General features: G+C 49.2%; 1 protein-coding gene and 1 long non-coding RNA gene across 4 annotated transcripts; both read right to left on the bottom strand.

Moving 5' to 3' along the window:
• Positions 1–14,151: 14,151 nt before the first annotated feature.
• Positions 14,152–95,433, bottom strand: KIAA0232 (KIAA0232 ortholog). Of its 3 annotated transcripts, none has more exons than XM_044267831.1 (9): positions 95,366–95,433; positions 64,207–64,705; positions 48,307–48,444; positions 35,403–35,469; positions 34,232–34,313; positions 28,839–32,121; positions 22,601–22,709; positions 18,064–18,161; positions 14,152–15,951 (listed from the first exon to the last, which is right to left on the bottom strand). In XM_044267831.1, exons 2-9 carry the CDS (start codon positions 64,435–64,437, stop codon positions 15,772–15,774), a joined length of 4,188 nt encoding a protein of 1,395 aa, XP_044123766.1. In that variant the 5' UTR covers positions 64,438–64,705; positions 95,366–95,433; the 3' UTR covers positions 14,152–15,771. The 3 variants fall into 3 exon arrangements, with proteins under 3 accessions (XP_044123766.1, XP_044123767.1, XP_044123768.1); XM_044267832.1 differs by lacking the exon at positions 95,366–95,433 and adding an exon at positions 68,984–69,078; XM_044267833.1 differs by lacking the exons at positions 18,064–18,161; positions 95,366–95,433 and adding an exon at positions 68,984–69,074 and having other exon boundaries at positions 15,844–15,951.
• A 12,766-nt stretch (positions 95,434–108,199) lies between these two features.
• Positions 108,200–111,697, bottom strand: LOC122889993. The gene is made up of 3 exons (XR_006381007.1): positions 111,620–111,697; positions 109,767–109,824; positions 108,200–108,961 (listed from the first exon to the last, which is right to left on the bottom strand). It is a non-coding gene; the product is annotated as an uncharacterized LOC122889993 (long non-coding RNA).
• Between the last annotated feature and the right edge of the window lie 23,972 nt (positions 111,698–135,669).

The raw sequence follows: 135,669 nt of genomic DNA, 5'->3' as shown, positions 1-135,669 counted from the left end.
TTCGGACGCTCGTGCCGTGCCCCAGCCCTGTTAAATCACAGCCTCCGCAGGGGGATACAGTCTGGGCCGGGTCTGCGGTAAAAGCCGCCCTGCGGAGTGAGCAATGAGGTCGCTGGCCGGGATCCCAGGACCAGCCGGAACAGAGACGGGTCCGAAGCCAGGTGCCCCGCGGGGAGCCGCCTTCCGAGACTAGGCGAAGCCTCCTTGGGGGATATCTTGTGTGCTGCCGTGTCTGTTCCCTGGTCCTGGCAGGGAGTCGGCACTTAAGTAGTCGCTGAACTGTTCTATTCTGGAGACATCAGGACAGAGGAAAGAGTTCAGTGGCTGGGACCCCGGAGGCCTGGGGTCCACACAAGGCTTGGAGCGCTTGGGGCTGTCCCTGGCCAGAATGACCAGAGAGGAGACGTCAGAGAGTCCACTGCGAATTGGTAGAGCAGTGAGGGAAGGGGAATGTCTCCTTCACAGAGTATCTGGAAACCTGCCGCGGAAGATGAACTTGTCCGAGCCATGGTCGTTAGTGTTGGGCCAAGGAACCCCTGGCTTGTTTCTACTGCCTCTGCGTCCTAGGTCTAAAAATTCCCATGGGCTGCCTGGGTAGCTCCCTGCTTCTCCTTCTCCCTCTTCCCCTACTTGTGCTCTCTCTGTGTCAAATAAAATCTAAAAAAGAAAAAAAAAAGTTTAAAAAAAAAACCCCAACTCTTAACACCTATTCGTTAAGATGACAGGAGGGGTGAGAAGTTTTTAAAAAGCAGTCTCTTAAGAGAATAGAATATATTAACACCCCTTACAGTGCTTGGTGCATAATAGAAGTTTACAAATGCTTACACTTCTGGGTGGTTTTAAGGAAAAATGCTGACCCTCCTTCAAACCCCAGCAAGCCTTCCCCCTGCTTTTTTTTTTTTTTTCTTTTTAAGATTTTATTTATTTATTTGACAGAGATCACAAGTAGGCAGAGAGGCAGGCAGAGAGAGAGGGAGGAGGAAGCAGGCTGAGCAGAGAGCCTGCGGGGCTTGATCCTGGGACCCTGAGACCATGACCTGAGCTGAAGGCAGAGGCTTTAACCCACTGAGCCACCCACGTGCCCCTCCCCCTGCTTATTTTAAGAAAATACTAACAGGAAAATACAGACTTGCTTCAGGGCTTACTTAGTCAACAATGTAATAAATAGGATTAATAAGTCCACCTTCCCAGTGCTCCTGGCCACTCCCCCAAATCCCCTCCCACCCTCATTCTGAGTCTTAGGGTTTTAAAACCCCATAATGACTAGGAACCATTGTTCTGAATCCAGAACCAAAAAAGAAAAAAAGAAAAAGAAAATTTTTGGCCCTCAGATTTACATATGGCGCCCTCTATCTGCCTTTTCCTCACCCTCTCCCGCATCCTGCCACCCACCCCCTGCTCCCTGCCCCAGCCAAGAGCCCTTCCTCTCGGGGCCCATCAGTCACTTAACAGCCTCAGTGAGCCTAACAATTAAAAATAAGAAGAGTGAGATAAGCTATGTGGGCATTTGCACTCCCATCACCTGTTTGAGAACCTTGGCGCCTCCCAGCACCCCTCTGTAATAGGGAGACAACTCTGTAAGGGGGGCCCGTGCTAATGCCAGTGAGCTCTGCCGCTCACTGCTGACGGCCTTGGCAAAAATCCAGCCTCCCCCACTCAGACTGAACCCCGAGACCCTCAGAATGATTCTCACCCCAGTTGTTCCTTTGAGGGCTGGCTGCAAAGCTGTTGCTAGAGGAAGGCAGTTACGGGCTGTCAGCTCCCACGGCTCAGTTCCGGGCTCAGGACTGAGTGACCCATCCTAGACTGTGTCCAGAAGGCTTTCCCTGTCTACCAGACTCCTCTAACACCTCCACCTCCCAAGTTGTGCAAAGGTTAGAGACCAAGTAAGTGGCCGAGAGGTTAAATGTAAAAAACTGTCTGGCTTTGTCATTTTCGGGCCTGTTTGGGAAGCTCTTGCCCCCGCCCTCAAGTAATACAGCATAGAAAAAGTGTGTTGGTCAGCCCACTGAGGGGAGGGGGGATGTGGGCCTCCTCAGAGAGCCCACAGAGGGACCTCAGGCCTGACCTCTGAGCCTCCCTGGGCTTACAAACAGGAGCAGGCGCCTGGTACCCATGGAACCACTCTTGTGCCAGCCCCATGCTGGGCCCTGGCCACACCAGAGGGACTGACAGCCCACAGTTCCTGCTCTCGCAGATCCCCAGTCTTGAGAGACAGGTGGACATTCACCAATTCAGCCCCATCTCCTTGCAAGGAAAATGGTTCACTGACCAGAGGCAGACGTCAGGAGGGTCATAAGCACAGCATCAGGGTCCTCCAGCTCATCCCTCAGAGGGGAAACAGGCCCAAAGAGTAGGGGGTATAGGCGGTGGGCACAGAATGAGGCCAGAGGCCTCTTGCCCTGCAAAATCCCTTTGCATCTCTTCTCAGGAGATACGGGGATCTAGTCTCCCAAACACCCATTTTGCCCCAACCCTCCCCCACCCAGCCCCTAATGGGAGCTCCATAAATTTCTGTTGAATGGATGAATAAATTCTGCTCACAGCTGCATCTGTCCCCATAACCTGTCAAGCTCGCACAGTGACCGCACAGTGACTTGAATTTTGCAGGTAAGGAGACAGGCGCTGGGCAGTGAGGCTCCCCGGTCCAGGGCTCACAGCATGCTTTCCACGGTCTGGAAGCCCTCGCCCATTTGCCATCCTCCCTCTCATCCTCCTTGTTCCCAGCCTCCATTCGAGCCCCCAGGGCCAGACCATCCCCATGGGGCAGAGGCAGATTGCACAGCCCTCACTGATCTCAAAAGAGCTTCCTCAGCCCAAGCATTTTCCAGAATCCACCAGAAAACTCATCCTTTCTGCCTTGAGTCCCGGGAGGGTTACCTTCTTCCCCGCGGACATGGGAGTGCTTACTTTTTGGAAACAATGCCTGGAATTTGAGGTTCTCTTGCTGCTCCTGGAAATTGAGCAATATCATAAAAGTAACAAATAAAAAAATAAAAACAGGGAGAGCTGCATGCAGGTCAGGTTTCCCACAACCTCAGCCCAAAGAAGACAGCCAGAGACATAGAGATGGAAGAGTGTCAGAACCAGCAGAGAAGACAGCACAGCCTCTGCACTTGGCTGCAAGAAGCGGCCCTCAGACCCTCATACCAGAGCCGTCAACTGGCATTTTCCTCCCAGTTTTAGCAGGTGCACTTACTGGTTTCCTACCTGCACTAGGTTAAACTGGATGAATGCAGGGAGGCAGATGTCCTAGTAGCAAGACTTTCATCAATGAGAGAAGGCATGGCTCCAACAAAGAAGGAAGGGAATAACACACAGGATCTCTCCAGTCTGTGCCTATGCTTGAAAGGAGCTATCCTGGGGCGCCTGGGTGGCTCAGTGGGTTAAAGCCTCTGCCTTCGGCTCGGGTCATGATCCCAGGGTCCTGGGATCGAGCCCTACATCGGGCTCTCTGCTCGGCGGGGAGCCTGCTTCCCACTCTTTCTGTCTCTGCCTGCCTCTCTGCCTACTTGTGATCTCTGTCTGTCAAATAAATAAATAAAAATCTTTAAAAAAAATAAAAAATAAATTAAAAAAAAAAAGAAAGGAGCTATCCTTAGACAGTTACCCCCAAATTCAGGCAAAGACTAGTGTAAAAATATGTTCACCGGTGTTACTTGCAATAGTGAAACGGACATGATGTAGATGTCTGATCACAGGGGAGATTAAATGGAGAGACTCGTATGCAGCTGTTAAAAAAAGTTTATAAGACAGAAGACATCCTTAAGTCATAAGAGTAATACTGAATTTTAAATAAAGTATAAGCAAAGAACACGGAATATGCATCATTCACAGGCATGAACAGGCAGAAACACTGAAATGAGTCACAGAACACATTTGATGGTCTTCTGTCCCTATGTTTTGAAACTCAGAATTCCCCACGAAAAGTATATGCTGTTTTTAAAGATGAGCAAGGATACTTGCTGATGGGTGACCAGCAGACTTCGAGAAGCATGGTAAACAGTCCTGTGAGGGCTCCGTGTCCAGAGCGCTCCTTATCAAGAACTTTAAGCAAAGCAAGCCCCATTATGTGCTCGCGCCCCAAGAGCTTAGGGATCCGTGCACAGCCAGGCAGCATAACAGAGCTCCGAGACTGGTCTGTGTGGCCCACCCTCTGTCACAGTGTCTCTAGCCGCCCTAGTGACCCTGTGATGCCCTACCATTGCCCCTTTTCGCGGGAACACTTGAACCCAGCTGGCTGTGGCCCAGAATCAAAGCTCATCCTTTCCCAGAGCATCCCAAGTAATTGCCTGGAAAAAAAAAATGAGTTATAATGAAACCAACAGACCCTCCGAATTAGGGAATGCATGGCCTTGCTGGGGGAGTGGGGGAGACCCAGGGGGACCCCCTGTGGCCTCGGCTTCCTGAATATTCAGAGGAGCAAGAGGCCTGGAAGGCTCTAGGTATGAGGGAAGCAGAGTGCCTGGGGGCGGGGCTCCCATTTCCTGAACACCCCAGTGGAATTTTCCAAATAGCCTCGTTTCTTAAAGGCATCATTCTGTTGCCTGCTGCTGTCATCCTCAGAAAGCAAGGCCTGGTTCAGAAGCTGTGGGGTCAGGTCCCACATGGGAGCTGCATGAGGAGGGTGCAGAGGGCAGAAGGGGGCAGGGGGGCAGCTCCTTCCCACATGCAACGATCCTCTGCGGAGCACCCTTCCTGGCCACCCGTGAGGCTCTGTCACTGGGCCTGAGGTCTCTCCAAGTTCACAGAACTACCAGGGTTATCTTCACAAATCAGCCTTGGTTCCTGCCCTGCCCTCTACCCAGAACTCCCAAACTCCCTTCTTGCTAGAATTCCTGGTCCCTCCCAGTGCCTCCCAACATTGCCTCAGCGGCTACCAGACCCACACCAGCCTCACCCCATTCATGCTCCCTGTTATGATCTCTGGGCCATCCTCCCAGGTAACCTTTTGCCTTGTAGGGTCTCTGCACAGTCCTCAGATCCCTAGCAGACAGCCTGGGGCCCACACTGAGGAGTGCACCATGGATGTGTCCATGCTAGCACCTGCCCATGTCGCCATGAGGAAACTGAGACTCAGGCAGAGGGACCTTCCAGCCAAGTACACAGGCAGGATTTGAACCCAGGCCCTCCCTCTCCAGAGGCCTGTTCTGGGCTGCTGTACTGTTTGGTGGATTCACCTCCTGTGCCTTATGGTGGTAAGGGGTGGGGGATTAGAGGGAGGAGGGCCCACCCACAGGACTCACCCCCCACCCCCCCAGAGCCTTAGTTTGTTCATCTGTAAAATGGAGATGCCCATGGATCGCTTGCCGTGTCCTTGGGCTCTTGGGAGGACTTGGGAGATGCGGCCCCTGGAGAGAGGGGGTGCTATAGTGGGATCCGGGAGGAACGGGTGGGAGTGTAGGTGTAGAAGGGGGCTCCTGCAGCATCACTCCAAGGGCGCATAGACTCAGGTCCATATTCTGGGGGACGCAGAGGCCCCCCAGCTTGCTCATCTCCCTGTCAGGGCTCCAAGTGGATGTCTGAGCTGGAAATAGTCAGGTGAGGGAAGAGATTCAGGACACTGAATGACGATGGGGGCGGTGCGCTGAACACACCGGTGGGAGGCCCGGATCTGAGGGGTAGAAAGGTCCCCCATCTCCCCTGCATCCACCTGGCCCCAGGGAGTGAAGCTCAGCAAGGCCTGGAACCCTAGCCCTAACCCGGGGTGGAGGGGGCATGGGAGCCTTGCTCTCTGGGGTCTGCTGTGTCCAGAAGAGAGCCTGCTCCTGGCAGAGGGCAAGGGCCCAGGCTGTGCCGCCTCCATCCCTTCTTGACCCCAGTAAGGCCCTGCAGAATGAGGCCCCACTGTGGGATGAACACCTGGCTTTCATCTTTCAAACAGTTTTAATGATGGAAAATGTCAAATGTGTACAAAGCAGAGTGCTGGGGGTAGGCATGGTTGGTGTCCTGCCGCTCCCCACTCCCTCCACTGGGTCAGGTGCGCTCCCATCCAGCTTGTCCAGTGCCCGTCTCCAGCACTGTTCTCCCCATCATCCCTCTGTTTGAATTTCTGTGTAGCCGATGGTGGAGGCCGGTGCAGGGACAGGGAAACCCAGCATGGTCCCCATTTGTGTCACCCTGCTGACAGGGCCTGCGTGGCCAGAGATGGCCCAGTCGGTCCTTTCTGAAGCTAAAGTACCATAATGGGTGTAGACTGGACACAATGAACAAGAATTCCTCGGTATCCCCAATTATTTCTTTGTTAAGATTTTATTTATTTATTTGACAGAGAGACACAGCGAGAGAGGGAACACAAGCAGGGGGAGTGGGAGAGGGAGAAGCAGGCTTCCCACCAAGTGGGGAGCCCGATGCGGGGCTCAATCCCAGGACCCTGGGATCATGACCTGAGCTGAAGGCAGAGTCCTAATGACTGAGCCACCCAGGCGCCCCCCACCATTATCTTTAAAAATGTCTTTCTGGGGTGCCTGGGTGGCTCAGTCAGGGAAGTGTCTGCCTTCGGCTCAGGTCATGATCTCAGGTCCTGGGATGGAGCTCCATGTCGGGTGCCCTGCTCTGTGGGAAGCCTGCTTCTCCCCAACCTCTCTCCCTCCACCCCTCACCACTGCTTGTTCTCTCTCTAATAAAAAAAAAAATCTTTAAAAAAATAAAAATTTATTGGGGCACCTGGGTGGCTCAGTGGGTTAAAGCCTCTGTCTTTGGCTCAGATCATGATCTTAGGGTCCTGGGATCGAGCCCCACATCGGGCTCTCTGCTCAGCGGGGAGCCTGCTTCCCCCTCTCTCTCTCTCTGCCTGCCTCTCTGCCTACTTGTGATCTCTCTGTCAAATAAATAAATAAAATCTTTAAAAAAATAAATAAAAATTTCTTTTTATCATACAGTTTATCATTCAGTTTATCTTACCAAACTGCACTTGGTAGACAGATCTCTTATACCTCTTCTTTTTTTTGTTTTTTTTTAAAGGAGCCTGTATTTTTTTTTAAAAGATTTTATTTATTTACTTGACAGACAGAGATCACAAGTAGGCAGAGAGGCAGGCAGAGAGAGGAGGAAGCAGGCTCCCTGCTGAGCAGAGAACCTGATGTGGGGCTTGATCCCAGGACCCTGAGATCATGACCTGAGTCAAAGGCAGAGGATTTAACCCACTGAGCCACCCAGGCGCCCCTCTTATACCTCTTCTAATTGAAATAGTTCCCCCTTTGTTTTTCCTGTGCTGTATACTTGTGGGCTACCCAGAATTGCTTATCTTGTAGAACTTTTCCACATCGTGGATTTGGCTGGCTGTAGCCTGGCGGTGGTGTTAAACCAGCTCTCCCCCACCCCCTATTTCCTATAAACTCAAGCAGTGGTTCTCAGCCAAGGACAACTTTGCCTCCAGGTAACATGTGGCCAAGTCCTCTGAACTGAATCCTTAGGAAGCTCTGAGTGGGGGATGGAGGGAGGAGCCCATCTCCGGGTCATTCCCAGAGTCCAAATGTTTACTTCCTCCAGGTTCCTCCAGGAGGGGTGGCTCGTCTTACCTTGAACGAGGTCACCTTGCTGGCTTATGTCATCACTAGGGCCGCAGAATGGTAAGATCCACTATTTTCAGCATAACACAGTTATGACCTTAATGCTTCATCACACACCGTTTACAAAGGGCTTTTCTATCCAGGATGGACTACCCAAACTCACCGCTGTGCTGGAGGCAGGCTGGGCAATCTCGGAATGATTTTCCGCAGACAAGGAGATGTGTCAGAGCGGGGAAGTGGCCTGCATAAGACCCTGAGGTCAGCAACGGCAGCTGGCTAAGCCCAGGCACTGTCACCTGCCCAGAGCCCTGTTCACAGGAGTATACGGAGCTCACCCAGGGGTAGGGAAGGGAGGATATGCCACGGTGAGCCTCTCTGAAAAGCTATAGAAGTTCTAGAAGAGTACTGTGCACCAGCTGATTCTGAAATCCCTACCCAGCCTTGGAGACCACTGTTGTACGACACAAACCTTGCCCCGTTCACACCCCTCGACAGTCCCTGCTACCTCCAGGACCAACCTTTCCCAAGAGACACTCAGGGTCCCTCACAGACTGACCCCTCTCACCTCCCTACTTCCGTCTTTTCCCGAAGGAACATGTCCACCCCAGCCACACCCACCCGGACTCTGGCAGACTAACTCTGTCAGACTAGACTCTCTGACAGACTAACCAGAGATTCTGGGATGGTCTGACCGGTGGCTTGGGCGGCCACTGCAGAGGGAATCAGCTCCTATCCCTCACCCCATTCATGCAGGCACATTCTTCCTGCTCAGCCTGGCAGTTGGCCTTGCTTTGCCAGTTGTACAGGGGAGGAAACTGAGGCTCGAGAGGGTGAATGGCTTGTGGAAGGCCACATGGCAGAAGCCATGACTACTGAAGAGCCAGTCTGGTCCTCGTCCCTCGTCCTGGGACCCCCCAGCTGCCCACGCAGCCTCACTGCACAGGCCTAGGAGGTGGAGGCTCCCCACAGCATACTCCATCTGGCTTTCCAGGCCCCAGGAGGCCATGCCCGGGCAGTGGCTTGCCCCAGCTTCCTGGGGTCTATAGCCAGGCCGGAAAGCCAGAGCCTGCCCTGGAGGAAACCACACTGTTGCCCATGGCCCATCTGTGGTGATGGGTGGAGACAGAGGCTCAGAGTTCTCTCCGGGATAAATGCGTTAACTGTTCTGCAGAAAGGGCCACGACCCCTGACTGTGCGCCTCCCTCCTCCCTGTGTCCCGCCCTGAGATGCCCATGACCTTCGCAAGGCCACCAGCTGGTCAGGGTAGCAAGGGGCCTCATCCACTTCACTTTGCCCCTCTGCCCAGCCTGCGGTCTTCCCGTGGCTCCCCAAGTTGGGTGGGGCTGAGGGCCCGCGAGGCAGGGAAATCGGAGAGGTGAGATGAGGAAGAGTATCTGCACGCCTTCCTTCCAAGCCCCGGAGAATGGTTATGGCTCAGGCAGGCTGGAGAGATGGAAGAGGACCTTGAGAGAGGTTTCTGACCAGAACCAGGGCTGCGGGAGTTTTACTGATAAAGATTAACCTTATGACCAACATCAGGGTTCAGGCCTAGCACATACTAGGGTCTGGATACTGTCTGTTGAATGAACGAATGTTTCCAAGCCCTACTTATGACCAAGGCCCAGAGACCTCTTTTATTCCTAATTGTCAGCTTCGTGCCAACACAAAGACACCCCAACCCCCAAAGACCTTAACGTGCAGCCGCCATTTCTACAGTGAGAACTCAGTCAAGTTGAGGCATAATAGATCGGTAGGTAATGAGGTCCCGCAGCTCGCCGCCTCATCCAGACAACAGTGTCACACATGGTGGCAGTAAGCCTGCGGGAAGCAGGTGCGAGTGGGGAAAGTAACCTAGAGGCCAGGGTCTCTCACTTCCTCCCCCACTCAGGAAGGGGAAGCACCGGTGGGGTTGGGGGGGAGAGGTGAGGCGGGAGGAGCCCAGGACCACCGGACTAAGCGGGAAGAGGCTCACCCTGCATCCTGGCTGGGGCCCTGTGTGGTGGGGGAGCTGCCAGGCAAAGGCAGGTTCCCATGGGTGGGGCACTGAGCCAGGTGCAGGTGTTGGGGAGGGACCGGCAGCAGGAGCCAAGGGCCAGGTCTGCCCCTGCCAAGCTGTCAGCTGAGGTCCCTGATGTCTCTGAGCAGTTCCCAAGTCTGTGATCGCTGGGCGGGAGTGGGGCCTGAGAGCTTTGGCATGACCTGTGGCCCTGCAGGGGAGCCACCCGCTGGGCTGTCCGTTATCGCGGCTTGCAGCTTGCAGTCTGTGGGAGGATGCTGGGGGCATGCTTGACATTTGTGACCAGCAGGAACTGGGGCCCCAGGCCTGGGAGGAGAGCTAGAGTCAAGCCCAGAGGGGGCCAGGACTTGCTCAAGGCCCTCAGGAACCCTGGGGTCGCTTGAGCCTGGGGTTTAGGGCACTCGGGATGAGAATCCTTTCAGGCTGGGTCCCCTCAGCAAGGGGAGAAGGCACCACGAAGCCACCCCAGTGCTGGGCTAACGGCCTCTCCCAGCAGGCCAGGCCCACAGTGGGCCAGAGTTACCGTGGGGGCTCCTCCCTCTGCCCAGGAGTCCTGAGCGAGGGAGAAGCCACAGTGGTGGGAAGGTGGGCCCCAGACTCAGCCTGGGATCTGAGGCCAGACAGCCAGAGGACCCGGAGAAGGTGGGCTCGAGGCAGATGTGCTCTGGCTCAAACAGCAGCAGGGGGAGAGCAGGCTGACTGCCATCATATGTGATGCGCAGCCGCATGGCCTCTGCAGGGCCGGCCTCCAAGGCAAGGGCCTTGTAGAGGCTCTGCTACCCACCGCTCACCAGTCTCCTGTGGGCCGGGGGGAGAAGAGGGAAGGAAGGGGCGGCCTGAGGATGTGATTTCCTTGAGAGTTACCAGACCGGGGTGCAGCTGCTTCTTCTATGCGCTCCTGGCTTCTTTCCTGGCCGCACCCCCAGGACGGGACAGCATCCCCCCGACTCTGCCTTCTGGCTGCCCCACTGTGTTGTTTTATCCTTACAAACTACCCATGGGGAGGCACCGCTAAGATCTCTGCCTAGCAGACTTTGGATCCTGGCTGCACCATGCGGCAGGAGAGGCCTCACTCTCCTCACCTGTCAAATGGGGCAAAGGCACCTACGTCACAGTATTGTTGGTTAACACGACTAATGCCTGGAAGGATGCCCGCTGTTCCTGTTACTAGCAGACACGTGGACCCCATCCAAGGGCTCGGTGGGGAGGTCACTGCCAGTCCTTGTTAGTTCGGTCAAGTGACACAACTGTCCCTGGCGAATCTCCTTCCCCACACCAGTGACGCAAGGCCAGTGGTGGGCTCTCAAGTGGGAGCGCATTTCCTGGCCTCTGTGCCCATGACAGTGCCCTGCCTGGGATGCCATCCAGCCACTGCCTGCTCTCAAGAGAAACCTGGGGCTGGGCCCTCCTTTCTGTTCCTGGACAGCCAAATAGACACAGGCCCCTCCGGTATGCACAGCCACAAGGTCAGTGGCTGAAGATGTAAGACATTTCATGTGGAGAGGTCTGCATGGGGCCTGGGTGGCTCAGTGGGCTGAGTGACCATCCAGCTCCTGATTTCAGTTCGGGTCACGATCTCAGGGTGTGACATGGAGCCCCATGCTGGGCTCTGTGCTCAGAGGGGAGACTGCTGGAGACTCTGTGCCTCTGCCCCTCTCCAAAATAAAGGCTTTAAAAAAAAATTAAAGGGCTTTATACCCCTTTGGTTGAGAAGCACTTAGCCGAGATGTCCCAATTCCTGGGGACAGCACCCCATCTTCAGGTGAACATGAGCACAGAGCAGTGGTCTAGCCCTGTCCCCGCACCCTGGTCTTGCAGGTGTGGGCCCCAGTGAAACAGGCTGAAGACAGTCCAAGGCGGCCACAGGGCACACCTCCCACGGACAACCTCCCGCAGGGGAACAGATGACCGCCACCTCGCCCCACAAACACCCTCCAGCCCAGCCTCTGGTACTTCTGGGAGGGGAGTGCAACAGGGCACTGCCGCCATTCCTGGGGAGACTCGGGCCACACCAGGTGATGGTAACAAACGGAGTTGCAGTAATTGGCCAACAAGCCAGAAAAAAAAAGGAGACTGAATCCGTAAGCCTCACTCCTTGTATGTAATTTACATGCTTCCAAGACTGCCTGTCTGGCTCAGTCGGAAGCGCAGGTGATTCTTGATCTCCCGGCCATGAATTCAAGCCCCACACTGGGTGTACAGCTCACTTTAAAAAAAAAAAAAAAAAGAAAACCACAAAAAACTCTACATAAGGTATATGGGTTCTAGAAAAACCACAGAAGTGTATCTTTATACTCTTTTAAGGTGAAGAAAGCATTTAAAAACATGCCCACAGGGGCGCCTGGGTGGCTCAGTGGTTTAGGCCTCTGCCTTCGGCTCAGGTCATGATCTCAGGGTTGGTCCTGGGATCGAGCCCCACGTTGGGCTCTCTGCTCAGCGGGGAGCCTGCTTCCCCCTCTCTCTCTGCCTGCCTCTCCGCCTACTTGTGATTTCTATCAAATAAATAAATTGAAAAAAAAATGCCCACATATCCCAGAAACCATTAGAAATAAATCTTTTTAAAAAAAGGATAAAACAACACTGAAATGCTTCTGTATGGAATCCACTTGCCCTCTGCCCCAGATGAAAGACAAATGCTAGCCAGAGAAAGTACTTGCCTCAAATCACCCAAGCTGATCCTCAGCTTTCAGATGGTGAGAGAAAGGCTGTCCAACTTCCAGCAGAGGCCAGAAGGACGTCCTGTCCCACGTGCTGCTAGACCACCATGGGGACAGCAAGCACTTCACAGGCCGGACTCTCCTCTCAGGAGCGACTGTACAAGGACACCCACGTTTACAGGCATCTACAGAAGTGCTATCCAGAATACGGAGCACTCTATATGATGGGACGTTCTATATATGATCAGTGAGAGACCTATTAAATCTCTAGAACAAAATAACACAGCTATAAAAACTTATGTACAGGTACGCCTGGGTGGCTCAGTTGGTTAAGCCGCTGCCTTCGGCTCAGGTCATGATCCCAGCATCCTGGGATCGAGTCCCACATCAGGCTCCTCGCTCGGCAGGAAGCCTGCTTCTCCCTCTGCCTCTGCCTGGCATTCCGTCTGCCTGTGCTCGCTCGCTCTCTCTCTGACAAATAAATAAAATCTTAAAAAAAAAAAAAAACAAAACCAAAACCAAACCTCTCACATACACCTACAGTCACAGCCCCAAGTTGACGTCAGAAGTGAAAACCCACTTCTGAAGTCTGAAGAAGGGCGCCTGGGTGGCTCAGTGGGTAAAAGCCTCTGCCTTAGGCTCGGGTCATAATCCCAGGGTCCTGGGATCAAGCCCTGCATCGGGCTCTCTGCTCAGCGGGGAGCCTGCTTCCTCCTCTCTGCCTACTTGTGATTTCTGTCAAATAAATGAATAAAAAATGAAGTCCGCAGAAGCAGGGACAGCACCGCCCCGTCACATCACACGTTCTCTGCAGACCTGTAGGTGCTCAGCTGTCTGGTGAGGCTTTGGGCACAAATTGGAGCAGCTTCCAGCACCCAGTGTGGAAGTGCAGAGGAGTTTCCTTTATACTTTAAAAATCCACTGATTTCTTTTCCTACAATGAACGTTGATCGTGTTAAGTTTTTTTTCCCCGTAACAAAGAAGATGGAACTTTTGTCTATACCTCTGGACAAAAATCACATTTCTTGCAGGATTCAGATAGGAGATGGGGTTGGGGGGGGGCGTGCGACTTGTTTACCAGCAGGCACCCCCCCTCCCTTTTCCAGCAAAGCAGTGCACCAGCATTCCGAGCAAATGCCCGTAAGAGCTGCATGCCCTTCATCTGGAACGATCTGACCTGGATGCTTTCTATTTTCTCCTGACGCAGGTCACTAAGGCTGTAAGATCTCTACAAAAGATCCTCTGCTATGATAAACAAAGACAACCAACTGTTTTTCGAAATTTTTATTTGGTGTTAACTCCACAAGAAAACAAAAAAATCAGTTACTCTGGTGTACGTGAAATCAGAACAATACAACCACGGGGAAAAAAATCTCAGCCCAGGAATGGAACACGGGTACTTCAGTGCTATGAATATGCAAATGCGCGTCATACCACAGTGCGTCTCAGCGTTTTGCCAACTTTTTAAAAAATGCTTTTTCTTTGTGATCATCCATTCACAAAACTAAAAACCACACTTTCAACTCTGTTGCTGAAAGCCTCTGGACTTCAGCCATTTAGCTATGAAAACAAATAAATACATAATCTGTTAATTCCCTTGCCCATTTTATAATCCATCCCCGTTCCCCGTGGAAGGTGCACTGTCTTCCCGCCAGTGCATGAGGAAGTCGGCACCTCGGCCACCTGGAGCCCTGTCTTGATAAAAAGCAGCTGTCCAAAATCAACTGAGCTAAAGGTTGTATCTGAAATATATTTATTTGGTCTCTGCTACATAAGCAACGATTTCTAGAATGATCGTCACTGTAGTGATTTTAGGAATTTACAACTTCCAATTCTTTTTTGTCTTTGCTGTTAAATTATATTTCAGTGCAGATGCTAATCACTTTTTAGGAAGCTCTGGAAGAAAGAAAAATACATAAAACCTTATAAAGTCTGTAAATAAATAACAGCAACATAAACCTTACATGCACACACACACACCCCTGCACACGTACACACACACACGCGCACGCGCACACACACACACACACACACACACTTTAAAGTGTCATAAGATGTGCCGAGTATGAACAAGCCCTGGCGTGTGGTGAGACCCCAGCCCGCCGTCTGCTGGGTTTCTCCCAGCGAGGACACTGAAGCCAGGGCGGCTGTGCAGCCCTGGAGTCATCTGTGTCCTCAGTTACAAGCAGGCAACTGCACCCACAGCTCGGAGCAAACCAGGGATCGTCCAGCCACTCCAGCTCCCAGCTAGCGAAGTGCACGTGTGCACCACCTGCCAAGACTCACGGTGAAGCCGTCTCGTCCACGCCAGACTTCTCTGCCATTCCTGGTGTTACGGACACGCTAAACTGATTTTACACATTAGGTTTTGTTTGTTTGTTTTTTTAAATAGAAAAACAATTTGGTTTTACAACACTGCTCCTCGTAGCTTCATCTGCTGCCCACCGGCGTGAAAACTCGAGGTGGCGGCCATCCTGAATGGACAGGACTTGGAGGAGACGGACTGACTGCTCAGCCCCCACGGAGAGCGGGAAGCGAGTCCCATGAAGCCATCACAAAGGTCTGGAGAAAGGACGTCTCTGCCCGCCCCCAACCCACCACACAGAACTTGCCCAGAACATTCTCGCCAACACAAAATGAAATCTAAGCTCTACTCGATCACAGCCATGACAGCGGCTAGCTGCAGCAGCCAGGGCTTCTCTGGGGTGACGAGGCGGCCTGTCCTGCATATCAGACATTTATAATTTGGAGTTCTGGAGGCTTCGATTCAATGGAGGTCGCCAGAAAATCATGATCTGCAACTAAGACCCTCACCACAAATAACCCTGAAGGGCGTTTGGCGCAAAAGTCACCACAACATCAAACAGGCCGGGAGTACGCCCTTGCCCTGCTCTGCCTCCGCTGCTACCCCGCACCTCAAAGCCTTGGCTCCTCCAGTTAGCAAGAAAGTCACAAACCATAGTATCTTCCATGATACTTGAGGGGGGAGAATCCTAAGAGAGAAAACAGTATTTTGTAAGTCTCTAAAAGCATACCCTTGTGGCTCCTACGGCAAATGTACACGAGAGCTGACCTTGTGAAGCCCGTGGACGAGTCACCCATGCTTCCCTCTTGCCTTGAGAAAGACCCCAATCCATGGCAGGGGTGGGTGTTATATCCCAGTTCAAAGAGAACAAAGCCTAAAGGTTTCAAAGCTCAAGTCTCTGGAGAGCAGCAGTGGCCGCGGACACCGCGGCGCTAAGGTGACAGTGACCGGGGCTGCAACTGGAAGGACAGACAGCAACTGCGGTCAAGATGTGGAAAGCAGGGTTGCTTCTAGACAAGCACATGCACACCCATTCTTGATTTGACAACACAATCTAGTCTATTTCAGATAGCCAAGAATTCAACAGCTTGGAAAACAAAAAATCTTCAACAGGATAGCTGTCCTCAACTCTAAAATAAGCAGAAGAGAAAGATAATTGCTGATCTGAATCAGTTAATTGAAGAAGAAACCTAAGTTGTTGCTTTAGATTAACAGGCCTCACAAAAGGGTATTTGCCATCACATATCGCTCTCAAAAAATAATTTGTACTATGCTGCAGGATTAAAGATGAGTTCGAGAAAAGAGCTCTTCTTCGCCAGGGTCCACCCACTCGCCTCCGCCCTCCGAGCCGGAGCCATCCGAGCCGGAGCTGGCGCTGGAGTAGATCTTTCTGCGGAAGCCGCTGGGTTTTGCCCCGGCACCTCTCTCTCCTGCACACCTTGCTTCATAAACAGAAGACACCTGGGATGAAAGAAACAGTTTTCAACAGATCAAAAGCCAGACTTTTTTCCCAAAGGGCTACATGAAACACTCCCGACATACAGAGGGCAAACAGCAAATCGCTGGCTTCCTGGGGAGACCCACAGGTGACGAAGAGCTGCACTGCTTCGGGGCAAAACCACCACACTCTCCTCTGCGATCCAGAAAGCGGCCAAAAGGCTGATTCTATACATTGAGTCCCTGGGACAAAACGTTCCAAGTGTGAGGACTGACTGCACGAGCCAAGGTATGAGGGCCACCTCGCTGGGGGCTGGGCCAAGCACTGGGAACCTGCGGAGGTCGGCGCAGCCGTGTTGTCCCAGGGCTCACATTCTGGGAGAGCCCACAGCAAACTGACCAAGCAACAGCACAGCAAACCGTGGTTTTTGTAAATGGGGTGCTGTGGTCAATAGGGGAGGCACAGGCAGGGGACACACACACACACACACACACACACACACACACTCTCTCTCTCTTTCTCTGACAGCTGTGGCAGGGGAGGCCCTCTGAGAAGCGTCCTCACCTGAAGGCTGAGAAGCAAGTCTTGTGTAAGGAACAGCCAGAGCTTGCCTGGGGGCTGGGCTTCAGAAACTGGAGTTCTAAAAACTCTCTATTGTGTGGGACTGTCCCCCACACACCAGATGGTCAGCATCTCTGTCCCCCAGGACACTGACTACAAATGGAAGCCCCTCCCTAGTCACAGCAACTACCAATGCTCCCCGAACCCCGTCAGACAATGAGTGACACCACCCTCCCTCTCCACGGCCACCTGCAATGTCGCACCCCCCACCCCGAGGTGATCAGCAAAGCTCCTGTCCCTCAGTAGCCAGAACCGGGTCACCCCCACCGGCCAGTTATAGTAACCAGCGACATCCCGCCGCCTCTCCAAGTCACAGTAATGAGCAACGCCCCCCACCAGTAACCAGCACACCCCCCAGTCACAGTAGCTAGCAATGCCCCTCTCCAACAGTAACCACCCCCCCATCATACTAGCTAGCAGTACCCCTTCCCCAGTCACAAGAACCCCCATCACAGAACCCAGGACCACTCCCCTCCTCAGAGTAGCCAGTAGCCCCCCATTTCCAAATGGCAGCACTGTCCCTGGTTGGGACCCCTGAGGCAGCAGCAGAAGACAGGCACAAGGAAGGACAGGAGAAGAGAGGATGTGAGGCCAGAGGCACACGAGGGCAGAGCACGACAGGGCCTTTTTCTGGGCAAGGCGCAGGGACAGAAGGCCATTCTGGTTAGGAGCGGGAGTGGCTGAGTCCCCGCGGAGGCTCAAGGCTCAGGTCTGCACTTTGCGGTGAGGCTGCACGGCCTCAGACAGGACGTCCCGAGTCTATGCAGAATGGCACAGGGACAGCCCCCCCATCAGGCATTGTGAGGAGCAGTGAGGGGGTGCTCAGCCTGGACAGGGTGCAGGAGGTAGGAGAAGGGGAGGGAGGGGTGGTCAGGGCCAGGGGCCAGAGAGCGGCTCCCAAGCATGGGTGTGGCAGCGGGGGTGCCACAGGGCACCCCCCACAGAGGTGGGAAAGATAGGGCCATGGGTGCCAACACCCTAGGGTGCCCTGGGGGAAAAGTCCTCACAGGACCAGCGCTGACACAGAAAAGAGACAGGTGTCCTTATTCACCCACCTGCCTGCCTAGCAGGAGCTCACAGGCCTGGTGGGGAGGCAGTGCTACAGAAACCAAAAGCAGTCCGGTGTCAGGGCTGAGGCCAGAGTGCCACACAGGGCATGGTGAGGGCAGAGGAAGGTGGGGTCCATCCCTGGAGCTCACCAGAAGGCTCTCCCGGTGCTGCCCACCCAAGGGCTTCTGGGGGAGTGCCAAGGTCCAACTGGTAGGCAGGAATTACCAGTGGAAGCACTGGGAATGACAGACTGGTGGTAGCAAGGGCAGGAGTGTGGGAAGCTTTGGTAGTAAGCGGACAAGGTGGGAGGAGATGAAGGTGGGGACTGAGGGCCTGGGAGCTGGGTCACCTGGGACTGGCAGGGGAGTGGTGGGGGGGAGCTCCCAGGGCTCCCAGGCTCCAGCCTGAGTGGCAAGGAGATGTGGCTGTTAGTAAGTTAGTAAGGAGGAGGACAGTCCACTTACCCTATTAAAATCTAACAGACGCTCTTCGTTACTGGGTATGTCTTTACCATCTGGACACTCTTCTATACCATTCTCTCCCTTGGCATTTGTATAACAGTCTTAATCATTTTGAATGGAGAAGGGAAAAGAGGGAAAGGGGGGGAAATTTCATTAAGACACAGTTATGAAACATACATTTTTGTTTCATTTTTTGCTGAGTCAGATCAGTTAGGTTTACCACCACTTTGGAGAGTTGAAACAGTCACTAAAAGCAGACACGCGCACACCAGTCAGCCAGGTATGCACGAGCAAAATGCTATGTCCATTTAAAAATTCTAATAAATTGTTTATTGAGTTTTTAAAAGACAGGCTGGCATAACCAGACATGCCTATTTTCCCAGCATGAGACAATCATTCAACAAAGCACAAATTCACAGCTGTACTAGGGTAAGCCCTAGAAACACAGGATAAAGACCAACAAGGCCTGAGCTCTCACAAGCGTACGGAGTGCAGAGGGAGACAGACGATGGAGTGCATGTGTGTTCATCTAACAAATGAACAAAGGGGCTTCCAACAGGAGGAGTGCAGTGGGAAAGACAGAACAGCAACCACCTTGTCTGTTCCCTCTCAAGCCAACATCACGCTCATCTGCCCTGTATCTGAAGGACAGGGAAGAGAAAGGAGGCTTGTGGTCTGAGTAGGCAAGCAGCCCACAGAAGGGGATGGAACTGGAAGATGGAATTAGAAGAAATCAAAAAGATCATTTAGTGCAAAAGTTCTCAGCCCTGGGAGCGTGAAGCCCAGCCCGCCAGCCCAGGCCCCACCTGAGATCCTGACGGATCTGGTCAGGGCCAGGTGGTTCTGATGCGCAGCCATGGCTGACCGCTGCCAGTCTCAATCCAGACCAGCGTTCCCAAAGAGCTGCGGACACACAGTGACGAGAGAGGAGACAGCTGGTAGGCCCAGGGAAGACCTGGCTTGAAATCACCGTGTGCAAGTCCTGTAATGCCCCCAGTGAAGCATGTTTCCTGTTGACTGTGGTCCAGTTACCACGAGGAGTTCAAGGAGATGACATGCTCCCCATGTGTGACACAGGAGCGGACAGGACCGATGCTCAGTGACCGCTGTGCCCTCGTACCATTGGGAGTTGGCCACATCACATTCTCCACGACCTTTAGCTCTCTCTGCCTGCCTCAGGATCTCGAAGTCACCAGCTCAGGTTCACGAAAATAACCTGGACACCGGGGCTACACACACGTGAGCGGACCCCTGCTTCTGCACTCACCTGCAATGTAACTGGCTCTCTTTGAGCCCTGGCTCCCTCAGCTCTAAAACAGGATCACCATCTGCCTGCCTGGGGTCCTGTGCACAGTAGAAGAGGTGACGCGCAGGCAGCCTCAAGAACAGCGCTGGCATGCTGGCTGGTGAACCAAGACCCCAGCTGGCTCGACCACTCAGCTCACCTGGCCAAGCACCATGGGGCCCATGCACCCCGCCAGCTCGTCACCATAGGAACGGTAACGGTCTCCTGGACTAGGATATGCCCTGGGTAGAGCCGGAGCCAGCCCTCCCGTCAGGATTCTGTATGTACAAAAGTAGCTCATGACACCACAGATGTCAGAAATGGGCAGTGGTGACTGTGGACAATATTCTTTGTGATCTGCCCGTGGACGGCTCCCGTGTTCCAGGTTAGGACCACGTGCCAGGCCTGTACTATGCACATTATCTGTCAGAAGTACCCCCTTGGGGAAGAACTATTGTTAGTCTTTTTCTACAAACCCAAACAATGGAGACACAGGAGGTCTGGTCACTGCCCCAGGTCTACCAGCTGGCCATGGAGGCCCTGGGCTCCAGCTCCGTTTCGTCTCCTGAACCCTTAACTGTTATCTGTATGGTTTCCCTGCAGGGCTTTCTCCAGAAGACTGAGCTAACACCCACACACTTACAATGAATGAGCCTTCCAAAGTTTCAGAATTCAGAGCGTGAGCTCTGGAGACCACCACTCAGGACAGACCCGTCATGGCTTGGGGTGCGCAAGGCCCTCATGCTCTGGCTGCTGGCTTCCGGCAGACCATGTCCCCACCACGCTCTCGCGTTGCTCCCCTCTGCCAGGCACACTGGGGTACACCAAGCACATCCTGCTCCAGCACCAGCCAGAGGTGCTGCCCGGGCATCTCCCACTGCAGGTGGCCCCCACTGCCACAGGGCTCATGTCCTCACTCCCTCTGCTGGTGCTGGGATGTTAGCTCATCAGGAGGGCCCCCAGGGCCTGGCACAAGGCAGGCCCATAAACAACACCGGATGTGGCTACATCCATGAAGGCACAGGTGGCAGGGTGCAGGGCTCAGACTGGCGCCCCGGCAGCAGGGTGCTTCGATCAGCTGGCTCACTCCGAGTCTCCACCTCCTGCCTTACCAGAAAAACAGATGATCCCTCTCCTCTCCAGGGAGGCTGGGAGCTGCCAAGTCACCCCTGACTCACGGGGCTTGTTATTAACCCCCAGCCAGGCTACAAGAGACTCCAGTCACTCGTGCTGAGAGGGCAAGAGGCTCCCCATTTTCCTGGCCAACCTGCTCCTGAGACAGCTCGCCCCACCCCCACAGGCCGTGAGAGTGAGGCTGGTCATGTCATGGTGACAAGGTACCTGCACAGGCATTTAATGCATAGCTGTGAGGCGAAAGTCATTCCAAAGCCTGGTGGCCATTATCTACCCACTGAGAGTCTCTCTGTCACTTCACATCAAAACATGCGCCATGCACTAACCATCCCTTAAGGACCCAGGCTAAAGGTCAGGACTGACTCCTAACTAATGACAAGAAACCAGACTAAGGCTGCCCTTGACACACTAATGAAGCTTGAACTCAGCATCTGAGAGCCATCCTAAACCCTCACAGGGACTGGTCTTCTGGACCCCCAGCGCTGCCTACTGCCACTTCCCCCTGTCCGTCTGGCTGCACCACTCTGGGGCACTGGGCCTCCCTTAGCTGCATTCCTGTTAAACTCACCGGCGACTAGACACTCGCCGGGTATACAGAATGAATCTAGGTCACGGCCAGATCTGGACTCCCCTGACCCTGGCGCCTCCCTGGGAACCGAGGGAAGATGGTCTGGATGCGAGCCTAAGCTTGCCAGTTAGTGCAGGATTCTGGATGAACCGTCAGACCGGAGTCTCAGCGCCTCCTTATCTGTAAACTAGTGCTGCTGCCTCCCAAAGCTACGGTGGAGCCTCCATCAAAGGAAAGCCTGGGAGCACCGTAAACCAGAGAAGGCAGCCCAGATACTAGCTCAGAAGCGGAATGACCGCTCTCTAATAAATGCAGTTAAATAAAGACGTTAAAAATGAAGACTCCGCCTTGTGCTCTTTCTGACCCAGCAAACCTCTGGGAAGGAGGAAGGCAGGCTCTGGCGAGGGCGTTCAGGGGCTCACAGCACAGAGAGAAGCAAAGAGCACCCCCACCACTGGTGAAGGCCAGGCTGCACAGGGAGGCCAGCGCTGGCGGCCCGAGAGCTGGACCGAGCCAAACATGGCAGGCAGTGAGCAGCGCCACGGGCTCCACGGTCATTTACATGAACCGGGAGACACGACGGACACGTGCACGTGTGAATACTAACCAACGGGGTATGTGCCACTTCCAGCTCCGATGGCAGAGACTGTTAGATGGCACAGCCCACGGCAACCCCTCACTCCCCACCAGGCTGGCGGAGTTTTCATAGTTGCCAGGCATGTCCTCCCAGGAGGCTCCCAGACCCAAATCCCCTTCACCCAATGTGCTCCTGCTCTGTCTGCCCCCTGCAGGTGCCCCTCCACCCCCTCCTGCTGCTCACGCCTCACAGAGTCACCCCTGAGGCCCTGGAGTCCTCGACTGAGACCTCTCCATGCTGTCCTCCCATACCACCCCTGCAGGGCCTGAAGCAAGGTGTTGACCCAGGCCTCCCAGACAGCCCTTACCAGGGGTCCAGAACCCCAGCTGGTACCAGAGCTATTCTATCCCTTCTCCACTCTGCTGCGAGTACTGTCCTAAAACACACACAGACCTGACAGCCTCCAATTTGCTGTCTTCTCAGTGGCCGTCCCTTCCTGCATACCACACTCCACCCATACCAGCGGTACTCCCGCACCTCCAGCCAGGCTTCTTCCCTGCCTGCCCTTCTGGCCTCAGTTACCACCCAGCTGGGCCCACTTGGGAACACTGGGCCCAGAGACCCTCTTACCCTCCTGCAACCTGACCCTTTCACGGGGTCTGCCATCCCCACCTTCCCCACCTTGGTGGCTTCCTGAAAATCCCCCCACAATATTCCCCAGGATTCACAGAGATCTTGAACAGGTCTTGGTAAAGGCCAGTCCTGCTTTTATGCATTTCCATGCCTTTCCCCACATTAGGCTAAGGGCTGGCTCCAGTCCTCACTCATCTCTGCGTCCCCGGGGCCTGACAATGCCACCACCCAGAAGCCTCCTGGTAAGTGCCTGGCGAACTGCTATTCACAGTGAAAGAATGTATTGTTCTTAATGACGAGAAATCCAAATGATGAACCAATGACCTAACACAGGCCTCCTTACCTTCACACTCTGACGCAGGAAAGAGAGGAGAGTACAAGGCTTTTTCCCACCAGGTTTGCTTTTCTTGACTCCTATTCATTCCTTGAACATCAGTGTTCAATACGGGAAACTGTTTAGGTTAAACAAATATGAAAAAAAGTTTACAAACTTTCAGGATAAAGGAGAAAATTCAAATATTATTAACTAGGAACTACAAATCCAGGATTTTTAAACTGATGAATTTCATTTTTAATATTGTTCTAGACAAGTGAATTTATTTATTTATTTTTAGATGTTACTTTTAAGTAATCTCTATACCCAATGTGGGTTTCAAACTCACAACCCTGAGATCAAGAGTCACATCCTCCACTGACTGAGCCAGCTGGGTGCCCCAACGAAGTAAATTCAAAAGGCCTCAGGGTTGGGGCACCTGGGAGGCTTAGGTCACAATCCCAGAGTCCCAGGATTAAGCCCCGCACTGGGCTTCCTGCTCAGCAGGGAGTCGCTTCTCCCTCTGCCCCTACCCCATACTCATGCTCTCTCTCTCTCAAATAAGATCTTAAAAAAAAAAAAAAAAGTGTTCATAACATATAAAGGAAGTTTTTTTGAGAATGAAGATCTCTAAAAAACAGGACAAGGGAAGCCTGGGTGGTTCAGTGGGCTAAAGCCTCTGCCTTCAGCTCAGGTCGTGATCCCAGGGTCCTGGAATTGAGCCCTGCATCAGGCTCTCTGCTCAGTGGGGAGCCTGCTTCCTCCTCTCTGCCCACCTGTGATCTCTGTCAAATAAATAAATAAAATCTTTAAAAAAAAAAAAAAGTTAAAAAAAAAAAAAAGACATGACAAAACCCTTTCAAGGCAAAATATCCCCAATTAATATCCAAGACAAGGCAAATTTCTAGATTTGGGAAACGCAGAGAAATAAAAGGGCGACCCTAAGTGTCCACTGGTATGAGACGCTCCAGGGAAGAGAGAGGACCCTCTTCTTCACACACTCTGCAGGAAGGAGTCAAAGATGACAGCACAGGATGAAAGAAACTGAAGAGGCAGAATTACCAACCTCCATGGCTTTTTAACTCCATTATGTGCTTTCCTGAGAACCAGAGGATGCTGGGACTCAAGCCAAAGAAGGCCTGTGGACCCCGTCTGCGCCCCCTGCTTCAGAAGACATTCTCACCATGTGTTCAAGCTTAAAACCTGAGTGCTCTTAGCAAACAATGACTGTCAGTCCTCTGACAGGACTTTGTTCTTCTCTTACATGTGAACTGTCTTACAGGTAAAAGACTTTTTGATTCAATGAGTTTATTATTTAACTAATAGGAAACATCTCAAACCTTCATTTTTTTTTCACTTCACATAATTTTGCAGGAAGAAATATTCTTAAGTGAGACACTGAAGGAAAACGGTACCCAGCGTGGCCAGTTAACTTCACTACCTTCTCCCCCAGCTTCCTCCAACAACAGTAGTCAGCACCCCTCTGTTATGTAAGCAGGACAAGACTCAGCTTCATGCAAACAAAGCCACAACAGCCAAGGTCCATGGCTAGTTGAAGGACTTTAACTGCATTTAGCATATAATTCACAAAACCCCTAGACTTTTCCAGAAAAGCCTTCTCTCCAAGGCGCACCTACTCTCACTATCTGGAAGGAGCAAGAGGGCTCCCTGGACAGAAGAGGTGCCCTCCTCCCAAAGGCACCACTGCAGGCAGATGGATTTGGAGGCAGCAAGTTTCTACCTGCAAAAGAAAATGTCCCCAGCAGCTGTGCAACGATTAGTGTTTACTCGTGCGACCCTGTCCCAAGACCGTGGGAGTTGGGGCAAGGGTAAGAAAGGGAGGGAGAGACAACTCATCGCAGGGTGTGGGAGACGGCTGGGAGAGCAGGCTGGAGAGGTCAGCATGAACGAGAGGAAGCTAGACAAGAGTAGAGCGGGAGAGGCAGGAAGCCCGTTAGGGCAGAGCCCATGCCCTGACTGTCTCTGTGTCTCCAGCACAGGGCCTGCACAAAGTGGATGCTTGAGTCCGCTAGCCTGAAGGAAAGGCTCTCCCCCGACGCAGTTCTCTGATTATGTGGCCCACAGTCCTCCACCCTCCTTGCCCCCATCCTGTTCAAGTCATGCCGGTTTCTGCTCTAGTTTTAGGAAATTTTCTGCATCCTCCCCTTGAAAGTCAGTTCCCAAGGCAGAGTTCTCTGTCCTGTTTTGTGCTACACGGAGTACCCCCCTGATGAACATGCATCATCTTAGGACATCGTTGCACAGCAGCAGTGACCATGCTTTGCTTAAACAGCCTCTTCTGGATGCACGGATTCCCGTGTCTGGCTGACAGGGAATGGAGGGAAGGAAACCAGATGAGGCCACAGCCATGGGCGGGGCTGGGCTCTGCTGTCCCTGTGCCGCTCTCCCTCTCCCTCAACAGCTGCTTGGCTCGCCTTCTCACCTGCCAGCCTGTCTTCAGACAGCACCTTCACCGAGAAGCCAACCCTGAGCTCCGGCTTCTTGCGCCCAGTCCTCTAGGCGCCCCACTGCGCTGCAGCCCTGAGCCAGCTCTCCACCCTCTCCAGATGCGGGCACACCGGCACAATGAGTGACAGGCCACGGGCTGTCGCTGAATGTGACCCAGCCAGGGCAGTGCTCTGTGCTGGTCCCCCACACCCAGGCCAGCACTCAGACAGGGCATGCTCCCCAAAAATACTCAATGATGAATGAAATCGTGAAGTAACAGAGAAGACAACAATTTAAGCCAGAAAGCCTGACCAGAAATGTTTTCTAGCAAAGACGGGATACCAGAAAGTCTTTAGAAGCTGGAAGCTGGGTAGGGGGCACCTCCCTACACGCTTACTAAGTCCTCCTGGGTCTGGGAAGACAAAGGTCCCTGCTGTTCCTCTTTGAGTTCTACTCTGGGAAGAGCACAGAGAAGTGCCCCTCACTCACAGTCCGCTCCCACCCACCTGGGTCACAAAAGGAAAAGCCAGCCCATGTAGATGAAGAGCTGCAGAGGGCCAGAGACCAATGAGAGACGCTGCGTGGCAAAGCAGAGCAAAGAACTTAGGCTCTGTCCCTGACGGTGGGCTCAGGGGCAGGGACTCCACCCCTCTGGGCCTATGTGGCCTTCACAGTCCGGGAAGGGGGAAAGAAACCCATCACAGAAGGTCACTGTGGGCATTCAGCGGGATAATAGTGCCAGGGCAGAGTGGGCACAGCACTTGGCACGGGGGGGCCAGGTGCCATACCCCAAGGATGGGCCCCCCCAACCCCTCCACTCATCAGAGCCTTCTGATGCCACTGCAAATTGTGGGCAAAACGGCCTTCTCCCCGGGACTGGACTGCAAACTCCAGAAGGCAGCCCAAGCTTTCTGCTGCTCTTCCATGCTCCTGGACATGTGCCGCTACAGTGCCAACAGGTCAGTGACCAGGAGAACCCTTACACCACAAACTTACGCACAGACACGGGAGGCACACTGTGCTGCTCCTCACCTCCCATTTTGTATTTCAGAAGCCAAGAACTGACCACTGGCAGATGCCCCCTCGTCTTTGCTGATGCTGGTCCCTCTGCCTCGAGTGCCCTGCCGCCTCCTCACCCTTCTGCCCCGGGACGCTCGGATGTGTGCAACCCCAGGAGTGAGCCACCCCAGGTGTGTGCCACAAGTGTCCCTCCACGCTTGCGCTCACACTCATGCTCACTGCTAAGACGGCTTCCTTGGGCTCCCAAGGCCGCCTGCGTGGGTCACCTCCACCATGCCACCTCCCCTGCTCCCTCCAACTACATCTGCCCAGATGCCCTGAAATGTAAGGAACTGGTTTGATAAACCCTAGTACATCTGTCCATACAGTGGAACAGGACACAGAAAATCAGAAAGGCTGATTATAATAAAATGCCATTTCTCCAAGAAGAGAAACAGAAGAGGAAACATATGTGGATGTATCTTTGCCTCTACACACATAAACAGCCTTGGAAAGCCGCACTGGCTTGCAGCTGCCACAGAACACCCTGTTCACGGTACACACACCCTCCCTTAACGTCTGCATTAGAACCAGGTGAATAAATGACCTACTTCAGTTGAAGTAAATGACTACTTCCAAAGCAGTCTTTGTAACTAGACTGACTTGTTCCAGTGTAAGGACGGGGACCTGTTTGTACATGACACCTACTCTAGTGATGAGCATGTAACGGGTAATCAGAAAATGTTTGTTGTACCGACTGAACTAAGTTTCTGAAAAGAATCCATGCTTCTGGACACCAATTCTATTAAAATTCCTACATTCTAACTTTTCTCTTTTCAGGTAAACCCCACACCTAACAGGGCTTGGGAACTCACAACCCTGCAATCAAGGGTCAAGGCTCTGCCAACTGCACCCGCCAGGTGCCCCTAGAGTTCCTACATTTTGGTCCACTTGCTCTGAGCCAGGTGGCCTTGCACTAGTGACCTTTACCACAGGGCTCCCAGACTGCCCTCTCTCAGAAAAAGGGGGAAGATGACTCTCGCTGGAGCTTGCCTGGACTGCCCAGGCGGTGTGAGAGTGGCAAGGCAGACACCATCGTCACTCTGGTCCCTGCCCGGCCCCCACGCTGTCCCTTTGGCTCAGGCTCTCAGCCTTCCCGTCTCTCAGGACGTGAGCTCCACCCAGCTCTACACCGGAGCACCGATACCCAGAGCCTGGGGCCGGGAGCAGGCCGCTGGCTGACAACCCCACAACATCCCTGCGTCCCGTTCTAGCCGCTGAGACCTTCCAAGACAACCTGGAATTCTGATAACACATAAATCCATCAACACACTAGAAAGTGAAGGAATATGGACTGGTATGATGTAGAATCTCACATCTTCCCTCTTTTTCCTTCTTTCCAATCTGGAACCAGGTGAAATACAAAGGTACACAAAGGAATATTTAAGGGTACAAAGCAGGGACAACAAACAAACAGAGGAAGGCTAACAACATGATTGTTTCCCATTCCTGGCAGCTCAGCTTCAGTGTTTCATTGGGACCCAGTGCATGACGCCCCCCTCCGAAGGCTCTCTGGGCAGGCTCCTTGGAGCAGCGACCCTTGAGTCGTCTGTGGGGCTTCCTCCCACCACACGCACTCAGGACCCCCCAAAGCACTTGGCCCCGCAAGCGACGAAGGCACAGTCTGTTTCCATCAGGAGCTTATAACCCAACGAGAGAAAGTACATGATGACTCATGAAACAGGCACTGCAACAGGAAGAGGCACGGGACATGAATAGAGAAGGGAGGCGTTAGTTCTGATGTGGGAGGGGGCGGGGAAAGGGAGAGAGGAGGCATTAGGATGCAGGTCAAAAGCGGGGGCGGCCTGAAGAGAGCCTCGCTGTCTGGGGAGCAGTTAGCAGCAGCAGAGGTGGGGGGAACGAGCACCAGGGTGGAGAGGAGAGAGGACATTCAGCTGCTCTCAGGTCACAGGCAGCATGACTTCCAAGCACCTCCAACAGTCTTTTCACTAAGCTGCTCCTGGACAGAGGCCAGGCACTGCTGATCGAGTATGGGCTGAGAAATGGGCAGATCGCTGCGCTTTTCTGTGAAACAGGTTGTTAGCACCTTCAGTGGTAGTTCCAGCACGCTCCATTTAACCTCAAACCACGTCTCAGAAGTCGTCAGAGGGTATAATGACTCCCATTCACAAAACTACCACCATTAGCCTCATTTTAACGTGCGAGTTGCGGCGCTTTAGGATGGTGCCCTTGGTACACAGTGGGTCTCAGCTCTGTAGGTCCCATAGCGGCTCCTCTGATGCACAGGGACTGGGGGTTTTTACACATACCACCATCTGTTTCAGGGAACTCCACACAGATGTAACTTATTTTGCGTGTAAAACCTAAGTCCTAAACTAATCTGTGTTTCGGGGACTGTGGGATGGGTTGCTACCTCAAAGAGGCCCTCTGTCTCTGCTTCCGAAGAGCACAGGGCCTTCCTCAGGGTGAACAGCCACTTTGTGATCCGTCCGCTTCGAAGGCCGGAATGCCAGGGTACTCGGTTTGAAGCACAGTATGTGCGTATTAAGACAGACTCTTACTATCTTATCATTTTAAAATGTCTTTTCTCTGCACAAGAGGTCTATGGTCTAGTTCCAATTTATAAATATCGAACCCATTTTAAGTCCTGATGTAAAATCATAAGCATTTAAGTTTAAGACACTGAAGGTAATTTCCCAATAATTTCACCCTATCTTCCACTGCTTGATCCAGCTGCTCCTGCATTCGAGGCCAGTTAACAACTTCTATCAAGCACCAGCACACAGAGACAACCACTTACCTCTTCCAGCTGTCCCGAAGAAACCGGATTATCTTCGTAAGCAGGAAACTGACAACCTGCTTTGCAACTGCAAAAATTATTAATTTCTTCCTCACATTGTGCCATTATTTTACAATTAGCTTCTGAACTTTCTAAAGCAATTTCCAGAGATTCATTCATGCTACATTCCAAACACTGATCCTGCTTCCCCAATGGCAGAATCCCAGCTGATTCCTCCTGAGAATCCAGTGATGTCTGAGCACTCTTTTCCATGCCAGATTTTTTTAACCTGGGGAGGAATTTTCCAGACTCCAGCTCTGATTTTCCATAGTAATGGCCTTCTTTCTCGGCATCTTCTTCCAGTGGTTGGAGATCTGCCTGTGGGTCTTCAAATGTATCAACCTGAGAAGGAATGGGAATATTTGCTTCATCTTTCTCAGATTCAAATTCTGACTCACTTCCTCCTCCCGGGGACAGCTCGGATGCAGAAATAGGGCGGAAGTGAGTCCGAGGAGAGATCCGAATCGCCCGGTACTGTGTTCTGTCGACGCCACAGATTCTGGGGTGAAAAACTTCGCTGTCTGAATCAGAGCAGAGGATTGACTTCGGTTTGAAACTAGGGCTGAAAGAGGCAATCCCCTCAGGTTCAAACGAACACTCCACATGAAGAACTTGCGAGAATGGATTGCTTAAGTCAAAGGACGAGAAGGAATATTCCAGCCCAGGATCCTCAACCTGAAAGTTACCACAAGCTCCTAATAAGTCTTCATGGAAGATAAAAGAAAATCCCTTATTTAATCCATTTTCCCCACTCCTCGGCTGATCACTCTGTTCGAATGACACGAAGGGCTTCCACAGCTGCCTGTGACCGGGAGCGAAGCTGTTTCCTGGGGTCATGAAGACGTCCGTACCAGCTATGGTCACGACGTCGGAAGCCGCACACTGTAACAGGCTTCCCTTGGTGTGACTGGGTGGCACGACTGCCCACTCCCCGTCGCTGTTGAAGGTCTTGAGCTCTCCATAAACTCCACCGAGAATGAACGTGTTCTCTTTGTCTGGGGCCACATCCCAGGGTTTAGAGGGTGTAGTGTAGTCGCCCCCGTCCACCTTCGAGAGCGCCCCGGAAACGAACGCTCTCTTCTCCAGACTCTCCTTCTGTCCCTCCCACAGACGATACTCGGACCTCTGCACGGCCTTGTGGGGCTCCCGCAGGCTCTCAGCCTCAGCCTCGGCGTCCAGGCAGCAGCAGTAGTTACCGACGTCTGCTGGGAACAACTCCTCGTCAACTCTATCTATGTCCACCGGCGCGGCAGATCCCCCGTCTGCCATCTTTGTCCAAATGTCTTTAATAACCCCTGAGCTGTAGCCGCCGCCACGTGGACCACTCTCGCCACCCCCTCGGGCAGTTTCCATGGTTTTGTGTTCTGTCTTTTGTTCGAGCTGAATACCACAGACAGATTCTAGTTTCGATTTTTTTTTGAAAACTAAGGTAGGAATTTCTCCTAACGTTCTACTGTTTTGCTGGCAAGTTTCATCTTGCAAAAAATCTAGAAGTTCTTCATCTACATAATTTGACGAGACTCTAGGAACTACATAATTAATATCTTCTGCATTAAACTGAGTGGACTCTTCAAACTGAATATTTAATGTCTCGTTGTCTGAACGTGTTTCTTCTGAATGGGACCATGGGCTACAAGTTCTTGTTGAAAGATTAGAACAGTGTTCATTTTCTTCAAAGGCACTATTTTTGGTCCATATTAGCAATCTAGACTGGGTTTTCCCAAGCATATTAGCACTAGAATCCGTATTTTCATTTCCCAAGTTGAGAGTTTCAAACGAAAATGGTAGAACAGAATTACTGCATTGCACTTCAAACACTGAAAAACACGAGTTTATGCCAGATCCTTCATTAATATCTGAAAAGAGCTCCTGATTGCCAGCAAGCAAATGTGGACTGAGTGCTGTGCTGTCCAAGACCGGAGAGAGTCTAACTGGAGAGTCTCCGCCGAAACTCTCTCCGTCGGCATCGCCCGAGCTGGATGAACAGCACTCCCAAAACTGAGCCAGGTTGCCCAGGTCTTGCAGAAAGAATCCCTCGGCACCCACAGTGCTGGTGGAATCTGTCCATATTGCACGTTCCCCTTGCAACTCCATTCCATCTAACACTATGCAACATTCTGCCTCAAAATCCGTTTTCTCTTTGCTTTTTTGTCGAATCATATTCAAAATCCGACTTTCTCCTTGCATTGTTTCTGAGGCACCAGGATCCAACATGGATTGATCAATATCCACTTCATAGAAGTGTGTTAATTCTGATAGATGAATATCATCCAGATACTTGTTGTCCTCTGGGAGAGAACAGAACGAGGTCCCAGTGAGGTCAATATCCTCATTGATAACCGCAGGCATTTCTACAAAATGACCATCAATGAAAGTACCTGCTGCGAGGTATGTTTTATGAATATTATTGTTGCTGATACAAAGACCGTGCACAGATTCTGACAACTCTTCTACCGCCTCTGACGTCAGATCACTCGTATCCTGTCGGTTTCGGTACGTGGTCTCCAGTTTACTTTTTCTGCTCAAAGGAACGAAATACTCAGCAATCGGTTCAGTGTACCACAGTGGTTCCTCTTTATATTCTCTGTCGTTTCTGCTCTCCAGGGACAGATCTCTTCCCTCCGCGCTGCCGGCATCTCTTCTCCCCGGGTCCTTTAAGGGCCTCTTCCCGCGCCGGCACAGCGGCTTGATGGGGGCCCCACCACCACCGCTCCCCACCGCATGCACTCCCCTCTCAGCCTTGTCGCCAGTCTTCAGCGAGAGCCTGCTTGGCCCGTTCCGCCCTTTCTTGTTGCGAATCTCTCGGGTCTTGTGTCTGACTTTCACACACTTCACGGATGCTTTTAGTTCTCCCTGATGACCACTTGAACTTGAGCCTGCTTCACTCGAGCCAGAAGACCAAGAGCGAGGGCGAATCTTTCCTTCAGGTTTATGTCGGATCTGCTTTTTGTACAAAGCAGGCTTTTCTTCCATTGTGCCATTACTGAATTTGTTCTCCTTCTCACTTTTACTTCTGCTCTGGATTTTCGTGTGTACAGTGCTGGGCGCTTCGTTGCTTCTTTCCTTGCTGACTTCACCTTCACTGTTGCAGTCCTTGGGGGAGGATGTATCTGTGCTAGCTGCTGGGGCTGTGGATGATGAAGAAGGGCTAGAGTAAGAACAGACTTTAGACTTGTTCCACACAGTCATGATTTCCTGCAGGCAAACTGGTTTCTCAGACAGTGGCGGAAATGCTTCATAGTACCTGAAAAACAGAGGACAGAGTTCAAAAGCAGGCATTTAGATGTATAAGATAGAACAAAACAACATTCCCTCCCAGGTGGGGCGACGGGGTATTTCACTTTAACGGTCAACATTTACGTCATCCACAGACTAAAACTTAAAAAAAAAAAAAATTGAATAATACAGTAAAATATACTTTATGTTTAGTCCTGTGTATCAAGCACCTTTACGTTCAGCACTGAGGTTGGCACTAATTTAGAAATACTTAGAAAATAGGGAAGAGGACAGTTCTTATCTTTAAAGTTGTCATTTTAATTAAGAAGTCACGAAGGACAAATACAATATGGTGGAAAGAACGTCACCTCGAGAAGAAATGCCTGCACTTGCATCTCAGCTCACGTCAGTTACTAAACATGTGACTTCCAGCTCATTAACTGATGTGTCGGTCCACATTCTCAGCTGCACACTGGTGAGGACAGGACTTACCTCCCGAGGCCACTGGGAGCAGGGGAAACAGAAGAAGCTTAGAGCCAAGAGCATGTGCTCTGAAGCCGTGCTCCCCGACTGTGAACCCTGACTCCACCCTGACCAGCTGTGTGACCTCAGGTCCGTGACATAACCTCTCTGTGGCCTGTGATGTACAGAGAATACTACTAGCTGCCTCACAGAGCTGGGAGGAGTGAAGGAATTAATGTACAAGAGGAGCTGAGATATTACGTGGTTGTCAGTCCCCACGTGTTCTCATGAGGCCCTCAGAAAACAGGAGGGATTATTCAGGGCGTTCAAGTGGTCAAAAAAGAGGATGCTGGTGCAGCTGAGAACCCTGAGCACAAGTGGCCCACAGCACAGCCTGGACGCTCTGGAAATGTAGCTTAGGGCCACTACTTGTGAGGCATGGGCGCCCGTGTGCGGACACAAGATCCGAGGAGACCAGTGACTGCAGGAAAAGCCGAGGAGGCTGCTTTTAGAGGGACTGAAAACAAGAACTTGTTTCCAATCTGCCAAGAAGCTGGTAGCCATCGCAGATTTCAGAGCAAGACAGACTGCCAAAGCAAGAACCTGGAGTCAGGTTGCCTACCAAGGGGACTGTCATCTGGAGGCAACAGTCAAGGTCATACACCAAGTGATAAAAGGCCATGTTTTTAAAGGGCCTATACTTGATTTTCCTTTTCAGCCTCTACCAGAGCTGTCTAACAGACCTACATGTGAGCCTCACATGGAATTCTTAATGTCCTAGAAGTCACATTAAAAGTGTAAGAAAAAAAGGTGAAACTGAATTCAATTATGTATTTTACTTAACCAAATACATCCATAACATTATTTCAGCATGTAATTGATATTTAAAAGTATTTTTTTAATATTAACATATAATGTACTATTAGCCCTGGGGTTACATATCTGTGAATCATCAGGCTTACACACTCCACGCATCACAGGATATTTAAAAATATTAATGCAGTATTTTACATTTTTTTTTTTAACCAAGTCTGTGAAATCTGGTGAGAATCTTACACCTAAAGCACATCTCAATTTATAGTAGCCACATATCAAGTGCTACATAGCCACACGCAGCTTACGGAGACTACATGGGACAGCACAGGTCCCTACCAGCCAGGAAAAGCTATGTTCACCTTAAGTTCCAGAAGTTCAGAAGATTCAATAAAACGTCTAAGAAGGAAGTTCTGCTTATAGTGTAGCAAATTTTACAAACTATTTACAAAAAAAAACAGCAAAGAGCATCTTCAGGAAACAAGCTTGACAAGGTCAATGACTTGCCCACATTCCTCTGTAATCAGCCGGAGAATGTGGTCTCCTTGTATGTAAAACAAGGATGCCCATATTTTCTCACAGCCGCCTCCAGGCACTGGAGTGACAGCCTGCGAGTGGACTGTAAATAACCTTGCTTGTTCCATTCATTCATCTCACAAGTACTGATTCTGTACTAAGCACAGGACCATTTTATTCACATCTGAATTCTGTGTCAAGCACATAGTAAATGCTCAATGAGCATTTCCTGAATTATCAAATATGGAACCAAATACAAGACAATGAAGAAAAACTGTAAACCACGCAGCAGTTATGGTCTGATTTTAACAAATGCACACTTTATTACTGAATACAATCTTACATACATTTCCACTTGATCCTTTGCTGTAGGGGATAATTCTGCCTCTGGAGAGGGAGACCCCTCTAACTTTTTGTGAATCTTCTCTTCTGTTACGAAACAAAAATTCAGAAAGATATGTCTTATATCTATTTAATAAAGTAACTTTAATCAGAACTTATATAGACTTTATGGCTGAAAAAGAACTCTATACCCATCTGTCTTTCTAATAAAAATCCATTTCTTCACAGCCCCAGATGGAATTCTCTAGCTTAACCACACTAATGGTGGGCTGCGAGGGGAGAGCTGTCTGTCTCATCTCTGACTGAGTGCTCCAGAGGCACCAGATTAAAGACTGAAATCCTCTATTAATTTTGCCAGACGGAGAGAACATCTGTTGAGATCCTCGCAAAATTCTGCACCCATGGATTCTGTATGGACTCATGCTGGACTGACACTACTCTGTAAAGAAAGACCATTATAATCAGCTCTCTGTTCCAACATCTAGGTAAGCAAGGGCTGTGGAGTCAACTAAAACAAAGGGCCGAGCTCTCAGCTCAGCCCTTGGGAAGCCCTTCAGTTACAAACAAACTCTTCAGCAAGGCTCAAGGCTTGGCAGGCAGCAAAAATGGCCATGAAGAGGACAACAAGACCAAGACCCTTGACCTCAATATGCAGCTCTCATTCCAAGCGCTTGCAGAAAAGTATCCACAAAAAGCTAGGAGGCTTCATGTGTCAAAATGACTTTTATGAGCTTCAAGGCTGCCTTTCCAAAAAACCCGATTGAAGGCAGAAGTTCCTTTCAAACCTGAAATAGAGACGACACCTCTGGAGGCCTTGATGTCAACAGGCAGATGCCAACAGGGAGGCCAGGGTGGGAAAGAGAAAATATTGCCCCTGATTCCCATGCTTCCATGTGAAGGGGAAACAAAACGTGCCCCCCAGCCCCTGCCCCCAACAAGAACACCTGTGAATTAATATACTCCTTTGAGAGCGGGGATCTATCCACAAGTGACTGCTAAGGGTGACCCGGAAGCCCTAACAGCTGAAGGCACAGCGTGACGATGGCAAGGCGACACACTGAACACGAAGACGTACTTCCTTCTGTCTGTCTCTGGCCGACTCTAGCGCCTCTGGAATCACACCCCTCGGGGCCCACAGCCCACTGCATGCAGATGGGCTCTGGAGGCTGCACTCACCTTGCTTGCTCTGAAGGTCCTTCAGTCTGGAGCAGAGCTCCTCCACTAAAGTCTCAATGCCAGAGCTCTGCATGACAACAAAAATACATGTTACTTCATTGCCAGGCCCTTGGACATGCTTATTTTCATACAAAGGTGTGACCAATCTCCCATGTTCTAAATGAAATATGTTAGTAATATTTAAACCCCACGAGAGGGTTGCCTGGGTGGCTCAGTTGTCAAGTATCTGCTTCAGCTCAGGTCATGATCCCAGGGTCCTGGGATTGGGCCCCACATCGGGGTTCCTGCTTGGAGAGCCTGTTTCTCCCTCTCCCACTGCCTGCTGCTCCCCCCTGCTGTGCTCTCTCTCTGTCAAATAAATAAAGCTTTAAAATAAATCAACAAACTACATAAGAGCTGAAACACTCCAGGTTTGCTGCTCTGATCGAGCACACATATTTTATTAACCGAGTACGGTCAATGGCTTACTGATACAATGTGCAAACAGTAATAGGGCTCCCAGGACGGCTGGTCTTCCTGGGGGGTTAGCATCTCACTGGCCATGCAGCTGACATACCCTCATACCCATCGCATGGCTAGAAATCAGTCACCAGCCAGAACAATACTTGGTACCTATGTGAGCAAGGTCCTGTACCAGATTCAACACACAGGAGGAAAAATCACAGAAATCTCATGTGGTTCCTCTAGGAGCTTACAGTCTAGAGAAAAGAAGGCCAGTGTTTTATTTTTTGAAGTGAACACTGGTGACGGCAACAGAAAGAGCAATGCACAGCATTCACAGCCGTGCATGAGCGTGAAAGCTTTGTTTTCTCTGAAAGGTCACGAACAGGGTATTAGGCTCCACATGGGGTGGGGGGTAGGCAGCTGAGGACACCACGCGCAAGAGCCTGAAATGGGGAAGATAACCAAAAGAGCCAAAGTTGAAAGAAAAATGAATACTGGAAACAGGCACGAAAAATAATCTTCCACTATGTAGACTTTCCAACTTCAACAATTTTTCCCTTTCTCAAGGAAGAAAGAAAATTCCTTCACAGGGTACGAGAGGAGCAAACGCGTTTCTGAGGCCCTTTATTCAGTGGTCAAAGTCGTGTTTAAACTGGAAGTGAGTCTGTCTTAGGTGGGCCGACCCAGACAGGTGCCCATTACTCTGCTCAAGTGGCTGCCCTCCTGGGGCCTGGAGGGGCTAAAAATAGAACTTTTCCCCATTCACTCAACTCAAAATGACTCAGCACAAGTCTCAGAGATACCCTAAACAAGAAAGCACATAGCTCCAATTTGAACAGCAAGAAACAGAGCACAGAGGGAATGGTTAATGGTAGACACGAACAGTTACATCCTATCCACGGCAGACCACAGCTTTTAGCGGGGAGACAGGCCAGAGGGTGACAGGGAAACGGGCCACAGAAGAGCCATCCTGCCCTTAAAACCACTCAGAAACCACGCAGCAAATGTTAGTCACAGACCCTGCTCGGCCGCCACAATCCCATCAGAAAGCCTCCGCTTACCATAGCGTGCAAGGTGTGCTCGCCGTGGCTGTTTTATTGCATTCCCTCCCGACGATGAACCCAGCCCGGCGTCAGCTGACACGCCACCTGCTGCACGCTGCTCAGTACAGCAAGCCTATGTCACCGTGTTTCTAAACCTGGTGCCAGGCTCCAGCGAGGAAGGCCGAGCCTCCAGGGATCGCCTGCTCAGCCCCGTTTGGGGCCCTGCGGTGCCTGCCGGCTGTTCCACAGTGTCTGGGGAAAATCATGAGAACCAAGGGATGAGATACCATGCTTCATGCTTTGTCTGGGAAACTGCACCCACACATCTCTCCAGCTGAGTTGTTTCTGGGTCATAATGCAGTGTGGAAGTAGATCTATTTGCTCTCTCGTATATGAAGGGGAAAAAAACCAGTGAGCTTACTTCTTAACTCTCCACAGAAAGGCCAGCTCTTCCCACCAGGGCTTCCACCTTCCTTCCTGGACTCCTGCAGCAGCCTACTTAGATTACACATAATCATTTGACGGCGGGGCTATAACTGTGAACTGAGACACAAAAAGGGGTACCCCAAGCAGCACGGTACCAGGTCATCTGCCAGCAGGCATTCTGCTGGGTTAATCTGGTGCTGTGAATGAGAAATGCCATTTACTTTCCCAATTATGATATAAACCATTAGATATTTTAATATGTCCATAGTATAGCATATCCTGAGGACACTCAAGAATACAGAGAGCCTAGGGGCGCCTGGGTGGCTCAGTGGGTTAAAGCCTCTGCCTTCGGCTCAGGTCATGATCCCAGAGTCCTGGGATCGAGCCCCACGTCGGGCTCTCTGCTCCGCAGGGAGCCTGCTTCCTCCTCTCTCTCTCTGCCTGCCTCTCTGCCTATTTGTGATCTCTGTCAAATAAATAAATAAAATCTTAAAAAAAAAAAATAGAGAGCCTACCAGATCTTTTTAATTTTAAGGTTTATTTTTAAAGATTTTATTTATTTGATAGAGTGCGCGCGCACGTGCACAAGTAGGCAGAGAGGCAGGCGGTGTGTGTGGGGGGAACAGGCTCCCTGCTGGGCAGAGAGCCCGATGTGGGGCTCGATTCCAGGACCCTGAGATCATGACCTGAGCCGAAGGCAGAGGCTTAACCCATTGAGCCACCCAGGCGCCCCGAGCCTACCGGATCTTAAGAAATAAAGTAAATCAGGGGCATCTGGGTGGTTCGGTCAGTTAAGCATCTGACTCTTGGTTTTGGCTCGGGTCGTGTCTCAGGATCGTGAGATCGAGCCCCACGTCTGCTTGTCCCTCTCCTTCTGCTTCTTTCTCTCCCCCAGATAAATAAATAAATAAATAAAATCTTAAAAGAGAAAAGGGAATAAAGCAACAGCGACACTGTGAGTAACAACATGCTGCAGGTGAAAACACTGTTACTGTTCTAGCACTGAACTCATAAACTGCTTTTTCAAGCAGTATCAACTAACGGTCACTGCCCAGCATCAAATGAACACGTAAAAATGCCGCACCCACCCCCACCCCCACCAAAAAACAAGAGCATGCCAAGCTGCAAGCAACTGTCCTCCAAATCCGGACCCAGGGGAGCACACACGAAGACTGGCTAGTGTCCACGTGCACGGGCACCCACAGGGTTAGCGCTCACTTGGTCAATAGATGGTCATGAGCATGGGGCCAGGCATGACCCCGGGAGAGACAGGGCCCTGTCCTCCCAGAGCAGACACTGGAACAGTGCCTGCCACTCAGACAAGATGGCCAAGTGGCATGTATTTGGCCCTGGGGTCCCAGGGGCCGGGTCTGAATTCCCACCCGGCCTCATACCTACTGGGTGGCAGGGAAGCCGAGGACAGACAATAGGAGGATGTGCCTGTGAGGCACCAATGTTGGTGCCATTTCTAGATTTTGTGTATGCTTTCCATTTTCCAAAATCTCATTAATGGATTGGATTCACTGCTTCTAAAATGCCTTTAAATTTTGCTCTGCTTTGAGTTGGACGTTGGAGGAGTAAGAAAGATAATTAACCTGACCCAGGTCACCCCAAGTTCCCTGGATTCTTCCAGAATCCAGGGTCCTGGCACGACCACATTCCCTCGCCGAGCCCATAGGTGGAGCAGCAGACACAGCCATGCCCCTGGAGTCCAAGCCACAGTCGGATGCAGCAGCTACTGTCCTACTGCTTCTGAGAAATTCTTTTATGTGCTCCCTTCCCACAACATGCTCAGTCCTTCTCTATCCTCTCCACACTGCACATCCTTCTCAACATGAGGGAAACAAAGGCAATCACAGTCCGTTATCTCTCCTCTCCACATTCAAAGCTTTCTATCACTATCTCTCCATCTCAAAGCTTCATCTTCTATGGAGAGATCATTTGAACCGGATACTCCCTAACTGCTGGGCAGGCACTCCCACCCCGACCCCGTGGTCACTAACCAAAAGGACACACGAGTGTTCCATTCACACGCAGGAACGCATGAGTCAAAAAGACCGGGTCTGCACGTCATCCCAGGGCTCACCATGTGACTGTGGCTTTCCACACCAGGAAAATGATGACACCAGGGCTGATGCACGTCCTGTAGGCTGTTACTGCATTTCCTACACCAGCCCCAACTTCTCTCCTCCCCACCATTCCCACAGTGCTCCTGTGCTACTTACTGGGGGTGTCCCTCCTCTCTTCCTGGCAACCCTTCTACTCCCTTCTACTGAGCGTCTTCATTTCTGTTACATGTTTAGAATTGAAGACATTATTTTGTCCCCTGAATGTCTCTTCTTCACAGCACCGCTGACCTTCAGCACCACGGCAGATGGACAGAAGAAAGGGACAGGGATTCATTCACCCATCAATTTGTTGACTTTTACTCTGCAATTTCCATTAAGGCGTCTCATCTCATCTTGGGTGCCTGGTGTCCTGCCTGGTTCCATCACTCCAGAAAGTACCTATCAGGACAGGGAAAGCGTAGCACTTTGGGGACTCCGATGAGCCACATCTCCTGGCACCCCACCCACCAGAGGTTCTGCCCACAGTGAAACACCAGCGGGTGTAATGCATGGGCTCCTGGAATGCTACCTCCTGGGCTCCACCTGCCTGTACAGAGGCATGTACTAGCCACACGGAGGTCACAGCTAGTGATCCCCGCAGAAACACGAGACCAAGTGAGGAGAGCAATCTTGGATCTTCCAGTCCCAGCTGCCATATTATTTCAAGAGCGTAAGACCCCACACAAGACCAGCAACAGAACCTCCCAGCTGAGCCCTAGCTGACCCACACTGCTGTGAGGAAGTGAAAACAGCTATCAGTGTAAGTCATTAAGTTTTGGAGTACTTGGTCAGGCACCAGTAACCAAGGTACACACTTCCAAATACCCATACCCTGCACATGGACAGAACTCATTTACAAATTTTCAGATCTCAGATTTTTATTTTTTTTAAGATCTTATTTATTTATTAGACAGAGAGAGACACAGCGAGAGAGGGAATGGGAGAGGGAGAAGCAGGCTTCCCGCAGAGAAGGGAGCCCGATATGGAGCTCGATCCCAGGATGCTGGGATCACGACCTGAGCCGAAGGCAGAGGCTTAATCCACTGAGTCACCCAGGTGCCCCCCCCTTTTTTAGAGAGACAGTGAGAGAGTGCACTCACAAGCTGGGGGGCTGGGAGAGTGGGGAGAGAAAGAATCTTTTTTTTTTTTTAGAGGGAGAATCTTAACAGGTTCCATGCCCAGAGCAGAGCCAGTCCCATGAGGGCCTCAGTCTCACAGCCCTGAGATCACGAACTGAGCTGAAATCAAGAGTTGGATGCTTAACTGACTGAGCCACCAAGGTACCCCTCAGACTTGGAATTTCTTTCTTTCTTTTTTTTTTTTTTAATTTATTTGACAGAGAGCGAGAAATCACAAGTAGGCAGAGAGGTAGGCAGAGAGGCAGGCAGAGAGAGGAGGAAGCAGGATCCCTGCTGAGCAGAGAGCCCGATGCAGGACTGGATCCCAGGACCCTGAGATCATGACCTGAGCCGAAGGCAGAGGCTTTAACCCTCTGAGCCACCCAGGCGCCCCAGACTTGGAATTTCTAAAGCAGAGTTGTAAGATGAGTGGCAGGAAACCTACTGGTGATGATAAACTGTAAAGAATCACTTCCATTTTAAAAGCCTTTTTAAAATGCAGAACTAAGTTAAGGTTAAGCCAATAAACAAAAGGGTACCAGGTGAGACAACGGAGAATTGATACCAGGGTTCCCAGGCTCATGCCTCAGTGGCCAGGGAAGGAACAGAAACACGTGCCGTGGCTAGCTGTGATGCAGGAGGAAGTGGAGGATGAGGCACGCACTATGCAGACAGAACAGACATCTCTGGCCTACAGCCATTCAAAGATTTAGAAAAAAAAAAACCAAAAACACAAAAAACCCCAAACCCAAACAAAAAGTTGTTTCTGCCAAGGCATCTGCACGAGGGCCGCGACTCCCATCCTTGACCACAGGAAGAGCTACAAGAACCCACCCCGTGGCTGCCTCCAGCTCGTTATACCTGCTCTCCAGAATATGGTAGAGGGGAGCAGAGAAATACCCACTGGGTACTACCAAATGCCTACCACATGTCAGGGGAGGACAAGACCCACATCTTAGAAAGATGGACAAAAAGCAGTTACAATTTGTCCTAAGAAGTAGAGGATGGCAGCGTCTGTTGCAAGTAATGATCAAATAACGTGATTCACAAAGGCTTTGAAAAAGGTAACTCCACTCTGCCTCATCTGTGGCTGGGGGAGGGGGCGACAGCCCCCCTCAAGCACCCAGTTGGATTGATGACCCACGCCACCACCCTCACAGGTCGCCTGCTGGCCCTCCCGCTCCCTACCCCTGCCACAGATTTATAGCAGCTCCCATTTCTTCCCTTTCCCATACCCTCACTTCTCGACATTTGATATTCAGGACTCTCTTGTAAAAACCACAATTTCCTACCTTTTCTAAAGAGAGATCAGAAGACCTAGCCCCATCAGGCCCGCACCTGCCACTGTCACAACCAATGAGTGTGGAGACAAGCCTGTGCCTGGCAGGCCTCGTGCTCTCCACTGTCCTACTCACTCAGCTTCCTCCTTGACCCTAGAGACACGAGCTCTCCGGGTCTGGGCGAGACACACAGACAAGCCACCGGTCTGTTACTCCACCTCCCCGCAAACCATGCAGCCTCAGCAGCAACCCCCTCACACCCAACTGTCCTCTCCCAGTCTCCATGTGGCCTTCTTCCCACCAAGCTCACGTTCAAAGCTCTATTCATACCTCCACCCACAGATTTGTGTCTTTTCCCTAATTTCCTGTCCTCAGAAATGAAAATCGCATAATTTTTTTTTTTGAAGATTTATTTGAGGGGCACCTGGGTGGCTCAGATGGTGAAGCACCTGCCTCCGGCTCAGATCATGAACTCAGGGTCCTGGGATCAAGGCCAGCGGTCAGGCTCCCTGCTCAGCAGGCAGGCTGCCTCTCCTTCTCACTCTGACACTCTCCCTGCTTCTGTGCTCTCTGACAAATACATAAAATCTTTAAAATAAAAAGATTTGAGAGAGTGAGCACGTGAGCAGGGGGAGTGGCAGAGGGAGAGGAGCCCCAGCAGACTCTCTGCTGAGCACAGAGCCCCCGCAGAGCTTCATGTCCCAACCCTGAGATCATGGCCTGAGCTGAAATCAAGAGTCAGATGCTCAAGTGACTGAACCTCCCAGCCAGGCATCCCTGAAAACTGTATTCTTGCAGTGGCTCAGACCAAACACCATAGCTATCCTCCCCAATTCCTCCCTTTTCTCCACTCCAAATCAAGTCCTGTCAGCTCTACCTTCAAAATGCATTTAGAATCCCACTAATTCTCACGGTCCTCTCCCTTCCAGACTGCCACTTTCTCAGAGTCAGGCCCCTGTCAGTGCAGTAGTCCACAGGGTCCTAGCAGCAGAGACGTCAGGTTACACTAGCCTCTGCTCCAGACTCACCAACACTTTACCACTTCCCAGAGGAAAAGCCAAAATCCTCCCAAAGGCCTACAGGTGTCCTTGAATGCCTCCCCTCCATGGAACCGGGGTAAGGCGGAGGCCGCGTGGGTAGGGCCGGGGCCGGTTGTGACAGCATAGCCACCGGGAGTGTACTCAGCTTTAGTGACCACTGACCAGCTTCTCGGGGGTCTGGCCTACAGACTCAGCACAGCCTCACTGCTTGCAATGTTCAGAACCCCCCTAAGTGTTACTTATCACTGTTTCGATGCTATTATCATCCAGAATGAGTTACGGTCAAAAGTCAGCATGCAAAGACACAATCAATACATACTATCAAAGCTGACTTCCACAGTAGACCACCAGAGAAAACAGCTTTGGTACATGTGGCCCTAGACAGCATGGAAACACCACCAACTCAGATACGAGGATGCGCAATGCGCTTTTGCTGGGGGGCTGCAGGCACTGCGGGCACACGAGCCATGGCCACAAGCACCTGCGAGACTCAATGACAGCCTCAGGCCAGGCGACTGCCCAGGCTGACCAGCAGCTCTACTTCCCAAACCTCACCAAGTTATCACCTCGAGCCTACCTCATTCCCTAGACAGGGCCCTGGTGCGGCGCCTCGCCTTCCACAAACACCCAAACTGGGTGACGACACACCAGCTGCGGAGCAGCTTTCAGTAGCCCCATTAGAATAAGCAGAAATATCACTCATTAAAATGGAAAAAAACAAAACAAAAAAACCCCAAACAATATAAAAAGCTCCAATTCCGGAACCAAGGAAACTTGAGGATTCCAAAATACAAGTCGGCAAACTCCAACACTAAAAACAGGACAAGACAAGGTCTGGATATAGGGAACATCAGGCACACGCCCCGTCCTTGGATGACAGAAACCACTCAGAGCGTCCCTTGACGAAACCAGCCATCTGGGGGACAAGGGGGCCATGCCTGGCACAACCCAAGCAGAGCCAATGCAAACGTGCTGGAGCAGACAGGTGCCCGGGGAAGCGCAGGTCACTTGTGGGTGCAAATGAAGGCCATCCACAAGGGCAGCCTAGGCCAGGCCTCACCAACAGCAAAGCCCACAAGGGTCACAAACTCCTCGGGGGTGGTGGTGGTGGTGATATGTATGTATGTATGTATGTATGTATGTGCGTGCGTGCGCGCGCAGGCATCTTGATACCAACTGCCCACAGTCTTCGCAGGGGTTGCCCAACTTTATTTAATGTCTAACATGAAATTTGACATAATGGAGTTTCCTACTGTTTTGGTGACGTCTCTTAAACAAAATATTGGGCTGAGCAGGTCAAAGAGATGTCCTGTGATGTGGGGGCACAACCTGCTGCAGGGAGAGAGCGGGAGGAGACACAGCGTCACTTCCCAAAGTGGAGTCAGGGAAGTCCACTATCCTCCTGAAACGACCCAGGGAAGTCTGAGGCTATGGATGCTTTTACAGAAACAACTAGCCCAGTCCCTGGCACAGTCACACATGCACACACACACGGACGTCAGGACAAAAGAACCCATGCTGAACACGTACCAGCACCCCTACCTACCCACTTAATACAACAGCCTCATTTATGTCGCTGTCATGTAGTTATGTCAGGAGCATTTTAACTGGATTGTAGACTTTTGGATTCTGGTCAGCTGGCAGTGACTGGGTGGTAAAGCAAAGCCCAGCACCATGGATGTCACCATCCTCAGTATTTAGGGAATGGACACCATGCCCATATGCAAACATTCACTGTGGCCAAAACAGAAAATAAAACTTCTGCATTCTAATTTCCTAGGCAGGACTTCTTTGTACCTTTATTTCCACTGAAGCTGCCAGACAGATTCTAGAAAGAAAAGCCTAGGGACAAAGAGCCTACGGTTTATGAACATCAACAGTGATCTCTTTCTAAAGTTATAGGCCATAAGGAAAGGGGATTTTTTTCCAGTTCTTTCCATGGACTCCCTGAGTCATGCTGAGCCAGCCGGAGCGCTCCAGAATGTCCTACTTCTCTTCCTCCATTCCCAAGCATGACCGCAGCTCCTGGTACATGCCTTGCACATTCACTTACCTGGCTCTTTTTCATTTCGTAAGATTAAAAGCCATCATTAGGAAAAAGCAATGCAACAATTTTTTATAAAATGAGAAGAACAAATCGGACGGCTTCACTGGACTTGAAAACAAAAATCCCCCCTCTGACTTCCCAGCAAAGGAAAGCATTTTTTCCAAAGCAACAAAGGAAAGAACCACTCTCCTCTGCTTGCACTGTTCCTGCTTCACACCAAATCCTTTCCAGCACACACCACGTTCAGCGAGGATGAACCAGATGTGAGTGCCATGAGGCAGGGGAGTCTTGTGTTAAGCTAGGAGAAGGCACCTGTACTCCCCAGGGGAGTACTGTACTCCACGACGCAGGGGAGTCTTGTGTTAGACTAGGAGAAGGCACCTGTACTCCTCACTCTTTCACGGTTCACATCAGGCACCCTGGTTTTCTTTTTCTTTTTTTAAAAAACATTTTATTTATTTGACAGAGAGAGAGAGATTACAAGTAGGCAGAGAGGTAGGCAGAGAGAAAGGAGGAAGTAGGCTCCCTGCTGAGCAGAGAGCCCAATGTGGGGCTCAATCCCAGGACCCTGAGATCATGACCTGAGCCAAAGGCAGAGGCTTAACACACTGAGCCACTCAGGCGCCCCGCACCCTGGATTTCTACTCCGCTTCCCTTCACCATGAGTTGAAGGCAAGAGTCATTTCTCAGCAACTTTGGTCCAAAGCAGAAATAAGATCCTCTCCCAGACTGAAACTCCTAACTCATATTTTCCTCTCAAGCATGACTCAGCAGCTTTGATTTTACTCAAAGACTTTACCTGAACTAAACGCTCCTTAAAAAAACCACCTGCGGGGCGCCTGGTTAGCTCAGTGGGTTAAAGCCTCTGCCTTCGGCTCAGGTCATGATCTCAGGGTCCTGGGATCAAGCCCCACATCGGGCTCTCTGCTCAGCGGGGAGCCTGCTTCCCTTCCTTTCTCTCTGCCTGCTTCTCTGCCTACTTGTGATCTGTCTGTCAAATAAATAAATAAAATCTTAAAACAAAACAAACAAACAAAAAAAAACAAACAAAAAAAAACCACCTGCCATTTTTCAACTCCAAATTATTTTTCCTTCAATGTCAGGTAGAAAATATCTTTTGCAAAACTATCCAACCACACCCTTCTCTCTGAGCATTGCCCCTGCCCCAGGAGTGGACCCCCAGGCAACTCTGCCCCCTCCCTGCAGCTCGCCAACCAGGGTTGGGGGGTGGACGATGTCTGGCCCAGTCCGACCAATTACAGTTCTCCCTAGCTGAACGGTGCTGGATACCAGCCTTCAGCAGTGGTGCTGGGCTAGGGAGGCGGGTGGTTTTCTCAGCATGCTGGCTAAAGCAGAGAAAGCCAGACTTCAGAGAGAGGTGGAACGACCCAGAAGCAGAGAAAGAAGCAAATGAGAGAACGTGGATCATTAGAGTAAATGACTCTGGCTGCCAATTATTTTGTTCCCAGTTGAGGCCGCTCCTCAGGCCCTGCATTCCCAGACCTGGTTTCAGTGAGCTATCCCTACTTCCTTCATGTATATTCCCACTTTTTCTTAAACTAGGTTCCTGCTGCTCCCGTTGTTGTAACGCAACAGTTTGAAAGATGGCCACATGAGCAATAGCTTTCAAATCCCTATCCTACAGTCTAAGAAGCAGCACTTTCACGAGATCAAAAGTCAAAGATCAAAGGGGTAGGGAGCGGAACCCAGTGGGAGAGGACAGGAAGGGTCGGGATGACAAAGGGGGACCGCCGCCAAGACTGCACTCATGCTATCAAGCACCAGGAGACCAGTACCCAGGGAGCTCATGGTGTCAGTTCCCAAGGCACACAGTCACAAAGGGAAGACAGAAGTGAAAAACAGCAACAGCAGTGGCGGACACGAGACGTGCACAAGCAGAAGCTCGGCTGGGAGGAGAACACAGAGCGGAGGTGCCCTGAACAAGTCTGGGGAGCCGTGCATGCTACGCGGTGGCCACACAGAAGACCCCTCCACAGATCACCCAATGCAGCAAACCTGGTTATCCCAACATCAGCCATGAGGTTAACTCTTGTAACTGTTTTATCTTCTAATATTACATAAAATATTTGTCATGTCCCTTAGCATCCTGAAAGAAAATGGTTTTCGAATATAATCACCCATTTAAATTATAAAGTTTCTAGAGGACAGTATCCTTTCAATTCAACTCTGCTTTAAAAAAGGTACTTAAACCACACCGTGTCAAATAACTGCTAAAAGCAAAATAAAATAATTTTCTAAATAGTAGGGTCTCAAAGAGTACGTCTTATAATGAGTAATAAAAATTGCACAGTAAGTGTCTGCCTTCAATTCAGGTCATGATCCCAGGGTCCTGGGATTGAACCCTGCACTGGGCTCCCTGCTCAACGGGGAGTCTGCTTCTCCCCCTCCCTCCGCCACTACTCCCTGCTTGTGTTCTCTTGCTCACTCTCTCAAATAAATAAAGAAAAAGAAAAGAATTGCATAGTATTAATTAAATGGGTGATTATATCTAAAACCATGTTTTTTCAGGATGTTAAAGGACATGACAAATATTTTATATGAAGTATTAGAAGACTGATATAATAAAATAATCTTATACGGGGTGCCTGGCTGGCTTAGTCAGTACAGCATGTGACTCTTGATCTCAGGGTCGCGAGTTCAAGCTCCATGTTGGGCACAGAACTTACTTTGAAAAAAATCTTGTAATATTTTGTAAAAACCAACAAAAAATTATGAATCATAAGCAAATGTGATGTCCTCAAAATACTAAACTACAATCCCACTTCTAGGAATAGATCCAAAAGAAATAATCTAGAATATGGAAAAGCCACATATGAAAATATTCGGGAGAATGTACAGAAAATAAAGAGTGGCTGGCTCAGTCAGGAGAGCATGCAACTCTGGATCTCAGGAGTCATGAGACTGAGCACAGAAAATTACTTAAAAAAAAAAAAAAAAAGCAAGCTAAGTAAATATCCACTAATAAAAAGTGTATTATATTGCTGTTGGAATATTATTTGATGAAATAGAACTTAGCCACTACAAAGAATAAAGATAATGTAGTAAAAAGATGGAACATGTTTAATGGGAAAAAAGGATACAGAATTTGGTGTATATTCTAATTGTAACAGTACTTTAAATGAATATATTTTAATGCAACTTCATTTATGCATTAAAATGTCCTAGAGGAAAGAGTGATACTGTTCACATTACAGCATTAAGATAATGAGTAGTTTATTTTTCTAAGTTTCTTTGGTCAAGATGTTGTAATTGTGTACTTTTAAACACACACACACACACACACACCCGAATTTTGTGTACTTTTAAACACACACATACACACACACCCCGGTCCCTTTTTTCTTCTCTTAAGCATTAGAAATAAAATGTGAACCTACTTCATCAGAAGCAGAGCGAAGACACTGGACAGCAGCCTGTTTTTTCATTTCTTCTAGAGTCAGGTCTGAGCACTTCTTCTTACTCTTTCCCCATTTCTTGTAAGCTCCTCTTTCCCAGCCCAGGAAGATGTCATTCTCCTAAAATAAGATTAGACAGAGTTCAATGAACAGCGAACTAAGAAGCAAGTTTCAAACACTTTTCCTTCCCACATGCTCAAACACATTCCCCTCCCAAGTGCATTCATCGCTAGTAAATTCAGAGACCACAGACACAGTCAGTCTGAGGGCTTTGGAATGATCATTCGTTTGGTACCTATTACCCAGATTTGCATTATATTATGATTTATTTACGATCTTAAGGAATATGACCCACTGACATGAAGTGGTAATAAACTCAGACATTTGTATGTAAATTAAGTACAGCATAAATAAATTCCAGACTGCATACACAATTAAATGTCTTCTGTACTTCCCACTCTTTGATAATGAGTGTATATATTACTACGAGATTTTAACATTTAACAGTTAAATGGTTCAATTCCTATTTCTTTACCTTGTCGTCTAAAAAACAACAGATATAAAATATTTTATGTTGGCATTGTAAGTTTATTTTTCCCCTTGGTTACACAGGCCCATAATCAAAATCTGAAGAATATTTGGAAAGTGGGAAGAAAGCAAAATCATCCATGATACTACCACCCAGTGAGAACCTGAATTATTTGGTCTGCTTCATTTGGCCTTTTCTGTATGCTTTAAAAATCACAGACTTGAATTCATGCTAGTTATATTGTATTTGACTTAACTTACTAAACCGTAAGCATCACCTCAACATTACCACAAATTCTTTGGCTATAGAATATTCTAAAACGTTAAGTTTACAGCTATTTCCCTAAGCTGGGACTTTAAAGTAATATTTTTAATTGCTTTGCTACTTTGTCTCACCCAATTTAAAAATAAGTAAATAAAAAGCTTTCCATTAGATAAATTATGATTAAAACCAGTGGACAGACAATAAGAAAAAAAAAAGGACCAGAAAGACAATGGCAAAATTTTAAAAATTACTTATAAGATGGCGTAGCCTACAGCAGGCCCTCAGGACATGGCTACAATTATATGTACAAGAGGAGATAAAGATGGAAAAGCATAATAATAAAAAGATTTAAAAAATCAAATCATACACCATCAATTGTGTAACCCAATTTTTACTTTGATTCAATACACAAAAATTACTTTAATGCCACCAGATAAGAGTGGGAGAACAGTCCCTCCCTCTACACCCCTCATTATTAGCATACTTTCCTTAATTTCTTGGGCATGTCTGCAGATCTCATGAACCTGAAAAACATATTTTCTGGCTGAGTGGTGTCAACTCGTTTTCCAAGGGAAAATGTGTTTAATGGCCAAGTAAGTACTAGCAGTATATTTCCATTTATCTGACGGGTTTGGCTGGACAACACCTGAAACCTGACATTCCTTATCAGTGGTATCTTCTGGTGATCAGGTTTGTCCTCTAAGAGGAGCAGCAGACCCGTAACAACACAGACCTGAAGCTTCCAAACGCAGAAAGAAACGTAGTAATTCTGTTCGTAGTATATAAAACAAAGGAAGTAGGAAAGCTATTTCTGAAATGATGAACACAGGACTCGTTTTTGTGTGAGCTGTTGAGCCTGGCTCCTTCTCCTTCTTGAGATTATCAACATGTTTCTGCACTGAAGCTGTTATTCCAGCTCAGCAGAGGTAACACACATTCAAAGTCCTAACGAAGTTTTATTTCACAGACAGAGGGGCTTTCAAAATTCAGTTCATGTGGTCAGGTGTTGTTTCTGGAGGCAGTCTGACAAAACATCTTAAACACAGGTGTGTACTTTCAATCTAACAGTTCTGTTTCTGAGAATTTATCCTAACAAAATAATCACCTCTGTGCGCACAGGCTTAGCTGCTGTGGTACTGATCACAAGGTTGTCAACCAAGGCAAACAGCCAGAAACCTAAATGCCAAATAAGGAAGACTTGGTTAAATAAGTTATAGTTTATCCAGGCGATGAGATATGCACGACAGCCATTAAGGAGATTACGCAGTGCACTTACTGACAAAGCTATCTGCAATATACTAGGAGAAAGTCTACACAGCAGTACAACCTTGTTTCGTGTGAATGTGTGTGCGCACACACATTACCGTGCACTAGAAGGTCTCAGAGAAATGACCTAAGAGGTCACTGAGGAGCTTATCTCTCAATGAGCAGGAGAAGCACACTAATATTATTTTCTGATTTTTCTTATAATTAGGTCATACTGTTTAATAGTCAAAAGTTGTTGGGGCACCTGGGTGGCTCAGTCATGAAGGGTCTGCCTTCGGCTCAGGTCATGATCCCGAAGTCCTAGGATCAAGCCCCACATCGGGCTCCCTGCTCATGGAGAGCCTGCTCTTCCCTCTCCCTCTGGTGCTACCTCCTGCTTGTGATCTCTCACTTGCTCTTGCTCTTTCAAATAAGTAAAATCTTTTAAATAAAAAAAGTTGTGATATTGTTTTAATAGAAAATTTACTAAGTCAAAAATGGAGAAACTTGGAAGAGTGTCTGCCACTCTTCACCTAGGATAGGTTATCTGGCATGGGCTTCACGTTTCCTACCTGGCATCCTAGGTCTACCCATAAATGTGGACTCCCCCGTTCATCCAGTAGTGACTTCAGTGTCTACTATGGGGCACTAGGGATCATAAGTATGAATACAGCAGAGGCCCTGCCTGCCAGAGATGCCCAGTCTGGTATGAAATACAAACTCAAAGGCCAACACCTGAGAATGGCTGTTGCTGCTATAAAGGTCTGCAGAACACATTCAGGAAGGCTACAAGGGGCACATTCTTTCTCTTGGCCTGGTTGGCCTGGCTTTTCCCTCTGCCTGCCCCTCTCCCAAACTAGGGCTCTCTCAATCTCTGACAAGCAAATAAAATATTTTAAAAATATAAATAAGTAGGTGCACCTGGGTGGCTCAGTTGTTAAGTGGCTGCCTTTGGCTCAAGTCATCATCCCAGGGTCCTGGGATCGAGCCCCGCATCGGGCTTCCTGCTCCATGGGAAGCCTGCTTCTCCCTCTCCTACTCCCCCCTGCTTGTGCTCCCTCTCTCGCTGTCTCTGTCAAATAAATTCTTAACTATATATACGTGTGTGTGTGTGTGTGTGTGTGTGTAAATAAATAAAATTTTTTAAAAAACCTATTTCTTGCCCCCAAAGGAAACCCTATACCATTAGCATTCCCTTCCCATCACTACTCTGCTCTCTCCTGAGTCACTGGGAACTCCTGGCCTGCCGTCTCTATGCATCTGACTATTCTGGAAATGTCATATAAATGGAGTGATATGATCAACCAACTTTTTTGCATCTGGCTTCTTCCCCTCAGGGAAAGGTTTTGAAGGCTCATCCTTCGTACAGGCTGTGGCACATACCAGGGCTCCACTCCCTTTTCTGACCGAGGAATACTCCACCGCGTTTCCTCCATGAACGCGTTAACGAACATTTGGACCCTTTTACCTCCTGGCTATTCTCAACATTCATATATAGGTTTTTGTACGGACATACAGTTTTCATTCTCCCGACTGGAGACCCAGGAGTAGAACGGTGGGGTCACATGGCATCTGTGCGTTCAACCCTTTGAAGAACCGACAGATGATTTTCAAAGCAGCTCTCGTTCACCATCACACCAGCAGCATCTCAGGGTTCTGCCTCCCCCACATCCTGACACTCGCCATTCCCTGGGTTTTTATCTTAGCCGTCTTGGCAAGCACGAAGTGGTGTCTCATCGTGGTCTTTATGTCCTGAATGACTAACGACTAACAACATGGGGCACGCTCTCATGGTCTTGCTGTCTTCTGTCCAGGAAAGATACACCAACAAGCCTTTCAAGTAGTGGCCCGTTTTAAAAGAATATATTCTGAACACAAATCTCTCACTAAATACAGGATTTGGGAACACTTTCTCCAATTCTATATTTTTTTTTCTTCACTTTCTTGATGATGTCCTTTGGGGCACAGAAATTTCTCATTGTGATAAAGTCTCATCCACTAGGGTCTTAGGCTGCTTGCTTTTGGTGTCCTGAGAAATCACTGCCTCCTCCAAGTTGTGACAATTCACACCTATGTTTTCTTCCAAGAGCTTTATAGTTCAGCTCCTTTCACTGATGACTCGAAACCAGGTGGAGTTAATACTTGCACGTGGTTATGAAGTAGGAGTCCAACTTCCTTTACAGGCAGCTACTCTGCTATCTCGGCAGCTTTCATTGAAAAGACCATTCTTTCCCCTCATGTGGCCTTGTTAGACCATAAATACACAGGTTCATTTCTGAACACTGTTTCATTTCCTACAGCCATACGTACACCAGGACCAAGTGGCTGTGGTTACCAGAGCCTTGTGCAAGTTTTGAAACAGACGTGTGAATCCTCCAAGTTTGTTCTTCAAGATTTCACTGGCTACTCTGAATCTCTTTAGAGGTCTATATGGATTTTAGGATCAGCTTGCCAAAATCTCGGCAACACAGGCAGTGGGGACTTTGGTGGGGCCGCGCTGTATGTGGGTCAATGCGTGGGACACCGCTGTCTTACCAACATGGAGTCTTCTGGTAGTGAACATGGTCCTTCCATGTACGAGGTCTTCCTTCGTTTCTCTGAGTGACATTTTCAGTGTGCAAGTCTTGCACTTCTTCTGTTAGATTTATTCCAAAGCATTCCATCCTTTTTAATACTGCTATAAATGGACTTTTCTTAATTCCATCCCTTAAGGTTTTCTCTATACAAGATAGTGGTACCTGTGAACCATCACTTCCAAGCTGGCGGTCTTTTCTTCTCCTTTCCCAGCCGCCCATGCTAATGCTGATCTATAGTAAGACTCGGTGTATTTTGTCTTTGAAAATGTCTTTTCACACAGATACTGCCAAATACTGATATGAACCACAGGCATGCGTTTAACTAAACATGTTAATCGACTAGAAGACATTTATGAAATCTGTTAGATTCTTCCCTTCCTATTTGCCTTTCCACATGTCCCTGTAGTGCAGACCAGTCGCCCCGAAGCCAAAGTTTGGTAGAAGCTTCTCAGCTGAACAGTGACACAGATGTGAAGATACAGACGGTCCCTGTGCACCATGGCCAGTGGGAAAGCACAGCTGCACTACAGTGTGACCCTACACAACGTCCCACCACTGAGCCGGGCCAGAGTGGGGAGCTTGCTTCTTGTTTTCCCTTTTGACAGAATGAAAATGCACAAAGCAGCATGCCATTATTTGTGAGTCAAACAATGTTAGCTGTGAGGATGGCTTTAGACATTTTGCAGATAATGTGCTGTTTTGCCTTGTAATTTTAGGGTGACGTCACAGAAACATCATCAAGCATGTAGAAAAAGCTATGTGAACAAGCAACGTAGCAGATGCACCAAGCCTTTTGGCTCTTCCACTTACTATATCCAAGAGCTCCCTCCTTTTTCTGGCTTCCTGTACTGTGTGAATATATTACGACTTCTTAAACAATAGCACTGAGCTAATAATCAGCTTTTAAAAGAACACAGTATAAAAAGACACTTCAAGATATTTCTAGGTTATTATTTTTAGTCCCCAATGCTATACTCATTACAGATCTACTTAGGCACAAACATAAAATACTGACTGTGTGCCAAACATCTCCTTGATAAACTCAGTAAAATCAAGGATGATTTCTCGAAGTCGTAATCTTAAAGACAGAAAACATTACCAAGTACCAAAAGAAGATACGGCTAAAGAACATTCTCGGCTTGGAAATCTATTACCAAGTACTTTTCCAGACGCTACTGTGAGGTGACATAAGGCAAGGGTTTTGATTGACTTTCTCTGGCTGCCTTCTGTCAAAACGGAAACACTAGGAACTGGAGGAAGAAAAAGAACACGCCATTCTGAAATACAGCTGGGGTGATGACGTCTGCTGCTGGCTGCTCGGCACCCACCCCTACCTCCCACACCTTCCTGTTAACAGCACCCTGAAAAACCCAAACCGTGAAGTATCTGAATGGGACTGGTGCCGCCCCCATCTTCAGGCTCTAACTAGCTTAATACAAATCCGCGTGTTTCATTCCTTTAGCCATAAAGATTGGCTCATACCGGCATGCGACCAATCAGATGTGGACACTTGAAAATGAGCAAAAAAAAAAAAAAAAAAGAAAAGAAAAGGGGAACACATCCTCGGATGCCAGACCTACGCTCACTTTCATGCGCCCTCCATGTCCCTGGGAGCTGGCGGGAACAGCAAGCTGCCATAGGGAGGCAGGCAGGGAGGCAGGGCAGCTCTAATGACACCGGGAAAGCTCTGAACGAAACAGGCTCGGGCCAGCCCTACTTCTGGAAATTCAGTTATAGGAGACTTTTCCCCCTCGTAAGCCAACTTAGGCTAAATTTTTGGCTGCTTATGAATAGAAGATATAGCTAGAATTTGAGGAAGGGCCTAAGTAATAAATCCTCTTCTTGTTGTTCAAAAGAATGGAGACTTGCCTCTAAAAAGTAAGCATAACTTCAGGTTAATTCCGGCTAGGTCCTCAGTCAATAGAAACAATTCCTCACTGGCCTCCCTGCACTCAGCACCCCAACCAGTCTACCCAGCAGCACACACGCCATCCTGCAGTGCCAGCCGTCTCCAGCAATTGGGGGGGGGGCGTGCAACTCCCCCCCCACAGCACACCAGTTCATCAAGGATGGATCTGCCCACCTGCCCAGTCCCATTCCCCATGCCCACCCCACTCTTCTGTGGCCTCCCAGCACAGGCCCTTCCTATTTCTGTGACCTCACATGCACTCTCCCTTCCTTCTTCCTTCAACTGCTCAAAGATCTCTCCTCTGTCACTCCTACTGCCACCGTCCCCCATCCAGTGTCCCTAGCTCTGCACAGCCAGTGTTTCACAGATCCCAAAACTAGCGGCTGTCTCTGGAGGACTATCCCTAGTCAGCCCTGGATTCCTGGCACCCATCATAGTGTCTAGCACATCACATCACCACCTGCTGAATAAAAAAGCAGACATGTGCATTTAAAAAATGCAATTATTTATTAAAAAGTAATAAAAATGCAATTATATTCAAAACCTTTCCTCTATTTCATTTGAAGATTCTACCCCCATAGTTCCCAAAAAAACACATTTTTATTATAGTATCTTAGGGAGTCTGTGGACAGGAACTTGTGGGCCCACCCACAGTGCTAACTCCCGCTCTGACTGTATTGTCATATTCCCTATGTATAAGGCTGACCTAATCAGGGTCTGCTGAGTACATGTATGCTGAAATACAGCATATGGGTGAGACACCCGAGCAACCCAGGACAGATCCAGTTTTGTGGTAGTTATCGTTAAAGAAGACAACAGTCTTCCAGGAGAACACTGCAGATGCTAGCTTCCCCAGGTGGAGATGTGCTCAAGAGCAGGTCACAAGCAGTTCCAGGAATAAATGAGCTGTGCCCAATGTAGAAGTCATCAGTCCCACTTAGCAATCAGTCCTGGGATATTCTTATTTAACCTCTGGGAACACAAATAATGTGATAATGCAGCTACATTTCTACAATGATGGACTCTGAGCTAGAAGATACAACTCAATTAGGAGATTTAAAAGAAACTGCAACAAAGCTACACTAATCAAAACAGTGTGGTACTCACAAAAAGACAGGCACTAGACCAAAGAAATAGGACAGAGAGACCAGAAACAGACTCTTGTGCATGTGTCAAATGATTTTCAACAAAGGTGACACAACCATTCAATGGAAAAAGGACAGTCTTTTCAACAAATGGTGCTGGGAAGACTGGACATCCACCTGCAAAAGAATGATACTGGATCCGTACCTCACACCATAAACAAAAATTTAACCAGAAGTGGACAAAGACCTATATGTAACAGCTAAATCTATAAACTCTGGGAAGAAACACAGGGTAAAGCTTCAGGACTTAGTTTTGACAGTGATCTCTTAGGCACTGGCAACAAAAGAAAAAATAAACAAACTGGACTTCATGAAAAATTTTGAATTCTGTACATCAAAGACGCTCTCCACAGATTGAAAATAACAGCCCAAAGGATGGGAGAAAATATATCCAGCCATGTCTCTGATGGGGGGGTTAACACTAAAACACATGGAGAACTCCCAACATTCAACAATACCAAGAAACAGCCCGATTCAAAAATGGGCAAATGACATGAAAAGACAATCTTCCACAGAAGACACGCAGAAGGCCAGTGAGCACACAAAAAGATGTTCAAACATCACTGATCATCAGGGAGAATACGAATCAAACCACAGCGAGATACCACCTCATACCCATCAGGATGGCTACTATCAAAACACCAAAAAACAAAGGTGTGAGTGACTTTGCAGAGAAATTGGTGGGAATGTAGAATGGTATAGCTGCTTGAAGTTCCCCAAAAAATTTAAAACAGAGGAGTGACTGGCTGGCTCAGTCAGTTAAGTGTCTGCCTTCAGCTCAGGTCATGACCTCAAGTAGGGCTACCTGTTCAGCAGAAGAGTCGGCTTCACCCTTTCCCTCTGCCCCTATCCCGTTCATGCACTCTCTCACTCAAATAAAATCCTTAAAAATTTTTCAAACAGAATTACCCTATGGCCCAGCAATTCCACTTCTGAGTATGTAACCCCCACCACCCCCACCCCCACCAAATTGAAAGCAGGATCTCAAAGATACTGTTTCCCATTCATGGCAGTGTCATTCACAATAGCTACGACATGGAAGAAACCCAAGCATCCACTGACAGCTGGATATGTAAAATGTGTCATTTTCCTACTGTGGAATATTATACATTTTCCTACCATGGAATATTAAGAGGAGATTCTGAAACATGCAGAAACTTAAATGCATATTCACCTAGTGGTGATGGAAGCCAGTCTGAAAAGGCCACATACTGTGTGATCCCAATTCCCTGACCTTCTGGAAAGGGTGAAACTGTGGAGGCAGTAAAGAGCCCACTGGTTGCCAGGGCTTGGGGGAGAGAGAGATGAATAGGTGGAGCACGGGGGATGTTTGGGGTAGGGAAACTAGCCTGCAGGCTACTGTGATGATGGATACATGTCATTCACTCTGCATCTGTCCAAATCCAGAGACTGTTCAACACAGAGAGTGAATCCTAATGTAAGTTACGGACTTCAGGCGATTATGTACCAATGTGGGTTCACTAACAAAGGCGCTGCTTGAGTCGGGGTGTTGATAACGGGGGAGGCTCTGCATGTGTGTGGCAGGGGGTATGTAGGAAATCTCTTCTCAATTTACTGCGAATCAAAACAACTCTAAAGAAAAAGAAAAAAAAAAGAGAGAGAGAGAGAAAGAAAGGTAAGTGGCCGCAGACCAACTCGCCTGCCCAGACTAACCAGAAAAGCCAGATAAAATACAAATCCAAAGCAACATGAACACCTGTGCTGAAACATCCAGGCCTTGATAACAGGTGAGGGGACCATCCTAGGCAAGGGCGGTTCATCTGAGCCAGACACCTGAGCCTGTTTTCTCCTCTGGGAAATGTAACCGTAATAGGCACAGGGCAAGAGGCAGAGAAAAAGGTGGCCCTTTAAGAGACGGAGAAACCAGGGGAGCTGGGGGCAACTTCTCAGTCCTGGACAGAACACATTAGTGAGGCAGGGGCCAGTAGCCCAGAAGGAGTAGAGATCAGGCCACACGGCCAACTTCTCCTCTGGACACGTGGTGTGTAGGGAGGCTGCAGGGCACCCGGGAGCTTCTGTGTTGACGGTAATGTGCTGTTTGTCTGCGTGTCATTCCGTAGATGGGAACTTCATGACCATTCACTCATTACTCTCCTGGTCAGTACAGACCGTAGGCCTCAATAAAAAGCGTAAGGAAAAAAACCCTCTTATATTTCTGCACAGAATCCCTGGTTGTTCCTGATCTAGAACCTACAAGAAGTCTAACATCCTAAGAACGCCTGAAGCAACCACAGAGACGGAGGGACGACCACAGGAGGACAGTCTTGGAGGAGGCGTGCAAGGTAAAACCCCTCAAAGAAACAAGGAGAACAAACTCATGAAGAGTGGATAACACGGCAAAGAGCTGATTTGTCTGAAACACAAATGTCAGAATGCAGTACCACCAGTGTGCGCTCCCCAAACCTACGAGCATTTGTATGCAGGTACTCGGGAGGACTACTTTCTTTCTTCCTTTCATTTTAAGTAGGCTCCACACCCAGCACAGAGCCCAGTGTGGAGCCTGAACTCAGGACCCCGAGATCAAGATCTGAGCTAAAATCAAGAGCTGCACACTTAACTGACTGTGCCACCCAGGTGCCCGGAGGACTGTGTTTTTCCAGCTCAGCACCCTAATCACCCCAGACTACCTGTGGGGCATGACCTTCTCCAATTCTTAGTTCCCATGGCTCCAGGTGCTTGTAGCTCAGCCAAAGTCTCCTCATCCCAGTAACTGGGTCAGGAGTCGTACCATGACCAAACTGCACTACCAGGAAGAGGGAGTCTGAGTTTGCAGTGGAGAGGGGAGTGGGGGGGCCAGGGATGTAGCTCAGAAAAAAGGCAATAGATAAGGCAAGATTCACAGCTGGGGGTGGGGGGGCACAGATTCTATGGAAGGCTCTGAGTCAAGCTGCCACTGGGGCCAGCCCTAGCCTCTGGACATTCCAAGTTTGTTTTTATTTATTTATTTTTTTAAAAGATTTTAAGTAACCTTACATCTAACATGGGGTTCAAACCTACAACCCTGAGATCAAGAATTGCAGGCTCCGGGCACCTGGGTGGCTCAGTGGGTTAAGCCTCTGCCTTCGGCTCAGGTCATGACCTCGGGGTCCTGGGATCGAGCCCCTTATTGGGCTTTCAGCTCAGCGAGAAGCCTGCTTCCCCTTCTCTCTCTGCCTGCTTCTCTGCCTACCCGTGATCTCTCTCTGTGTTAAATAAATAAATACAATCTTTATAAAAAAAAAAAAAAAGAATTGCAGGCTCACTGAGCCAGCCAGGCATCCCTGGACATTTCAAGTTTTTAATCAATAAATGCTCCCAGCTGACTGGCTTTGTGATGCTAGGCAAGTGGCTTCACCACCATGTCTAAGTCCCTCCCGTGCACCAATGGTAAGGCAGCCGGCTGGAAGGGTGAGTGCCACCTTCTGGCTGGCTCACTGCTCACAGGGCTATACGCTTGTCTGGACCACCACTTCTGTGTGAGCACAAGTGAGCTGGGCTCTCTATGGTCATCACACGCTCCTGATACAGATTTCATGATGCTGAGAACATTAATATTACAGACATGAAAAATGTTTCAGTGAACTCTTGGATGATAGTTTTAATTTACTAATTGTAGAAGAAAATTCAGAAGATGTGGAGTTCTAAGAAATGAGGGAGTGAAAGGCAGTTCTATCTTCCTAAAATAACTCTTCCTACTCACGAAAGATTATGGGGAACTTGCCGTTGACCATCAACCCAGCATAACCTTGAGGCAAGAAAAGGAAACTCCCACTCCCTTTAAATTACAGTTTTTACTGTAAGCTTCCCTTTTAGCCAATTTTGAGTAAGACTATCCGGTATTTCTGAGGGGCAGGTGAGTGGCTCAGTCAGCTAGATGTCCAACTCTGGATGGATTTCAGCTCAGGTCCTGATCTAAGGGTCATGGCTTCAAGCCTGTACTGGGCTGTGCACTGGGCATGAAACTTGCTTATACTTAAAACCTGTGTGTCTGTGTGTATTTTGAAAGAACTTAACTTAAATCCAGTTTAACACTCAGAGACCTCATGCTCTGAGTTTCCTGGCAGTGCATGCTACCATGGCTCTCACTTTTACTTCGCAGGGACTCAACTCCTAATTCAAATGTGAACTAATACAAATGGATTTTTTCCCCACCTCTACAAATCATGAGCACATTAGAAAAAAATTAAACCAATTCCACGTGGTTTCTAAAGCTTGCCTTTATGAGGAAATGTTCAATAATTATCTGTTATACATGAAAACAAACAAAAACAAAACACTCCCTGACATAAAAGTGGGCACGTGATCTGGGTCTGGCAGGCATGAATCTATACTCTGACTCAGTACTGTGTGGCCTCAGAAGATCACCAGAACTCCTCTGAACGTCCGTGTCCACACAAGAAGAACATACTACTACTCACCTGCAAGCTATGGAGCGAAGGCTACCACAGTCTCCAGGGCACACGGCTAGCGCTGCCCTGGGCCTGCTGCGGCGCTCTCTGCGTGATGGGGCCAGCGTTCCCCTCATCCAGGAAGGCCAGCTAGTGAATGCAGAAGGGACCACGGAGCTAGAAAAATCACCAGGTACAAGTGATCTGGCAGAATCACCCAGGCACAGCCCAAGTGCCAGTCTCCCGCCCCGGCCACCGGATGGTTACACAGAGAAGAGTGGTCAGCTTCACAGTGGAGATCTGGCAGACGTCACCAAGCCAGCACTGCCACCACGAAGCAGAACGATGTTTGCGTTCACTGTGGCACAGGGGAAAAAAGGGAACCCCAGGCTCATGAAACCTCACTGCCATCAGCACACACTGACGCTAAATGGGAGTGAGCATCAGGCGAACCCAAGGTTAAAGGAAAGGCTGCAAAACAGCTGGCCTGCTATCTTCACAAATGTCAAAGCTGTGAGCCCAAATTAAGACACAGAACTATCCCAGATTAAAGGAGTCAAGACCAGCAACCAGTGAAGTCCGTGTGTGGTCTTCAACTGGATCCTGAACTAGGGGAACGCTGTGATGCAGGAAATTACTGGGACAACGGATAAAATGGGAACAAGGACTTATGTCATATACTAACGCACTGGTGTTAACTTTCCTGAATTTTTTATTGCGGCTATCTAAGACAAAGTCCAGTCTTAAGAAACATATGCTGATTTATTTAGGGTGAGTATCAAAATGAGAGAAATAAAGCAAAAGGAGGAAAATATGGGCAACAGGTAACTGAGTAGAGTACACAAGAGTTCCTTGTCCTGCTTTGTCACTCTGATGTTTGGAATTCTTTCACGATAAGTCAAAAATGTTTAAGAAGATGAGTCTCTGGGGGCGCCTGGGGGGCTCCGTCGGTGAGGCATCCACCTTAGGCTCAGGTCACAATCTCAGGGTCCAGGCATCACCCCACGTTGGGTATTCTGCTCCGTGGGGGAGTCTGCTTCTCCCTCTGCCTTCCCCCAACTCCTTGCTTGTGCGTTTTCTCCCTCTCCCTCTTCCTCTCTCTCCCAAATAAGTAAAATCTTGAAAAAACGAAGAAGAAGATGAAAATCTGATTTCTGTGCTCAAAGTCCTTATAAATCCCTGGGAAAGACAATACTTTCTAACAGCTGCGAAGACGAGCTCTCCAGCAGAAACACTGAATCTGGAAGCAGAGGACGCAGTCACGTGGGGGAGCAAGCAGAGGCCTCATAAGGCGCAGCCGCAGGGGCCTCGCCCCACAGGACAGGTTAGAATTGGGGTTCCTACCTACATCTGAAAGTGACAGGGAGCGAGCTCGTAAGGGGCTGCGAGTGCCCTTACCAGAGCATGGTAATCGTGAGCCGAAGGAGAAAGGAAGGAAGGAGAAAGAGAAAGAAGAATTTGTGGAAACAAAGTGGCTGCGGGGGTACCTGGGGGGGCTCAATCAGTGAAGCGTATGCCTTCAGCTCAGGTTATGGTCCCAGGGTCCTGGGATCAAGCCCCATATCAGGCTCCCTGCTCAGCGGGGAGTCTGCTTCCCCCTCTGCCTGACGCTCCCCCCACTTATGCTCTCTCTCCCTCTTTCTCTCTATTGAATAAATCAATAAAATCTTAAAAACAAAACAAGAACAAAAAATAACTGCAGTGCATCCCCAGTGTCTACCCGTCAGAGGTGCTTCTCTCCAGGGCCGCCCAGGAACCAGCAATGCCACCGCTGCAATTACGACCCTGTGCAACTCTGCTGAGCATCTCACCTCACAGGACCATCGCGGGTCGGCCTTTCTCCTATCCTATCATCTGGGGCAGGGGCAGCAGAGACCAAAGACCTGTGCATAATCTGTTTCTTAGGACTCAGAAGCTCTTTGTAGGGTTGTTTTAACCAAGATTAGGAAAAATGAGGGATTATATGTGGCAGATAAGGCTCGTAGCAGCACCAATAGCCCTAAAACTAGTCACATGCAAGTCAAGATTAGACTCATTCATGGACAGAAGGGGCGAAACTCTCAAGGAAACAGATCCCCAAAGGAGAGTCTTCTGGACCTCCACATGAGGAGCGAGGCTACCACACTCTGACCCAGGGATCAAGAACTACAACTGACCGGCGTCTGAACCACGGAAGGTGGGCAAGGCTCAGAGACTGGCCTCGGCTCTGAGCCTAAATTCTCCTTCTGGGGATACAGTGAGCCCATCCTCCCCCAGAGTCATGGGAAAGGATCACCAGGGCTAACTGACCTCTTAGGCCACCCCTTACTAAAACAAGTATTATTTTCAATTTGACCTTCCCCATCCGCACAGGACTCAGCACTGGGTTGAGGGCAAGAGTATTTTAGGAGCCTTTATTTCCCTTTGGATTTTCCTTGCAACTCCAGACACAATGTGTTTTCGCTAACTTTTATCTATCCTGCTCCCTAAAGACAAAGCAGCACTCTGGAAGGAGGACCAAGGTGGGCACGGAGAGCTGCCTTGCCCCTGACCCTCAGGCTCTCCTAAGAAAGGAACCAGAGGAATCACAAACACATCTTATCAGAGAGGTGTCAACTATAACTCACACGATAGGCCCGGGTTTCCTTCCCTTCTCAATGCCCTACAGCATGCAGTACGTCAATACTTTGTGCTAATAAACTTATTGGTGGTGATAAAATATTCCAGGCGGATACTGTTAACACACAGTCCTAAGTGTTACATTTACTGGGAAGATGACAGGAAATAGTAGAGCCTTAGTAAGGAAATTACACAAAATAGTGATTACCAACACGACATGTTTTCTGATTATTGGGTTATAACTCAACCCCCCGAAAACACGAATCTTATTTCTCAGCAGCCAAGGCAGTAAGCATCCTATAAGCAGGGAACACACTGCCGCATCCAGCTAGGATGGGTAAGGAGCACCAGCAGGAGAGGACACACTCCATACAGCTGATGCATGACGAACGCTAAACACAGTGCGGAAACGATCGATTTATAGTACTTGGAGGCTTTTCTGTGGTTTGGATGGGTGAAGCCACTTGTTCTGTCAGTGGAACTTTATTCCTGCTTTCAGCATTAGCAACAATGGTTTAAAACACAAACAACAAAAACAGCCACAAAGCACTTGGTTTCACGTGAACTCTGCACACAGAAGCCACCCAGAGCCCCTGTGGTCACCAGTGACAACTGTGCTGTCCTCTGGGCAGACCTCACTTTCAGAAGCAACTCTCAGAGGGTGGTACTAGTACTGGTTTTTCTTCTTTTTTCTCAAGAACCTAGATTTGCTTACTTTCTCACTTTCCACTCGGCTCCACCATCACATAAAATGCGTAATGGCTGACTCACGGGTGACCTACAATGACTTACACTGACTGTTAGGTGCTTTACTCAGCTTTCTAAGTCCACTGGTTTATAACACACACTTTGGTTAACCAGCAATTTAACATGAAAAGGAAATACTCACCCCTAGCATGTTAAGGATCACAGACACAAGGGTCACCAGGCCCAGTAGTCCCGTATGAGGCGCCTAACCAGCAGAGAGCAGCGCTCCTCCAAGGCAGGTCCCCAAATCTGCCCTGCCCACAACCAGAGCTGAGCCAGGGTGCGGTCCACATGGAGGAGGTCTCCCCCCAGAGCAAGCAGCTGGACTAAGCTGGGACCACTCCCCTAAGCCCCTGACAGGACAGGAGTGTGTGGTCGGCACACTGACAAGCCTGTCCTGCAGCATAAAAGCACTCCAGGAAGAGAAAGTCAAACATGCAGACACAACCGGGAGTTGTCCCAAAGCACAAGGGGGAAGTACCTGTTCCTGCAGGTCGTAATCGTAGCTGTCATGCAGCAGAAGACTGAGGACATAGCGGGTATAAATCATGGCATCGATGCCACATTTCTCCAGCTCCTGCCCCAGCCAGGTCTGCACTGGGCCCAGAGCATGAAGCAGAGACATTTCAGAAACAGATATGAGGCCTGGATAAGAGCTTGAGGAGCTTTCAGATGGTAAACCATCCACAGCTACTGTGCAGACAGGGCGCATGAATTTAGGTTGCTGACATCCTTAAAATGTGAAGCATTTTCTGCAGTTGATGTTCTGTTGGTATCTGGAGGGGATTTTCACTCCAGTAAAAAGGAGAGATGCTTGACATCTAGGATAAGCATCTATTTTCGCTGGCAGTCAGCCATTAGGACAGAATTTCCCTCTTCAGGCATGACCAATGAATCAACATTCTGATAGCAATACACATGTAGATGTGATTTTCTACTCTACTTTCACATTGAGGCCAAATGGAAGTCTCCGGCAGAACCTACAAAAATGAGAGAGAGAAAAAAAAAGGTACGCATTATATATAGATATAAATTACAAATCTTTTGGGGGGAAAAAATCCAAATGAACTGTTTTTTGAAATTTGGTATCTTAGAACACGGATTTCTTTTTTATTATAATGTTTAACATTTTAAAATATGTGACATCTCAAAATTTTAAGCTTAATATCATTTAAAAGAAAGAGAAACTCCAAAATCTACATTGTTGTGCTTGTGCTCCATCATACCAACGCTTATTTTGCTATCTCAAGAGACTGAGCTAACAAAATTTTGTTCATCCATAATGCCGAAAGAATTTGCATGGTAACAAATCACTAGTTCGTTTTTGAGTGTTGTTCGTTTTTGAGTGTTGTTCGTTTTTGAGTGTTCACAGACACAAGCAGCTGCATAGTAATTCCATTTAAACAATCGTTAAAAAGTAGTCCTTTAACTTGAAGTTCTCAATCGTAGTCAATCATCTCATATGGGTAAGATTTGCATGGCTGCTCACTACTTACTTCATAAAAGTTAAGGTAAACCACGGATTTGGCTCAGAGCCATGTCGGGCTGGATGGTTAGACCTGCTTTATTCTACTATACCTCCACTGACAGTCTGCCTACTTGCATGAAGGATGTCATGCTCTTAATGGCTTTTTCCCTTAAGTTAACCTACTTTCGTACGTCAAACTAATCTAACGGCCTTGTTAAATCACTCATGCCAGGAGAAGATGGAAACTACCACAGCGACAGGAAATCTCATCAGCTCAGATTGTGCATGAATTTTAGCAGACAATAGGAGGGCTACCAAAAGTGACTTTCAGGGGCACTTGGGTGGCTCAGTCCATTAAGCATCCAACACCTGATTTAGGCTCCAGTCATGGTCTCAAGGTCATGAGATTCAGTCCTTTGTCAGGCTCCCTCCCTGATCAGCAGGGAGTCTGGTTGAGATCCCTTCCCTCTCCTTCTGCCACCCACCCCACTCATGCATTCCCTCTCTAAAAAATATAATAAATATTTTCTTAAAAAAATGATTTTAGGGGTGCCTGGGTGGTTCAGTTGGTTAAGCAAGTGTCTGCCTTCAGCTCAGGTCATGACCCCCAGTCCTGGGATCAAGTCCCACATCAGGCTGCTTGCTCTGTGGGGATCCTGCTTCTCCCACTGCGTGTACTGTGCTCTTGTGTGCACGTTCACTCATTCTCGCTCTCTGACAAATAAACAAATCTTTAAAAAAAAAAAAAAACAGTGACTTTAAAGAATTGTTAATAAAACATGAAGTCTGAAAGACTCTTCATCAGATTTAAGACTTCATTTCTTGCATTTCATGATAACTACACAGTAAGTTTTATCTACATTAAATATAAAGAAAAATGTTTATATCTACCATATGACTTAAGTTATTACATTAAGTTGTCATTAGTGTATATACTATTTTTTAAAATTTTCTCCACCGTACTGTCTTTTCTGAGTTATGGAAAACACAGGTGCCTGGGTGGCTCAGTCAGTGAAGTATCTGCCTTCAGCTTGGGTCATGATCTCAGGGTCTGCAGGACTGAGCCCCACATCAGGCTCCCTGCTCAGCCAGGAGCCTGTTTCTTCCTCTCCCTTACTGCCACTGCCCCCTGCTTGTGTACACACTCTCATTCTCCCTCTCTCTCTCTGTCAAATAAATAAATAAATAAATAAATAAATAAATAAATAAATAAAAACTTTAAAAAGTTTGAATTATGGAAAATAGATAAAGCAAATGTTTTTCTATAATTTTCACCTGCTGAAATTTTCCAGCTGACTCTCAAAATTAAAACATTTTTCATTAATTCTTTAATATGTTTGAATCTTGGGATGCCATACAGATTGTCAATTAAACAATACACTGAATTTGGGGGACATCCCCTAAAGCAAGCTGACAAGCTGGTACTCATTTAGTGAAGATCAACCAAGACTGAGGGCAGACGAAGCAACAGCGGAAGCAGCTGGGTCAAAGCCGAACAGCAGCCTGAGCTCACAGCACACAGCACCAGAGCTCAGCAGAGGGCAGCCTCAAGAACTCATCATTTAATCAGGGCATGCACGGGAGGAAACTCCCTGAGCACAGAAAGGGTCATCATGAAGCCTGGGAGGAAACAGGACTTGATGCTCAGCATGTCCAGGAACAGCACCGTTTCCCACCAGCCAGACCAGAAAACCTCCTAAGTTCAGGGACACTGGGTACTCGGAAGGCTCCTAATTTTAAAAGGGGAAGCAACTAGCCCTAGACAGAAAACAGTATGTGCCTAACACATCCTAAAAGAAAGACCTGAAAGGACCAAACTATTTCTAATTTCACTATGGTCCCAGAACAAACCTCAAGAAGTTTATAGGAACACAAAAAATACCTAGCACCTAACAAAGTAAAATTTAGAGGCGCCGGGATGGCTTAGTCAGTTTAGCATCTGCCTCTTGGATTTGGCTCAGGTCCCGATCTCAGGGTCATGGGCTTGAGCCCCACATTGGGCTCCAAGCTTGGCATGGAGTCTACTGGAGATTTTCCCCCCTCTTTCTTCTTCACCCTCTACTCCTCTCCTCATTCATGCTCTCTCAAGCAAGTAAAATCTTTTTTTAAGAAAGTAAAATTTACAATGGTTGGCACCTAATAAAAAATTAGCAGACATGCAAAGCAGAAGCAGAAATTAAGAGAAAAATAAACTTACTGAAACCAACTAAGAATTGATACAAATGTCAGATTAGCAGAAAGGACTCTGAAGCAGTTACTAGGACAAAAAGCCATATATGTGATGAACAGAAATTATAGAAGATTGAAAGTCAAACATCTACAAATGAAAACTACAATATCAGAGAGGAAAAGCAGGCAGCATGGAGTAATGGCAGATTAGCCACTTCAGAAGGAAAGAGTCCAGAGTCTTAAACTGCAAAAGAAACCATACAATGTGAAACACAGAGAGAAAAGGAATAAAATAACACAGCTTCGGCAAGCTGGGTGACAATTTTCAGAAATCTAACATACATTTAGTTGGAAGAGAAAGAGAAGGGGTCAAGAAATATTTAAAAAAATAATGACCAACATTTTCCCCAAAATTGATGACCGCTAAAAGCACAGATTCAAGAAGTTTAATAAACTCTAAACACAAGAAACATAAAAAAATTGACACCTAGGCTTCCTGCAGCAAAACTGTCCAAACAAAGAGTAAAAGGAAGAAGCTCAAAACTGCTGGGAAGAAGACACACTACACAGAACACAGCAAAGGATGAATAAGGACACCAACCTTCTTGTCAGAAACATGCAGAGAAGATAATCAGGGAAAAAAAGTTTAAGGACTGGAAGAAAAACCCATCAACTTAGAAACTATACTCATCACAAAATCTTCCAAAACAAAGGTGAAACAAAGACTTTTTCAGACTTGCCAAAGCTGGAGGGTTCCAGCAGCAGCAGCAGACAGCCATCAGAAATGTTGGAGCAGAAGTAAAATGACACCAGAACAAAAGGTGCATCCACTCAAAGGAACAAAGAGTAGCGGAAACAGTATAACTACATTCTTATTATTATTTCAGTATCTTTCAGAGATAATTCCACTATTGAAACAAAAATAGTAACAATATCTTATGAGATTTGCAATATCTATAGAAGCAAAATGGAGCGCAACAGAGCACAAAGGCTGGAGGGGGGAATCTACTACTACTACCCGGAATGGTAGAACACCACTTGGAGACAGGCTGTGATATGATAGAGGTTAATAATCATAACAAATGTAAACAGTCGAACCAACCAATTAAAAAGCAGAGAAAATCAGAACAGACTTTAAAACTGCAAGACCCAGATACATGCTACTTATAAAAATATCCACATTAAATATAAAGGCATGGATAGGTTCAGAGTAAAAGGATGGAAAACGATACACCATGCCAACACTAACAAAAGCAAGGTGGAGGGGTCCCAGTGGCTCAGTCAGATGGTAGCTGACTCTTGATTTTGTCTCAGGTTGGAATCTTGGGATCCTGGGCTAGGGCTCGCGTTGGGCTCTGTGTTTGGCAGGGGGTCGGCTTGGGAATTCCCTCTCCCTCTTTCCCTCGCTCCCTCTCTCCCTGCCCCTCCCCCTAGCTGGCCCTCTCACACACTCTCTCTCAAATAAATAAGTAAATCTTTCTTTTAGTACAAGTACAAGGTAGAATGTCCACATTAATATCTGACAGATTTCAGAACAGAGCATTAACAGAAGTAAAGGTCATTTCATAATGATAAAGAGGTCAATTACCAAGAGGATGTGACAGTCCTATTTATGATATACCTGGTTGCAGAGTTTCCAAATGCGTGAAAACTGATAGGAGAAATAAACAAATCCGTGATTGTACTAGATTTCAAAATCCCTCTCTCAATCACTGAAAGTAAACAGAAAATCAATAAGGATTTAGAGCAACATTACCATCAATCAGACAGAAGACTGAATTCTGGGCTCTAAAGAAGGTTGCAACAAACTTAAAAGGATTAAAATCATAGAAAATACATTCCCTGACCACATGGAACTAAATTATAAACTAATCAGAGGCACCTGGGTGGCTCAGTCTGTTGGGTGCCCAACTCTTGATTTCAGTTCAGGTCATGATCTCAGGTTTGTGAGATCGAGCCCCGTGTCAGGCTCCATGACAGGCATGGAACCTGCTTGAGATTTTCTCTCTCCCTCTGTACCTCGCATCTTCCCAGCTCTCTTTCTCTAAAAGAAAAAAAGAAAAAAAAAGGTTTCAACCCAGCCAACCACAGGATTCTCTCTGTTGTCACTAAGAGATTTCACATTTCTTTAGCCAAGTGCAAGGATTCAAGAAGTGAGTGAGAAAAAAAATCAGCATATAAATGCAAAATGAAGTACACTAAACTCCCAAGCTCTCCTCAGAGCTGGTTAAAACCCTATGAGAACTCTTCCTTGAACCTGTCCAATACCTGACACCATATCATTACTAAGTAATGGGCCATATCCCTAGAGTCACTAGCGGTTATGATCTTTTTTCACTCTCTCTAGTTCAGACTGCAGAGGACCACGGAGAAGAGCAGACACTGGTAAGTCTGCTGCTGACAGGCTATCTGGCAGCGGTCTGGGTAAGAACTCTGAGTGGATCCCAGTAACAGGGTCTGAGACAGAGCACAAGATGGCTCTCCCTGCACCATAACGGCAGGTCTAAATGTTCTTGGAGCCAGTGTCCATTCTCTGTATTTTGAACAACTATAACCAGAGAACCCCGGTACAGAATACTGGGCCATAACTAAGCCGCTTCTCCCTAAGAAGCAAGCCTCTGATAGAGGGATGAACATTCCACTAAAGGAGAGACTCTATTTCTAGTTCTGAACTGAAAGGAGACTCCTAGGTATGTTGGCTCATGATTCTTAATTAAAATTTATTTTGGGTTATGATTTACCACATGGTCAAAACAGTGGAAGGGTCTGACAAACCGAGGCAAAACCCATCTAACATCTGCCTGACAAGTTCAAGAATACAGCTGGCAAACACCCAAATTTCAAACTGTTACACTCATTCTAAATGTGAAATTTAGTCAGTATGAAGTTAAATTTCATTTGGGTTTAACTAAATTGTCCAAAAGTTTTTCAAGCCTTTTTTTTAATGAAAGAGAGAACGAACAAGTGGGGGGAGGGGCAAAGGGATAAGCAGACTCCACACTGAGTGGAAAGCCTGATAAGGGCTCTATCTCAGAACCCTGAGATCATGACCTGAGCCAAAGTCAGATGTATAACAGACTAGGTCACCCAGGTGCTCCTCTAGAAGAGTTTTAAAGAAAGAGCACCACTGTATATACTCAAAGGCTTTTTGTCTTGCTTCACTTCATTCTTCAACATCTGATTCTCCAGATGTTTACAGAAAAAAGAGGGACCTTTGGATCATCTTGAGTATCTTTCTCCTACACAAAACTAACCCAAATTATCCTAAAGACCAGGCTGCATAAATGACAATTTAAAAGGTCTCAAAACAGAGGGGGGCCTGGGTGGCTCAGTTCATTAGGTGTCTGCCTTTGGCTCAGATCATGATCCCAGAGACCTGGGAACAAGCCCCGCATCTGGCTCCCAGCTCAGCGGGGAGTCTCTTTCTCCCCCTCCCTCTGCTCTCACTCAGTCACTCTCTCAAATAGTCTTAAAAAAAAAAAAAAAAAAGTCCCATTATAACACACTTATTTTAGATTTTTCTGTCTTTTTTTACAACAAACTTTAAATGGTTTCCATTAAGGATGCAAAAAATATATACAGGTATAATTAAATGCCTATGAAGTTTCTATACCACTTAGGTCTTCTTTAATTCTTGCAGGTAGCACGGGAGAGTGGAAAGTTCACGAACCTAGCAGTCATAACATCTAGGTTTTTGTAGTCAGTCTCATCTCTGCTACTTAATAGCTGGTTTTGTGCCCATGACTTCTTAGGGTCTTTGTTTTCTCATCTGTAAAACAGAATAATAAATACAAGCTCTCTCTACACTTCAATGTCTCATAAGGTCGTTGCCAAGAGCAAAGGAGAAGCACATTTATGTTTTTGTGGCCTTTGCATTTCATAAACTGTCACACAAATGGAAGGTATTGTTACAAACTGCACCCCTCAAATGGTTTATACCTGCTTTATTTTACATGTCCCTTCAGTGACCAGATTATGAGAATAGTATGTGTGTAAAAAATACTACTCTTCTGGAACAAAAAATTCTCGACTTCCTTACTATCCTTAAAACAAACAAAAAACTATGAAATCTCCTTCACTGATAAGAACCTAGTTTCTAGTCACATCAAAGCCTTCCCTCTTGTTAACATGTTATTCTCTGCTACAAATTCAAATGTGACACTGCAAATAACTCAAGGTGGTTTTAAGGTGCAGAGGATGAACACAGAAATACAACGACCCCCTTTGCTGCCCAGTTTTCTATTTGTTTTGAAACGTGCACACCTGCAGAGCAGTCTCTGCAGAGAAGCCACACCAGCCCCAAACAGCACAAATCCAGAGGACCTCAGCACACCCTGGGTGCTTTTCTGTGGCCCAGTGTACAAATTCTAGAAATGCTATTTCTAATCAAGGATTAAAAATAGCCCTGGTGATGAATGAAAATCTACCCCCAAGACTGGGGCAACTCTGTGCAGGCTTGGGGATCAAGCAAAGCCTCCAGGCTTAATATTAGTCTGAGCCTGAAAGTCAAACTGCAGAGGGCAGGGGGAATACACATCATGCCCCCTGCTCCCTCTCAAGATATCCCCCGTCCCCACTGCCAGAAACCTCACACCAAGCTGGTCTCCAGGAGTCAGGGCCCTGGGGTCTGGGACATTTAGGATTAGATCTGGGACTAGCATAACAAACTGAATTTTAAAAATAAAAGCACTGAGGGGAGGAGGGTGGGGGGATGGGGTGGCCAGGTGATGGATGCTGGGGAGGTATGTGTGGTGGTGAGCACTGGGTGTTGTATAAGACTGATGAATCACAGACCTGTTCCCCTGAAACAAATAATACATTATATATTAATGAAAAAATAAAATAAAAGCATTTAATTCTTCATCTAGTCTGTATGTTTCTGAGTCACATAATTAGTCCCAAATGATCTGTCCACTAAGAAAAAAAGAAAACAGATCTAGAACTTAAGTTATTACTAAGTACTTTTTCAACAAATAATTAAGACATGGATGGTAAGGCCACAAGTTTCAAATGAGTGACAGAATAAGGAAGGCTCTTTTTACAGTGAGATAAAGGGTCAATTTGAAAGAGTTAACTGATCTTCCAAAATCTCTTTCCTTGTGTAACAAAGTTTCAAAAAATAAAATGGTGTCTTTCTGTCCTCTTTTTAACACCACACACATTCCTAGAAGTAATTCAAATTACAGCTCTATTTGTGTGCCCACCGAGTCATCTCAGGTGCAAGCAGCAGTGACTCTTAGAAGCTCGAAGAAACAGACATCCTATAGTCCATTCCTTAGAGCTCAAGCCAAGGGACAAGTGACCAGTGGAATTTAAATGTCAAAGGGCTTCCCTTCTTCTTTTGTAGTAGGGCCCATGTATTTTTAGGTGTGCTGTAAACACATTACGACTATTTCAAAAGCATCATCCCTTTCTGACATGGCTCACAGCTATCATCTGTGGCACTGTCTCCACTGGCTCGTATGGCAGCACAAACCAGTCACAGAGCACCTGTCAACCATTCCAAACGGCGCTTCTCAGCACATAGTGCAAAGCGCAGGTCTTGTACATGGAAATCTGTTCAACCCATGGCCTCGCTCTTTTAATCTCCAAGCACTTCTGCTTTTCTGCTCAAGTGGATCACATCTACTTTCATTACAGAAGTTGGTTAAAGTATTTTTCTAAATATGAAAACAGAAGGACACCCATACACAATTTCTCCACCTTAATATAATTCACAGTATTTCCATGTAGTCATTTTCAGTGGTTATTTTTCCTTTTCATAGAACTTAAAATGTTTTCTTATTTCAACAGGTTAAATACTAATACATACTTATGTATTCTCTGCCTTTCACCTAACATTACATCTTCCCAGTGCTGTGCTAGGGTCCAATAAGGCTATTTAACATTTTAATTAAAAATCGGCCACACGGGGCGCCTGGGTGGCTCAGTGGGTTAAGCCGCTGCCTTCGGCTCAGGTCATGATCTCAAGGTCCTGGGATCGAGTACCGCATCAGGCTCTCTGCTCAGCAGGGAGCCTGCTTCCTCCTCTCTCTCTCTCTCTGCCTGCTTCTTTGCCTACTTGTGATCTCTCTCTGTCAAATAAATAAATAAAATCTTAAAAAAAAAAAAAAAATCGGCCACACGTGGGCGCCTGGGCGGCTCAGTGGGTTAAGCTGCTGCCTTCAGCTCAGGTCGTGATCCCAGGATCCTGGGATCCAGTCCCGCATCAGGCTCTCTGCTTGGCGGGGAGCCTGCTTCCCCCTCTCTCTCTGCCTGCCTCTCTGCCTACTTGTGATCCCTGTCTGTCAAACAAACAAACAAAAAAAAATCGGCCACACCAGCCACATTTCAAGAGCTCAAGGCCATGTGTAGCTAGTGGCTGTTGTGCAAATATGGGACATTTCTGTCACTGCAGAAGTTCTGCTAAACAATACTGGCTTAGATTCTCTCCTATGTTGGACTAAGCAGAGTCACAGGCTCAGCAAAACCTACGCCCCCTCCTCCCTGTACCTGTGGACTGTACGAGACACTCCTCCTCACACCTGCAAGATGGGATGCTAAGTAGAGCCACTCTGAGACAGCACAGAGTACCAGAGGGACAGTCTGAGAGAAGTGGAAAACACCTGCCTTTGTGTTTGTTGGGTCTCGAATGTCATCAGGTCAAATGGCATTGCAGTAGAAAGTAATCATGGAGGGTTCAGAGACAATGTCAAACTGTATACAGAACAGCAAGGACCATGATGCTTACTGACAAAGCAAAAAGGAAACTGACAATAGGGGCCAAAACTGACAATATTTGGCCCCTGGATAGGGGCCAAATTTCAAGGTTCAAAATTCAGGAAGAAAGGTTATTTAGTCAAAACAGGGTGGCTTATGCTGCAGAAACAAACAATCCCCAAATCACAGTAGTCAGGTCCATCCTGGACTGGCAGGAACGCTCAGCATAATAATCACAGTACAACCACTCTGGGACTCTGCACACAAGATGACAGTGCGGTCACCAACCTTGAACCCTGTTAGTTTAGGAACCAGGGGCAAAGAAAATCTATGTCAAAGCATGCACCAGTGCTTTGGAAACTCCGTCCTGGGAGTGACCCCCATCTCTCCAGCTAAAGCAAGTCTCATGGCATCATTCCAGGCAGGGCTCAGGGGGAGCTTGCATCGCCGATGCCGAGGAGGAGCGGAGAGCAGTAACAGGTGTCAACAGCCCTAAGGACTACTTTAAGAGGCAAAATGTGGGACTCTTGATAGGAAACAACTCTAAAGTCTAACACTACTGAAAACCAGCTTCTGATCAACTTGGCTGGACTATTTGAAGGAGATAAATCAAAACACTGCCAAAAAAAAAAAAAAAAAAAAACCCACCACACCCCACAAAAGAGACTAAAGTAACATGCTCAGGAAGGTTTCTGAAGGTGTGAGCACTGCTGAAACATTAACACCTAAATGCCAACAGCCAACCCCTGCCCTATCTCCTCTAAGAAGCCATCCCTGACTACTTAATGCCACACTACTCACTTTCTGTGACACTGGGGGCACTCACTGTCCTCCCTGCTCTCTGCTTCTCAATGACACGCATTCACACTATTCTCCCAACAGCCTCCTGCATGTGGATTCCTTCACAAGCAAGGCTGAAAGTTCCCCAAAGCCAAAATGTGAGATGTTCCACATGCTAATTAGCAAAATACTTAGGCCTTGGCAGGTGAGCAAAACTGTGTCAAACTAAACACTTCCCACATCTAAATGGAATAAATTCTGAGGGACAGAATTGGGAAATACAATATTCCTAAGGCTAGCATGTATGGGAAACCACTGGGCCCCAGTCAAGTTCTCAGCTGCCAGGTGGGGAACAACTCTAGCCCAGGAGCCCTAGTTCACTCTTCCACCACTCACACGTGTGCTGGAGGCTTTGCATGTGCCAGATACAGGGCTCAGTGACCCTCAGGTTCGTTCCCTCTGTATTTACCATCCTACGTTAACGGGCTTTGGGCTTCATCCTGAGGTAACCAACTTGTACTTCTTCCTGCTGAAACCCACTGTCTTCCACCTTCCTTGATCTAGTTTGGTACTTTTGCAATTTATGCCTTCATATTTTACCTGGTCTTCCGCACTACAAATTTCACAATAAATTTGACAAAGTGCTCAATATTCAAGGGCCTGAATTACCTGAAACGGTCTTTTCATAATTCCTCAATTTTTGTATCAATGCAACTTTCACACACACACACACAAGCCTTAAAGAGGAAGAGTAAAGGATATAAAAAATATAAGTAGAAGAAAACAGTACAAAGAAAGTAGATGTTTGAACTAAGCTTTTAGATTCTACTACTTTTCACAAAGACCCTAAATATTTGCCTGGCAGATCAGAGAGTGTACATTTATAATGAGCTAATTACACAAATGTACATAATCTCAGTGCATCGATTTGGAACATAAGGGATCACTCATTTTCTTTAGTAGGTAGCAGGCCTTCAGAGCTAATCTATGGCCAGAGGAGAAAATCCATAGAAATCAGCCTAAACCAGAACTCTTATCACTGAAAAAATGACAGGCTAAAAGCTGGTCATATGCACCTCGTTAAGCTTCTGTATCTGAAAAACTATGGAGACAGGGAGAGTCGGACCTACAATTGCTTCCCCATCTAGAAATGTGCCAAGTCCTAGGAAGTGAATAAGGCTTCTAAGGCAATATAAGCAATGAGACTAGTGTGGGACACGAGTGCTTTCCATGCAAATAGGAAGAACTGCATAAAGATTAAATTCCATTTTTACTAGCCAGGCTATCAGAAATATACTGACCACTATCTATTCTCCAGTGACAATGAAAATTAATTCTTTTCATGAACGTAGGGTTGTTCTTATTGCTGAAAATATTACTCCAGAGTAACAGGAAATAGCAAAGGTCTTACTAAATTGCACACATGTAACAGACCTGGTTAATCTCTAAGGTGAAAAGATAAGAAAAAGGAAGAAGAGCTAGATAATGAGGACAGGTGAAATGAAAGGACCTGGTCGCACAGAGAATCAGAAGCACAGGACAGACTTTGTTTTCCAAAAGCAAAACAAACAGGAACTGTACCACGTGTGTAAGAGACTAAATAAAAGAAAAGAACTTTCCAGTCCAGCCTGGAGAAACTCTCCCCCTGGTGTGCTACTGGCGAGTGCTTACAGAACCCAAAGTCTGGGCCAGCCTTTAAGTTCTTAGAGTCTTAAAGGGGCTAACCAGAGGGAGATAAACTGCTTATGCAAAGTAACATTGTTTTATTTCTAACTTTTACTCCGAGGCCAGTTATTAGATGATTCATTCTCATCTGTTAATATTTCTGGTTTGAAAGCTAGGCTGATTTTCCCAGACCGAAATCTCTTTGCAAGTTCCATTACAATAACCAGCATTTATCACTCATCTAGATCTTAATAACTGACACCAGAATTCATTAGCAGGACTGCAAAATGGCAGCTTTTATATCTTCAAAAAAGTCCTTATTGGAGACTTACAAAAATGTCGTTTTTTCCCTAGAAAGGGAAAACCACACGTCAGGCACTTTACAGAATGAAAAACCATGCAGAAAGCCCTTTAGGTCAGAGGGCAGGCAGTAAGTGCACACACTGACATCTGAAAGCGTCCTCCTGCAAATGATAATACAGCTACCAAACAAAAGCCAAACATTAAGACAAAGTTCAGGGACACCTGGGTGGCTCAGTGGGTTAGGCCTCTGCCTTCGGCTCAGGTCATGATCCCAGGGTACTGGGACAGAGCCCCGCATCGGGCTCTCTGCTCAGCGGGGAGCCTGCTTCCCTCCTCTCTCTCTGCCTGCCTCTCTGCCTACTTGTGATCTCTCTGTCCAATAAATAAAAATCTTTAATAAATAAATAAATAAATAAATAAATAAAAGTTCATTATTATGAAATCCTAAAAACTGCTGGAAAGTGATAAAACTAAATTTCAGAAATTTAGAAATTTCAATTAGGAGAAACTATATGGACCTTCAACTCTAAGAAAAATTTTCAACACTAAACAACTTTTTTAGAAACAAAAATCTAAACAAGCAGATTTTTAGAATTCCGAAAATGCAAGAGGCTCTACCATGATGAAAACCATTTAGTCGAGGATGAAACATTTATTAAATAAGATACTAGATCACAATGGTGTATCAAAATAGTTTCTCTGAGCGATACTGTTGCTTGTCCAACATCTATCTGTGCATAAAAATTCTACAGCTCCTGGGGCGCCTGGGGGAGGGGGGCTCAGTTTGTTAAGGGTCCAACTCTTTTTTTTTTTTTTTTAAAGGGTCCAACTCTTGATTTCAGCTCAGGTCATGATCTCAGGGTTGTCAGATCGAGCCCTGTGTCACTGGGTTCCTTGCTCAGAGTGGAGCCTCGAGATTCCCTCCCTCTCACTCTGCACCCCTTCAACCTACCCCCAGCCCCGCGCATACACTCTTTCAAAAAAATTTTTTAAACTCTACAGCTTTCAACTACTGACCTCAAATTTACAGTGATCTGTCTTCTGCGTTTCAGTAGGTGGGCGGAAAAAGTGGCCTGAAACTCTGAGGCTCACTGGTAAGACCATGCATTTTCTAAAAAAATACCTAAATAAAGCCATAAGCTAAGTGATACATATTCCAGTTCTCCAAAACAAAACTGGGTAATAAGCAATAAAATTTTGGTAAGATTTGGTATCTCTCAATAAGAGATACCTAATTCAATAAAAATTTTTAGATGATTATCTGATACATATTCTACTAGTTAGAAATTTTCAATGACCAGAATAAAATTCTTTGATTTTGCAAAAAGAGATACATTAGAGAACTCAGAATAGGTTCAAAGTACCTGTATTTTTTACCCATTAATTACATGCTTCAAAGATTAACTCAAGTCTTTAGCTGGGACTCTGAGGATAACTATGTACCTACAGTCCCTAGGAAGCTATTTAAATGAATAGTGTCATCATTTAAAGTATAAGCTGCGACACTTCCCCTAAAGTGTATTTATTCTAGGTGATATAAAATTTATTATTTTGCTGTAGAAATTCTTCCTCTTGCATGAATTAGGGAAATACCAGAGCTGAAACAAAAGTAGGTTTATTTATTATTATTGTAACTTTTAGTATGGTAGGTAATGTGCATCTGGACCCTCCAGGAAGAAAACAAAGTAGACAGTGTTTTCCATACTCACTTAATTACAGATCTCTTCTGTGTTCCCAAGAACACACTTTGGGAAATATTACCTTTTAAAATTGATTTACCATTTTCCCTAAGGATCAAGGTATAAGAAAGACCTAGACCATCTAGGGTCCTCATATCCTTAATTTCCTAGGGTTGAAAAGTTAAACTGAAGATACCATTTAGGAGTAAGATTTTAAGTATATAAATAAGTACATTTATTATCCTTTTAAAAATCTGCATACAGGGCCACCTGGGTGGCTCAGTTGGTTAAGTGGCAGCCTTTGGCTCCCATCCTGTGGGATGGAGCCCCACGTCAGGCTCCCTGCTCAGCCAAGAGCCTGCTTCTCCCTTTCCCTCTGCCTGTTGCTCTGCCTACTGGTGCTCTCTCTCTCTCTGTCAAACAGATAAATAAAAACTTTTAAAATAAGTACATAAATAAAAATATTTATTAAAAAAATAAAAATCACATAAATTATATTGTGCTATACAGTAAATCAATCAGAACTCCATGGGATCGAAAGTTCCCAATCCCTCCCTCTCCCCCAGGCATACCTCAGTCCTCATTCGCAATCCTGGAATACCCACACTAAAGGAGCTGGGCCTACGTCCAATGCCTTCGACACACAGCACTTCCCCACAGCACACACTCCAGGCCCAGGTGCCAGCAGCAAAGCAGGCACCTGAGATGTCAGGGTGCTTACAGCCCCTAAAATGATCCTGGGTTTACTTCCACTGCACAGAGCCACCAAGTTGGGTTTTCGTGGCTCTCAAGACAGAGGTGTAATAGGATGCTCATGGCAGAGCCACCACTAGGACGGAACTCAACTGGCCAGTGGCCCTGCAACACCGGAAGGCCGAGTACAGTGCAGAGGCCACGCTCCAGGGGCTGGTGGAAGGGCAAGCTGACTGGAGAAGCACCTGTCGTTCATTAACATCTGCTGGGGTCACGTACAGCTGCTAAAGAATTTAGAAATGCTACCAATTTTCAGTGTACTCTGAGGCATCCCTGAATCTGGGAAAGATGCTGAGAAGCTCCACTACTCTGGGAGGCCGAGTGGACTGGCATTAATATGAATGTTTATCTCTGAAATTCTCCGTCCATCACTGATAATTCTCAAGACCTAAAACAGAAATACTTTACAGACAATGCCATATCATCGAAAATATATTTAAAATAGCCAGTGGCTGGAACACCCGGGTGGCACAGTCAGTTAGTTATCCACTTTCTGATTTCCACTCAGGTCATGACACTGAGGCCATGAAATCGAAGCCTGCACTCAGCACAGAGTCTGCTAGGGCCTCTCTCTCCCTCTACCCTCCCCACCTCCCCCATGCCCATACTACCTCGCTCTCTAAAAATAAACAAAAATCTTTAAAATACCCAGCAGCCTGCACAGGTCCCAGCCTGCCTGAGGTCTGGGGTTTCTGCTTCGTAAAGCGAAGGAGAGGGTTTGTCTTCTCCTCTGAGAAAGCCTCCTACACAGCTGGCTTTAGCACCTTCCAGGAATAGGGAGGCAGGGGTTGAGAGCTCAGGAGCCTGGGTTTCAGCTGAGTTAGAGAAGATGGTGTTCACATCCAGGAAGTTCAGAGTCAGGTGCAGTTACCTCCAGGATTCATGACTGTTAATCCGGCCTTGGTTTCATGACAGTCACAGAAGTGGATCCCTTAACAATAATGACAGTTTCAAAAAATAAAATAAAATAAAATGCACAGCAATGTAAGACACAAAAGTCAAAGATTTGGGGTTGGTATTTTACACTAATTAAAACCCTTCTCAGGGTGCCTTAGTGGCACAGTCAGTTAAGTGTCCAACTCTTGGTTTCAGCTCAGGTCATGACCTAGAGGTTGTGGAATCAAGCCCTGCATCAGGCTCCACACTCAGTGGGGAGTCTGCTTGGGATTCTCTCCCTTTCCTCCCGCCCCTCCCACTCGTGCTCACACTCTCTCAAATGAACTAAGTAAATCTTAAACAAACAAACAAAAAACCTTTTGAGGGCACCTAGGTGGTTCAGTCCAACAAGCATCCAACTCCTGGGTTTCAGCTCAGGTCATGATCTCAGGGTCATGAGACTGAGCTCCATGCTCAGGGTGAGGAGTCTGCTGGTCTCTCTCCACCACTCCCCCAAATAAATATAAATTTAAAATGTGTTTTTAAGATTATATTCACTCATTTGACAGAGAGTGAGAGCAAGCACAAGCAGGGGGAGCAGCAGAGGGAGAGGGAAAAGCAGGCTCTCTACTGAGCAGAGAGCCCAAAGGGAGGCTCAATCCCAGGATCCTGAGACCATGAAACAAGCTGAAGGTAGACGCTCAACCAACTGAGCCACCCAGGTGCCCCCAAATTTTAAAATCTTAGAAAAGAGAAAAAACACTTCTCCTCAAACAACAGACTCGGCATGACCATCTGTAGAGCTCTATAGATGTCAAAACTCTAAAATTTCACTGATGGTGCCTGGGTGACTCAGTTGGTTAACTGTATGCCTTCTGCTCAGGTCAGAGTTAGCCCCACATCGAGCTCCCTGCTAGCAGGAAGCCTGCTTCTCCCCCTCCCATTCCCCCCTGCTTGGTATTCCCTCTCTCGCTGTCTCACTGTCAAATAAATACATAAAATCTTTTTTAAAATGTTTTTTAAATTTCACTGATATGTTCAAATCATGAACATTACAAAGATAACTATAAAATAAAAAGTAGCAGACATGTACACTCACAAACACAACAGCAATATACATGCACAGCTGAGAAAAGGATATAAACAAGAACGGTTAAGTATCCAAACACTGAACATAAAATCACCTTTCAAATGACTCCTGTTACATATGAAGTTGATTACACTTTTCATATAGATTCTGGTCAAGCTTTCTATCATGAAATATTTAATTCGGGGATTGGTAGTAAGTTTTCCATTCCAGTGAATATGATATCAAACACCTCTGGAAAAAAAGGTAATAATCCCTAGAAATATTTGATAAATAAGGGTAATCTTATCCAGATGCATCTTTAGGTGCTACCTAATGACCAGTAACTAGAACCACAGGAGTGATTTGGCGGAGTTGTGCTACAGATCCCTGTTTCAACCCCTCACTGAAAAGGTCAAAGACCTGTGTAGTTTATGCAGAAGTCACTATCTACAGACCAGTTCTCCACCCTACCCCCTACCCAAGGGTCTGAGAACTTTACTACAAGAGCAACTGAGGGTAGGGTTTAAGAGAGGAGATGGTCACTGTGGTGGTAGATTTTGTCAGATCTTGCTCAGAGCCAGTGAATCAGAATCTCTGTTTTACCAAGTTCCCCAAGTGACAAATGTACTCATTTCCTTTAAGTGAGCTCTAGGCCCAATGCGGGGCTTGAACTCATGACCCTGAGAACAAGAGTCACATGTGTACGGACCCAGCCACCCAGGCACTCCCAAATGTACTTTATTTTTTTTTTTAAGATTTTATTTATTTATTTGACAGAGCGAAATCACAAGTAGATGGAGAGGCAGGCAGAGAGAGAGAGAGGGAAGCAGGCTCCCTGCTGAGCAGAGAGCCCGATGCGGGACTTGATCCCAGGACCCTGAGATCATGACCTGAGCCGAAGGCAGCGGCTCAACCCACTTAGCCACCCAGGCGCCCTGTACTTTATTTTTTTAAAAAATATTTTATTTATTTACTTGACAGAGAAAGAAAAAGACACAGTGAAAGAGGGAACAAAAAGAGGGAGTGGGAGAGGGAGAAGCAGGCTTCCTGTGGAGCAGGGAGCCCAGGGCTGGATCCCAGGAGATCATGACCTGAGTGGAAGGCAGCGGCTTAACGACCGAGATACCAAGACGCCTTTCCCCCCCGCACCCCCGCCATGTACTTTAAAAGTTTGAGAACACAGGCCTTAGACCTCTTTCCCTACCTCAAGGTCAGAAAGATGCTTGTCTGTACTTTATTCTAAAAGTATTCAAGTTTTTCTTCTCATATTGTAGCAAAGAGAATCATTGTTTCCCACCAACCCTTTGAGTCCCATTCATCCCATTCCACAGCAAGTCCCCACCATCATCAGCATGGGATGGACTGGCAGTGCCTCCCTCAGGCTGAGAATATGTCCCTGCATTGCCCCCTCTGACTGGTGCGGCCAGTGGATCACAGTAGACATGACCTATACCATGTCCAAGCAGCTTTAAAAGTGATCATATGGGATTAGGCCTGGCTTCTTCTGCTATGAAAGGAAGAACGTGTCCCAGATGAGACTGCTTCCTCAGCATGGGTCTCAGGACAAGGGGACACCTGGAAGGGCACCATAGCTATAAGTGGCAGCTGCCAATGCGTGATGTGAGCCTCGAAGAACTGTCCGGTGCTTAAGTCATTGAGATTCGGGGTTTCAGTCACCGCAGTGCAACCTTGTAAAATCTAGTAAAACAATCATATTCTTAATCCACCTGTGAGTAACCTGTATCTAGGATTAGTGAAGCAGGCCCCTTAACTGCATGTTTTCCTACGTGGAAACCCAGTTGCGCCCGTGTCCCTGATGGATCAGCCCTCCATCCCCATTGGTAACGGCACTTTTCTCCCAGATGCAAGCTCGGCATAACCACAAGTCTCTCAGGGGCTCTCTTCTTTGCTCAGCGCACCCACCCCCATGCCTACACCGCACTGCTGGAGCTACTGGACTTCTACACGAAGTGTCAAGATTCCTCCTTGGGATTGTCTTCTCTGTGCCTGGCCCTGTTGTTCACTCTTACAATTTTAGGATCTACTACCACATTCTGTGAGAAACCCTGCTGGGGTTTTAACTAGAGATACATTAAATATATAGATCAATTTGAGGAAAACAGACAGCTTTATACTATGGAGTCTTCCCATTTATGAACAAGGACCATTTCTCCATTTATCTAGGTCTCCCCCTAGATCTTTCAAGTAAATGTCCATGTTCAGCACACGCATTTATTCCTAGATGCTAGGCCACAGACTCTCCTAGGTTTTATACAGAATCATCACCTGCAGATGACAATAATTTTCTGTTTATAGCGCAGCAATCCTTGGAGAGGGCAAGGCCATCCTCTGGCTGTGCTGGCCCACTGTCACCTCGGCGAGACAATGAAGAGAAGCGGCCTCAGCAGGGTGTCCTCTGTCCTGTACCCGGCTATACAGGAAATGGGTCCACTCTTCCTCATTAAAACTGATGTTGTCCATAGGTTTTCTGTAGACCTCCTTTACCAGCTAGCAACACTGCCTTCTACTTGCAGTTTGCTAAGATCGTAGCTATAGCGGCCTAGTCACCCATGTCTAGAGTTAGTGAACTAAAGGTACTTCTTTTCTCATAGCATAAATGTGGTTTTCCTCCAGCAACAGCAGAGGCAGATTATGTTTCTGGAATTTACTACCAAAGTGGTTCTACATGCATGCTCACTGCATTCCAACACCCCATGAAGTAGACACGTAATTATTCCCTTTGTACAGATGACAACACAGAAACTTAGAACAGAAACTTCATTTCTCCAAACACCAAGTAAGAGGAAGAGCTGGGATCTGAAAGCAGACTAAGCTAACCCCAGAGTGAAGCTCCTCACCACTGCAGACTGTCTAATTATAACCTACAGCTACCCAAAGGGTCCTTCCGGCCCCAAAGGGAAGGACTTGCACAGCAATGGTCTGCACCTAACTTGGGCTGTCCAAGAGGTACGTTCTGTGCGCAGTCCCACCTGACCAAGGATCTGCCTTCAGGAATCCTTCAAATCATCAAAGCAGGACAAATTCAAACGAGGGGAAAGGAAGGTAGGATTGAATTTTAAATTCACATGAAATAGGTCCCAAAATTTTGAGACTGAGCTGTTGTTCCAGGGACCCTTTTTAAGAGAGAAAGATGGGGCACGTGGGTGGCTCAGTCATTAAGCGTCTGTCTTCAGCTCAGGTCATGACCTCAGGGTCCTGGAATGGAGTCCTGTGTCGGGCTCCCTTGTCAACCGAGAGCCGGCTTCTGCCTCTCCCTCTGCCCGTACTTGTATTCCCTCTCTCGCTGTCTCTCTGTCAAATAAATAAATAGTCTAAAAAAAAAAAAAGAGAGAGAGAGAGAGAGAGAGAGAAAGAAACAAAGAAGTTTCAAAATGTTTTATAAGGAAAAAGAAAGAGAAAGAGAAAGAGAACGTGCCAGTGACTGGGGCGGGGGGTGGGCGGCGCAGAGCAGAGGGAGAGAGAATCGTAAATGCAGAGCCTGACCTGGGGCTTGATCTCATGACCTGAGTCAAACTGTGCTCAGGCATTTAACTGACAGCACCACCAGGCACCACCCCTGTGGGTCCTTCTTAATCAATATCAGCATGCTGAACAGTCTATGACTGTTTTCCAGAGAACCCATTTTCCAAAGACCCCACCTTGTGACACTAAGAAAGGAACTGAGTGCCCCATCGAATTCAAGTGACCCTTAATTGTATATAAATATCAGAAGCTACCACCATTTGGTGACTCCACAAGACACAGTGGGGGTGACAAAGCAGCTTAATTTGGAGGGCAGTGGTGGCATGTACTCTAGTAATTTTAAAGCTAGGAGAATGTCATTTCATCGCAGGCTCAAAAAAATCATCCTCAATGGCCCACGTCATTCATCTGCTCTGTGATGACCCAGAATCCACATTTCCACTCCATGGAAACTCTACGTTCCAGGTTTAGGAACGTGGATATGCTGATCCAAGGATATGCTCATCCGAGTCCAAGGAATGAGAGTCACTTCCAACTAGTAGCTTCTTTCCACTCTCTTCTAAACACTGGTCAAGCTACCTCTGTTCAGCCCCTAACCCAATGACTGATGCCCTTACAAGATGAGGGAAATGGTGATAGAGACCCGAGGAAGAGGCCATGTGCAGCCAGAGGTGGACAGGAATAAGGTGCATACAAGCTGAGGAACACCAGAACCTGAGACAGAGGCACAGACAGGCCTTTCCACAGCACCTCCCCAGGACCCCAGCCTCTTGACACAGGCCTTTTGGACCCCCAGCCTCCAGAACTGCAAGGATCTCTATCCACCGCCCAGACCGTGGCACTCCTTACAGCAGCCCTGGGAAACTTCTGCAGCACTTCCTACCTGACACCCGGCTGAAGGCCATTTCTGCTCCTGCGACCCTGCCTCCTGGAAAGTGTACCGGATGGGACAGGAGGAGAAAGAAACAGGCAGGCGTCAGTGTCAGGAGTGTGCTGACTTTTACTCCAAGACATCACCTAACCTAGGGCTGCTCAAACATCTCTCAAAGAAGCAAATCCCAATACTACACCTGAAACAGCTTATGGGGGCACAGGTGAGGAGCACGAGAAGTGCCGAAAATCCCCTCTCCCCATCCACCCCTGCCTCACGCCTAGAATCCTTTTATTCATCTGTTCATTCAATAAACATCTGAGCACCTGCTCTGTGCCAAGCACGGCTTTCACAGCATGGAAAAACACGGAGCTAAACCAAACCTCTGCATTTTACAGATGCAGCCCCGGGCCTGCAATGGGTGCAGCCCAGGGCCCCCATGGTCCAGCTGGGAAGCTGCTGCTGCTGCTTCCACCCCTCACACCATCCACCCCTCACCTAACCTGCAGCCTTGCTGTCATACGGTTCTGAAGGATCAAGGCAAAACCTTTTTACTTTGCATTAAGTCTATCTTTCTTAATGAAAGCTTTCGTTTTGGCCACGAGCGTTCACCAGCCCCACAGCCCTAGAGACACTTGGAGAAGCTGATGGCCCTAAACTGTGTGTCAGAGGGAGAGCGAGACCAGCTCTGACCCCACTTCAGCCAAGGGTGGACTGCAGGGTGCTACCCAATCCCTCTCGAAGCTCCCCTCTGCCTGCCCTGGCAAGCCTTGGGCACATCTACTGGAGGAGTTGCCATTTCCATGACAGTTTCAACCCCACAGCTAGGGGAAAAATGGTTACAAATACAGTTCCTCAATGTGCACTTCTGTGTTTGGAAATGGGCACACAAAACACGGGGACAGCAAAGATACTGTGTAAGGGGAGGAATGTTTGCCTGACATTCATCAATGCAGCCCCAGCATGGAGAGCAACATCCCTCCAGCGGCGCCGCCTGGGCCCAGCTCCTGGTCTCTGGGAGGTGCTCAGGGCAAGCGCGGCCTGGGCATGAGATCACACTGACGGAAGGAACTGAACGACAAGAGGGATGTTAACAAAGTCCTCCCTGGGGGTAGCTGAGCCCACTCCCGGGGCCTAAGTGAGTGTTGACAGACACTCTGCGCAGTTTGGAAGGAGAAGGAAGGGAAGACATTCTTATAGGTGTCACAGCAGGCAAAGGCTGCAGGTGGGAGGGTGCCTGAGACCGAGGTTCTGAGGCTCACGGGAGTCACCTGCCTGCATGAACTGCGTCAAAGCTCTTACACGTGCACCGACTGTGGTTCTTTGGCAAAGGGCACGTTACAGCACAGCTCTCACTGAACAGGCTGCATCCCCGTCTGGATGAAACTCACTTTAAAACAAAACCAAAAACAAGAGAAGTTAAAGGGAAAGATCCTGATCCTCCCGACTATCTCTGAGAGCTGTTCTATCTAAAGAGCCAGGCCCACCTACCCGTACAGTGGCCAGGCCTAGCTGCTCTGATTCTTTTCCACGAGTTCTAGAGAAATTTTAGTGAGGCTCACTTGCCCACAGACCACAATTGTTATCACCCTCTCTCTTCTCCAGCTCCCCTCCTCCGCCAGCTCTTCAGACTGTTCTTGGACTTCCCTACCAACACTCGCTTCCTCCATTAACACCACCCAGCTGCAAGATGTAAGTCACCAGTATGCAATTTCAAATTTTCCAGTAGCCACAGTAAAAAGGCAACGGGTAAAATTAATTTTAGTAATATATTTTATTTAACACAATAGATTCAAAATATTATCAATCCAAACATAATCAGAGTAAGACATCACTGATATTTTATATTTTTCCCCCACACTGAGTCTTGGAAATCTGGTGTATGTTTGACACAGCACATCTCAAATCAAACTAGCCACAATTCAAGCACTCAAAAGCCCTATGTGGCTCATGGCTAACTAACTGAACAGCACAGTCCTCACTGATGTCCAGTCCTATGAATTTAAATACCATCTATGTAGCAATTACTCCAAACTGTACTCTTTCTCTCAAGAATCCAGGAATTCTAGAGCCATCAAGCTACAAGACAGTTAGGTGTCTAACTGGCTTCTCAACTTATAATAGGTCATAAAAAAAAAAAAAAAAAACCACAAAAACTGAATTCTCACCACCAACAACCTTGCTGAGACCTTCCCAATGTCAGCCAAGGTGACCTCCTGTTTCCACTGCTCAAGGCAAAAGCTTTGGCATCATCCAGACCCCTCATCCTCCTCTCAAATCCCATACCCAACCCACCAGCAAATCCCTAGTCCTCCCTTCCTAACACATCCAGAATCAGGGTCCTTCGCCTGTTCTGCTCTCCCTCTGGACAACGCTCAGCTCCTCAGAGAGCTCCTATCTTTCCCCCTTACTTCCTTCGGGTCTCAGCTCAAGTGGTATCTGAGCAGAGAGCCCTTCCTTTTCTGCCCTATATAACACGACCCTCGTCTCCCACTTTATTTTTCCTCTTAGCAGGAGCTGTTGCTTGACAGTTGTACCCATTTGCTTACTCATATTGTCAGGACAGAACAGGGCTGCGTGTGCACGGGGAGCAGGGGCCCTCAGGAGAACCTGCTGCAGGGCCCAGTGGACCCACAGCCACCCGCTGCTGCACATTCAGAGTCCTCACGGTGCCCACTTTTTAAGTAAATAAAGCCCCAAGTAATCCTACATACCCACTAATGGTGCTCTGTTCAACTGAGCCTGACTGATGGTTCAATTTTATTTTCATTCCTGACTTGCCTGTGATGGGCTTAGGATTCATTTTACTAGATTTCAGAAAATGAAATCCCAGGGATAGGTCTGAAACTTAAACTGTTTCCCTAAAGCTTCAAGTAAAGAACACCTTAAAAACACAAACCAATACAAAATCTAAAACTGCAGTTCAGTACCAACTTCCTACTGCTGTTTTTACAGCTCCTTTAAAGACTTTTTCAGTTTGTAGCATTCTAGATTAGAGGTTTTTCAACAAAATACACACTAAGCTCACATAGTCTTAATTAGTAGTTTTTAAGAACACTTAAGAATGCTGTAGGTGCAGCGGGTACCTGGGTGGCTCAATGGATTAAAGAATGCTGTAGGTGCAGGGCGCCTGGGTGGCTCAGTGGGTTAAGCCACTGCCTTCGGCTCAGGTCATGATCTCAGGGTCCTGGGATCAAGTCCCGCATCGGTCTCTCTGCTCAGCAGGGAGCCTGCTTCCTCCTCTCTCTCTCTGCCTGCCTCTCTGCCTGCTTGTGATCTCTCTCTGTCAAATAAATAAATAAATAAATAAATCTTTTTTTTTTTTTTAAAAAAAAAAAGGCATTTATATAAGGCATTCCCGAAAGTCTCCAAGTTGGTAACCAAATTGTTAGTGGTGGTCACTCAGAGGTAGCAGCATAAGGAGGCATGAGGATGAGGGGTGCTTCTTTTAAATAGTGTTTACTGGGCTAGGGCATAGGGTGGGGGGGTGGGGGGTGTCAGCTGGCTAAGCATCTCACTCTTGATTTCAGCTCAGGTCATGATCTCAGGGTTGTGCGATCAAGCCCTGTGTCGGGCTCCACAATGGCTGTGGAACCTGCTTAAGATTCTCTCTCCCTGGGGCACCCAGGTGGCTCAGCCCGTTAAGTAAGCATCTGCCTTCAGCTCAGGTCATGATCCCAGAGTCTTGGGATCAAGCCCTGCATTGGACTCCCTGCTCAACAGAGTGCCTGTTTCTCCCTCTCCCTGCTGCTCTACTTGTGCTATCTCTCTGTCAAATAAATAGAAGTCTTTATTAAAAAAAAGATTCTCTCTCTTCCCCTCCTCCCCCTTGACACACACAAATCCCCAATTAAAAAAAAAAAGTCTTTATGGGACTGACATAGTTCATCCACTGGGGTAGCCCTATCATCCACAATTCTTTCAGGCAGGTTTGAAGACAGATTTATTAGGAATATATAGATTTCCGGGACACCGGTTAAGCATCCACCTTCGGCTTGGGTCATGATACCGGAATCCCCTGGCAGGCTCCCCGCTAGGTGGACAGTCCACTTCTCTCTCTGACCCTCCCCACTCTCGTGCTTTCTGTCAAATAAATAAATAAAATCTTTAAAAAAAAAAAAAAGTTTCAAAATTGGGGCACCTGGGTGGCTCAGTTGGTTAAGCATCTGCCTTTGGCTCAGGTCATGATCCCAGGGTTCTGGGACTGAGCCCCATATCAGGCTCCCTGCTCAGTGGGGAGTCAGCTTCTCCTTCTCCCTTGCCCCTCCCCCATGCTTGTGCACATGTGCTCTCTCTCTCTTTCTCTCTCCGTCTCAAAAATTAAAAAAAAAAAAAAAAAATCTTTAAAAAAAAGTTTCGAAAAAAAAAAAAATAAAATAAAAAAAAGTTTCGAAATTATAGCTGGTTTTCCTTACCTAGTTTCTCCCTCTCCAGCCAGGGGTAACAGTGATGACCAGACAAAGAGCTATGTGGAAAGCCTAGTGACCCAGAATGCTTTGGACGGAATACCAAAATCAGAATTTTAACAGTCCTTCAAATTCTAAATAGAGAGATTCTATCACTTAATAGTTACAAGACATATAAGATTAAAATGAAAACATTTGCTTTACTGAAAAATAACATAGTGTGAAATTTGGCAATTCCCATTTCCACTTTCTTAAGCCACAAGCAAAAATCTGGTTCATCTACAGATAGGTCTGGTCTGCCTGTCCTCAGAATAATTTAGGACCACTGTCACTAATCTGCTCATGCAAGAGCCCTCTCCAATGAAGTACTCACTTCTCTGCTTGGTATCAAACTAATAAAGAACAGGATTGCAGGTGGAAAACCCAAAGGACTTTTCTTTACACACACTCTTAGAAGGATGCCCTAGGAACAATCTGTGAACATTGTTACGGTAAACCAGCACATACAATCTATCAACTTAGCCAACCACTAGTGTCTTCTACACCTGCTTAAAATACTGGCTAACAGCTGCTGCTTACCAAGCATTTACTATGTGCTGGCCCTGTTCTGCATCATGGGCATGCATGAAGCTCTCACCGAGAACCATTCCAACCCTGCTTCCCCTCTGCTGAAATCAGAGACTGCAGGATGGCTGACTTAATTCCCTCAAGTATTTAATGAGTAAGTACTACATAAAAGACCACACTGCACAGTAGAAGAAATCAGCAGTGGATAAGGTATCCGGTCTTCCCTCAAGAAGTTTATAATCCAGGAAAGGCCTCCACGTAAAGACTACACTAAAATGTCATAAGGAAAAATACCTGAGTAGGGGCATCAGTCAAGCACTGTGTGGGAGAAGAATGGTAACGAGTTAACTCTGACAAGCCAGGAAGAAGTTTCTTTCATGGAAGCAGAAGCATTTAAGCCAAGCTCCCAGTATTAAGGATTCTGATAGGAAGAGAAAGGCACAAAGGATGTTCCAGAGTAAAGGAACTGGACAAAACAAGCACAAAAGTGGCCAGAAGCCTAGGGCTGAAATACGAGGTGGAGGCAGTGAGAGAGGGGCAGTAGAGACAGGGCTGAGAGTTACAGGAGGCTAGGTGGCGTTGGTCTTACAGTGATTTCTTTACCACTAAGACCCAACTGGTGGAGTGTCTCTAAGGAGAAAATCTTTGTAGGAGTAAGCCTACCAACAGAACTAGGCCATATCTCAGGTGTGGCAGAATGGCGGGGGGGGGGGGGGGGGTTGTGCTGAGAACCTCTGCAGCGCACACTGGAGGCGGGGATGATGGGATCTGATCTACCCACTGTGCAATTCTGGCAACAGAACACAGGAAGACCAGGGAGACCAGAGAAAGGGAGGCCATCAGCAGGCCTACAGTAACAATCTACAGGAGTACTGGAAGGGCTCACTAGGGGAACTGCTGAGAAAAACGCTGATGGAAAAGAGACATGGGGGGTAGACCTCGTAAAAACCCAAGTTTCCAGCCTGGGAATGGTAATGAGGGAGACAAATGTGTGGCAAAGGCATCCTATAAGCTTCTATCTGAACAAGGACATGCCACACACAAAGTATAGCCACTTTAAGTGACGCTGCAGAGCAAAAATAGCACAGACAAGACTGCTCTCATTTCACAGAATAAAGATACTGAGGTCCAAGACAGATTTAACTGACTTGCCCAGGCTGACACAGGGGCAAAAGAGGAGCCAAGACACCAACCCGAGTCTTGCAAACCCAGGCCTAATGTTCTTTATTTTATTTAATTAATCAATTATTTATTTATTTTAAAGATTTTATTTATTTACTTGTCAAAGAGAAAGAATGCACAAATAGGAGGAGCAGCAGGCAGAGGGAGAAGCAGGCTCCCCGCTAAGCAAGGAGCCAGGTGTGGGACTCAATCCCTGGATCCCGGCCAGGATCAGGACCTGAGCCAAAGGCAGACACTCAACCGACTGAGCCACCTAGGTGTCCCCTAACGTTCTTTAAATAACCCTCCCAAAAACCAAGTTACTTTTTATATTGTAACAAAGGTCCAAAAAAAAAAAAAAGGCATTTTAAACAAAAAATGCTTAAAAAAGGAGCTTTAGGGAGGCCTGGGTGGCTCAGTGGGTTAAAGCCTCTGCCTTTGGGTCAGGTCATGATCCCAGAGTCCTGGGATCCTGCATCCGCATCGGGCTCTCTGCTCAACAGGGAGCCTGCTTCCTCCTCTCTCTCTCTGCCTGCCTCTCTGCCTGCTTGTGAACTCTGTCAAATAAATAAATAAAATCTTAAAAAAAAAAAAAAAGAGCTTTAATCTGCTGGGAGTGCAATTTTATCTCAAAGGTAAGAAATATTCTGGGGCGCCTGGGTGGCTCAGATGGTTGAGCGTTTGCCTTAGGCTCAGGTCATGGTCTCAGGGTCCCACATCAGCCAGGAATCTGCTTCTGTCTCCCCACTCCTGTGCATACACACTCTCTCTCTCTCAAATAAATAAAAATAAAATCTTAAGAAGTATTTTAAAGCTTGTGCTCTCGTTCCCTCTACCCAAGAAAGGGACTCACCTCCCAGTCAGCAGTGCAGGCTCATGGACCCTGAAGTTCAGACACAGAAGAGAAAGGTGGTTGTTTCTAGTTTCTATAAAAATCCCACCTGGTATTATGTGAGAGATCAAACATAATGGAAAAGAAATATTCTATGTATTAAATACCTTCAATGTAATAAAACTATTTTGAACATTGTGGCTGGTACTCTTATGTTTGTTTTTAAAATACTTAGTAATAATAATATACTACATAAGGAGAATGACGGACTTTGACTTTATTTAGCAAACATTTGAACACTTTTGTGTTAAAGCACCTGAGCAAGGTGCTGGGGGCAAAATAATGGTATGGCCAGCACAGCCAGAGTTTCACATACACAATGTAAAGTGATACAGGCAATGATGAAAGCAAAAGAGAGGGTTATGATTGCAGCAATGAATAATTCACATTCACAAGGTTTCTAAAGGGCTCCAGAGGACATAAAATGGGGTGTGAACTTTTAAAAATGGGAGAGGGCGGGAGTGAGAGCACTGCAATCAGAGAAAAGGACATAAGCAAAGAAGGAAGTAGCGGGGCACACTTAGAGAATGGAGCATAGTTCCATTCGGTGGGACAGTGTAGAAGGTGACAGAGCGGTCAGGTAAAGTTCAGAGATGATTCGGGCCAGAACGAGGGGCCCTGAATGTGATGCTCGTGTATCTGAATCCAGGCTCCAAACAACAGGCAGTCTTAGCTCTCTGAGCCAAAGACTGGCAAGATGTGATCTGTGTTTAGGAGAGAGGACTCTGGCAGCCAGGCAGAGTGTGCACAGGAAGGGGTGGGGAGGAATCTAAAGAGAGCATCAGCCAAGAGAGGAATCTGTGGCTTCACAAACTAGCACTAACTAATCTTGTATTTTAAAAGCAGAGGGCTTTTGACAGAATTATTTCACATCTCCCCTCACCTGATCACCCCAAGCACCCTGTGGGACAGGTATCATCATTCCTTCCATATTACAGACCAGAAAACTGACTCAGAGGCCATTAACTGCTCCAAATCCAATGCTGCTAAAACAGGGAGAAAAGGCAAGCACACTATGCAAAATAAAAAAACAATCCTACTGCTTCCGAAGCAAAGGTAAAGGTATACCATTAGAGAAATGCTAAAAATCCATAATTAAAAAAAAAAAATCCATAATTTTCTGAAATGTTGGCAGCTTGTGCAACAAATAAGCTAATTACCATTAAAATTATTACAGATTTGCTTCTTGTTTTTGCCATGTTAAAGACTCGTACTATTCTTTAAAAAGCAAAAAACCCTCTTAATTCCACTTCCTATGGATTTAAATACTTAAGAGTAGTAATCTCCCCTCCACTGAATGTTCCAGTGGCCAAACGAGCAAACATGAAAACTGATCCATGTGCCCAAACTGAAGAAGTAAACTACTTTTGAAATAATTAAAAATTCATTATTTAGCACATACAGCAATTCAATCTAGTATATACAATAAGGCATGGTTACAAAGAGCTTACCTAAAGGTAGGCAAAGGCACAATTTTGGAAATAGTTTTTGTCACAAAGAAAAGGCATAAAAAGGATTTTGAGACCCATTTAAGAATGGATCCATCCAAAACAACCAATGACAGAATATTTGACCTTCAGGATGCAGACTGGTAGATTTCCCCCGCTTTAAGTGCATAGTCTATGAAACGGTCCAGGAATTCTGGCGTGGGTCTCAGACTGCATAGGAGAAATCTAGCTTGGGGATCTGATTGTTTAGTTTTACCCACAACATCACCTCCTATTAACAAAACTGCCTGCCCGCACCCCTTCACCCATCTTCTACCACCGGGTTGTCTTTTTTTCTTTTCTTTTCTTTTTTTAAACAAGCAAAGGCCCAAAGATGTAAAACCCATTCTTAGAAACTTGGGACAATGAATCCAAGCATCCCACCCAGCTCATTACTAGCAGGAATCACAATTAAATGATCCCTAGGAACCGCACGTCCCCTCCCCGCCTAATCTCCTACACCTTCTTCTAGGTTAAGTCTCTACACCTCGCCCAGAGGCCCCAAACTGAGAAACCAAAACTGGGTTCGGCCACGACCTGGGCGGGGCGGGGGGGGGGGTGGGATGGGCAGGGGTCTCGTCCCGGGGAGCCCGGCGGGCCTGTCACCTGCGCACTGCCCGCGGCACGCTACCCCCTCGGGCGGCAGGCAGACCTTCGCACGCGACGGCCCCGAATCCCGGGCCGGGGGGTGCGGGGAGCTCCGCGAGCCCGCCGCGGCCCCGCAATTCACGCATCCCGCCGGCGACTCAGCGGGCCCGCAGCTCTGGCCCGCGGCCGTAACCTTCGCCGGACCCCGCGCCCCGCCCGCCCCGCGCCACAGGCCCGCGCGCCCGTCACTCAGCGCCCGCCCCGCCCCGCGCGGCCCCTCCCCCGCCGGCGGTCTCCCCGCCCGGGCCCCCAAAGGACAATGCTGGAGGGGAGGGGCGGAGGCACGCGCGGGCCGAGGGCAATGCACCGGGCGCCCACCCGCCGGCCGCTGGATAGACCCGCCGCCAGCCCCGCCGCCCCCGGGTCCTGCGCCCCGCCTCACCTCCCCGCCGCGAGCCGCTCCCCGCGCGGCTGCACCGGCCCATTGTGCGGACTCATCGTCCGGCCCCGGCGCGCCCGGCGCGGAGCTAAGCCGCAGCGGCCGGGACAGGGGCCTCCGGGCCCCGCCGCACGCCCCGGGCCCGGCCGGGGTTCTCGCAGAGCCCCCAGGCCCGCCGGGGCAGTCCGGCCTCTCTCAGGCCGGCCCCGGGCCCCTCCGCGCCGGCGGCCGCCCCAGCGGCCGCCCCGGCCCGCGCCCACCCGCCCCGACCCCGGCCCGCGGTACCTGCCGAGCGGCTGGGCGGCGCGGCGGCCGGCGGGGGCGCCTCCTCTCGCGGCGAGGGCTCCGAGCGGCTGCCGAGCGCCGGCGGCCCTGGCCTGCGCCTTACGTAAAGCGGCGGCGGCTCCGGCGCCACTCGGCGGAGGGCGGGAGGCGGCGCGCCGCGGCCGCTCCGCTCCGTTACCCGGCAACTGGCCTCAGCGCCCCGCCAGCCGGGCGCGCTCCATATCCTTCCGCCCAGCCGCCGGATTACATCAGCGCCCGCCCGCCCCGCCCGGCCCCGCCCCTTCGACCGCCCGGCCCCGCCCCCACGGCCGGCGGGCCCCTTGGGCGGGCCGCGCAGGGGCCCGGGGCCTGGCGGAGCCACTGGGCGGGGCGTGAGTGCTGGGGGCCGCCGGGAGGTGCAGGCTGCGGGTGGGAGCCTACCCCACGTGAGGGCCGTCGGAGGGGAAACGCCCCCTGCGGAGAGGCTCGTGGGGCGGCTTCGGGCGAGAGCCCCTCAGCTCCGCGGCTGCCCCTCCCCAGACCCCAGACACCATCGGGGCCGCGCGACTCGCCCTGCACCGCCACTCCCGCGGCCCCGTACAGCCCCCGCCTTTCCGGGTGCAGGCTCCACCTGTCTGCGCCCCCTCCTACCCGCGTCCTGGGATGGCTGGAGTGGGCGGTTTAAAATAAAGACTTTAATTTTTTTTTTTTTTTTTTAAAGAATCCCAGAAGACAAGCTAAAGAAATGTGACATGGCTCTTTTTATTAAGTAGGCAAAAATAAATTCTGGAACATTCGAAAGTGGGAACCAAAAATGTGCACTAACCTTTTAATCAACGTCTCTCTTCACACCCACCTTCCTTAAATGTGATTCCTAGTCCTGTCCTTAAAAAGCAAATAACTAAGGATGATTGGCACCAGAGGGGATGAAGCCCAGGAGATTAGCTACTTACAAAGAGGAAACCTGTCCAGAGGGGCAGTGCCTTACCTGGGGTCATTGTTCCGTTGATGTATTTATTAGCACCCACCAGGTGCCAGGCGCTGGGCTTTTCTGTTGAGAACTTGAAAGGCAACCAGCTCACAGGCTCCTGAGAACCAGAAGTACAGACTGGGAAGGGGCCAGCTGGGTACGGAGAGGACTGTTGGAGGGACGACCATGGAGAACTATCATTTACATGCTACCTACAAAGTGGTTTTCTGCAAACATTTCTTTTGCTCTTCAGAAGAATCCTGAATATTATCTGCCATATCACAGGTCAGGAAACTGAGGCTCAAAGAAAGTGATTGTTCTAAGCCTTGCTGCTAGCCGGGGGAGGGGAGAGGTTCCTGACTCCCCCAAACTACACTGGGTCTTGGAGGAGGCAGAGTTAGCATCCAGGCTCTGGCTCTGGAGTCTGGGGTCTTCCCTTGGGCAGCTCTTTCTCATCAGCTTCTGGCAATTTTATTTTCTGAGGTTCCTCTGGGTTGAACGTACCTCATCACAAGTCAGTGTGTTCATTCAGTCAACACATTCTCAGTGTCTGTGCTGGGTTTGGCTCCATGACAGGCAGAGGTGGCCCTGCCCTCCTGGAGCTCACTTTAAAACTGGAGGGAGAGGATGAAAAGGTGTGGGAAAGCCACGGTGGTCTGAGCAGAACAGAGGCAAGTAAAGGAGTTTGGAAGTCTAGCTGCCAGGTGCCCCCAAACCTGGGATTTCACAAACAGATGAAATCTCCCATGACCAGAGTGACCAACATGTTACATTGCTAATATTGCTGTCATCTACACTCATTTTGTGAAAGAATTTATGAACAGTGAAAAATAAAAAAATAGTAACAATGTATCTCAGATATTCTCAGAAGGAAACACAGTAGGCAATGTTATAGCTATACACACACACACACACACACATGCACACACGCACACAAACACACATTCAGAGTTTACTGGCCTTATTTTTCTCATGTTGCCACAGACCAGATTCTCTTAACCATGAAGCAGTGAAATCAGAAGGCTTCTTAGAGGCGAAGTATTGAAACTGAGCAGGCAGTAACTAGGATTAGTAGGATTTAGAATGGTAGGGGAAGATTACAGGTTAGAGAATGAAAGTATCTTGGTTTCTGTGTTTCCTTAACAAAATAGCTCCGTGCCCTTCAGATTGTTTGTTTTGATAAAAGTCCTAGAATGTTTGGCTGACTCCAACCTCAGGGCCTTTGCACTTGCTGAATCCTCTCTTCCCATGTCTTTGCATAGCTGGCTCCTTCCTGTTCTGGGTTCAGCTATAAGGTCATACATTCAGAGACACCTTCTTGATCCCCAATTTGGAATGGCCTGCCTTCCCAGTCATGAGGCAATCACCCTCTTTTGGGTTTTTTATTCATCATTTTTGTCAGTATAAGCAATTATCTTGGTTGTATGTTTGTTTGGTCATTAAACTCAGCTTCCCCCCCAACCCCAAGACCTGTATCCCAGGAGAGCTGTCCTCTTGTCTGTGGTGGTCACCAACCCATCCTGAGACCTGTCAGTTTGTGGGTGAATGACTAAATGGCCATGTGGAATGGAGTTTGAGTGTCTACATGGAGAGAAAATGACCCCACTTACTCATGTGAGCAACTGGGAACAGCATCTCAAACACGAACCCTTCACTCTACTGGGCCACCCTTCCTGAGACCTTCTTTAAAGCTCTTGAGTAGTGATCAGAAGAATTCAACCTGGAATAAAGAGGGCTGGAGAGCAGTGATCCTCAGGGAACAAAAGGAGGCCAGAAGACTCTGGCATTAGGGCATAACTGGGGTGGGAATGGAGGAGTTCCGCCTAAGGACTTTCTAAAGAGAAAGCATCTTGGTCTCAGCATATGCTGGGATCCTTCATTTCAGCTCCCCAGCCCAGGACCCCCTCCTGCAGCTCTTTGACCCCTGCAGGAGGATGAGGCCGTGAGAGCGGACATATGGCAACTCCCAGAGCCCTCTGACCTGAATGTTCTGAATGCCAGCAAGGATCCGGGCTGATGCCAGCTAGGGCAGTGGTTTTGTAAGCACATTCACGAGTCCAGGATACTGCACAGCACGCTGGTAGATGACAGCAGCCAGGGCTCCCCCGCTTTCTGACCTTGGACATGTCTGTGATCTCCCTCTCGGGGACTCAGTTTCCCCTTCTGCACAGCAAGGGATTTAGGCAGGAAGATTTCAAAAGCATTCTCCCATTTGGTTTTTTTCCTCTGAACTTTGGAAACAAAATTTCACCGAAGCCAACTTTGATAAAAGTGGGGAGGTTATGTGGAGGGGGGCAGGGCAGGAGGGATACAGGAAGTCTCTGTACTTTCTGTTCAGTTTTGCTGGGAACCTAAAACTGCTCTTAAAAAAAAAAAGTCTGATTTTAAAAATGAAAAGATACATACCAATCTCAGCTGCCACCCAACACTCACATTACCTGTTCCTGTATTGACCTCAGCTGTCTGCCAAGTGCTCAACTCACATTGTCCCAACCCCAACATAGCCAGTTGGCAGGGGGAGGTAATTCCCATTTGCAGTTAGAGACTTGGAGGACTGTGGACAGGTCAGTGGCTCACCCCTAGCCACACGGCTCCTTAAGTGGCAGGTTAGGTGGCTTGCCCCTAGCCACGTTGTGACTTAAGTGGCAGGTTAGGTGGCTCGCCCCCCGCCACGCTGGTACTAAGTGGCAAGCACCAGGATTTGATTGCAGCCCTGCTCTCGCTACTATGCAACACAATTCCATTAAAGTCCTTCCTGAGTCAGCTTTTAGATGAATGAAGCCCAGATAAAAATCCCAGAGAAGCTCCCCCAGTTCCTCCCCACAGGCCCAACACCCTCATTCAGGATTCTGACTGCTCATCTCAGTTCAGATGCTTCCAGTCAAAGCAGTCAAATGAACCCCTTCTTCTTGGCTTTTTCCCTTACTCTCCCCAGGAGCCCTCCTGCGACCTCTCCTCTCAGGGGCCCTGCATTCCCTTCAGGGGTGGTAAATGCCATTCCAGCATCTGAAGAGGTGAGATCAAGGGGCTCCTGCTGACTCAGTCGGAGGAGTATGGAACTCTTGATCTCGGGATCATGATTTCGAGCCCCACATTGGGGCTTAAAAAATAAAATTAACTAAAAGTAAATAAAATAAAATTAACTAAAAGTAAATAAAATAAAAAGTTCGTCAAGCCTTTGACGAAACCTCACAGTATAACTTTGAGGAGCTCACTGACCTTCACAGGGCTTCCATTCCCTAGTGTATGAAATGATGGAGGGATAATGGCCCTGTCCTGCTCATCTGTCAGTTATATTAAGGGCCAAACACAATCAGAGGTACGATGCCTCTGTAGACTCAAAGATGCCATGTAAATGTCCGGTCTCATTATCTTTTCTGAAACTTGTCCCAAGGGCTGATGGCAATATCCTCACCCTTGCCCCTCCACCCCAATTCACAGAAAATTCAACAGGGTTACCAGCGACCATCCAGTCTATAGGCAGGGTGAATGCTGGCTAAGCACACAGGCTGGACCACTGGGTGGAACCCAGGCTCTACCACTTGGCTTGCTGACATAGGGAATCTATTTTGCATCTCAGTTTCCTCATCTGTAAAATGGGCATAATATAGGGCACCTGGGTTGTTCAGTTGGTTAAGCAACTGCCTTAGGCTCAGGTCATGATCCCGGAGTCCAGGGAAAAGGCCTGCGTCAGGCTCCCAGCTCCATGGGGAGTCTGCTTCTCCCTCTGACTTTCTCCTCTCTTATGCTCTCTCTCACTGTCTCTCTTTCAAATAGATAAATAAAATCTCTTAAAAAATGGGCATAATATGACGGTATCTAGCTTAGAGAGCTATAGTGAGGGGATAAGTAAATCTCCATAGGGGGTCAGACAGCTCCGGTCACACAGCAAACATGCAACCCTTTTCCCTTGGCTGCTGCTCTGCTCTTAAACCCTTCGCTGGCTCCCTCTTCCTCTACCCCTTGTCACCCCACTGCTTCACCACTGCCACTCAGCCTGCTCCTGGGTGCTTTCCTCCACTCTGCAGCCTGAGCTCACAAGGAGACAGAAGGACATCTCTATCTCTCTCGCACCCTGACCTTTCTCTGAGCCCCGGACCCGCCCCTGCACTTGTTCACCTTGCTGGGTGAGGCCTTCACCCCAGGGTGTCCATGGCTGACTCCCCATGCAAGCCGTACCCCTCGCCCATTTCCATGTTATGGCATTGCCCTCTCCCTGCTGCTGGGTCAGAGTCCTCATGTACTCTGCCCTAATGAATCTGCTTCAGAAATGAATTCGCAGTCGGGCTGGGTGTGAGTATAACGCCTGTGCAACCTCGAATGAGTTCCTTCCCTTCTCTGAGGTATCTCCAAAACAGGGCCTTGAAAGTCCGAGTGCGAAGCGAGGCCAAAGTCTAGCTACTGGAGCGTAAGGCAAGTCCTTGACCCCACCTCCCTCCCAATCTCCGGGCCTTGACCCTGATGGCCTGTCATTAATAACACCAAGCTCCAGGTTTCCTCCGCACTGGTTTGCTCTTCCACACCCAAGAGGACTCTGTGTCTGGGCGATTGGTATGTAAAGGGCTTGTAGGTGATTTTTAATCAAGATATTAAACTGTGAAAATAGCCTACCAGCAGCTTGCCAGCCTTTTGTGGGAGGGGATGTTCCACCCAGGCTGTCACCCCCTCTTCTCCATCAGAAGAGTCTCCCTAGCTCCATACCAGCAGGAGGGCCCAAGAAATAATGGGAGGGAATGCCGGGCAGAGAAGCAGGTCCCAACGCTGGGAAACCTGGGCTGGACCCAGATCCTCCCCATTTACCCCCACATCGTCGTCTGGACAAGTTACCTCACCTTGTTTCCCCAGGTACAGCAAGGGGAAGATCCCAGCCCGGCAAGGACCATAGGAAACTGGCCTTTTCTTCCCATCCCTGAGAAGCACAGAGCGAATGTGTTCTAGTCACACTTCACAAGCACTCATGGGCCAGCTCTGTGCTGCATGCTGAGGACCAGGGTGATTCCAACACAGAGGCTTTGAGGACCACACTGACTCCTGGAGACGACACAGCCATAAATAGGGATAACTGTCCAAGAGCGCAGAAGGAAGGGAAGCACTCTGGCCTGGCATCTGTTGAGTTTCTACTGGGTCCATTTCCTAGGGCTTCGGTTGAAAGTACCCTACACGAGCTGGCTTATGCACCAGAAATGTGTTGACCTACAGCAATGGAAGCTAGAAGCCTGAAATCAAGGTGTCAGCAGGGTGTGCTCCCTCTGAAGCTTCTAGAAACTTCTCCCTTGCCTTTTGCAACCCCTGCTGTTGGCAGCCATCCCTGGTGCTCCATGGCTCGAAGGGGCTTAAGTCCAGGCTCTGCAAACATACCACAGGGCATCTCTTTCCCATTTCTCTCTTCTTATAAGGACGCTAATCTCATAAGATTAGGGGCCCACCCTACTCTAGGATGACCTCATCTTAAATAATTATATCCACAAAGACCCTATTTTCAGAGAAGTTCACCAAGGCAGTTAGGATGTCAACATATTTTGTCATGAGGGGTGGGGGTGGTGGGCAGAGTGTAACCTCTGACACCCGCTATGTTCTTGGCCTTGGAGGCAAGTGAACATACCTGACCTACCTCACTTGACACACTACCTCACTTGATCAACGGGAGAAAGGAGGGCCTATTGTTGTTGTTTTAACGACTGGAAAACTCAGCCTCAGAGAACTGGAGTGATTCTCCCAGGTCCACCAGTCAGCTGGTGCTACGATCAGGACTCCAAGCTTTTAACCCCACATTCAGTTTTCTTCCCTTTTCTCCTTCCATCTGTCCATCAGGAGACCTGAGTGCAATGGGACAGGCCCCAGGCTGGATTCTGGGTAGGCACTGGTAAATAAGGTCAGCCTGTTTGCCTGGAACCTACAATCTGAGGCTGGAGAGGACTATAAAATGTTGAAATATACCATTACTAACTGTGATAAAAATTGCAAAACTTTTTTTTTGCAGCGAACAGGAGGCTGTACTTAGCTATAGCTATGTTCGCTTAGTCAGCAAAAGGCTTCACTGAAGAAATGATATCCACATTGAGTCTTAAAGAATGGGTAGAACTAGGCTCTTCATGGTCAGGAGAGTGGGCAGGCAGGCCCCAGAGAGCGTTCTAGGCAGAGGAATAGCACATGAGAAGGTCTTGTGGCAGGAAAGGTCATAGTGCACCGAGAAACTGAAAGCCGGGCATGCCTGAAGGATGGCACATGACTTTGGAGAAGTGGGATGTGTGTGTGTGTGTGTGTGTGTGTGTGTAAGTGTGAACAGAGTGCAGATCAAGCAAGGACTTTGGAACTGATACACAGTGCAAATGGGAAATGTGCGTCTACAGCAGATCCACTAGAAAGCAACTCGTGTACCTAGTCAGCAGGTCTAGATCAAGGTCACAGAACGGGTTTAGTGCTCTGGTCAGTTCAAGGCTGAAGAAAACTAGCTCTTGGCTCTGGGGGTGTTTCGAGTCTCAAGTCTCATGGTGCCAGGTCAGATCTTATTTGGAAAATGTCCACAAGGCCAGGTCATCATCCAGAAGTTAGCGTCTGACGAAGGAGCAATGAAGCGGGAGGAGGAGTGGGGTTCTGAGTCTCATCGGCTGGGTGACCACTGCTTGGGGCTCCTGCCTCCTTCCCCGCACATGCGTGGGTAACACATTCAAAAAGAAGCCGAGAGATCTTTCCAGACCTGGCTGAGCAGGAGGGGCCCTCATGATTGCTGGCACTGGCTGCTAGGAGGAGGGAGAGGTTTGGCGCAAGGAGCCCAAGAGCAAGGCCCCGTGGTCAAGCTAACTCCAGCTAACTCCGCGTTTAACCACGTTGTGTCGGAGAGGGTGTTGGTGAGTCCCACCAATTGGCCTCTGGCCCTTTCCCGGATGATGGGGAGGATGAAGTTCTTCCCGGCAGAGCGGAAAGACAGCTACAGTTGTAGGTGTGGGAAGCCATGAGGTACATGTCGAAAAGCTGCCCAAATGGAAGGCGTGCGCCCTGCTAGCAGGTGGCCAGCCCAGAGCTGCAACCTCAAAGCTGGGGACAAGATTCTGGCCTTCAACCAGTTGACCCGGAACCCCCCGCCCCCAAGGGCTGTGGCACCGTCCCACTTTTTGGTCCATGCAAGGGCTGAGAAGTATTCAGGCATTTTGACAAAGTCCCAGGGACCTTGCGCAGCTGCACTAAATCTTACGGGAGATCCAAAGGCTGGAAGTTCGAGGGCACCTGAGATGGCCCAGCCAGTCTCGGCTACAAAAATGAATCCCAGGGGTACCTGGGTGGCTCAGTGGGTTAAAGCCTGTGCCTTCAGCTCAGGTCATGATCTCGGGGTCCTGGGATTGAGCCCCGCATCGGGCTTTCTGCTCAGCGGGGAGCCTACTTCCTCCTCTCTCTGCCTGCCTCTCTGCCTACTTGTGATCTCTGTCTGTCAAATAAATAAAAATCTTTAAAAGAAAAAATGAACCCCAGATCCTGGCTTATTATTAAAAGGATTTGGGATGCAAATTAAAATTTAAGAAAAGGTTGGGGGGGCTAAGTCGTTTAAAGAGGAAGGAAGGCAAGGTTTGCTGGGCTATGTAACTTCCCCTTCTGATTTCCCACCAGACCTTCCGTAAAGCACGTGAGCTTCACAATGACTTTGGAACCCAATGTGAGTTTGGGAGGCATGCAAAGTGGGCTTCCATGTCCCACCTCCTCAGTCTGTTCTCATCTCAGCAGCCAGAGTGGTCTGATTCTGGACCACATGGATCATGTCTCCCTCCTCGCCTAAGCCCGAGTAAACACACACGCCCAAGGCCCACCCACCAGGCTTCTTTTGACCCACTCTCACAGATGGCCCAAGCCTCCTGCAGTAGCCACATTGCCTTTTGCTGTTCCCCAAGACTGCCCAGTCAACCTCAGGGCCTTTGCCCTTGCTTTGCCTCCACCTGCAGTGCTCTTCCCCCATAAACCTGTGTGATTACTTCTTCACTGGGTTCAAGGTGGGTCAGAAGTTATCAGGAGTTGTTTCCTGGAACTGCTGTAACAAATCACCACAAGCTGGGGGGCTTAAAACAACCAGAATGGATTTTCTCCCAGTTCCAGAGGCAGGAAGTCTGAAATCAAGGCATCAGCAGATTCCCTCCAAAGCCTCTAAGGAGAGAATTCTTAATCTCTCTCAGCTTCTGCAGGTTCTAGGCTTTCCCTGGTTTGTGGACACATTTCTCTAATCTCCCTGCCTCCATCGTTGCACGTGGTATTCGCGTGGCCTTCTCTGGTTGTCTGTCTTCTCTTCTTCTTCTTCTTTTTTTTTTTAATTTTATTTATTTGACACTGACACAGCAAGAGAGGGAACACAAACAGGCAGAGGGAGAGGGAGAAGCTGGCTCCCACTGAGCAGGGAACCGGATGTGGGGCTTGATCCCAGGACCCTGGGATCATGACAGGAGCCGAAGGCAATTGCTTAACAACTGAGCCACCCACGCGCCCTGAGTCTGTCTTCTCTTCTTATAAGGACACTATCTGGGATGCCTGGGTGGCTCAGTCGGTTAGGTGTCTGCCTTTGGCTTGGGTCATGATCCTGGGGTCCTAGATCGAGCCCCGCATCAGGCTCCCCGCTGAGCAGGGAACCTGCTTCTCCCTCCCCTTCTGCTGTTCCCCCTGCTTGTGCTCTCTCTATCTCTCTCTAACAAATAAATAAATTCTTTTTTAGGCTTTTATTTATTTATCTGACACAGAAAAAGAGAGACAGCACAAGCAGGGGGAGCAGCAGGCAGAAGGAGAGGAGAAGCAGGCTCCCCGCTGAACAGAGCATCCCATAGGGATTGATCCCAGGACATCAGGACCTGAGCCTGAGGCAGACGCTTAGCCCACTGAGCCACCCAGGAGCCCCCGGACATATCTTTTGGGTCCACTGTATAATCCATTATATTTGGTCCTTTGTAATTTTCCATGGTCATAAATAACACAACCCCTGTGTGGCCTGGGTTTTTCTTCCTAGCACGAAGCATCGCATGCTTCCTTGCACGTTTATTTGTCTCTGGCTCTCTCCCCACTGTAAGTCCCAGGAGGGCAAGCAAGGCTCTGTCTGTTTTGCACACTGCTGGATCCCGAGCCCCTAAAACAGAGCCTCACACGCAGCAGGTGCTCAAATAAGGATTTGTTGAATGAATAAATAAAGATCAGAGGGTGCCAAAGATTTACAGCTCTGTTTGGGTCATTCCTAAGAATTGTTACTAACAGCTGGTGATGCTATAGTGTTTACAGGGAAAATGAATATAATTGACACTTATTAAAACGGATATTATGTTTATGCATCACAATTATGTCATAGTCTGATGACAATGCTTAAGTGTCCTCGGAGGAAGCTAGCATCTTCTAGAAAGAAGTGATCTGAAGTGAGAAGGTACATCAGGTATGCTCATGGCATAGGGGCCTGTGGCTTTGCTTCTCAGAGCCAACATGGAAAATTTGGACTGGGTGACTCTGTCACTTGGCAGTCACATAGCCTTTGGGCAAAGTTCCCTTCCTGGGGCACATGGGTGGCACAGTCAGTTGAACTTGGTATCAGCTTAGGGTCGTGAGTTCAACCCTGCATTGAGCTCCATGCTGATCCCAGAGTCTGTTTGGGTTTCTCTTTCCCCTTGCTCCTCCCCAACCAAAATAAATAAATGTATTTAAAAAAATAATGTTCCTTTCCTGTTAAAGCCCTTTCTTTCTTTCTTTTTTTAATTAATTTTATTTATTTATTTGAGAGAGAGCACTAGTTGGGGCGGGGGGATCAGCAAGCGGAGGAAGAAGCAGAGTTTCCACTGAGCAGGGAACCTGATGCGGGGCTCGATCCCAGGACACTGGGATGATGACCCGAGATGAACGCAGACATTTAACCAAGTGAGCCAGCCAGGCACGCCTGCTCAGGCCCTTTTGGCTTAGATAGGGGAGGGTTCAGTGGCAGGAACACCACCTGCCTGCCTCTTCTGACCAGGGGCACCTTCTCCACTGTCTCTCTGGAGCTTGGGACTTCCACAGTGGAGCAGCATCCCCCCTGAGGTAAATGGAGAGGATCTGGGTCCAGCCCGCACCTTGAGCCAGAACTCTGTTCACCCTTAGCTATCATTTGCTGGGAAAGAAAGAAGGTCCCCAAAAGCATAATATCCAAGATAGTGCTTCGAACGAGTGGGGTTTTTCAAGGTTGGGGCTGGTAGGGTCCACATGGGGATGCAGGGGTCCTAGAGGACGGTTCTCTACTCAGAGGGGTGGGCAGTCAATATAGGCGAAGGGACTTTGACGGGAGCCCAACAGAGCGAATTTGCCCCTCATGCCCCGTTCCCCTGATACACGGTGACCTGGCAATATGGGGAGAGGAGCCAGAAAAGAAACCCGCGCCATGGAGCTTCTGCTCCGTCCCTACATCACCTCACTGCCTTCTCAAAAGTACTCCCATTCATTGTGCAAGTGGGGAAACTGAGGCTCAGAGAAGCGAGTCACCTGAAGCAGGGTCACCCAGCATGCAAAACTCTGTGCAAGTGTCATCTTTCAACGTCACACACCGCTGGAGCCTCTGCTGTGGGCCCTCGGGCCTTCACCCTCGGTGTTCCCCAAGCCTGGGGCGCTTCTCAGCTCTGATGAGCTCACCTGAGTCCACCTCATGTGTCCTCTTCTCCAGGCAGATCTCCTGTGAGGCGCCCTGCTGTCCCCGTCTCCTGGCCTGTGCCTGCACTGTGATGCGTTTGCTGTCCTGTCTGTCGTCTCCACAAGACTCTTTCTCTCCGGCACCCCTCACCCAGCTGACAGTCTGTGCTCCCAAGGGCTTGTGGAACAAAGCTCAAGGCCTGACCCAAATGCCACCTCCTCCAGGATGCCTTTCAGAGCAAAGCCTTCCTCTCCACTAGGAATCCATTGACCCGCCTCTGAAAAACGCTACCCCACCAAGGTCTGCCCTTCTTGTCAGGATCTATTCCTGTTTCTTTGCTTATCTGTTGCCTGCCCTCCCTGAGAAGATGTTGGGACCTGGCCCAGAACAGAACTTGGTGCAGGGAAGGTGCTCGAGGAAGAAGACCGCTCCCAGCGCCCAGCAAGTGTCCTGGGGTTGGGCACTCAGGCCTGTTGGAGTTGTAAGAATGGACCTGGGCGTCCTATCTCTCCCCTCCCCAGACCTTCGAGTTGGGAGGGCCCAGATGTACTCCCAACCTAACTCTCACGAGGGGAGCGGAGACACAAAGCCCAGAGAAGGTGAGTGGTGTCCCCAAGCTCACGTGGCAGAAGTCCGCTGATGCCCCATTCTCCTGACTTGACTCCACGACCACTGATTTCTCCTCTCTCCCAGGTTACCTTCTGTGTCTTCCCTTAGTAAAGCATTCAGCTCTTTTTGGAAGCTGCCCTCTCCCCCTGAATTTTACTCACTCAAAGGGCACCTGGCCAAGAGGTTTCTGATGGGGAGCTGCTGGAGGGGAAGCCATTCAGACCTGGGTCTGAGTCTCTCCTTTCCTCTCCTTGGCAGCAGAGGGATGTGGGCAACCTGGGTCCAAAAAATTGTTTTTTAATTGTAGTAAAATACACATCACATAAAATATGCTACCTCAGCCATTTCTAAGTATATAGTTCAGTGGTACAAGATCCATTCATACTGTTTTGCAACTCACACCACTGTCCAGCTCCATAATCTTGATCTTGCAAAACTGAAACTGAATGCAGGGAACACTCCCCATTCCGCCTTCCCTCCCCCGCCCCAGCCCTCGGCAGCCACCATCTCCTTTCTGTTTCTAGGAGGTCTTTTTTTTTTTTTTTTTAGATTTTATTTATTTATTTGATAGAGAGACAGAGAGACAGGAAACACAAGCAGGAGCAGGGGGAGTGTAAGAGGGAGAAGCAGGCTTCCCAGCGGAGCAGGGAGCCCGACGTGGGGCTCAACCTGAGCAGAAGGCAGACCTTTAATGACTGAGCGACCCAGGTGCCCCTGTTTCTAGGAGCTGGACTCCTCTGCAGTCCTCATGTAAAGTGAAATCATCCAGAATGATTTGTCTTTCCACGACTGGTTTAATCTCATGAGCATGACGTCTCTAAGCTCCGTCCACGGTGTGGCAGGTGTCAGCCTGCCCTTCCTTTTTAGGGCTGAGGAAGATTCCACCGCATGGATGCACCATGCTTGGTTAATCCACCAGTAGCCCAATGAACATGGGTTGCTTCCACCTCTAAGCGATTGTGAATCACGCTACTTTGGTTCATTGCTTTTGAAGCTTTATTACTCATCTGAGAAATGGGGTCCCTATCCTTAGATGCTTACATGACTTTGTTTGCCTGCTACTTGCTTGACGAGCCACTGAGGCCTTTTAAAACAGGAGGAGAATGCTGGCATTTGCTGGGCACTCACTGCATGCCACAGGCAATTCTGGGGGCTCTGTGTGTACTTACAGAGCAAAAGCTCATGGGCCTAGGAGGCAGGTGCTGTCACTGTCCCACTTCACTGAAGCAGGGTCTGCCACGTGGCTGGGCTTATCCCACCCACCTGGCGAGATCCACAGGGGCCCGTCCTCACAGCCCACCACCGCATGCCCAAGGTTCCATTTGCCTTGGGAAGGAAGACGGAGGAAGATGCGAGAAGGCTCTGCAGTTTGCCTACTTGGCTGAGAGGAGCTCAGTTGTTCCTGCAAAACAGATGTGCGATCCTTCTTCTGAAAAACAAAACAACAAAATCTATGTAGCAATTACATGAAAACTCCTATTTCATACAGCTTTTGGGGGGCAAAAAAAGGCTAGAAATCTCCACACTCTGTCCAGTCGACACTATCGAAGGGAGTATCAAACATTATATTCACAGGGATGTGTTCATTTAACACGCAAACCATCAGAACCCGTCACCTAGGGGCGCCTGGGTGGCTCGGTTAGTTGAGCATCTGACTCTTGATTTTGGCTCAGGTCGTGATCTCAGATCGGGAGATGGAGCCCCTTGTCTGGCCCCATACTGGATGTGGAGCCTACTTGGGATTCTCTACTTCCCTCTCCCTCTGTCCCTTCCCAGCCTTGCTCACATGTGCTCTCTCTCTAAAAAAAAAAAAAAAAGGGACCCATCACCTAACTCATTTCCACAATCAGATGCAGGGAAGGCTGGACACATGATCACAGAAACCTTCCCCGAAGGGGGAAGTGGCCATAAAATGAACCACAACCTGTGCCCATCAGATGCCCTCCCCATTTGTGGCTTGATTTATGGCATTGCCAGGAAGGGTGGAATTTCTGCCCCAAAACCATCTAGCCTAATTACCCCTGTGGCTAGCACAGGGCCCGAAACTGGTGTTGGTTTTGAGGCGAAGGTCCTGGTGGGTCCTCAGAAGACCCCTGTCCCATGCCACCGAGAACCTCGGCTACCTTCCGGGCCACATCCGTGTTGACTGGGACGATTGTCAGCTGCACCAGGCGTGGAGAAATCAGCTGGTTCTTTGCATCCAGGAAACAAATAAACAAACAAACTTCTCTTACCCCGAAGCAGTTGTCAGTTCTGGGAGGTAGCAAAGCATTTATTCCTCGTTATTCTTTTCTGTAAAGGACAGGATAACAGAGCTAGAACTCCTGGTCACTGGCAACAGCTCTCCTTCCTTGAGAGCCTACTGTGAGCAGCTATTCGTACACATCTGCTCTCTGACCTCTCGATGATCCCTCAAGGTCCCCACCCGCTTTGCCAGGTGAGCCCACCGAGGCTCTGAGGGGACCAGTGAGTGGGTCCCCCGAGGCCGCCGAGCAAGGAAGCCGAAGCCGCGGAGGAGAAAAGATTTGAACCCAGGTCTGGAGGAACCCAAAGCCACGCCCCTTCTCCTTGGGGAGGGTTGCGTACATTCCCTTCCTGGCTTTTTGTCTCAATTGTTCCGGTTCAAGAGAAAGTACAAGGTTGCAGTGGGTGGGGCCTCAGGCAGGGGCCCATGCTTGGAGGTGGGGATTTAGAGTGCGGGGTCAGCACAACCTAATGTCTGTTGAGTCTGAGCTGCCAAGAACCTCAGAGCTGGGGTCCGTGGAGGGAGGGATCAGGATTGAGGTTTGGCGTTCTTTGACCATAAACAGGCCTCAGGGCAAAGATTCAGTGCCAATGGTTAATTATGGAGGTGAGGTCGGCAGAATAAAGGCCCCCACAGAGATCCACCTCCCCCTCCCCAGAACCTGTGTCTGCAAGAGGAACTTTGCAGGGGTGACTAAGGTTATGGACCCTGCGATGGGAAGATTATCCCGGATTTTCTCTCAGAGTCCTTAAAATTGGAAGAGGGAGACAGAAGAGTGGGTCAGGGAGACTCCATAGGGGAAGGACTTCACCTGCCGGGCAAGAGGATGGAGGAGGGGCCATGAGCTGAGGAACGCTGGAAGCCTCTAGAAGCTTCCAATGCTGTGAGCTCCTGCCACCGGAGCTGGTGTTCCTAACTGGGCTTTGCTTCCTCTGTGAGACACCTGGAGCTCACGGTGGGAGTAAGCGGAGACCGGCAGGGGCAGGGATTCCGGCAGCCAGAGAGCGGCCTCAGGAAGAGAGGAAAGTGCTAGAAACTGGAGGTTGTAAAGGAGGCCTCCAGGGGATCTGCGGGGAGCACACGGGGACCAGACAGCGCACCGAGGCTGTGGTGTGACCATCTGGTTGAGTTCTGGAGTCACAGTCTTTCTGACGTTGCCCTGCACCTGTCTGGCCTCTCCTGTGACAGGGGCTACCTGCTACCCCAGCCCAACCCTACATCCTGCCCCACAGGCACCCACCCTCCAGGAGCACCCAGTCATTTGCACTTCTCCAGGGCTCATATTCATCACACTTCTCAGCCTTTGCAAATGCTGTTCCCATTGCCTGGATGCTCCCCGCACCTCTTAACTACTGCGTTCTCCCATGTGACCGATTTCTGGGAAACTTTCTCTGCTGCCTCCCCCACCCCCAGGCTGGGGGAGAGGTCCCCCGCATGCCAGCCCTCTTGGGCCCCATTCCTTCTGGGGCTGTGCTCCACACATCCCAGCCCTGAGGCTGTTAGCTCCTGAGGGTGGGCGGGACTGTGGTGCCTGACTGGGCTCTGCCTCCTGGGCACCCAGCCCAGGGCCTGGCACGCACCGGCTCAGGGGGAGACTCTGCTCTACAGAACCCAAGTCATGGGAAAGGCACGCATTGCTGCCCACAGCCCAGCCCCTGGCCTCTCGGCCTGGCTATTTTTATTTCCTCCCCCTGCAGTAAGGAGGCCCAATCCGAGCCCGTGAGACCAGCCAGGCAGAGTGAAGGCATTTGCGGGTTCTGCCCCAGCCAGAGGCCAGCCGGAGGGGCCGTGGGGGCTCCCCCTGGGGAGCACAGCGCCTTGACATTGGCCGGAGAGCCATACCTTAGAGCCACGAGGGACTGCAGGGCCCAGCTCACCTCCTGGACAGAGTCCCCTAAGACAGAGCCGTGTGACCTTGAGTAAGTCATGCAGGTTACCTCGTCTGCCAAAGGGGTGGGGTCTGGCCCTCTCTTGCAGATTATTCTGAGCATCCAATGATAAGGCGATAAGTCTAACTGGAATGTCGTTTGAAACAGGGAAACAGTCAACATGATTTAAGACGCAAAGTTTTTTTTTCTTTTTTTTAAAGATTTTATTTATTTATTTGACAGAGAGAGATCACAAGCAGGCAGAGAGGCAGGCAGAGAGAGAGAGGAGGAAGCAGGCTCCCGGCTGAGCAGAGAGCCCGATGCAGGGCTCGATCCCAGGACCCTGCGATCATGACCCGAGCCGAAGGCAGCGGCTTAACCCACTGAGCCACCCAGGTGCCCCTAAGACGCAAAGTTTAAAGAAAGGAGTATTCCCAGAACCTCAGTGAGCTACCACTTTACACCTGTCGGAATGCCTAAAATCAAAACTAGAAGAAACAATGTCAGCAAGGACGCACCATGCATTGTGGGAATGCAAACCCGTGAAGACACTCTGCAAAACAGCACTGGGCGGCTCAGTCGGTGAAGCATCTGCCTTCTGCTCAGGTCATGATCCTGGGGTCCTGGGATAGAGTTCCTTGTCGGACTCCCTGTTCAGTGGGGAGCCTGCTTCTCAAACTCCCTCTGCTGCTCCCCATGCTAGTACTCTCTCTCTCCCTGACAAATAAATCAATAAAATCCTTTAAAAAGAAAAAAAAGAAAACAGTATGGAGATTCTTCAAAAAGTTAAAAATAAAAGTACCTTCAGATCCAGTAATTGCACTACTGGGCATTTACCCAAAGGACACAAAAACACTCATTCAAAGGGATACATACACCCCGATGTTTCTAGCAGCATTATCCACAATAGCCGAATTACAGAAGCAGCCCACTGCCCATCAATTGGTGAATGGATAAAGCCATGGTATATATCTTCACAGAATATTACTCAGCCCTGAAAAAGAATGAAATCTTGCCATTTGCAATGACGTAGATGGAACCAGAGGACTACTTTGCTAAGTGAAGTCAGTCATTCAGAGAAAGACAAATATCACATGATTTAACTCACAGGTGGAATGTAAGAACCACAACAAAGGAACAAAGGAAAAATGAGACAAACAGAACATGAGACTCCTAACTCCAGAGAGCAATCTGATAGTTCCTGGAGGGGAGGTAGGTGGGGTGGGGGAGACAGCTGGTGGGGATGAAGGAGGGGATGAAGGAGTACACTTGTCGCTGTGAGCACCAGGGGAGGCATGGAAATGTCACACAGTCGCTGTATTGTATGCCTGAAATCAACATAGCACCATATGTTAACCATGCTAGAATTAATATAGATATTAATTTTAAAAATATATAACTTCGGATTGTCATAGCAAAAAAAAAAAAAAAAAAAAAAAGGGAGTATTTTACTCAGTGCAAACCCAGCCCTCAATCCCAGACAGCCAGCTGGCTAGCTTCCCTAGGGTCCACCAGCGTGGCTCTTTTTTCCTTTACTTTCTCCCTCCTTCCTTCCCTCTTTCTCTCTCTCCTTCCCTCCTCTCCCTCCCTCTCTCCTTCCCTCCCCTTCTTCTCTCTCTCTCCTTCCCTCCCTCTTTCTCTCTCTCCTTCCCTCTCTCTCTCTCTCACAGAGAGAGCCAGAGGTTGTTTGTAAGAATATGTGTGTGTGTGTATATTTACACACACACACACACACATCCCCATCATGGAGAACCTGATCTACGCTCCATGCTCTGGCTCACTGTCCATGCTCACAGTCGGTGCTCACCCCATGTCATGTCCCAAGGCCCTGAGAGTACAGGGACTAGCGCTAAGTCACACAGCAAGGGTGTGACGGGCCCAGAGCCAGACCAGAAGCCAGCCCTGCCCAACCCTGTCATATGGGAAATGTTTAATCAGTGCTGCGATGGGTGTCCACCTGTGCCTTGTCAGGGTACCCCGAAACATCGCTGGGATTCCTAGTCCCAGGTCTAGAACCCTCTCCAGAAGCCCTGTGCTCCCACTGGGCAGGTCCCCCCTCCCCCCACCCCACTTAATTAGATCTGCAGTCCCATCCCTGCACCGCCACCACAGCACTGCTGGGACAGGGCCTGGAATAAGGCCAAATGGATGCATGAGAAATTCTGTTCCTATGACATTAGGCATCGCTGATTTGAATTTAGACTCATAAAATGAGAACTCTGGGCATGGGGAAATTCTGTCATAGGTAGGTAGCCCCAGGAGCTGGGGCCCCCGGGCTTCAGACCACGGGCCTTCTCTGAATCCCAAGTGTCCTACCTGCAGTACGTGACATGGGCCGAGTTGCTTACGGACTCTGAGCCTGTTTCCTTGTCTGTGAGACAGAAGTAATAAACCCAGCGCACAGGCCATGGGGAGGACAAACCCAGGTGGGTCAGGGGAAAGCACCTGGCAGGTAAGGATAAGACCACATGCGCCCCTCAACAGCCCTCACACATCCTGGGCCCCGTTTCTGTGCAGACACGACACAGAGCTCTGGAGATCCTCTCTGGGGAGGACGGCGTCCTTCCTACCAGTTTGCTCTGAGTTCTCACGCCTCTTAGAGCACTCAGCTGTCTGCCATAGAACACACTTGCTGGCAAGTCCACTGCCCACTGCCTGGCACTAGAATGCCTTGCCCAGGAGCTCATAGGGTTCTCAGATGTGTTCACCATTCCACCCCCCAGTGCTTGGAACCGCCTGGCTTGCTCGTGGGAGCAGTCTGTCGGAGATCCCCTGAATGATCGCTCACTTCAGTAACGGAAGAGGGGATAGACTCTGGCATCTTGCAGATGCGGAAACTAAGGCACAGACAGGTAGGAGTGGCTTCCTCTCCAAGGCATGAACACAGTCTCCCATGACAGGGACTGAGGGGTCAGTCTGCAAGCCCTGGAGCCACGTTGCCTGGGTTCAAGGCCTGGCCCAGCTGCCCACTGGCTGTGTGACCTAAGGCAGGTCACTTGAGCTCTCTGGTCCTCAGTTTTCTGCCTGCCAGATGGAAGTGAGAATAGTAGCTGCCCCATGGGGTTGTTGTCAGAAGACACAAGGTCTCTCCTAGCATAGAGAAAAACAGAGAACATCTCCAGGAACTGCCAGCTCTCAGCACACCATCTCTAACTGTCAGAAGGCACAGAGCCAGAGCGCTGACTCAGCCACAGTCACCCTGTTCAACGCCAGGCTCTGTCCACCATTCCACACCCATCCCACCTGCTGGACGTGGAGACTGAGCACAGGTGGGGAGTGAGCCAGGCTGCACGCCGGGATCCCAGGATGTGGGACCAGAATGGGGAGTGTGCCCAGAGGGAGGGAAGCCTGCCTCTGCTTCAGCCAAGCTCAGACATGGACCCCATCCCGTCAGAGGCTTGAACTCCAGAGGACCCCCTTACCCTTCTCTGGAGGGCTTGATTTCCTTCACCAGACTCATAAGGACCCACTGGCAGTTCTGGAAGCCAGAGCATCTACAGAAAATGAGTCACAGGTCCGTACAGCAAAGAATAATCATGTCCATAGTCATGCCCCCCCACCCCAGGACAGATTCCAATTCTGGTTAAGAACTTGGAAGCCCCCTCTGGAGATCAGTTGGGGGAAGATCACTTGGGACAAGCAACTGCAAAGAGCTGGTGTGATATGGTTCAAAGAATAAGGGTTTTAATGCCTGATAGATTTGCCTCTGTCAATTACCATTTCTGTGACCTTGGACAAATAATGACCCCCACCTCAGTCTCCTCATCTGTAAAATGGGCATGACAGTTCTTCATAGCCATGTTAAGTGGGAAAGCGTACATAAAAACCCTTCCTTCCAGAAAACCCTTTTCCCAGCAGGAATGGACAGCACATCAGGGATTCTTCAGGTGTCCCCAGGTGGGATGGGAACCCCCCATCCTTGCCACAGGGGCCCATCAGCCCCACAGTGCTACCATTACTCATCATGATTTGAAGGCTTTACTGGGAAGCTGAAGGATAAGCAGAACTTTGCATGAGGCAGGGCTCTTGTTTTACCTGAATTTGGTTCATGCCTTGTGGCATGGGGCTCTGTGGGACCTGGGGTTTAGGCACAGCTCCTGTCTGAAGGGGAATGGTCCCATGTGCCTCTTTCCACCAGGGAGCAGTCCTGCCGTGGGGGTTGGTACGGAACAGGTGGCCTGAGTGTCAGAGCTAAATTTGAGTGCTGACTCCACTGTGAGATTTTGGGCAAGCTACTTAATCTCCCTGAGCCTGTTTCCTCTTTTGGAAAGTGGTCTAACATGGCCCTGGAAAAGGTTAGTCAGTGTCTGTGACAGGCTCTGGAGGAAGAATGTCTTCCTCCCATCTCCAAGGTGGGGGTGCCCTTTCTCCCATGGCTCTGGGGACAGACGCTGAAGACTATGTGGAGGGGGAACCCCAGAGGGTAGACTGAGCCCCCAAGAAGATGGGAACTGCCCTATGAGGAGGCCTCCAACGCGGACGTGGGACATGGGGAAAGTGGTCAGCCATGTGCTCCCAGCCCCTGCTACCCCCTGGAGGGGCTCTTGCTGGACCCCTCTCAGGGCAGGCATCATGACAACAGGGAGATAAGCCTGGGGCTACAAGGAGGAGCTAGAAGTCTCTGATGGGCCCTGGACCCTCTCAGAGAGGGGCCTCGCATGGGGAAAGTAACTGGTAAAGCCCAGAACCTTAGACCCCGCCGTATCTGCGCCTGTCAGTTTTTTTGGGTCCCTTCAGAATGAGGAGGGCGGTGTCCTTGGTCTCAGGGGAAGGAGTGGGCAGCTGCGGGTGAGGGAGGAAAGCAAGGCATCTGACCCTGAGCCAGCAGGAGGAAGCCCAGCTGGGCCAGGAGAAGTGCCCCGGGGACTTAACTGTTCAGTTTCCTGTGAGTCCCCAGGAGCCTCCCACCGGACTCCCACTTTGGTGCTGTGAAGCTGAGTCTGTCCTGAGGCAGGGGCTCCCGGCTGGGACCCTATACTCAGACACCAGGATCTGAGTGTGGTGACCTTGCAGAGGGGGCGTGTGTGCTCCTGGGATGCAGGCCCCACGGTGCTCCCCGGTCATGGGGGGCTGGCCACCTCTGACCCTCTCTCTGAAGGCACTGGACATGCGCTGGGGAGAAATGATTCCAGCAGGGACCTCAAAGAGCAAGGAAAATCGTCCTCGCCTAGGAGGGGTGTGCAGGTTAGACTTCCATGGTGGTTGCTGGGAAGGCCTTTTCTCCATGGGTTCACATCTATAATGGGTTGCCTTGAGGTTCAAGGTCATCCTTAATAACATGGGTGGGCATCTTCCACTCCCTTGAAGACTTTGGGAGTAAAACTGGGTTTTCATAAGAAAAAAGAGATTCTGGGGCGCCTGGGTGGCTCAGTGGGTTAAGCCGCTGCCTTCGGCTCAGGTCATGATCTCGGGGTCCTGGGATCGAGTCCTGCATCGGGCTCTCTGCTCAGCAGGGAGCCTGCTTCGTCCTCTCTCTCTCTGCCTGCCTCTCTGCCTACTTGTGATTTCTCTCGGTCAAATAAATAAATAAAATCTTTAAAAAAAAAAAAAAGAAAAGAAAAAAGAGATTCTGCCCGTGGAGGGCAGAGTCCCCAGCTCGCAGGTCCATCCTGCTGATTCCGGACGGGTCTGCCAGACCTCACAACCACGTAAGCCAATTCCTTAAAATAAATCTGTGTTTCTCTGGTGGAAGCTGGCTGACACAGCAGGATACAGGCGTCCCCTCCCCATCCCACCTTCCTCTTCATTCCTGGAGAGCTGACCGTGCTAGACCCAGGTGGGGAGAGGTGCACGCGACAGGTCCCCCCACAGTCCAACAGGGAAGACGAGCACGGAAAGAGCTGTGTGCGCATGCGTGATGAGCCCGGCCTCGCGGGGAGCCGGACCTTGCAGAGTGGGTTCAGCTGGGTCTGGATGGCGGGTCGCACAGGGGTCTTCCCTCGGCGTTCAGTACTACCGTGCATATTGGCAGTTTGAAGCTGCCTGTGGCCTGAGTAGCCAACTATGGAAACCGGTAAGTGCCGCCAGCCCGCACCATGCCCCGCAAGCTTACCCGTGCACCACCGCCTAGAAGAATGTAACAAAGGACCCACGTATATGGAGGGGTTGAGAGAACCAAGGAGGGCTTCCATGTGGGGGATGGCTTCTGAGGAAGACCTAAAGACCCGTCAGGATTTCACTCAATGGGGAGTGAAGGGAATAGCAGCTAGCATGAGGGAACAGCACGTGGGAAGGTTCTGAGCAGAGAAAGAGCCCTGTAAGGTTTGGCCACTTTCTTACTTATCCAGGTTTTCCCCCCAGACCAGGGGCACCTAGAGGGTCTACATGGCTCACCATCTCTGTATCTGCAGGCGCAGCAGAGCCACCCTGTGAGCCCAGTGATCTCACACTGTTTGCTACACCTGTTATCTCATGTGAAAACAAGGGGAGGGGGTCTTGGAGTCAATCCAGACTCTTTGCTAAGCTCAGTAAGAAGACAGGGCAGAGACATGATCTGATTAATGTTTTTTAAAGTGTTTTATTTTTGTTTTTTTTTTTAAGATGATCTGTTTATTTATTTATTTGATGGAGAGAGACAGCAGGAGAGGGAACACAAGCAGGGAGAATGGGAGAGGGAGAAGCAAGCTTCTCGCTAAGCAGAGAGCCTGATGCAGGGTTTGATTGCAGGACCCTGGGATCATGACCTGAGCCAAAGGCAGACGCTCAACAGACTGAGCGCTTGTGATTAATATTTTAAAATATTTTAAATACATCATTCCTTTCCAGAATCTCAGACCTGATTCCTGTTCGTAGTCCCTCAGGGCCCTGGCCAGGGTGCAGCCTCAGGCAAAGGCCAAGGTATATGGGAAAGAATAGGTGAGATTTCCAGGGCAGAGCATGGTCCCAGGGTTACTAGTGACCCTGAAGATGTGGGGCTGTTCGTTGTCACGCCCTGGGTGTCCCCACCTCTGGGAAGTCCTCCCCTGCAGAAGAAACAGTGAGAAGAGCTGAGCAGAGACCCCTCCACAGAGGAACCACTGGTTTTGTGTCCTGGTGGGACAGCTGCTGAGAGTTCTCTGCTGTAATGGGCGCTTTAGAAAGGAAACAAAGAGAAAAGTTTCCAAGATTGACCCATGGCCAAGGAGGTGACAGGGCACTGATGCCAGTCTTCGGAAGAGATCCTTTTAGAGCCTTCAGTGGCCTCTCCAAGCCACCGGCAGGCCACTGTCCCCTCATGGGTGGGATGGCCCAGCCTGGAGAGGGACAGGGGGAGGGGTCGAGACAGTGCAGCCCCCCTGTGCTCACAGAGCCCTCTGAGGTCAGGGGAGGATATGGTTTTGCAGGAAGGGAAACTGAGGCTCAGAAAGGTTAAACAATCTGGTTGAGGTCAATGGGCTGGCTCCTTATTCTTTCTGATACTTCATCTCATATTGTTCCATCACCGCTTTTCCTTCCTCCCCTCCCACCCTCCCTCCCTCCTTTCTCTCTCCTTTCTTCTCTCTTTTAAAAATAATTTCAGACAGATCTGAGCTTTGGGTGAGTTTGGCCCAAGGGGTGCACTCTTAACCACTGCTCCAATTGAGACACCTTGAGTCCCTTTCCAACAGACTCCCCTCCCCCACTCCTACCCCCCCAATTCTAACTCTTCTCGCTGTGAATTGGTTTTCCTGTTTTCTAACTTCCTATGCATGGTTCACGCTGGCTTCATTTTTTCTCTGCTTGAATTGCAAGATGATGTGGAGAAGAGAGGGGTACGTGAGGAAGGGCTGTGGTCAGGGTCTGTCGCTAAGGGAGCAGTTTCTGTACAGTGTGTCCTTGGAGCCCTCCTCGCTCCCACGGGCGGGGTGGACGTGTACATCACATCCTCTCCCTCCACCGGCCTGCTCCCTGCCTCCATGCGACACGCTGACATGCTTTCTTCTGGAAGCCCTCCCTAACGCACCTGCTGTAGGCACCTCTCACCTAGAACTTTCTTCCACAGCCCCCAGCATGATCATGATGAAATCACTGGTCGTGTTATTTGTCTTAAACACCTGTGTTGTCCGCATAGGTGAGCTCCCAGGGTAGGCCCAGGTGTGCCACAGTCACACCACCTCCCCAGGTGTAGCTTGTCCATGATTCACACACGCTCAGTAAAGGCTTAGTGAACAGTTGCTTGTAGGAGAAAGTGTGTCTGTGTGTGTGCATGGGTGCGCATGTGGGAGAGAGGAAACAGTGTGAGCAAGCATGAGCCAAGGAGCACTGAGGGGCAGGGGCAGCCCTGCCTGGGGGGCTCAGGGCACAGCACCCCATGCTGGGGTTAGTTAAGCCTGGCACTGCCCCACCTGCTTTACCTGGGTGCACTCTTGCCATCCTGACCAGCACCCATGAGGAAGAGACCTCCATCACTCTCTTTAGAGACCAGGAAACAGACTGTGGGAGCTCAGTCCTGCAAATTCACTCAGCTCACGCCAGGCTAGCATCCCCTGTGCTTTGGGTCAAAGAAATTAAAAGCTCCCCGCACCCCAGGGTCAAGAAGCAAGGACATGGACCCCACCTCTCAATACAAGGAGCAGCAAGGAGGGGCGCCAGGGCGGCTCGGTCAGTTAAGCATCTGCCTTCAGCTCAGGTCACAGTCTCAGGATCCTGGGATGGAGCCGGGCATCGGGCTCCCTGCTGCTTCTCTGCCTGCTGCTCTGCCTACTTGTGCTCTCTCTCTCTGTCAAAAGAATAAATAAAATATATATATTTTTAAATGTTATGGGGGCCACTAATCCTGCCTGCACACACCGGTCATGGTGATGTCGGGAATCGGGGCATCCTCAGGCATCCACAGCTCCCCGGGCCAGGGCAGGCAGCCCAGACCAGCTCCAGCAGCTGACCAGCTGCGGGCCCCTTCCACCCTCACTCAGGCCTCCTAGTTTCTCTCCTCCGGATGGGCCGTTCAGCTTTTCGGGAATCAGAGCCCTCTGCCCCCTTCCATTGCCAACTGCCAGGCTTGGCCTTCTGCACACCCGCTGGGCTGCATTCCTATGACGGGAAAATGGGTTGGCTGCCCAACATGAGGCTCGGTCCGCCCTCAGCCCCCAGAGGTGGGAGGGAAGGACTGTGTGGTGAGCATTGAGGGCCATGCAGTGACACTGAGCAATGGCTGGGCTGGGGGACACGGCTGCCGCTGCCTTTGTTCTCAGCCAGCCAGGGGATGCCTCCCCTTGGAGGTTGGTGACGTGGTAGACCCTCCAAGGCAGGAGGACAGGGCTGCAGGCTCGTTCCAGTTGCGAGGGCGGGGGGAGCATGTGCATGAAGGACACTGGCACGGACTAGGGCCCAGAAGGTCAGACTCTGGCCCAGGAAGATGACTTGACCATCGCCTAGGGCAGGGGCCCAGAAGGTCAGGCTTGGGAAAGGCATCTTGATGTCTGGGAGGGGGAACAAGATGGGAGCTGTGGTGAAGGGGAGAGGGGTGCTGACGCTCGGGCTGATTAGAAAAGGCCTTGGCAGTTCTCGAATGTGGGGCCCTTGACCATGGGCCAGGGTCATATTTCCGGTGGAAGGTGGCGCTCTCACTGAGATAGGACCCCAGGAGGAGGAGCAGGTTGAGGACCCCAGGCTGCTGTGTCCTCCATTCTGGAGGGGTTTGAGACAGCCAAGAAGAAATCACCAGGAAGGTCTGGTGGGTAGTGGAAAAGTGTGGCCTATGGGAGTGACCTGGGGGCCAGCACCCATCCCGATCCTCCACCACTGAGGATGTTAAGGGGTGGAGCTTGATTCCCTAGGGGCCCAGAGGTCCCTCCAATCCCAAGAGCGCCCCCAAGGCAGCAGCCTTCGCAGGGGCTGCATTGTGCTCCAGGCATCGGCAAGGACTTTCCAAGTGGCTTAAGGACCTCAATTTCCAGGTTGTCGGAGGCCAGAACAATGTTCCTTCCCCATTTGCCCCCAAGTCCCCCAACCCACGTCTCCTGCCCTCTGAGGCAGAGGCCTGGCTCCTCCACTCTGGATGGCAATCCGAGCCCCAGTGTGGGCGGAGCCTCTCCCTTCCAGGCACTGGGGTGGGCCATCTCCATCTTTGTCCTTATATACCTCCTCAGGGGCAGGACTGGAGACGGAGCAGTGGCTGTGGCTCTTGTTGGCCATTCTGGATTCTCATGTAGGGCATGGGGAGAGAGGTAATCTGTTTCTTTGTTTGGTTGGTTTTTTAAGGAACAGGACTTTTAAAAAATTTATTTTATTTTATTTTTATTTTAAGCAGGCTCCGTGCCCAGCGTGGGGCTCAAACTCACGACTCTGAGATGGAGAGTTGCACACTCTGCCGACTGAGTCAGGAGCCCCTAGAGCAATTGTCTTGGAGGAGCTAAGCAAAAAGCTTCTCAGGAGAAGGACTGAAGGTGTGTCTAATCAGTATGACTTACTCGCCCTCCTAATCATCTCTCATTTATCTAGAATGCGGAAGGGAGGTGATGGCCCCAACAGTGATTGCCACCTTTGCTGGAATCGAAAGATGAAGCCAGCCTTCCTCTCAGAGAAAGCATGTCTGATTGACTTCAGGCATTGATGGGGAGAGCTGTCTTTGTGGTGGGTATTTTCCACAAACTGAACAAAATCTATAAATCTATAGCTCCAACATTTTGATGAAATTGCACGTAAAGCACATGACAGGGGCATGTAATAATTTGGTGGGGGGAAGTGTATTGAAATTAACATTTTCATTTCCCTAACTCTTTCTGTGTATTTCCAGTTACACAAAGGGTCTTTGATGGTAAGAGGTATACAGGACAGCTCCCAGATAAATTTGGGTAGGTTCTTTTCGGTGTCCTTTCCCAGGGACTGAGAGAGTAGGACCCCAACAGCCAACAGCTGGGTGACATATCCCTGGGCAAGGCAGGGGCTTTCCAGCAAATCAAAGAAAAGTCAACAAACTGAGAAGATCATAACCAAGTTGCCCACTGACTGACCAGTAGAAATGGTTTATGGACGCCTGGGTGGCTCAGTGGGTTAAGCCTCTGCCTTCGGCTCGGGTCAGGATCCCAGGGTTCTGGTATCGAGCCCTACCTCGGGCTCTCTGCTCAGTGGGGCGAGCCTGCTTTCCCCTCTCTTTCTGCCTGCCTCTCTGCCTACTTGTGATCTCTGTCAAATAAATAAATAAAATCTTTTTTAAAAAAAAGTTTAGGTGATGGATCATTGTTATTTGATTTTTTTTTTTTTTTGGCCACATATCTTTGAAGGAGTTCAAAGAAGTAAGTGACATTTCTATAACAAAAGATCTTTCCTTCCCATCAATGTATTTATATGAACATATTTCTTCCATACTTACATGATAAGTATGAAAAAAAAAAAAAGAATAAAATCTACCTTGAACTAAGTCTCATTCTAACTATCAGCAATATTTGTCTGTGGGCACCACGAACTAATTCACAAAATAAGGCCTATCCATACTGCTAACAAACTTCCAGTAAAACTGTACTTTCATGTTCGAGATTATTTATCAAAAGGTGGAACATAAGACTTGGTTACAAAGTATTTTGGTAATGGTAACTCAACCCAAAAATAAGATTTTTGAGACTTGCAGTCAAAGAAAATTAACTTTAATTTATACAAGGAAAAAAATGATTTGATAACAGTGAAATAGTTTTCAGTGTAAAGATAAATTCTAGTAAATTAGGATAAAATTCCAGGGGAAGTGGAACAGAGATAGAAAGTCACAGAAATGATGCAAAATGCTTAATTGTCAAAGAGCTTGTCATGCATTTTTTAAAAAAAGATTTTAATTATTTATTTGACAGAGATCACAAGTAGGCAGAGAGGCAGGCACAGAGGGAGGGGGAGGTAGGCTTCCCGCTGAACGGAAAGCCCGACACGGGGCTCGATCCCCGGACCCTGGGATCACCACCTGAGCCGAAGGCAGAGGCTTTAACCCACTGAGCCACCCAGGTACCCCTTGTCATGCATTTTTTAAGTGGGTGATAGTGAGTATGAAATTGCTATGGGATTTAGGTTCCATTGATTTTATTTAAAAGAACATCATAACAATTTTGTTTTAAAATGTTGACATTAGGGGCGCCTGGGTGGCTCAGTAGGTTAAGCCTCTGCCTTTGGCTCAGGTCATGATCTCAGGACCCTGGGATTGAGCCCTATATCAGGCTCTCTGCTCAGCAGGGAGTCTGCCTTCCCTTCTCTCTGCCTGCCTCTCTGCCTACTTGTGATCTCTCTCTCTGTCTGTTAAATATATAAATAAAATCTTTTAAAAAATAAATAAAAATAAAATGTCGACATTAGCAGGACAGTGGCCATGGAAGCTGGAATCAATTTGGGAGTGTATAATAATTCACCTGCCTAATTAGGGAGCCCTGAAAATGGATGTCATCAGAGAGCTGGGCCCAGAGCGGGCCTTTGCTGGCAGTCACCCGCGAAAGAGGAACAGGAGTGGGGCATGAGTGGCATAAAACCAAAAGAATAAAATAAAACAAAATAGGGCGCCTGGGTGGCTTGGTGGGTTGGGCCTCTGCCCTCGGCTCTGGTGGTGATCTCAGGGTCCTGGAATAGAGCCCCACATCAGACTCTCTGCTCGGCGGGGGGTGCCTGCTTCCCCCTCCCCCTCTGCCTGCCTCTCTGCCTACTTGTGATCTCTCTGTGTCAAATAAAGAAAGAATCTTTAAATAAATAAATAAAGTAATAATAAAATGTCAACATTTACAATGTATTAGGAAATTACATTATTAGCAACTCTGTAAATTTAGCATGAAAAACTGAAAGTCCAGGGTGCCTGGGTGGCTTAGATGGTTAAGCGTCTGCCTTCAGCCCAGGTCATGATCCCTGAGTCCTGGGATCGAGTTCCACATCAGGCTCCCTGCTCAGTTGGGAGCCTGCCTCTCCCTCTGCCCACCCCCCCCCACCATCTCCCATGAATAAATAAAAATCTTTTTTTAAAAAGGGAGACAATTTAGGGACGCCTGGGTGGCTCAGTTGGTTAAGCAGCTGCCTTCAGCTCAGGTCATGATCCCAGCATCCTGGGATCGAGTCCCACATCGGGCTCCTTGCTCGGCAGGGAGCCTGCTTCTCCCTCTGCCTCTGCCTGCCTCTCTGTCTGCCTGTGCTCGCTCTCTCTCCCTCTCTCTCTGACAAATAAATAAATAAAATCTTAAAAAAAAAAAGGGAGACAATTTAAAAATTTAAAAAAAATAAAGAGAAAAATTGAGAGTCCACTTAAAAATACACAAGAGACTATAGCAGAGCCGGGGAGCGGGGGTTTCCCGCCCCCTGACTTTTTTAAGGTGGCTGTGAGTAGAGATCACAACTCAGAGGAGAACCCTTCCAAAGCAGACCAGAATAGGGTGACCTCATTTCCCTGCAGTCCCTTCCTGTAGAGCTGCGATTTGTGTTTATTTGTTTGAAGATCCGGAGATGATGTTCAGATTGTGAGTGTCCGCTGAGAACACATGGGCTAAGAGCAGTTGGAGGTCAAGGTCACCCTGCTCTGGGCAAGCCTGGCAGTCTGGCAGCGCCGGTAGACCATGGGCTGGCACCGGGTGCGGCCCCCGGAAATGAGCGGACTCAGCGAGGCCCCCGCTTCACTAGGCAGGGCAGGAGACTCACCCCACTCTTACTGCAGTGGGGGCAAGATGCTAAGGTTTGCCAGAGGGCAGTGAGGCACACGTTGGGAAGGTAACCAGTGAAGGACACACATACCCCCAAATCTGTCTTTATGAGAGCACCAGCAGCCCCAAATGCGCATTTCTCCTGAGTGCTGCCTTCCTCCGTGCTGGCCACTGGCCCAAGTGCTTTCCTTAGCACTTAAAGCCATTTCCTTAGCACTAAATGGCTTTCCTCCATTGCCTCCTGAGTAGGGAGTGATGGGACCCTCGTAGCTCGACTCCAGGCCGCGTAGTGCATATGGCACAGGTGCAAACACAGACACGTTTGGGACCCAGAGGCTTCACCCTTCTGCTTGCAATGCTCTGATCTCTCTGACCCTGAGCTACTATGGGGGACCTTCAGGCCCCAATATTTCCAGGCAGTGATGACTGCTCTATGCCTGGAAAGGACTCTGCTATCATCAGAAAAGTTTGTGCCTGAGTTTAGAAGGCTGAAGTCTCTATTTCAACTGTCAGACAAGATAACACAGGAGGACAGCCCACCCTGACTTCCTTGGCTGCTCTGATTGGCTCTGCTTGGAGCACAGTCTGTCATTTTTCCTGCCTGGCCGTCCCCAGATGCCACTTGGGGCCTGAGCAAACTTCCATCCTGAACCCCCAATAGCATAGCAGCTGCCCCAAGGTTAGGTGCCATCCCAATGACCCCCCAGTAGCCTCTTCTGGACATATGTGTTGAGAGGGCAGAAGCTGTGGGGCCTGTGTTCGAGAAGTCAGGGCATGGTAGGGTGTTGGAGTTGAAACTCAGAGGCCTGGGTCTTGCCCCTGCAAAACCACCCAACTCGGGCAGCTGGCTTACCCTGAGCCTCTTTTCCTCACTCTGCTGTGCCCAGCTTTTCCCCCATCAATGCAATGAAGATTCAGGGATGAGTCAAAAAGGCTTTTACTTCCAGGTACTCCCAGCTTCATGGAAGAGGCAGCCAGATAGTCATAGGCCCTGTGCTGGAGCAACAGGAGGACTTCCTGGAGGAGGTGAGGTCTGGGCACCATGTTCCTCTTCTGTTGATTGAGAGGGTCGTAATAACTCACGCTTTTTTATTTCAGAGTATAGTTTTATTGTTAACTGCTTTGTTATAAAAGTAATACATGCTCCTGATGAAAACTTTCAAGAGAACAGAAAGGTCATAAGTGAAAAGGGTCTTTGGCTCATCTCCAGAAGGAACTATCATCCACAGTACCTCGTAGAGCCTTCCAGAAATGTTCTCTGGGCATGGAAACCCATGTGGGCAAAGCCAAAAAGCCCAAATCAAGTGTCACAACAACTCCCACTTCCTGAGTGTTTGCGAGGGGCTCACTGGTAGTGTTTGGAAACAACATCTCTTGGACATCCTTGTATGTGCACAATTGCCCAGATACCGCATGACTGCAGGGCCATAGGGAGCACGGAAACAAATTTCCGTGGTTAGAGTCCATCCTGCTCCTGCTGGACCTCCTCTGTGGTTGAGTTACTGTGTCCTTGGTTTCCAGACAGGGAAACTGCAGCTCAGAACCATCGAAGAGGGGTGGTAAGGCCTCATGGGGCCGGAGGCAATTCTGTGCCATGAATCACCGTGTGAGGCCCTGCAGCCCGAGAGAAGCCACGCCATCCTCAAGTCCTGGCTTCTGGGAGGGTAAACAGAACTCTGGCGAGCCGGAGGCTGGTGTCGAAAGTAGAGGCTTAACCTGAAAGTGCAGGCCAGGGGTGCCTGGGTGGCTCAGTCTGCCTTCAGCTCAGGTCATGATCCTGGGGTCCTGGGATCCAGCCCCGCAGAGCCTGATTCTCTTTCTCCTGCTCCCCTTGCTTGTGTTCCCTCCCTCTATGTGTGTGTCTCTTTCTGTCAAATAAATAAAAAAGAAAAGAAAAGAAAGAAAGAGCAGGCCAAAGGGCAGCACCACCCTTCCCCCGTGGGGCTGCAAGACCAGATCCACTGCACTGACCAGTCTCTCTGCATTCAGGCCACTGACCAGTGCTCCTGTCCACCCAGGGGGTCACGTGGGGCCGGGGCTGTCCCCAGATATGTCGTGTGGCCACTTTGACCCCATGATTCCACTTCTGGGAGGCGGCGTCCTAGGTGCAAACTTGGTGAGTAAAAGGTTGTGATCTGCAGTGGACCCTGGCCTGGGGGAGCGGGGGGGGATTGTGGAGAAGCACTTTGGCTACTTTGAATGTTTTTGTTTTTTTATGATTTTATTTATTTATTTATTTGACAGAGAGAGAGAGAGCACAAGCAGGGACAGTGCGGGCAGAGGGAGAGGGAGAAGCTGGCTCCTCGTTGAGCAGGGAGCCCGATGTGCTCGATCCCAGGACCCTAGGATCATGACCTGAGCCAAAGGCAGATGCTTAACAACTGAGCCATCCAGGAGCCCTCGGATACTTTGATCGTCAGTCTCTGGCTGCCTGATCCTTTTTACTTTTTAGTTGAAGTGAAATTCACAATGAAAAAACATCAACTTTTAAAAAAATTTTAAATTAGAGAGGACACACATGCGTGGAGGGGTGCATGGGGGGGCAGGGGGAGAGGGAGAGAGAGCACCTCAAGCAGGCTCTTGAGAGCCTGACACAGGCTGGATCCCACGACCCCAAGATCACAGCTGGAGCCCAAATCAAGAGTCAGATGCTCAACCGACTGAGCCCTCCAGGCAGCCCCCAAAATCAACTATTTTAAAATGTACAACTCACTGGCATTCAGCACCTTCACAGTTTTAACCCTTACCTGCATATAATTCTAAAGCTTTTCCATCACCCCTAAAAGTGGCCCCCTACCTGGGAAGCAGTTACTCCTGCTCTCCCTCCCCCTCCCCCAACCCCTGGAAACCACCCATCAAGGGCATTCTGTCGCCCCAGGATGTCATATAAATGGAATCCTACGATGTGTGGCCTTCTGCCATCGGCTCTGCCCCCTTGGCGGACATCACCTATGTTCATCCGCATGGTAGCACGTCACTGCTCTGTCCCTTGTTCCAGCTGAGTGATCTTCCACTCGCGGGGAGAGGACAAACGGTGTTTATTTATTGTTCTAGCTGCAGACACGTGGCTGTTTGCACCTCTGGGCTCTTGTGCCTGTGTTGTGATGACATTCAACCTACGTCAGCTTCACCTGTCACATCTACAGAATGGGGACAAGGAAAGGACCTACCTCGTGAGGCCACTGGGAGGCTGAGTGGGTTAGAGATGTGAGGCCCTAGCCTGGCGCCTGGCCAGTGCTCCACTGTTGATTCTGCTGGGGTTTGCTCATAATCTGACATTTATTAAGCACTTACTGTGTACTCTTTTAAGTCCTATGTCTGTATTAATTCATTCATGTCGATGTTTTTCCTTCCTTCATTCATTCCTCCAGCAACTCTGTGGGGGTAGGCCCCACTGGTCATTTCAGCTTTATAGAAACCCTGGGCCCTGAGAAGTCTGCTCAAGAATGGCCTGTGGAGGTAGGAATTGAACCAGCCCACTTAACCCTCAACCCGCATTGTGTTCTTAACACCTTTCTGGTCTACACTCCTTGGGCTGTTTACACAGCCATTCACAGATATGTCTGTGGTCGTCACCTCTGGACTGGGGACTTTGGGGGATTTTCGCCTCATTTATCTCTGGACTGTCTCTCTCACCTTTCTGTCATTGTTCGTTTTTACAACGAGCAAATAATAATTCTATGATCAGAAACAAACACTAAATATGATTTTAGATTATAACACCTATCTATATTAAGTGAAAAGAGCCAAACACGAAATTTCAGCTTGATCCCAGTTTGTCAAAATGTGTACAGAAAACTCCCAGGGGACTGTTCCCCCAACATACTGATAAGGTTTGCTGAGCCCGATGGGGTGACTGTGATGTTTGGTGGAAGTCTGTTGTCCTTCTCGCTTTTCCAGCTTATTTTGACAACAGACATAAAGTATCACTTTTATATTGAGAGAGAGAGAGTCTGAACACAAAAGACCCACCTTCTCAGCTAGGACCCCTGGGTGTCTCTGCCTCGGCCGGTTGTCTGGGCAGGTGCGTCTGACCCACTGACAGCCCAGGAACTAGTGTGAAGCTGCCAGATGGGAGGGTCCCACACCAAGGAACTGGCCCAGGGTTTGCTGGCTGGACACTGCCATTTGTCATTCCATCTCCATGCAGGGACACAGAGACACAGATAGGACATACCAGACTCAGGGGCCCCCCAGCACCAGGATAGGGCCACCTCAGCCTTGGGCTGCCGACCCAACCCAGCCACCTCCCCTTCCACCGGAATTCCTGCCTCCCCCCCCCCCGCCCAGGGTGTGCTTCTCAGATCCTCGTGCTCCCTCTGGTACAATCATGTTGTCGGGTCCTCCCTCCCTGCCCCTGCCAAATGGACAACTCTGGAGCCCCTTCTCCCTTTGCCCGACACGCACTTGAGTCTTGGCCCCGTGCCCTCCCTGGTCCCGGTTTAAAGTGATCACGAGCTCCAGGAAAAGCTGGCTGAGCCTCCCCGGACAGGATGCTGTATGCAGCCAGGATGACCAGTGAAATGGTCTAACCCATGACGCTGTCAACACAGCAGGGCAGAAGGGCTGGACCGGCTCCACCTGGGGGATGCCACTCCCCGGGGCGGTGACGGGTGGGTGGGCGTTGGACGACAGGAGCTGGGAGGAGAAAGACTTCTCAGCCAAGGAAGGGCGGGGAGGGCAGAGGACGCCGCCTCTGACCCCATGGCCACCTCTGCCTTGGCAGGACACCCAGGCGAGCCCAGCCCAAGCCCGACAGCCCCTGCCAGGAAAACAGGTCAGAGCAAGACGGACCCAGGCAGCACTGGATGCTAGCTGGGCTGGGACACACAGTTTGAGCCGAGGAGGGTGGGTGGCCTGGGCTGGCCCCTTGGCTTCCCCGAGCTGTCATTCCCTCCGGGACATCCAGGCCGCCCAGGCAGGTGGCAGTCAGTCACAGCCCAGCTGGCCAGGGGTGAGGGCTGCCCCCCAGCCCAGACCACAGGATGGGTGGGAGCCCTGTCCCAACCCAGCTGTCCTGACACAGCCCCACCCAGGATCTAGGCTCAGCCTCCTGTGGGCCGGTCGTGCCCTTTATAGCAGGAGGAGGGACCTGGCCACAGAATGCAACCACGCTGAGCCTCAGTGTCCCCATTCGTAAATGAGGATGAGTTCTTCTCTCAGCTCTCAGACCACATCCTGTGAGATAATGTTGGAAAAAGCACATTTAAACGTTGGACGCTCATTCGCATTGGATTGTTGGTACTATTGCTACCATTTTTATGACTTTATTATTAGTGCTTACTATTACTGTGGGAGAATGCCCAGTCTGGTGGGAGAAGAAGACAGATCTGGATTTGATTCCAGCTCCGCTCTGGGTAGCTATGAATCAGGGCAGATCGCTATCCCGAACCTCTCTTTCCCTTCTGCAATCACACAGGGAGTGTGTGTGCCTGGGCTCTGCATTGGGGCGTGGCCAGCCTCAGGGAAAGGCCAAGGTCAGTCCAGAAGGGCAAGGCTCCGCAAAGGCAGCTACAAAGAAGCAGTGTCCTCTTGGACCAAGGCCAAGCCACTGCCCGGGGCTCCGGGTGTGTCCCAGCCTGTGGCTGACCCCTGTGTCCCACCCAGTCTGCCCGGCTGACTCTTAACAACCCCTCAGCCGCCAGCCTGTCCTGGCCGTTCAGGAGGCATCGCCTCAAAGGTGCGGCCACCGCCTTCTACAAATAGCACTGTTGAGCTACCGGGTGGGAAAGCCCCGTGCTGGGCATGGAGCCCACGCAAGCAGCAGACCAGCGGAGACAGACAGACAGACAACCACAGGCTGCCAGCCAATCATACCTGCACAGACATGCGGGCACAAGGGTCAGGGGCTTGGAGAGGGTCGGGCAAGGTTTTGAGGAGGCAGCCTTTGGCTGAGCCTTGGAGGGGCCACGCCCTGGCTTCTGCCCCTCCAACCACTTCTTAAATCCAGGCTGACACATACTTGGGGCTTCATAGGGCCTGGTGAGTGCCCATGGAATGAGGGAAGGAAGGAAGGAAGGAAGGAAGGAAGGAAGGGACACTAGGGGGCGAATATTGTATTGTCTTTATATCAGACTCTGAATTCCCTGGGGAGAGAACTCAACACTGCAAAATTACTTAGTTCAGCTTCTTAGGGTGGTGATAGAAGCATGGGAACATCTGGGGACTGAATAGTGTCCCCTCCCAGGCCTTCTCCTCCTCCAGGAGTTAAGTAGGGCACTCCCTAGCCGAGACTGCCCAAGACCTGGGAAGTCCTGATGGTCAGAGCCTTTGTGGTATTGTGTGGCCTTGGGCCATCCAGTGACCTCTCTGGGCTTCAGTCTTCTCACCTGTGAAATGGGATCATAAGCACATACAGGGGTGTGTCAGGATGGGAGGGTTAGCAGGCGGCAACGCTGTGCTCCTGCGGGATTGTTAGCCTGCTCCCTGCTCTCAGGAACCCCCACTGGCCGTGCTCCTGGGCATCTCGGTGCCAGCCACCAGCCTTGCTGGCTGAGCACCCCCTCCCCCTCCCCCGCCTTTAATGATCAGGTCTGTCCCCACACCCTGGTGTGACTCCACCTGAATGCATGCATTTAGGCCCCATAAAACAGGGTGACAATGAGCCATGTCAGAGCTGAGCAGAGAAGGCATTCCAGGGGCCTCCCAAAGCAAAGAGACACCCAGCAGGGCAGTCTGGGGCTCATGGGGGCAGTTGGGCTGTGTCTGCCAGAAAGACCTGGCCAGGCCTGAGCCAACCCTCCTTAGAGGGGAAATGGAGGAGGGAGACAGACAGACTGAGACAGAGAGGCAGAGGGTAGGGGACAGGGAGGGGGAGCCGGGGAGAAGATGAGCTTGAAAGGACCAGAGACAGGGTCAGAGTCAGGGTCAGAGGCACAGAGAGAGACCAGGAGTCAGGAAGGTGGGATGGAGAGAGGTCCTGAGGGGAGGTGGGAGGGGAGGGAGTTTTTCTGAGGGGCAGCCTGGATAGAGCAGCTCCGAAGCAGGGGCCTGGGTAGCTCCGCCAAAGCACACGGGAGCCAAGGTGGGCGCTGGAGGGGGCATGTGGCCCACCTGCAGCGCTCCCTGCAACCCACGCACAGGTGCCAATCCACACGCGCTGCCTCGATTCCGGGCAAACACGGGTATCTGCTTGTACTTCAGGTACACACCAGCACAGAGCACACACGCGCACCATCGCTGACCAACGCTCCCAACGGCACACGTGCCCGTGGGCTCCGGGCCAGGTGCACGTCTGCTCGGCACAAACCAGGGGCTCCAGTCTGCAGGGGAGGCAAGGGCAGAGCCGGGACCTGCTCCCCCAGGCTGCCTGTGTCCTGGGTCCACAGAGTCCCCTGAAGTAACCGGTGGGGCCCTCGTGCTGTGGGAAACAAAGGCAGAAGAAAAGTAGATCAAATTAAAGGTCTTTCTAATCTGCAGCGCACTGGCAAACACCTGAGCCAGGCACAGTGCCAGGTTCCTCCGAGAAGCCCCCAAATGTCTTCTGCTTTCCTAGAGGGAAAACCCATCGTGCCTACTGCAAGGCCTCAGGTGGCTGCTAGATCCTCTTTAACATATGAAATTTCTTTTGAAAACCTCCAGGGCTCCTTACCAGCAATCTCAAGTATCTAATAGCCATCAGGATAGCCATCCCTCCCAACCCTGGGGCAGCAGCTCTTTCTGCCCAAGGGTCCTATCCGGGTGCTTTCATAAATCGGCAAAAACTGTCTTTGTACCAAAGGGTGTCAGCCTGCGGACCTCACCTACCTTCCAAAACTACATCAGACATCAGCTAGATTAAATGAGCACCCACCCTATGATCTCATTTTAACTTGATTACCTCTGGAAAGACCCCACCTGCAAACAGTCACAGTCTGCAGTATGGAGGTGGGTGGGTGCATGGGTTAGGGCTTCAACCTATGGATTCTGGAGACACACAATTCAGCCCACAGCACTGCCTTTCATCTGACACACAAATTCCTGCTCCCTTGCCTCTGACAAGGGTTGCCCAGCTTCAACTTGCATACCTCCCGTGTCAGGGAGCTTTCCACCTCCCAAGGGGAAAAAACGGTGGACAGTGATTTCTGGCAGCGGCTGCCATCCTTGGGAGCAGCCCCACAGGGAGGCTGAATCCTTTCAGTCCTCCAGAAACTGAGAGAGGGCTGTTTCATCTTTGGGAGCAATTCAAAGCAGGTTGGTTTCGCCCTAAACAGCAAGAGAGCTTGCTTGTTTTGGAAGGCAAATTCAAAGGCAGATTCCTGCTGCTAGACTTATCTGTGTTTTGTTATCTGCCTTGAACAGAAGTGGCTTTGGAAGCCCTAGAGTGTGGATGCCTGGTTTGCTCAGATAAATGTCTGCACCCAAAGGAAGCTATAAATAGGTCACCAGGGAGGGGGTGGGTGGCTTTAGGGGGGGCCACTGTGAAACTGAAATTTTTTTCTTCCCACCCAAAAGAGCTGGATTGTTGTGGGGTCCCATCCAGATGGTGAGAGGGAGCCACTGGGGACGTTGCAATCAAGTCTTAGTCAACTCAGTTTGGCTTTAAAAGTCCATTCCCAGAAAATAAAAAATAAAATAAAAATCCATTCCCAGCCCAGCAAAGGAAATGATTATTATTTTTGTGCCCCGATTTCACCCTGCCATTCTATTTTTTTCTGAGAATTTTTCACATCCCAAACATAATACACGCTTATTATAGATAGGATGAAAAACGTAGTTCGGTGTGAGGAAGGGGATGAACACTACCTTTAATCCCATCACCCAAAACCCCTTAACACTGGATGCACCTCTCTCTCTTCAATGGGATTATACTTTTAAAAAACAGATTATACTGTTTCTTGCACCCCCCAGAGGAGACACGTACAATGGTAAACAAGACATCCAAGGGCCCATTCCCTTGGAGCTCACAGTCCGGAGGGGAGACCGAAAAAACACAGATGAATTTGCAGGGCATTTACAGTTTTCTTTGTTACAAATAGGACTGCAGTGAATCCCTGTTCCGTGGACCGCCTGAACACACGCATGTCGATTACCTAGGATGACTTTTTTTTTTTAAGGTTTTATTTATTTGAGAGAGAGAGAGAGAGAGATGGAATATGAGCATAAGCAGGGGAATGGCAGGCAGAGGGAGAGGGAGAAGCAGGTTCCCCCCTCAGCGGGTTGGATGTGGGGCTCCATTCCAGGACCCTGAGATCATGACCCTAGCCGAAGGCAGACGCTTAACCCACTGAGCCACTTAGGTGCCCCAGGATGTCTTTCTAAAAGTGGAGTATATGACAGAGAGTTTCTTCCATTACCAGTAAACTGAAATGATCGACTTCATGCGTACCTGTATTAATAGCATGTCGGTACCACCTGCCTGAGTTAGGCAGACCTGGAGATTGTCCGGATTCATGGGCATTTTGCAGCCTTCCCATCTTGCTGAACCCCTCCTCCCTCTCCCTAGCTAGCTTACATACCCCGAGGAACAGGATGCTTATTCCCTTCTCAGGCCGCTCATTCCACCTACGTGGCCCTGCCCAATATTGGAATGAAACGGGTTTTCCTGGGCATCCACCATTGGCCGTGGTTCTCAAAACTGTACAGAGCAAATCAAGTGAGGCCTCTTCCTCACACAGGCCCCGCTGAGCGTGGGGACAGCTCCATAAAGGCCTGGAAGACGGAACTTGAACGGACTGTGCACACAGCTCCTACTACCCTGGAATGGCAGTTCCTTCCCTGCAACTCCACCCAGGGATTACCTCACCTCCCCCAGGGAGGCTTCCCAGACCACCCCTCCCTGAGGAACAGGTGGTCTGGCTCTTCTACACTCCTGCTCCCATCCCCCCCTCCCTGGGAGCTTGTATTTCTTTCACGAAGTGGCTTCAGCTCTATCTCTGCCCCCACTGGGTGCTGGATAAAAACCTGTCATATAAACAAATGCAGGACTTGATTCTAGCGCCTATGTCTCGGACAAACTCTGTGCCTGAGGGCCCACTGCCCCGAGCTGTAATGCGGCCACAAAATGAGCTATGCCCAACCCGAGCCAGTGTAGCCTGCCCTGGGAAGGAAGGGGCTGTTTCAACTGAGACCCCAAAGAGGAAGGTCTTCATGTAAAGGGGGCAGGGAGCAGAATTTCAGGCCCACGGAGTAGCAGGTACAAAGATCTTGAGATGGGACAAAGCCAGGGCGACTCCCAGATGGATCAGAGGTCATGTGAAGGGCCCTAGCTTGTTCATTGCAGCGATGGTGTGTGCGGGGCCCAGAGCTGGCTGTGGGTCCGGGTACCACAGCCAGGAAGTTGGCCCCAGCACGGCCCTCCAAGGGCTTAGATGTGAGTGGGGAAGATCAGGTGACTAAACAGAGACACAGTCAGGCAAGGATTCCTGCCTGTGGGCCCTGACCTCATGAAGTCGGTGACTGATCTGCTGAATCATGGTTTCATGGACTCGCCGGCTGATTTCTTAATACAGTGGTTGGTTTGTTCATTCAAATCTCGACTGTGGCCTTCTGTGAA

Source organism: Neovison vison, chromosome 11, assembly GCF_020171115.1.
Source record: "Neovison vison isolate M4711 chromosome 11, ASM_NN_V1, whole genome shotgun sequence".
In the NCBI taxonomy this organism is placed as follows: Eukaryota; Metazoa; Chordata; class Mammalia; order Carnivora; family Mustelidae; genus Neogale; species Neogale vison.
The sequence above is the reverse complement of the archived record's forward strand: the minus strand, read 5'-3'. Positions and strand labels throughout refer to the sequence as shown.

Bases quoted from the DNA above. Each gene is read 5' to 3' on its own strand.
- KIAA0232 (XM_044267831.1), bottom strand. From the start codon at position 64,437: ATGCGCCCTGTCTGCACAGTAGCTGTGGATGGTTTACCATCTGAAAGC. The intron at 22,710-28,838 runs GTAAGTGGTTGT...TAACCTAAACAG, and splicing joins CTTCGGGACAGCTGGAAGAG to TTTCCCGTATTGAACACTGA. The intron at 15,952-18,063 runs GTAAGTGGACTG...CTTTCATCCCAG, and splicing joins GTCTGTTAGATTTTAATAGG to GTGTCTTCTGTTTATGAAGC.